This window comes from Macaca mulatta, chromosome Y (assembly GCF_049350105.2).
Source record: "Macaca mulatta isolate MMU2019108-1 chromosome Y, T2T-MMU8v2.0, whole genome shotgun sequence".
NCBI classification, from domain to species: Eukaryota; Metazoa; Chordata; class Mammalia; order Primates; family Cercopithecidae; genus Macaca; species Macaca mulatta.
In genome coordinates this window covers 16,029,795-16,173,973 of record NC_133427.1, presented here as the reverse complement: position 1 = coordinate 16,173,973, position 144,179 = coordinate 16,029,795, and positions in this window count along the sequence as shown.

Genomic DNA, 144,179 nt, shown 5'->3' with positions numbered 1-144,179 from the left:
AGAGTGTGGGGAGAAAGGGATTATCCTCCGAGAAAAAGCAGGGTGCAGCTTTCTGAGAAACAGCTTTGTGACGTGTGAGTTCATTTCAAAGGCTTTCACCACTCTTGGGAGCACACGGAGGGATATGGTGAGAAAAGAAAGGTCCTCAGATAAAAACTGGAAAGAAGCCTTCGGAGAAACTGCATTGTGACATGTGAATGCGACTCCTAGACTTCCACGCAACTTTTCACTGACCCGTTTGCTAACACTGTTTGATTGCAGTCTGCACTGGGCTATTTCTCAGCGCAATGAAGCTTACGGTGACCCAGGAAATATCGTAAATGAAAACTGGAAAGAAGCTTTGTGAGAAACTTCTCAGTGAAACGTGAATTCATCTCACAGAGTTCCCACTTAGTCTTCGCGAAGCAGTTTGCTAACACCGTTTTCCTGGAATCTGCGTAGTACTATCTGGGAGCGCATTGAGGGCCCACGGTGAAAACGGAAACATCCTCAGAACGTAACGAGGAAGAAGCTGTCTCCGAAATTGCTTTGTGATGTGTCAGTTCACCACACAGAGATTCACCTTCCCTTCTTGTAGCCCTTTGCCAGCACTGTTTCCCTGGATTCTGCAAAGTGATATTTGGGAGCTCATTGAGGGCTACGGGGAAAAGGAAATAGCCTCAGATAAAAACTGGAAGGAAGCGTTCTGAGAAACTGCATTGCGATGTGTGAATGCAACTCACAGAGTGACACTTGTCTCTTCAGTGAGCAGTTTGCTCACACAGTTTCCTTGAAATCTGCCTTGGGATGCTTCTTAGCGCAATGAAGCTTACGCTGACAAAGGAAATCTCCTCAGAAAACATTAAAAGAAGCTTTCTTAGAAACTGGTTTGCGATGTGTGAAATCATCTCCCAGCGTTACATCGGCGTTTCGTGGGGCAGTCGTTTAACACTGTCTCTCAGGAACCCGAGAAGGGCTACTTTGGATGGAATTGAGGCCTACGCTGATGAAGGACATATCCCCCATTAAAAACGTGAGGGAAGCTTTGTGAGACACTTCTCTGTGCTACGTGAATTCAACACATAGAGTTACAGCTGAATCTTCAGGAAGCAGTTTGCCACCACTGTTTTCCGGGAATCCGCAAAGTGATATTTGGGGGCGCATTCAGGGCCCATGGTCCAAAAGGAAACATCCTCAGACGATAACTAGAAAGAAGCTGACTCAGACATTGCTTTGTGATGTTGAATTCCCCACACGGAGCTTCACCTTTACCCTCTTGTAGCAGTATGCTAACACTGTTTTCATGGATTCCGCAAAGGGATGTTTGGGAGCTCATTGAGGCCTATGGTGAAAAGGGAAACATCCTCAGACACAAACAAGAAAGAAGTGTTTTGAGAAACGGCGTTGGGATGTGTGAATGCAACTCATGGAGTTACAGTTTTCTCTTCAGTGATCAACTTGCTCACACAGTTTTCCTGAAATCTGCCATGGCATATATTTCTTAGCGCAATGAAGCTTACAGAGGGCATAGCCTCAGATAAAATGAGAAAAGAAGCTGTCTTAGAAACTGGATCGTGATGTGAGAATTCATCTCACAGAGTTACACACCCCTTTCTTGGAAGAGTCATTTAACACTGTCTTTGAGGAACCTGAGAAGGGCTACTTCGGTTCGAATTCAGGCCTACGCTGAAATACCCTCGATGCAAAACGTGAGCGAAGCTGTGTGAGAAACTTCTCTGTGATACATGAGTTCATCACACAGAGTTACAACTGAGTCTTCAGGAAGCAGTTTGCTAACACCGTTTTCGTGGAATCTGCAAAGTGATATTTGGGGGCGCATTGAGGCCCACAGTGAACACGGAAACATCCTGCGATATTAACTAGAAAGAAGCAGTCTCAGAAATTGCTCTGTGATGTTGAATCCACCACACAGAGATTCACCTTTACCTTCTTGTAGCAGTTTGCTAACACTGTTGCCGTGGATTCTGCAAAGTGATCTTTGGGAGCTCATTGTGGGCTACGGGGAAAAGAAAATATCCTCAGATAAGAAGCGGAAAGAAGCTTTCTGAGAAACTGCATTGCGGTGTGTGAATGCACCTCACGGAGTTACACTCTTCTCTTCAGTGATCAGTTTGCCAACACCGTTTTCTTGAAGCTTGCGATGAGATACTTCTCAGCGCTAGCAGCTTACGGTGACAAAGGAAATATCCTCAGATAAGAAATGAAAGAAGCTTCCTCGGGAATTGCTTTCAGATACGAGACTTCAGCTCCCAGAGTTACATCACTGTGTCTTGGAGCCGTTTCCTAGCACTGTTTTTGTGGATTTTGAGAACTGATAATTTCGGATGGGAACTGATAATTTCGGCTGGGAGGCAGGAACTATCCTCCGAGAAAAAGCGGAAGGAAGCTTTCTGAGAAACTGCTTTGTGATGTGTGAATTCATTTCAAAGGGTTACACCACTCTTTCATGAGGAGTTTGCTAGCACTGTGTTTGTAGAATCTCACGAGTGATATCTTGGATAGCGTTGAATCCCATGGTGAATCATGAAATCTCCTCAGACCAATCTGCAGAGAGGCCTCCTCTGAAACTCCTTTTCTGTGGGTGACTTCGGCTCACAGAGTTCTACCATTGTTTCCCTTGAGACGCTTGCTAACAGTGTTTTCGCAGAATGTGCTCTAAGACACACAGTGGGGCTCCGAGACCACAAATAACCTCAGCTCGAAAACGAAAAATAGAAGCTTTCTGAGAAACTGCTTTGTGATGTGTGACTTCAACTCACTGAATTACACCTGCGTTTCATGGAGCCGTTGGCTACCCCCGTTTCTGTGGAATCTGGAAACTGATGTTTCAGACCCCTTTGAGGACTACGGGGCCAAAGGAAATATCCTCCGTTAAAAAGGAGAAAGAAGCTTTCTGAGAAACTTCTTTGTGATCTGTGAATTCATCTCACAGAATTGCAGCTTTCTCCTAATGAAGCCCTTCGCGAAGACTGTTCTCGTGGAATTTGCAAAGTGTTATTTGGGAGCTCACTGAGGGCTCCGGTGAAAAGGAAATAGCCTCAGATGCACACTGGAAAGAAGCTTTGTGAGAAACTGCATTGCGCTGTGTGAGTGCACCTCCCAGAGTTACACTTTTCCGTGATGAGTTTGACAAGACCGTTTCCTTGAAATCCGCAATGGGAGACTTCTTGGAGCTACGCAGCTTACCGTGACAAAGGAAGTATCCCTAGATAAAAATGACAGAAGCTTCCTCAGAAATTGCTTTCAGATACGCGACTTCATCTGACCGAGTTACATCACTGTTTCTTGGAGCCGTTTCCCAGCACTGTTTATGTGGATTCTGAGAACTGATATTTCGGATGGGTTTGGAGAGTGTGGGGAGAAAGGGATTATCCTCCGAGAAAAAGCAGTGTGCAGCTTTCTGAGAAACAGCTTTGTGACGTGTGAGTTCATTTCAAAGGCTTTCACCACTCTTGGGAGCACACGGAGGGATATGGTGAGAAAAGAAAGGTCCTCAGATAAAAACTGGAAAGAAGCCTTCGGAGAAACTGCATTGTGACATGTGAATCCGACTCCTAGACTTCCACGCAACTTTTCACTGACCCGTTTGCTAACACTGTTTGATTGCAGTCTGCACTGGGCTATTTCTCAGCGCAATGAAGCTTACGGTGACCCAGGAAATATCGTAAATGAAAACTGGAAAGAAGCTTTGTGAGAAACTTCTCAGTGAAACGTGAATTCATCTCACAGAGTTCCCACTTAGTCTTCGTGAAGCAGTTTGCTAACACCGTTTTCCTGGAATCTGCGTAGTACTATCTGGGAGCGCATTGAGGGCCCACGGTGAAAACGGAAACATCCTCAGAACGTAACGAGAAAGAAGCTGTCTCCGAAATTGCTTTGTGATGTGTCAGTTCACCACACAGAGATTCACCTTCCCTTCTTGTAGCCCTTTGCCAGCACTGTTTCCCTGGATTCTGCAAAGTGATATTTGGGAGCTCATTGAGGGCTACGGGGAAAAGGAAATAGCCTCAGATAAAAACTGGAAGGAAGCGTTCTGAGAAACTGCATTGCGATGTGTGAATGCAACTCACAGAGTGACACTTGTCTCTTCAGTGACCAGTTTGCTCACACAGTTTCCTTGAAATCTGCCTTGGGATGCTTCTTAGCGCAATGAAGCTTACGGTGACAAAGGAAATCTCCTCAGAAAACATTAAAAGAAGCTTTCTTAGAAACTGGTTTGCGATGTGTGAAATCATCTCCCAGCGTTACATCGGCGTTTCGTGGGGCAGTCGTTTAACACTGTCTCTCAGGAACCCGAGAAGGGCTACTTTGGATGGAATTGAGGCCTACGCTGATGAAGGACATATCCCCCATTAAAAACGTGAGGGAAGCTTTGTGAGACACTTCTCTGTGCTACGTGAATTCAACACATAGAGTTACAGCTGAATCTTCAGGAAGCAGTTTGCCACCACTGTTTTCCGGGAATCTGCAAAGTGATATTTGGGGGCGCATTCAGGGCCCATGGTCCAAAAGGAAACATCCTCAGACGATAACTAGAAAGAAGCTGACTCAGACATTGCTTTGTGATGTTGAATTCCCCACACGGAGCTTCACCTTTACCATCTTGTAGCAGTATGCTAACACTGTTTTCATGGATTCCGCAAAGGGATGTTTGGGAGCTCATTGAGGCCTATGGTGAAAAGGGAAATATCCTCAGACACAAACAAGAAAGAAGTGTTTTGAGAAACGGCGTTGGGATGTGTGAATGCAACTCACGGAGTTACAGTTTTCTCTTCAGTGATCAACTTGCTCACACAGTTTTCCTGAAATCTGCCATGGCATATATTTCTTAGCGCAATGAAGCTTACAGAGGGCATAGCCTCAGATAAAATGAGAAAAGAAGCTGTCTTAGAAACTGGATCGTGATGTGAGAATTCATCTCACAGAGTTACACACCCCTTTCGTGGAAGAGTCATTTAACACTGTCTTTGAGGAACCTGAGAAGGGCTACTTCGGTTCGAATTCAGGCCTACGCTGAAATACCCTCGATGCAAAACGTGAGCGAAGCTGTGTGAGAAACTTCTCTGTGATACGTGAATTCATCACACAGAGTTACAACTGAGTCTTCAGGAAGCAGTTTGCTAACACCGTTTTCGTGGAATCTGCAAAGTGATATTTGGGGGCGCATTGAGGCCCATAGTGAACACGGAAACATCCTCCGATATTAACTAGAAAGAAGCAGTCTCAGAAATTGCTCTGTGATGTTGAATCCACCACACAGAGATTCACCTTTACCTTCTTGTAGCAGTTTGCTAACACTGTAGCCGTGGATTCTGCAAAGTGATCTTTGGGAGCTCATTGTGGGCTACGGGGAAAAGAAAATATCCTCAGATAAGAAGCGGAAGGAAGCTTTCTGAGAAACTGCATTGCGGTGTGTGAATGCACCTCACGGAGTTACACTCTTCTCTTCAGTGATCAGTTTGCCAACACCGTTTTCTTGAAGCTTGCGATGAGATACTTCTCAGCGCTAGCAGCTTACGGTGACAAAGGAAATATCCTCAGATAAGAAATGAAAGAAGCTTCCTCGGGAATTGCTTTCAGATACGAGACTTCAGCTCCCAGAGTTACATCACTGTGTCTTGGATCCGTTTCCTAGCACTGTTTTTGTGGATTCTGAGATCTGATAATTTCGGATGGGAACTGATAATTTCGGCTGGGAGGCAGGAACTATCCTCCGAGAAAAAGCGGAAGGAAGCTTTCTGAGAAACTGCTTTGTGATGTGTGAATTCATTTCAAAGGGTTACACCACTCTTTCATGAGGAGTTTGCTAGCACTGTGTTTGTAGAATCTCACGAGTGATATCTTGGATAGCGTTGAATCCCATGGTGAATCATGAAATCTCCTCAGACCAATCTGCAGAGAGGCCTCCTCTGAAACTCCTTTGCTGTGGGTGACTTCGGCTCACAGAGTTCTACCATTGTTTCCCTTGAGACGCTTGCTAACAGTGTTTTCGCAGAATCTGCTCTAAGACACACAGTGGGGCTCCGAGACCACAAATAACCTCAGCTCGAAAACGAAAAATAGAAGCTTTCTGAGAAACTGCTTTGTGATGTGTGACTTCAACTCACTGAATTACACCTGCCTTTCATGGAGCCGTTGGCTACCCCCGTTTCTGTGGAATCTGGAAACTGATATTTCAGACCCCTTTGAGGACTACGGGGCCAAAGGAAATATCCTCCGTTACAAAGGAGAAAGAAGCTTTCTGAGAAACTTCTTTGTGATCTGTGAATTCATCTCACAGAATTGCAGCTTTCTCCTAATGAAGCCCTTCGCGAAGACTGTTCTCGTGGAATTTGCAAAGTGATATTTGGGAGCTCACTGAGGGCTCCGGTGAAAAGGAAATAGCCTCAGATGCACACTGGAAAGAAGCTTTGTGAGAAACTGCATTGCGCTGTGTGAGTGCACCTCCCAGAGTTACACTTTTCCGTGATGAGTTTGACAAGACCGTTTCCTTGAAATCCGCAATGGGAGACTTCTTGGAGCTACGCAGCTTACCGTGACAAAGGAAGTATCCCTAGATAAAAATGACAGAAGCTTCCTCAGAAATTGCTTTCAGATACGTGACTTCATCTGACCGAGTTACATCACTGTTTCTTGGAGCCGTTTCCCAGCACTGTTTATGTGGATTCCGAGAACTGATATTTCGGATGGGTTTGGAGAGTGTGGGGAGAAAGGGATTATCCTCCGAGAAAAAGCAGGGTGCAGCTTTCTGAGAAACAGCTTTGTGACGTGTGAGTTCATTTCAAAGGCTTTCACCACTCTTGGGAGCACACGGAGGGATATGGTGAGAAAAGAAAGGTCCTCAGATAAAAACTGGAAAGAAGCCTTCGGAGAAACTGCATTGTGACATGTGAATGCGACTCCTAGACTTCCACGCAACTTTTCACTGACCCGTTTGCTAACACTGTTTGATTGCAGTCTGCACTGGGCTATTTCTCAGCGCAATGAAGCTTACGGTGACCCAGGAAATATCGTAAATGAAAACTGGAAAGAAGCTTTGTGAGAAACTTCTCAGTGAAACGTGAATTCATCTCACAGAGTTCCCACTTAGTCTTCGCGAAGCAGTTTGCTAACACCGTTTTCCTGGAATCTGCGTAGTACTATCTGGGAGCGCATTGAGGGCCCACGGTGAAAACGGAAACATCCTCAGATCGTATCGAGAAAGAAGCTGTCTCCGAAATTGCTTTGTGATGTGTCAGTTCACCACACAGAGATTCACCTTCCCTTCTTGTAGCCCTTTGCCAGCACTGTTTCCCTGGATTCTGCAAAGTGATATTTGGGAGCTCATTGAGGGCTACGGGGAAAAGGAAATAGCCTCAGATAAAAACTGGAAGGAAGCGTTCTGAGAAACTGCATTGCGATGTGTGAGTGCAACTCACAGAGTGACACTTGTCTCTTCAGTGACCAGTTTGCTCACACAGTTTACTTGAAATCTGCCTTGGGATGCTTCTTAGCGCAATGAAGCTTACGGTGACAAAGGAAATCTCCTCAGAAAACATTAAAAGAAGCTTTCTTAGAAACTGGTTTGCGATGTGTGAAATCATCTCCCAGCGTTACATCGGCGTTTCGTGGGGCAGTCGTTTAACACTGTCTCTCAGGAACCCGAGAAGGGCTACTTTGGATGGAATTGAGGCCTACGCTGATGAAGGACATATCCCCCATTAAAAACGTGAGGGAAGCTTTGTGAGACACTTCTCTGTGCTACGTGAATTCAACACATAGAGTTACAGCTGAATCTTCAGGAAGCAGTTTGCCACCACTGTTTTCCGGGAATCCGCAAAGTGATATTTGGGGGCGCATTCAGGGCCCATGGTACAAAAGGAAACATCCTCAGACGATAACTAGAAAGAAGCTGACTCAGACATTGCTTCGTGATGTTGAATTCCCCACACGGAGCTTCACCTTTACCCTCTTGTAGCAGTATGCTAACACTGTTTTCATGGATTCCGCAAAGGGATGTTTGGGAGCTCATTGAGGCCTATGGTGAAAAGGGAAATATCCTCAGACACAAACAAGAAAGAAGTGTTTTGAGAAACGGCGTTGGGATGTGTGAATGCAACTCACGGAGTTACAGTTTTCTCTTCAGTGATCAACTTGCTCACACAGTTTTCCTGAAATCTGCCATGGCATATATTTCTTAGCGCATTGAAGCTTACAGAGGGCATAGCCTCAGATAAAATGAGAAAAGAAGCTGTCTTAGAAACTGGATCGTGATGTGAGAATTCATCTCACAGAGTTACACACCCCTTTCTTGGAAGAGTCATTTAACACTGTCTTTGAGGAACCTGAGAAGGGCTACTTCGGTTCGAATTCAGGCCTACGCTGAAATACCCTCGATGCAAAACGTGAGCGAAGCTGTGTGAGAAACTTCTCTGTGATACATGAGTTCATCACACAGAGTTACAACTGAGTCTTCAGGAAGCAGTTTGCTAACACCGTTTTCGTGGAATCTGCAAAGTGATATTTGGGGGCGCATTGAGGCCCACAGTGAACACGGAAACAGCCTGCGATATTAACTAGAAAGAAGCAGTCTCAGAAATTGCTCTGTGATGTTGAATCCACCACACAGAGATTCACCTTTACCTTCTTGTAGCAGTTTGCTAACACTGTAGCCGTGGATTCTGCAAAGTGATCTTTGGGAGCTCATTGTGGGCTACGGGGAAAAGAAAATATCCTCAGATAAGAAGCGGAAAGAAGCTTTCTGAAAAACTGCATTGCGGTGTGTGAATGCACCTCACGGAGTTACACTCTTCTCTTCAGTGATCAGTTTGCCAACACCGTTTTCTTGAAGCTTGCGATGAGATACTTCTCAGCGCTAGCAGCTTACGGTGACAAAGGAAATATCCTCAGATAAGAAATGAAAGAAGCTTCCTCGGGAATTGCTTTCAGATACGAGACTTCAGCTCCCAGAGTTACATCACTGTGTCTTGGAGCCGTTTCCTAGCACTGTTTTTGTGGATTTTGAGAACTGATAATATCGGATGGGAACTGATAATTTCGGCTGGGAGGCAGGAACTATCCTCCGAGAAAAAGCGGAAGGAAGCTTTCTGAGAAACTGCTTTGTGATGTGTGAATTCATTTCAAAGGGTTACACCACTCTTTCATGAGGAGTTTGCTAGCACTGTGTTTGTAGAATCTCACGAGTGATATCTTGGATAGCGTTGAATCCCATGGTGAATCATGAAATCTCCTCAGACCAATCTGCAGAGAGGCCTCCTCTGAAACTCCTTTGCTGTGGGTGACTTCGGCTCACAGAGTTCTACCATTGTTTCCCTTGAGACGCTTGCTAACAGTGTTTTCGCAGAATCTGCTCTAAGACACACAGTGGGGCTCCGAGACCACAAATAACCTCAGCTCGAAAACGAAAAATAGAAGCTTTCTGAGAAACTGCTTTGTGATGTGTGACTTCAACTCACTGAATTACACCTGCGTTTCATGGAGCCGTTGGCTACCCCCGTTTCTGTGGAATCTGGAAACTGATGTTTCAGACCCCTTTGAGGACTATGGGGCCAAAGGAAATATCCTCCGTTACAAAGGAGAAAGAAGCTTTCTGAGAAACTTCTTTGTGATCTGTGAATTCATCTCACAGAATTGCAGCTTTCTCCTAATGAAGCCCTTCGCGAAGACTGTTCTCGTGGAATTTGCAAAGTGATATTTGGGAGCTCACTGAGGGCTCCGGTGAAAAGGAAATAGCCTCAGATGCACACTGGAAAGAAGCTTTGTGAGAAACTGCATTGCGCTGTGTGAGTGCACCTCCCAGAGTTACACTTTTCCGTGATGAGTTTGACAAGACCGTTTCCTTGAAATCCGCAATGGGAGACTTCTTGGAGCTACGCAGCTTACCGTGACAAAGGAAGTATCCCTAGATAAAAATGACAGAAGCTTCCTCAGAAATTGCTTTCAGATACGTGACTTCATCTGACCGAGTTACATCACTGTTTCTTGGAGCCGTTTCCCAGCACTGTTTATGTGGATTCTGAGAACTGATATTTCGGATGGGTTTGGAGAGTGTGGGGAGAAAGGGATTATCCTCCGAGAAAAAGCAGTGTGCAGCTTTCTGAGAAACAGCTTTGTGACGTGTGAGTTCATTTCAAAGGCTTTCACCACTCTTGGGAGCACACGGAGGGATATGGTGAGAAAAGAAAGGTCCTCAGATAAAAACTGGAAAGAAGCCTTCGGAGAAACTGCATTGTGACATGTGAATGCGACTCCTAGACTTCCACGCAACTTTTCACTGACCCGTTTGCTAACACTGTTTGATTGCAGTCTGCACTGGGCTATTTCTCAGCGCAATGAAGCTTACGGTGACCCAGGAAATATCGTAAATGAAAACTGGAAAGAAGCTTTGTGAGAAACTTCTCAGTGAAACGTGAATTCATCTCACAGAGTTCCCACTTAGTCTTCGCGAAGCAGTTTGCTAACACCGTTTTCCTGGAATCTGCGTAGTACTATCTGGGAGCGCATTGAGGGCCCACGGTGAAAACGGAAACATCCTCAGAACGTAACGAGAAAGAAGCTGTCTCCGAAATTGCTTTGTGATGTGTCAGTTCACCACACAGAGATTCACCTTCCCTTCTTGTAGCCCTTTGCCAGCACTGTTTCCCTGGATTCTGCAAAGTGATATTTGGGAGCTCATTGAGGGCTACGGGGAAAAGGAAATAGCCTCAGATAAAAACTGGAAGGAAGCGTTCTGAGAAACTGCATTGCGATGTGTGAATGCAACTCACAGAGTGACACTTGTCTCTTCAGTGAGCAGTTTGCTCACACAGTTTCCTTGAAATCTGCCTTGGGATGCTTCTTAGCGCAATGAAGCTTACACTGACAAAGGAAATCTCCTCAGAAAACATTAAAAGAAGCTTTCTTAGAAACTGGTTTGCGATGTGTGAAATCATCTCCCAGCGTTACATCGGCGTTTCGTGGGGCAGTCGTTTAACACTGTCTCTCAGGAACCCGAGAAGGGCTACTTTGGATGGAATTGAGGCCTACGCTGATGAAGGACATATCCCCCATTAAAAACGTGAGGGAAGCTTTGTGAGACACTTCTCTGTGCTACGTGAATTCAACACATAGAGTTACAGCTGAATCTTCAGGAAGCAGTTTGCCACCACTGTTTTCCGGGAATCCGCAAAGTGATATTTGGGGGCGCATTCAGGGCCCATGGTCCAAAAGGAAACATCCTCAGACGATAACTAGAAAGAAGCTGACTCAGACATTGCTTTGTGATGTTGAATTCCCCACACGGAGCTTCACCTTTACCCTCTTGTAGCAGTATGCTAACACTGTTTTCATGGATTCCGCAAAGGGATGTTTGGGAGCTCATTGAGGCCTATGGTGAAAAGGGAAACATCCTCAGACACAAACAAGAAAGAAGTGTTTTGAGAAACGGCGTTGGGATGTGTGAATGCAACTCACGGAGTTACAGTTTTCTCTTCAGTGATCAACTTGCTCACACAGTTTTCCTGAAATCTGCCATGGCATATATTTCTTAGCGCAATGAAGCTTACAGAGGGCATAGCCTCAGATAAAATGAGAAAAGAAGCTGTCTTAGAAACTGGATCGTGATGTGAGAATTCATCTCACAGAGTTACACACCCCTTTCTTGGAAGAGTCATTTAACACTGTCTTTGAGGAACCTGAGAAGGGCTACTTCGGTTCGAATTCAGGCCTACGCTGAAATACCCTCGATGCAAAACGTGAGCGAAGCTGTGTGAGAAACTTCTCTGTGATACATGAGTTCATCACACAGAGTTACAACTGAGTCTTCAGGAAGCAGTTTGCTAACACCGTTTTCGTGGAATCTGCAAAGTGATATTTGGGGGCGCATTGAGGCCCACAGTGAACACGGAAACATCCTGCGATATTAACTAGAAAGAAGCAGTCTCAGAAATTGCTCTGTGATGTTGAATCCACCACACAGAGATTCACCTTTACCTTCTTGTAGCAGTTTGCTAACACTGTTGCCGTGGATTCTGCAAAGTGATCTTTGGGAGCTCATTGTGGGCTACGGGGAAAAGAAAATATCCTCAGATAAGAAGCGGAAAGAAGCTTTCTGAGAAACTGCATTGCGGTGTGTGAATGCACCTCACGGAGTTACACTCTTCTCTTCAGTGATCAGTTTGCCAACACCGTTTTCTTGAAGCTTGCGATGAGATACTTCTCAGCGCTAGCAGCTTACGGTGACAAAGGAAATATCCTCAGATAAGAAATGAAAGAAGCTTCCTCGGGAATTGCTTTCAGATACGAGACTTCAGCTCCCAGAGTTACATCACTGTGTCTTGGAGCCGTTTCCTAGCACTGTTTTTGTGGATTTTGAGAACTGATAATTTCGGATGGGAACTGATAATTTCGGCTGGGAGGCAGGAACTATCCTCCAAGAAAAAGCGGAAGGAAGCTTTCTGAGAAACTGCTTTGTGATGTGTGAATTCATTTCAAAGGGTTACACCACTCTTTCATGAGGAGTTTGCTAGCACTGTGTTTGTAGAATCTCACGAGTGATATCTTGGATAGCGTTGAATCCCATGGTGAATCATGAAATCTCCTCAGACCAATCTGCAGAGAGGCCTCCTCTGAAACTCCTTTCCTGTGGGTGACTTCGGCTCACAGAGTTCTACCATTGTTTCCCTTGAGACGCTTGCTAACAGTGTTTTCGCAGAATGTGCTCTAAGACACACAGTGGGGCTCCGAGACCACAAATAACCTCAGCTCGAAAACGAAAAATAGAAGCTTTCTGAGAAACTGCTTTGTGATGTGTGACTTCAACTCACTGAATTACACCTGCGTTTCATGGAGCCGTTGGCTACCCCCGTTTCTGTGGAATCTGGAAACTGATGTTTCAGACCCCTTTGAGGACTACGGGGCCAAAGGAAATATCCTCCGTTACAAAGGAGAAAGAAGCTTTCTGAGAAACTTCTTTGTGATCTGTGAATTCATCTCACAGAATTGCAGCTTTCTCCTAATGAAGCCCTTCGCGAAGACTGTTCTCGTGGAATTTGCAAAGTGATATTTGGGAGCTCACTGAGGGCTCCGGTGAAAAGGAAATAGCCTCAGATGCACACTGGAAAGAAGCTTTGTGAGAAACTGCATTGCGCTGTGTGAGTGCACCTCCCAGAGTTACACTTTTCAGGGATGAGTTTGACAAGACCGTTTCCTTGAAATCCGCATTGGGAGACTTCTTGGAGCTACGCAGCTTACCGTGACAAAGGAAGTATCCCTAGATAAAAATGACAGAAGCTTCCTCAGAAATTGCTTTCAGATACGTGACTTCATCTGACCGAGTTACATCACTGTTTCTTGGAGCCGTTTCCCAGCACTGTTTATGTGGATTCCGAGAACTGATATTTCGGATGGGTTTGGAGAGTGTGGGGAGAAAGGGATTATCCTCCGAGAAAAAGCAGGGTGCAGCTTTCTGAGAAACAGCTTTGTGACGTGTGAGTTCATTTCAAAGGCTTTCACCACTCTTGGGAGCACACGGAGGGATATGGTGAGAAAAGAAAGGTCCTCAGATAAAAACTGGAAAGAAGCCTTCGGAGAAACTGCATTGTGACATGTGAATGCGACTCCTAGACTTCCACGCAACTTTTCACTGACCCGTTTGCTAACACTGTTTGATTGCAGTCTGCACTGGGCTATTTCTCAGCGCAATGAAGCTTACGGTGACCCAGGAAATATCGTAAATGAAAACTGGAAAGAAGCTTTGTGAGAAACTTCTCAGTGAAACGTGAATTCATCTCACAGAGTTCCCACTTAGTCTTCGCGAAGCAGTTTGCTAACACCGTTTTCCTGGAATCTGCGTAGTACTATCTGGGAGCGCATTGAGGGCCCACGGTGAAAACGGAAACATCCTCAGATCGTAACGAGAAAGAAGCTGTCTCCGAAATTGCTTTGTGATGTGTCAGTTCACCACACAGAGATTCACCTTCGCTTCTTGTAGCCCTTTGCCAGCACTGTTTCCCTGGATTCTGCAAAGTGATATTTGGGAGCTCATTGAGGGCTACGGGGAAAAGGAAATAGCCTCAGATAAAAACTGGAAGGAAGCGTTCTGAGAAACTGCATTGCGATGTGTGAATGCAACTCACAGAGCGACACTTGTCTCTTCAGTGACCAGTTTGCTCACACAGTTTCCTTGAAATCTGCCTTGGGATGCTTCTTAGCGCAATGAAGCTTACGGTGACAAAGGAAATCTCCTCAGAAAACATTAAAAGAAGCTTTCTTAGAAACTGGTTTGCGATGTGTGAAATCATCTCCCAGCGTTACATCGGCGTTTCGTGGGGCAGTCGTTTAACACTGTCTCTCAGGAACCCGAGAAGGGCTACTTTGGATGGAATTGAGGCCTACGCTGATGAAGGACATATCCCCCATTAAAAACGTGAGAGAAGCTTTGTGAGACACTTCTCTGTGCTACGTGAATTCAACACATAGAGTTACAGCTGAATCTTCAGGAAGCAGTTTGCCACCACTGTTTTCCGGGAATCTGCAAAGTGATATTTGGGGGCGCATTCAGGGCCCATGGTGCCAAAGGAAACATCCTCAGACGATAACTAGAAAGAAGCTGACTCAGACATTGCTTTGTGATGTTGAATTCCCCACACGGAGCTTCACCTTTACCATCTTGTAGCAGTATGCTAACACTGTTTTCATGGATGCCGCAAAGGGATGTTTGGGAGCTCATTGAGGCCTATGGTGAAAAGGGAAATATCCTCAGACACAAACAAGTAAGAAGTGTTTTGAGAAACGGCGTTGGGATGTGTGAATGCAACTCACGGAGTTACAGTTTTCTCTTCAGTGATCAACTTGCTCACACAGTTTTCCTGAAATCTGCCATGGCATATATTTCTTAGCGCAATGAAGCTTACAGAGGGCATAGCCTCAGATAAAATGAGAAAAGAAGCTGTCTTAGAAACTGGATCGTGATGTGAGAATTCATCTCACAGAGTTACACACCCCTTTCGTGGAAGAGTCATTTAACACTGTCTTTGAGGAACCTGAGAAGGGCTACTTCGGTTCGAATTCAGGCCTACGCTGAAATACCCTCGATGCAAAACGTGAGCGAAGCTGTGTGAGAAACTTCTCTGTGATACGTGAATTCATCACACAGAGTTACAACTGAGTCTTCAGGAAGCAGTTTGCTAACACCGTTTTCGTGGAATCTGCAAAGTGATATTTGGGGGCGCATTGAGGCCCATAGTGAACACGGAAACATCCTCCGATATTAACTAGAAAGAAGCAGTCTCAGAAATTGCTCTGTGATGTTGAATCCACCACACAGAGATTCACCTTTACCTTCTTGTAGCAGTTTGCTAACACTGTTGCCGTGGATTCTGCAAAGTGATCTTTGGGTGCTCATTGTGGGCTACGGGGAAAAGAAAATATCCTCAGATAAGAAGCGGAAGGAAGCTTTCTGAGAAACTGCATTGCGGTGTGTGAATGCACCTCACGGAGTTACACTCTTCTCTTCAGTGATCAGTTTGCCAACACCGTTTTCTTGAAGCTTGCGATGAGATACTTCTCAGCGCTAGCAGCTTACGGTGACAAAGGAAATATCCTCAGATAAGAAATGAAAGAAGCTTCCTCGGGAATTGCTTTCAGATACGAGACTTCAGCTCCCAGAGTTACATCACTGTGTCTTGGAGCCGTTTCCTAGCACTGTTTTTGTGGATTCTGAGATCTGATAATTTCGGATGGGAACTGATAATTTCGGCTGGGAGGCAGGAACTATCCTCCGAGAAAAAGCGGAAGGAAGCTTTCTGAGAAACTGCTTTGTGATGTGTGAATTCATTTCAAAGGGTTACACCACTCTTTCATGAGGAGTTTGCTAGCACTGTGTTTGTAGAATCTCACGAGTGATATCTTGGATAGCGTTGAATCCCATGGTGAATCATGAAATCTCCTCAGACCAATCTGCAGAGAGGCCTCCTCTGAAACTCCTTTGCTGTGGGTGACTTCGGCTCACAGAGTTCTACCATTGTTTCCCTTGAGACGCTTGCTAACAGTGTTTTCGCAGAATCTGCTCTAAGACACACAGTGGGGCTCCGAGACCACAAATAACCTCAGCTCGAAAACGAAAAATAGAAGCTTTCTGAGAAACTGCTTTGTGATGTGTGACTTCAACTCACTGAATTACACCTGCCTTTCATGGAGCCGTTGGCTACCCCCGTTTCTGTGGAATCTGGAAACTGATATTTCAGACCCCTTTGAGGACTACGAGGCCAAAGGAAATATCCTCCGTTACAAAGGAGAAAGAAGCTTTCTGAGAAACTTCTTTGTGATCTGTGAATTCATCTCACAGAATTGCAGCTTTCTCCTAATGAAGCCCTTCGCGAAGACTGTTCTCGTGGAATTTGCAAAGTGATATTTGGGAGCTCACTCAGGTCTCCGGTGAAAAGGAAATAGCCTCAGATGCACACTGGAAAGAAGCTTTGTGAGAAACTGCATTGCGCTGTGTGAGTGCACCTCCCAGAGTTACACTTTTCCGTGATGAGTTTGACAAGACCGTTTCCTTGAAATCCGCAATGGGAGACTTCTTGGAGCTACGCAGCTTATCGTGACAAAGGAAGTATCTCTAGATAAAAATGACAGAAGCTTCCTCAGAAATTGCTTTCAGATACGTGACTTCATCTGACCGAGTTACATCACTGTTTCTTGGAGCCGTTTCCCAGCACTGTTTATGTGGATTCTGAGAACTGATATTTCGGATGGGTTTGGAGAGTGTGGGGAGAAAGGGATTATCCTCCGAGAAAAAGCAGGGTGCAGCTTTCTGAGAAACAGCTTTGTGACGTGTGAGTTCATTTCAAAGGCTTTCACCACTCTTGGGAGCACACGGAGGGATATGGTGAGAAAAGAAAGGTCCTCAGATAAAAACTGGAAAGAAGCCTTCGGAGAAACTGCATTGTGACATGTGAATGCGACTCCTAGACTTCCACGCAACTTTTCACTGACCCGTTTGCTAACACTGTTTGATTGCAGTCTGCACTGGGCTATTTCTCAGCGCAATGAAGCTTACGGTGACCCAGGAAATATCGTAAATGAAAACTGGAAAGAAGCTTTGTGAGAAACTTCTCAGTGAAACGTGAATTCATCTCACAGAGTTCCCACTTAGTCTTCGCGAAGCAGTTTGCTAACACCGTTTTCCTGGAATCTGCGTAGTACTATCTGGGAGCGCATTGAGGGCCCACGGTGAAAACGGAAACATCCTCAGATCGTAACGAGAAAGAAGCTGTCTCCGAAATTGCTTTGTGATGTGTCAGTTCACCACACAGAGATTCACCTTCCCTTCTTGTAGCCCTTTGCCAGCACTGTTTCCCTGGATTCTGCAAAGTGATATTTGGGAGCTCATTGAGGGCTACGGGGAAAAGGAAATAGCCTCAGATAAAAACTGGAAGGAAGCGTTCTGAGAAACTGCATTGCGATGTGTGAATGCAACTCACAGAGCGACACTTGTCTCTTCAGTGACCAGTTTGCTCACACAGTTTCCTTGAAATCTGCCTTGGGATGCTTCTTAGCGCAATGAAGCTTACGGTGACAAAGGAAATCTCCTCAGAAAACATTAAAAGAAGCTTTCTTAGAAACTGGTTTGCGATGTGTGAAATCATCTCCCAGCGTTACATCGGCGTTTCGTGGGGCAGTCGTTTAACACTGTCTCTCAGGAACCCGAGAAGGGCTACTTTGGATGGAATTGAGGCCTACGCTGATGAAGGACATATCCCCCATTAAAAACGTGAGAGAAGCTTTGTGAGACACTTCTCTGTGCTACGTGAATTCAACACATAGAGTTACAGCTGAATCTTCAGGAAGCAGTTTGCCACCACTGTTTTCCGGGAATCTGCAAAGTGATATTTGGGGGCGCATTCAGGGCCCATGGTGCCAAAGGAAACATCCTCAGACGATAACTAGAAAGAAGCTGACTCAGACATTGCTTTGTGATGTTGAATTCCCCACACGGAGCTTCACCTTTACCCTCTTGTAGCAGTATGCTAACACTGTTTTCATGGATTCCGCAAAGGGATGTTTGGGAGCTCATTGAGGCCTATGGTGAAAAGGGAAATATCCTCAGACACAAACAAGAAAGAAGTGTTTTGAGAAACGGCGTTGGGATGTGTGAATGCAACTCACGGAGTTACAGTTTTCTCTTCAGTGATCAACTTGCTCACACAGTTTTCCTGAAATCTGCCATGGCATATATTTCTTAGCGCAATGAAGCCTACAGAGGGCATAGCCTCAGATAAAATGAGAAAAGAAGCTGTCTTAGAAACTGGATCGTGATGTGAGAATTCATCTCACAGAGTTACACACCCCTTTCGTGGAAGAGTCATTTAACACTGTCTTTGAGGAACCTGAGAAGGGCTACTTCGGTTCGAATTCAGGCCTACGCTGAAATACCCTCGATGCAAAACGTGAGCGAAGCTGTGTGAGAAACTTCTCTGTGATACGTGAATTCATCACACAGAGTTACAACTGAGTCTTCAGGAAGCAGTTTGCTAACACCGTTTTCGTGGAATCTGCAAAGTGATATTTGGGGGCGCATTGAGACCCATAGTGAACACGGAAACATCCTCCGATATTAACTAGAAAGAAGCAGTCTCAGAAATTGCTCTGTGATGTTGAATCCACCACACAGAGATTCACCTTTACCTTCTTGTAGCAGTTTGCTAACACTGTTGCCGTGGATTCTGCAAAGTGATCTTTGGGAGCTCATTGTGGGCTATGGGGAAAAGAAAATATCCTCAGATAAGAAGCGGAAGGAAGCTTTCTGAGAAACTGCACTGCGGTGTGTGAATGCACCTCACGGAGTTACACTCTTCTCTTCAGTGATCAGTTTGCCAACACCGTTTTCTTGAAGCTTGCGATGAGATACTTCTCAGCGCTATCAGCTCACGGTGACAAAGGAAATATCTTCAGATAAGAAATGAAAGAAGCTTCCTCGGGAATTGCTTTCAGATACGAGACTTCAGCTCCCAGAGTTACATCACTGTGTCTTGGAGCCGTTTCCTAGCACTGTTTTTGTGGATTCTGAGAACTGATAATTTCGGATGGGAACTGATAATTTCGGCTGGGAGGCAGGAACTATCCTCCGAGAAAAAGCGGAAGGAAGCTTTCTGAGAAACTGCTTTGTGATGTGTGAATTCATTTCAAAGGGTTACACCACTCTTTCATGAGGAGTTTGCTAGCACTGTGTTTGTAGAATCTCACGAGTGATATCTTGGATAGCGTTGAATCCCATGGTGAATCATGAAATCTCCTCAGACCAATCGGCAGAGAGGCCTCCTCTGAAACTCCTTTGCTGTGGGTGACTTCGGCTCACAGAGTTCTACCATTGTTTCCCTTGAGACGCTTGCTAACAGTGTTTTCGCAGAATCTGCTCTAAGACACACAGTGGGGCTCCGAGACCACAAATAACCTCAGCTCGAAAACGAAAAATAGAAGCTTTCTGAGAAACTGCTTTGTGATGTGTGACTTCAACTCACTGAATTACACCTGCCTTTCATGGAGCCGTTGGCTACCCCCGTTTCTGTGGAATCTGGAAACTGATATTTCAGACCCCTTTGAGGACTACGGGGCCAAAGGAAATATCCTCCGTTACAACGGAGAAAGAAGCTTTCTGAGAAACTTCTTTGTGATCTGTGAATTCATCTCACAGAATTGCAGCTTTCTCCTAATGAAGCCCTTCGCAAAGACTGTTCTCGTGGAATTTGCAAAGTGATATTTGGGAGCTCACTGAGGGCTCCGGTGAAAAGGAAATAGCCTCAGATGCACACTGGAAAGAAGCTTTGTGAGAAACTGCATTGCGCTGTGTGAGTGCACCTCCCAGAGTTACACTTTTCAGTGATGAGTTTGATAAGACCGTTTCCTTGAAATCCGCAATGGGAGACTTCTTGGAGCTACGCAGCTTACCGTGACAAAGGAAGTATCCCTAGATAAAAATGACAGAAGCTTCCTCAGAAATTGCTTTCAGATACGTGACTTCATCTGACCGAGTTACATCACTGTTTCTTGGAGCCGTTTCCCAGCACTGTTTATGTGGATTCCGAGAACTGATATTTCGGATGGGTTTGGAGAGTGTGGGGAGAAAGGGATTATCCTCCGAGAAAAAGCAGGGTGCAGCTTTCTGAGAAACAGCTTTGTGACGTGTGAGTTCATTTCAAAGGCTTTCACCACTCTTGGGAGCACACGGAGGGATATGGTGAGAAAAGAAAGGTCCTCAGATAAAAACTGGAAAGAAGCCTTCGGAGAAACTGCATTGTGACATGTGAATGCGACTCCTAGACTTCCACGCAACTTTTCACTGACCCGTTTGCTAACACTGTTTGATTGCAGTCTGCACTGGGCTATTTCTCAGCGCAATGAAGCTTACGGTGACCCAGGAAATATCGTAAATGAAAACTGGAAAGAAGCTTTGTGAGAAACTTCTCAGTGAAACGTGAATTCATCTCACAGAGTTCCCACTTAGTCTTCGCGAAGCAGTTTGCTAACACCGTTTTCCTGGAATCTGCGTAGTACTATCTGGGAGCGCATTGAGGGCCCACGGTGAAAACGGAAACATCCTCAGATCGTAACGAGAAAGAAGCTGTCTCCGAAATTGCTTTGTGATGTGTCAGTTCACCACACAGAGATTCACCTTCCCTTCTTGTAGCCCTTTGCCAGCACTGTTTCCCTGGATTCTGCAAAGTGATATTTGGGAGCTCATTGAGGGCTACGGGGAAAAGGAAATAGCCTCAGATAAAAACTGGAAGGAAGCGTTCTGAGAAACTGCATTGCGATGTGTGAGTGCAACTCACAGAGTGACACTTGTCTCTTCAGTGACCAGTTTGCTCACACAGTTTCCTTGAAATCTGCCTTGGGATGCTTCTTAGCGCAATGAAGCTTACGGTGACAAAGGAAATCTCCTCAGAAAACATTAAAAGAAGCTTTCTTAGAAACTGGTTTGCGATGTGTGAAATCATCTCCCAGCGTTACATCGGCGTTTCGTGGGGCAGTCGTTTAACACTGTCTCTCAGGAACCCGAGAAGGGCTACTTTGGATGGAATTGAGGCCTACGCTGATGAAGGACATATCCCCCATTAAAAACGTGAGAGAAGCTTTGTGAGACACTTCTCTGTGCTACGTGAATTCAACACATAGAGTTACAGCTGAATCTTCAGGAAGCAGTTTGCCACCACTGTTTTCCGGGAATCTGCAAAGTGATATTTGGGGGCGCATTCAGGGCCCATGGTGCCAAAGGAAACATCCTCAGACGATAACTAGAAAGAAGCTGACTCAGACATTGCTTTGTGATGTTGAATTCCCCACACGGAGCTTCACCTTTACCATCTTGTAGCAGTATGCTAACACTGTTTTCATGGATTCCGCAAAGGGATGTTTGGGAGCTCATTGAGGCCTATGGTGAAAAGGGAAATATCCTCAGACACAAACAAGAAAGAAGTGTTTTGAGAAACGGCGTTGGGATGTGTGAATGCAACTCACGGAGTTACAGTTTTCTCTTCAGTGATCAACTTGCTCACACAGTTTTCCTGAAATCTGCCATGGCATATATTTCTTAGCGCAATGAAGCTTACAGAGGTCATAGCCTCAGATAAAATGAGAAAAGAAGCTGTCTTAGAAACTGGATCGTGATGTGAGAATTCATCTCACAGAGTTACACACCCCTTTCGTGGAAGAGTCATTTAACACTGTCTTTGAGGAACCTGAGAAGGGCTACTTCGGTTCGAATTCAGGCCTACGCTGAAATACCCTCGATGGAAAACGTGAGCGAAGCTGTGTGAGAAACTTCTCTGTGATACGTGAATTCATCACACAGAGTTACAACTGAGTCTTCAGGAAGCAGTTTGCTAACACCGTTTTCGTGGAATCTGCAAAGTGATATTTGGGGGCGCATTGAGGCCCATAGTGAACACGGAAACATCCTCCGATATTAACTAGAAAGAAGCAGTCTCCGAAATTGCTCTGTGATGTTGAATCCACCACACAGAGATTCACCTTTACCTTCTTGTAGCAGTTTGCTAACACTGTTGCCGTGGATTCTGCAAAGTGATCTTTGGGAGCTCATTGTGGGCTACGGGGAAAAGAAAATATCCTCAGATAAGAAGCGGAAGGAAGCTTTCTGAGAAACTGCACTGCGGTGTGTGAATGCACCTCAGGGAGTTACACTCTTCTCTTCAGTGATCAGTTTGCCAACACCGTTTTCTTGAAGCTTGCGATGAGATACTTCTCAGCGCTAGCAGCTTACGGTGACAAAGGAAATAACCTCAGATAAGAAATGAAAGAAGCTTCCTCGGGAATTGCTTTCAGATACGAGACTTCAGCTCCCAGAGTTACATCACTGTGTCTTGGAGCCGTTTCCTAGCACTGTTTTTGTGGATTCTGAGAACTGATAATTTCGGATGGGAACTGATAATTTCGGCTGGGAGGCAGGAACTATCCTCCGAGAAAAAGCGGAAGGAAGCTTTCTGAGAAACTGCTTTGTGATGTGTGAATTCATTTCAAAGGGTTACACCACTCTTTCATGAGGAGTTTGCTAGCACTGTGTTTGTAGAATCTCACGAGTGATATCTTGGATAGCGTTGAATCCCATGGTGAATCATGAAATCTCCTCAGACCAATCGGCAGAGAGGCCTCCTCTGAAACTCCTTTGCTGTGGGTGACTTCGGCTCACAGAGTTCTACCATTGTTTCCCTTGAGACGCTTGCTAACAGTGTTTTCGCAGAATCTGCTCTAAGACACACAGTGGGGCTCCGAGACCACAAATAACCTCAGCTCGAAAACGAAAAATAGAAGCTTTCTGAGAAACTGCTTTGTGATGTGTGACTTCAACTCACTGAATTACACCTGCCTTTCATGGAGCCGTTGGCTACCCCCGTTTCTGTGGAATCTGGAAACTGATATTTCAGACCCCTTTGAGGACTACGGGGCCAAAGGAAATATCCTCCGTTACAACGGAGAAAGAAGCTTTCTGAGAAACTTCTTTGTGATCTGTGAATTCATCTCACAGAATTGCAGCTTTCTCCTAATGAAGCCCTTCGCAAAGACTGTTCTCGTGGAATTTGCAAAGTGATATTTGGGAGCTCACTCAGGGCTCCGGTGAAAAGGAAATAGCCTCAGATGCACACTGGAAAGAAGCTTTGTGAGAAACTGCATTGCGCTGTGTGAGTGCACCTCCCAGAGTTACACTTTTCAGTGATGAGTTTGACAAGACCGTTTCCTTGAAATCCGCAATGGGAGACTTCTTGGAGCTACGCAGCTTACCGTGACAAAGGAAGTATCCCTAGATAAAAATGACAGAAGCTTCCTCAGAAATTGCTTTCAGATACGTGACTTCATCTGACCGAGTTACATCACTGTTTCTTGGAGCCGTTTCCCAGCACTGTTTATGTGGATTCCGAGAACTGATATTTCGGATGGGTTTGGAGAGTGTGGGGAGAAAGGGATTATCCTCCGAGAAAAAGCAGGGTGCAGCTTTCTGAGAAACAGCTTTGTGACGTGTGAGTTCATTTCAAAGGCTTTCACCACTCTTGGGAGCACACGGAGGGATATGGTGAGAAAAGAAAGGTCCTCAGATAAAAACTGGAAAGAAGCCTTCGGAGAAACTGCATTGTGACATGTGAATGCGACTCCTAGACTTCCACGCAACTTTTCACTGACCCGTTTGCTAACACTGTTTGATTGCAGTCTGCACTGGGCTATTTCTCAGCGCAATGAAGCTTACGGTGACCCAGGAAATATCGTAAATGAAAACTGGAAAGAAGCTTTGTGAGAAACTTCTCAGTGAAACGTGAATTCATCTCACAGAGTTCCCACTTAGTCTTCGCGAAGCAGTTTGCTAACACCGTTTTCCTGGAATCTGCGTAGTACTATCTGGGAGCGCATTGAGGGCCCACGGTGAAAACGGAAACATCCTCAGATCGTAACGAGAAAGAAGCTGTCTCCGAAATTGCTTTGTGATGTGTCAGTTCACCACACAGAGATTCACCTTCCCTTCTTGTAGCCCTTTGCCAGCACTGTTTCCCTGGATTCTGCAAAGTGATATTTGGGAGCTCATTGAGGGCTACGGGGAAAAGGAAATAGCCTCAGATAAAAACTGGAAGGAAGCGTTCTGAGAAACTGCATTGCGATGTGTGAATGCAACTCACAGAGCGACACTTGTCTCTTCAGTGACCAGTTTGCTCACACAGTTTCCTTGAAATCTGCCTTGGGATGCTTCTTAGCGCAATGAAGCTTACGGTGACAAAGGAAATCTCCTCAGAAAACATTAAAAGAAGCTTTCTTAGAAACTGGTTTGCGATGTGTGAAATCATCTCCCAGCGTTACATCGGCGTTTCGTGGGGCAGTCGTTTAACACTGTCTCTCAGGAACCCGAGAAGGGCTACTTTGGATGGAATTGAGGCCTACGCTGATGAAGGACATATCCCCCATTAAAAACGTGAGAGAAGCTTTGTGAGACACTTCTCTGTGCTACGTGAATTCAACACATAGAGTTACAGCTGAATCTTCAGGAAGCAGTTTGCCACCACTGTTTTCCGGGAATCTGCAAAGTGATATTTGGGGGCGCATTCAGGGCCCATGGTGCCAAAGGAAACATCCTCAGACGATAACTAGAAAGAAGCTGACTCAGACATTGCTTTGTGATGTTGAATTCCCCACACGGAGCTTCACCTTTACCATCTTGTAGCAGTATGCTAACACTGTTTTCATGGATTCCGCAAAGGGATGTTTGGGAGCTCATTGAGGCCTATGGTGAAAAGGGAAATATCCTCAGACACAAACAAGAAAGAAGTGTTTTGAGAAACGGCGTTGGGATGTGTGAATGCAACTCACGGAGTTACAGTTTTCTCTTCAGTGATCAACTTGCTCACACAGTTTTCCTGAAATCTGCCATGGCATATATTTCTTAGCGCAATGAAGCCTACAGAGGGCATAGCCTCAGATAAAATGAGAAAAGAAGCTGTCTTAGAAACTGGATCGTGATGTGAGAATTCATCTCACAGAGTTACACACCCCTTTCGTGGAAGAGTCATTTAACACTGTCTTTGAGGAACCTGAGAAGGGCTACTTCGGTTCGAATTCAGGCCTACGCTGAAATACCCTCGATGCAAAACGTGAGCGAAGCTGTGTGAGAAACTTCTCTGTGATACGTGAATTCATCACACAGAGTTACAACTGAGTCTTCAGGAAGCAGTTTGCTAACACCGTTTTCGTGGAATCTGCAAAGTGATATTTGGGGGCGCATTGAGGCCCATAGTGAACACGGAAACATCCTCCGATATTAACTAGAAAGAAGCAGTCTCAGAAATTGCTCTGTGATGTTGAATCCACCACACAGAGATTCACCTTTACCTTCTTGTAGCAGTTTGCTAACACTGTTGCCGTGGATTCTGCAAAGTGATCTTTGGGAGCTCATTGTGGGCTACGGGGAAAAGAAAATATCCTCAGATAAGAAGCGGAAGGAAGCTTTCTGAGAAACTGCACTGCGGTGTGTGAATGCACCTCACGGAGTTACACTCTTCTCTTCAGTGATCAGTTTGCCAACACCGTTTTCTTGAAGCTTGCGATGAGATACTTCTCAGCGCTATCAGCTCACGGTGACAAAGGAAATATCCTCAGATAAGAAATGAAAGAAGCTTCCTCGGGAATTGCTTTCAGATACGAGACTTCAGCTCCCAGAGTTACATCACTGTGTCTTGGAGCCGTTTCCTAGCACTGTTTTTGTGGATTCTGAGAACTGATAATTTCGGATGGGAACTGATAATTTCGGCTGGGAGGCAGGAACTATCCTCCGAGAAAAAGCGGAAGGAAGCTTTCTGAGAAACTGCTTTGTGATGTGTGAATTCATTTCAAAGGGTTACACCACTCTTTCATGAGGAGTTTGCTAGCACTGTGTTTGTAGAATCTCACGAGTGATATCTTGGATAGCGTTGAATCCCATGGTGAATCATGAAATCTCCTCAGACCAATCTGCAGAGAGGCCTCCTCTGAAACTCCTTTGCTGTGGGTGACTTCGGCTCACAGAGTTCTACCATTGTTTCCCTTGAGACGCTTGCTAACAGTGTTTTCGCAGAATCTGCTCTAAGACACACAGTGGGGCTCCGAGACCACAAATAACCTCAGCTCGAAAACGAAAAATAGAAGCTTTCTGAGAAACTGCTTTGTGATGTGTGACTTCAACTCACTGAATTACACCTGCCTTTCATGGAGCCGTTGGCTACCCCCGTTTCTGTGGAATCTGGAAACTGATATTTCAGACCCCTTTGAGGACTACGGGGCCAAAGGAAATATCCTCCGTTACAAAGGAGAAAGAAGCTTTCTGAGAAACTTCTTTGTGATCTGTGAATTCATCTCACAGAATTGCAGCTTTCTCCTAATGAAGCCCTTTGCGAAGACTGTTCTCGTGGAATTTGCAAAGTGATATTTGGGAGCTCACTGAGGGCTCCGGTGAAAAGGAAATAGCCTCAGATGCACACTGGAAAGAAGCTTTGTGAGAAACTGCATTGCGCTGTGTGAGTGCACCTCCCAGAGTTACACTTTTCCGTGATGAGTTTGACAAGACCGTTTCCTTGAAATCCGCAATGGGAGACTTCTTGGAGCTACGCAGCTTACCGTGACAAAGGAAGTATCTCTAGATAAAAATGACAGAAGCTTCCTCAGAAATTGCTTTCAGATACGTGACTTCATCTGACCGAGTTACATCACTGTTTCTTGGAGCCGTTCCCCAGCACTGTTTATGTGGATTCCGAGAACTGATATTTCGGATGGGTTTGGAGAGTGTGGGGAGAAAGGGATTATCCTCCGAGAAAAAGCAGGGTGCAGCTATCTGAGAAACAGTTTTGTGACGTGTGAGTTCATTTCAAAGGCTTTCACCACTCTTGGGAGCACACGGAGGGATATGGTGAGCAAAGAAAGGTCCTCAGATAAAAACTGGAAAGAAGCCTTCGGAGAAACTGCATTGTGACATGTGAATGCGACTCCTAGACTTCCACGCAACTTTTCACTGACCCGTTTGCTAACACTGTTTGATTGCAGTCTGCACTGGGCTATTTCTCAGCGCAATGAAGCTTACGGTGACCCAGGAAATATCGTAAATGAAAACTGGAAAGAAGCTTTGTGAGAAACTTCTCAGTGAAACGTGAATTCATCTCACAGAGTTCCCACTTAGTCTTCGCGAAGCAGTTTGCTAACACCGTTTTCCTGGAATCTGCGTAGTACTATCGGGGGGCGCATTGAGGGCCCACGGTGAAAACGGAAACATCCTCAGATCGTAACGAGAAAGAAGCTGTCTCCGAAATTGCTTTGTGATGTGTCAGTTCACCACACAGAGATTCACCTTCCCTTCTTGTAGCCCTTTGCCAGCACTGTTTCCCTGGATTCTGCAAAGTGATATTTGGGAGCTCATTGAGGGCTACGGGGAAAAGGAAATAGCCTCAGATAAAAACTGGAAGGAAGCGTTCTGAGAAACTGCATTGCGATGTGTGAATGCAACTCACAGAGTGACACTTGTCTCTTCAGTGACCAGTTTGCTCACACAGTTTCCTTGAAATCTGCCTTGGGATGCTTCTTAGCGCAATGAAGCTTACGGTGACAAAGGAAATCTCCTCAGAAAACATTAAAAGAAGCTTTCTTAGAAACTGGTTTGCGATGTGTGAAATCATCTCCCAGCGTTACATCGGCGTTTCGTGGGGCAGTCGTTTAACACTGTCTCTCAGGAACCCGAGAAGGGCTACTTTGGATGGAATTGAGGCCTACGCTGATGAAGGACATATCCCCCATTAAAAACGTGAGAGAAGCTTTGTGAGACACCTCTCTGTGCTACGTGAATTCAACACATAGAGTTACAGCTGAATCTTCAGGAAGCAGTTTGCCACCACTGTTTTCCGGGAATCTGCAAAGTGATATTTGGGGGCGCATTCAGGGCCCATGGTGCCAAAGGAAACATCCTCAGACGATAACTAGAAAGAAGCTGACTCAGACATTGCTTTGTGATGTTGAATTCCCCACACGGAGCTTCACCTTTACCATCTTGTAGCAGTATGCTAACACTGTTTTCATGGATTCCGCAAAGGGATGTTTGGGAGCTCATTGAGGCCTATGGTGAAAAGGGAAATATCCTCAGACACAAACAAGAAAGAAGTGTTTTGAGAAACGGCGTTGGGATGTGTGAATGCAACTCACGGAGTTACAGTTTTCTCTTCAGTGATCAACTTGCTCACACAGTTTTCCTGAAATCTGCCATGGCATATATTTCTTAGCGCAAAGAAGCTTACAGAGGGCATAGCCTCAGATAAAATGAGAAAAGAAGCTGTCTTAGAAACTGGATCGTGATGTGAGAATTCATCTCACAGAGTTACACACCCCTTTCGTGGAAGAGTCATTTAACACTGTCTTTGAGGAACCTGAGAAGGGCTACTTCGGTTCGAATTCAGGCCTACGCTGAAATACCCTCGATGCAAAACGTGAGCGAAGCTGTGTGAGAAACTTCTCTGTGATACGTGAATTCATCACACAGAGTTACAACTGAGTCTTCAGGAAGCAGTTTGCTAACACCGTTTTCGTGGAATCTGCAAAGTGATATTTGGGGGCGCATTGAGGCCCATAGTGAACACGGAAACATCCTCCGATATTAACTAGAAAGAAGCAGTCTCAGAAATTGCTCTGTGATGTTGAATCCACCACACAGAGATTCACCTTTACCTTCTTGTAGCAGTTTGCTAACACTGTTGCCGTGGATTCTGCAAAGTGATCTTTGGGAGCTCATTGTGGGCTACGGGGAAAAGAAAATATCCTCAGATAAGAAGCGGAAGGAAGCTTTCTGAGAAACTGCATTGCGGTGTGTGAATGCACCTCACGGAGTTACACTCTTCTCTTCAGTGATCAGTTTGCCAACACCGTTTTCTTGAAGCTTGCGATGAGATACTTCTCAGCGCTAGCAGCTTACGGTGACAAAGGAAATATCCTCAGATAAGAAATGAAAGAAGCTTCCTCGGGAATTGCTTTCAGATACGAGACTTCAGCTCCTAGATTTACATCAGTGTGTCTTGGATCCGTTTCCTAGCACTGTTTTTGTGGATTCTGAGATCTGATAATTTCGGATGGGAACTGATAATTTCGGATGGGAGGCAGGAACTATCCTCCGAGAAAAAGCGGAAGGAAGCTTTCTGAGAAACTGCTTTGTGATGTGTGAATTCATTTCAAAGGGTTACACCACTCTTTCATGAGGAGTTTGCTAGCACTGTGTTTGTAGAATCTCACGAGTGATATCTTGGATAGCGTTGAATCCCATGGTGAATCATGAAATCTCCTCATACCAATCTGCAGAGAGGCCTCCTCTGAAACTCCTTTGCTGTGGGTGACTTCGGCTCACAGAGTTCTACCATTGTTTAGCTTGAGACGCTTGCTAACAGTGTTTTCGCAGAATCTGCTCTAAGACACACAGTGGGGCTCCGAGACCACAAATAACTTCAGCTCGAAAACGAAAAATAGAAGCTTTCTGAGAAACTGCTTTGTGATGTGTGACTTCAACTCACTGAATTACACCTGCGTTTCATGGAGCCGTTGGCTACCCCCGTTTCTGTGGAATCTGGAAACTGATATTTCAGACCCCTTTGAGGACTACGGGGCCAAAGGAAATATCCTCCATTACAAAGGAGAAAGAAGCTTTCTGAGAAACTTCTTTGTGATCTGTGAATTCATCTCACAGAATTGCAGCTTTCTCCTAATGAAGCCCTTCACGAAGACTGTTCTCGTGGAATTTGCAAAGTGATATTTGGGAGCTCACTGAGGGCTCCGGTGAAAAGGAAATAGCCTCAGATGCACACTGGAAAGAAGCTTTGTGAGAAACTGCATTGCGCTGTGTGAGTGCACCTCCCAGAGTTACACTTTTCCGTGATGAGTTTGACAAGACCGTTTCCTTGCAATCCGCAATGGGAGACTTCTTGGAGCTACGCAGCTTACCGTGACAAAGGAAGTATCCCTAGATAAAAATGACAGAAGCTTCCTCAGAAATTGCTTTCATATACGTGACTTCATCTGACCGAGTTACATCACTGTTTCTTGGAGCCGTTTCCCAGCACTGTTTATGTGGATTCTGAGAACTGATATTTCGGATGGGTTTGGAGAGTGTGGGGAGAAAGGGATTATCCTCCGAGAAAAATCAGGGTGCAGCTTTCTGAGAAACAGCTTTGTGACGTGTGAGTTCATTTCAAAGGCTTTCACCACTCTTGGGAGCACACGGAGGGATATGGTGAGAAAAGAAAGGTCCTCAGATAAAAACTGGAAAGAAGCCTTCGGAGAAACTGCATTGTGACATGTGAATGCGACTCCTAGACTTCCACGCAACTTTTCACTGACCCGTTTGCTAACACTGTTTGATTGCAGTCTGCACTGGGCTATTTCTCAGCGCAATGAAGCTTACGGTGACCCAGGAAATATCGTAAATGAAAACTGGAAAGAAGCTTTGTGAGAAACTTCTCAGTGAAACGTGAATTCATCTCACAGAGTTCCCACTTAGTCTTCGCGAAGCAGTTTGCTAACACCGTTTTCCTGGAATCTGCGTAGTACTATCTGAGAGCGCATTGAGGGCCCACGGTGAAAACGGAAACATCCTCAGATCGTAACGAGAAAGAAGCTGTCTCCGAAATTGCTTTGTGATGTGTCAGTTCACCACACAGAGATTCACCTTCCCTTCTTGTAGCCCTTTGCCAGCACTGTTTCCCTGGATTCTGCAAAGTGATATTTGGGAGCTCATTGAGGGCTACGGGGAAAAGGAAATAGCCTCAGATAAAAACTGGAAGGAAGCGTTCTGAGAAACTGCATTGCGATGTGTGAATGCAACTCACAGAGTGACACTTGTCTCTTCAGTGACCAGTTTGCTCACACAGTTTCCTTGAAATCTGCCTTGGGATGCTTCTTAGCGCAATGAAGCTTACGGTGACAAAGGAAATCTCCTCAGAAAACATTAAAAGAAGCTTTCTTAGAAACTGGTTTGCGATGTGTGAAATCATCTCCCAGCGTTACATCGGCGTTTCGTGGGGCAGTCGTTTAACACTGTCTCTCAGGAACCCGAGAAGGGCTACTTTGGATGGAATTGAGGCCTACGCTGATGAAGGACATATCCCCCATTAAAAACGTGAGAGAAGCTTTGTGAGACACTTCTCTGTGCTACGTGAATTCAACACATAGAGTTACAGCTGAATCTTCAGGAAGCAGTTTGCCACCACTGTTTTCCGGGAATCTGCAAAGTGATATTTGGGGGCGCATTCAGGGCCCATGGTGCCAAAGGAAACATCCTCAGACGATAACTAGAAAGAAGCTGACTCAGACATTGCTTTGTGATGTTGAATTCCCCACACGGAGCTTCACCTTTACCATCTTGTAGCAGTATGCTAACACTGTTTTCATGGATTCCGCAAAGGGATGTTTGGGAGCTCATTGAGGCCTATGGTGAAAAGGGAAATATCCTCAGACACAAACAAGAAAGAAGTGTTTTGAGAAACGGCGTTGGGATGTGTGAATGCAACTCACGGAGTTACAGTTTTCTCTTCAGTGATCAACTTGCTCACACAGTTTTCCTGAAATCTGCCATGGCATATATTTCTTAGCACAATGAAGCTTACAGAGGGCATAGCCTCAGATAAAATGAGAAAAGAAGCTGTCTTAGAAACTGGATCGTGATGTGAGAATTCATCTCACAGAGTTACACACCCCTTTCGTGGAAGAGTCATTTAACACTGTCTTTGAGGAACCTGAGAAGGGCTACTTCGGTTCGAATTCAGGCCTACGCTGAAATACCCTCGATGCAAAACGTGAGCGAAGCTGTGTGAGAAACTTCTCTGTGATACGTGAATTCATCACACAGAGTTACAACTGATTCTTCAGGAAGCAGTTTGCTAACACCGTTTTCGTGGAATCTGCAAAGTGATATTTGGGGGCGCATTGAGGCCCATAGAGAACACGGAAACATCCTCCGATATTAACTAGAAAGAAGCAGTCTCAGAAATTGCTCTGTGATGTTGAATCCACCACACAGAGATTCACCTTTACCTTCTTGTAGCAGTTTGCTAACACTGTTGCCGTGGATTCTGCAAAGTGATCTTTGGGTGCTCATTGTGGGCTACGGGGAAAAGAAAATATCCTCAGATAAGAAGCGGAAGGAAGCTTTCTGAGAAACTGCATTGCGGTGTGTGAATGCACCTCACGGAGTTACACTCTTCTCTTCAGTGATCAGTTTGCCAACACCGTTTTCTTGAAGCTTGCGATGAGATACTTCTCAGCACTAGCAGCTTACGGTGACAAAGGAAATATCCTCAGATAAGAAATGAAAGAAGCTTCCTCGGGAATTGCTTTCAGATACGAGACTTCAGCTGCCAGAGTTACATCACTGTGTCTTGGAGGTGTTTCCTAGCACTGTTTTTGTGGATTCTGAGATCTGATAATTTCGGATGGGAACTGATAATTTCGGCTGGGAGGCAGGAACTATCCTCCGAGAAAAAGCGGAAGGAAGCTTTCTGAGAAACTGCTTTGTGATGTGTGAATTCATTTCAAAGGGTTACACCACTCTTTCATGAGGAGTTTGCTAGCACTGTGTTTGTAGAATCTCACGAGTGATATCTTGGATAGCGTTGAATCCCATGGTGAATCATGAAATCTCCTCAGACCAATCTGCAGAGAGGCCTCCTCTGAAACTCCTTTGCTGTGGGTGACTTCGGCTCACAGAGTTCTACCATTGTTTCCCTTGAGACGCTTGCTAACAGTGTTTTCGCAGAATCTGCTCTAAGACACACAGTGGGGCTCCGAGACCACAAATAACCTCAGCTCGAAAACGAAAAATAGAAGCTTTCTGAGAAACTGCTTTGTGATGTGTGACTTCAACTCACTGAATTACACCTGCCTTTCATGGAGCCGTTGGCTACCCCCGTTTCTGTGGAATCTGGAAACTGATATTTCAGACCCCTTTGAGGACTACGGGGCCAAAGGAAATATCCTCCGTTACAAAGGAGAAAGAAGCTTTCTGAGAAACTTCTTTGTGATCTGTGAATTCATCTCACAGAATTGCAGCTTTCTCCTAATGAAGCCCTTCGCGAAGACTGTTCTCGTGGAATTTGCAAAGTGATATTTGGGAGCTCACTGAGGGCTCCGGTGAAAAGGAAATAGCCTCAGATGCACACTGGAAAGAAGCTTTGTGAGAAACTGCATTGCGCTGTGTGAGTGCACCTCCCAGAGTTACACTTTTCCGTGATGAGTTTGACAAGACCGTTTCCTTGAAATCCGCAATGGGAGACTTCTTGGAGCTACGCAGCTTACCGTGACAAAGGAAGTATCTCTAGATAAAAACGACAGAAGCTTCCTCAGAAATTGCTTTCAGATACGTGACTTCATCTGACCGAGTTACATCACTGTTTCTTGGAGCCGTTTCCCAGCACTGTTTATGTGGATTCCGAGAACTGATATTTCGGATGGGTTTGGAGAGTGTGGGGAGAAAGGGATTATCCTCCGAGAAAAAGCAGGGTGCAGCTTTCTGAGAAACAGCTTTGTGACGTGTGAGTTCATTTCAAAGGCTTTCACCACTCTTGGGAGCACACGGAGGGATATGGTGAGAAAAGAAAGGTCCTCAGATAAAAACTGGAAAGAAGCCTTCGGAGAAACTGCATTGTGACATGTGAATGCGACTCCTAGACTTCCACGCAACTTTTCACTGACCCGTTTGCTAACACTGTTTGATTGCAGTCTGCACTGGGCTATTTCTCAGCGCAATGAAGCTTACGGTGACCCAGGAAATATCGTAAATGAAAACTGGAAAGAAGCTTTGTGAGAAACTTCTCAGTGAAACGTGAATTCATCTCACAGAGTTCCCACTTAGTCTTCGCGAAGCAGTTTGCTAACACCGTTTTCCTGGAATCTGCGTAGTACTATCTGGGAGCGCATTGAGGGACCACGGTGAAAACGGAAACATCCTCAGATCGTAACGAGAAAGAAGCTGTCTCCGAAATTGCTTTGTGATGTGTCAGTTCACCACACAGAGATTCACCTTCCCTTCTTGTAGCCCTTTGCCAGCACTGTTTCCCTGGATTCTGCAAAGTGATATTTGGGAGCTCATTGAGGGCTACGGGGAAAAGGAAATAGCCTCAGGTAAAAACTGGAAGGAAGCGTTCTGAGAAACTGCATTGCGATGTGTTAGTGCAACTCACAGAGTGACACTTGTCTCTTCAGTGACCAGTTTGCTCACACAGTTTCCTTGAAATCTGCCTTGGGATGCTTCTTAGCGCAATGAAGCTTACGGTGACAAAGGAAATCTCCTCAGAAAACATGAAAAGAAGCTTTCTTAGAAACTGGTTTGCGATGTGTGAAATCATCTCCCAGCGTTACATCGGCGTTTCGTGGGGCAGTCGTTTAACACTGTCTCTCAGGAACCCGAGAAGGGCTACTTTGGATGGAATTGAGGCCTACGCTGATGAAGGACATATCCCCCATTAAAAACGTGAGAGAAGCTTTGTGAGACACTTCTCTGTGCTACGTGAATTCAACACATAGAGTTACAGCTGAATCTTCAGGAAGCAGTTTGCCACCACTGTTTTCCGGGAATCTGCAAAGTGATATTTGGGGGCGCATTCAGGGCCCATGGTGCCAAAGGAAACATCCTCAGACGATAACTAGAAAGAAGCTGACTCAGACATTGCTTTGTGATGTTGAATTCCCCACACGGAGCTTCACCTTTACCATCTTGTAGCAGTATGCTAACACTGTTTTCATGGATTCCGCAAAGGGATGTTTGGGAGCTCATTGAGGCCTATGGTGAAAAGGGAAATATCCTCAGACACAAACAAGAAAGAAGTGTTTTGAGAAACGGCGTTGGGATGTGTGAATGCAACTCACGGAGTTACAGTTTTCTCTTCAGTGATCAACTTGCTCACACAGTTTTCCTGAAATCTGCCATGGCATATATTTCTTAGCGCAATGAAGCTTACAGAGGGCATAGCCTCAGATAAAATGAGAAAAGAAGCTGTCTTAGAAACTGGATCGTGATGTGAGAATTCATCTCACAGAGTTACACACCCCTTTCGTGGAAGAGTCATTTAACACTGTCTTTGAGGAACCTGAGAAGGGCTACTTCGGTTCGAATTCAGGCCTACGCTGAAATACCCTCGATGCAAAACGTGAGCGAAGCTGTGTGAGAAACTTCTCTGTGATACGTGAATTCATCACACAGAGTTACAACTGAGTCTTCAGGAAGCAGTTTGCTAACACCGTTTTCGTGGAATCTGCAAAGTGATATTTGGGGGCGCATTGAGGCCCATAGTGAACACGGAAACATCCTCCGATATTAACTAGAAAGAAGCAGTCTCAGAAATTGCTCTGTGATGTTGAATCCACCACACAGAGATTCACCTTTACCTTCTTGTAGCAGTTTGCTAACACTGTTGCCGTGGATTCTGCAAAGTGATCTTTGGGAGCTCATTGTGGGCTACGGGGAAAAGAAAATATCCTCAGATAAGAAGCGGAAGGAAGCTTTCTGAGAAACTGCATTGCGGTGTGTGAATGCACCTCACGGAGTTACACTCTTCTCTTCAGTGATCAGTTTGCCAACACCGTTTTCTTGAAGCTTGCGATGAGATACTTCTCAGCGCTAGCAGCTTACGGTGACAAAGGAAATATCCTCAGATAAGAAATGAAAGAAGCTTCCTCGGGAATTGCTTTCAGATACGAGACTTCAGCTCCCAGAGTTACATCACTGTGTCTTGGAGCCGTTTCCTAGCACTGTTTTTGTGGATTCTGAGATCTGATAATTTCGGATGGGAACTGATAATTTCGGCTGGGAGGCAGGAACTGTCCTCCGAGAAAAAGCGGAAGGAAGCTTTCTGAGAAACTGCTTTGTGATGTGTGAATTCATTTCAAAGGGTTACACCACTCTTTCATGAGGAGTTTGCTAGCACTGTGTTTGTAGAATCTCACGAGTGATATCTTGGATAGCGTTGAATCCCATGGTGAATCATGAAATCTCCTCAGACCAATCTGCAGAGAGGCCTCCTCTGAAACTCCTTTGCTGTGGGTGACTTCGGCTCACAGAGTTCTACCATTGTTTCCCTTGAGACGCTTGCTAACAGTGTTTTCGCAGAATCTGCTCTAAGACACACAGTGGGGCTCCGAGACCACAAATAACCTCAGCTCGAAAACGAAAAATAGAAGCTTTCTGAGAAACTGCTTTGTGATGTGTGACTTCAACTCACTGAATTACACCTGCCTTTCATGGAGCCGTTGGCTACCCCCGTTTCTGTGGAATCTGGAAACTGATATTTCAGACCCCTTTGAGGACTACGGGGCCAAAGGAAATATCCTCCGTTACAAAGGAGAAAGAAGCTTTCTGAGAAACTTCTTTGTGATCTGTGAATTCATCTCACAGAATTGCAGCTTTCTCCTAATGAAGCCCTTCGCGAAGACTGTTCTCGTGGAATTTGCAAAGTGATATTTGGGAGCTCACTGAGGGCTCCGGTGAAAAGGAAATAGCCTCAGATGCACACTGGAAAGAAGCTTTGTGAGAAACTGCATTGCGCTGTGTGAGTGCACCTCCCAGAGTTACACTTTTCCGTGATGAGTTTGACAAGACCGTTTCCTTGCAATCCGCAATGGGAGACTTCTTGGAGCTACGCAGCTTACCGTGACAAAGGAAGTATCCCTAGATAAAAATGACAGAAGCTTCCTCAGAAATTGCTTTCAGATACGTGACTTCATCTGACCGAGTTACATCACTGTTTCTTGGAGCCGTTTCCCAGCACTGTTTATGTGGATTCCGAGAACTGATATTTCGGATGGGTTTGGAGAGTGTGGGGAGAAAGGGATTATCCTCCGAGAAAAAGCAGGGTGCAGCTTTCTGAGAAACAGCTTTGTGACGTGTGAGTTCATTTCAAAGGCTTTCACCACTCTTGGGAGCACACGGAGGGATATGGTGAGAAAAGAAAGGTCCTCAGATAAAAACTGGAAAGAAGCCTTCGGAGAAACTGCATTGTGACATGTGAATGCGACTCCTAGACTTCCACGCAACTTTTCACTGACCCGTTTGCTAACACTGTTTGATTGCAGTCTGCACTGGGCTATTTCTCAGCGCAATGAAGCTTACGGTGACCCAGGAAATATCGTAAATGAAAACTGGAAAGAAGCTTTGTGAGAAACTTCTCAGTGAAACGTGAATTCATCTCACAGAGTTCCCACTTAGTCTTCGCGAAGCAGTTTGCTAACACCGTTTTCCTGGAATCTGCGTAGTACTATCTGGGAGTGCATTGAGGGCCCACGGTGAAAACGGAAACATCCTCAGTTCGTAACGAGAAAGAATCTGTCTCCGAAATTGCTTTGTGATGTGTCAGTTCACCACACAGAGATTCACCTTCCCTTCTTGTAGCCCTTTGCCAGCACTGTTTCCCTGGATTCTGCAAAGTGATATTTGGGAGCTCATTGAGGGCTACGGGGAAAAGGAAATAGCCTCAGATAAAAACTGGAAGGAAGCGTTCTGAGAAACTGCATTGCGATGTGTGAATGCAACTCACAGAGTGACACTTGTCTCTTCAGTGACCAGTTTGCTCACACAGTTTCCTTGAAATCTGCCTTGGGATGCTTCTTAGCGCAATGAAGCTTACGGTGACAAAGGAAATCTCCTCAGAAAACATTAAAAGAAGCTTTCTTAGAAACTGGTTTGCGATGTGTGAAATCATCTCCCAGCGTTACATCGGCGTTTCGTGGGGCAGTCGTTTAACACTGTCTCTCAGGAACCCGAGAAGGGCTACTTTGGATGGAATTGAGGCCTACGCTGATGAAGGACATATCCCCCATTAAAAACGTGAGAGAAGCTTTGTGAGACACTTCTCTGTGCTACGTGAATTCAACACATAGAGTTACAGCTGAATCTTCAGGAAGCAGTTTGCCACCACTGTTTTCCGGGAATCTGCAAAGTGATATTTGGGGGCGCATTCAGGGCCCATGGTGCAAAAGGAAACATCCTCAGACGATAACTAGAAAGAAGCTGACTCAGACATTGCTTTGTGATGTTGAATTCCCCACACGGAGCTTCACCTTTACCATCTTGTAGCAGTATGCTAACACTGTTTTCATGGATTCCGCAAAGGGATGTTTGGGAGCTCATTGAGGCCTATGGTGAAAAGGGAAATATCCTCAGACACAAACAAGAAAGAAGTGTTTTGAGAAACGGCGTTGGGATGTGTGAATGCAACTCACGGAGTTACAGTTTTCTCTTCAGTGATCAACTTGCTCACACAGTTTTCCTGAAATCTGCCATGGCATATATTTCTTAGCGCAATGAAGCTTACGGAGGGCATAGCCTCAGATAAAATGAGAAAAGAAGCTGTCTTAGAAACTGGATCGTGATGTGAGAATTCATCTCACAGAGTTACACACCCCTTTCTTGGAAGAGTCATTTAACACTGTCTTTGAGGAACCTGAGAAGGGCTACTTCGGTTCGAATTCAGGCCTACGCTGAAATACCCTCGATGCAAAACGTGAGCGAAGCTCTGTGAGAAACTTCTCTGTGATACGTGAATTCATCACACAGAGTTACAACTGAGTCTTCAGGAAGCAGTTTGCTAACACCGTTTTCGTGGAATCTGCAAAGTGATATTTGGGGGCGCATTGAGGCCCATAGTGAACACGGAAACATCCTCCGATATTAACTAGAAAGAAGCAGTCTCAGAAATTGCTCTGTGATGTTGAATCCACCACACAGAGATTCACCTTTACCTTCTTGTAGCAGTTTGCTAACACTGTTGCCGTGGATTCTGCAAAGTGATCTTTGGGAGCTCATTGTGGGCTACGGGGAAAAGAAAATATCCTCAGATAAGAAGCGGAAGGAAGCTTTCTGAGAAACTGCATTGCGGTGTGTGAATGCACCTCACGGAGTTACACTCTTCTCTTCAGTGATCAGTTTGCCAACACCGTTTTCTTGAAGCTTGCGATGAGATACTTCTCAGCGCTAGCAGCTTACGGTGACAAAGGAAATATCCTCAGATAAGAAATGAAAGAAGCTTCCTCGGGAATTGCTTTCAGATACGAGACTTCAGCTCCCAGAGTTACATCACTGTGTCTTGGAGCCGTTTCCTAGCACTGTTTTTGTGGATTCTGAGATCTGATAATTTCGGATGGGAACTGATAATTTCGGCTGGGAGGCAGGAACTATCCTCCGAGAAAAAGCGGAAGGAAGCTTTCTGAGAAACTGCTTTGTGATGTGTGAATTCATTTCAAAGGGTTACACCACTCTTTCATGAGGAATTTGCTAGCACTGTGTTTGTAGAATCTCACGAGTGATATCTTGGATAGCGTTGAATCCCATGGTGAATCATGAAATCTCCTCAGACCAATCTGCAGAGAGGCCTCCTCTGAAACTCCTTTGCTGTGGGTGACTTCGGCTCACAGAGTTCTACCATTGTTTCCCTTGAGACGCTTGCTAACAGTGTTTTCGCAGAATCTGCTCTAAGACACACAGTGGGGCTCCGAGACCACAAATAACCTCAGCTCGAAAACGAAAAATAGAAGCTTTCTGAGAAACTGCTTTGTGATGTGTGACTTCAACTCACTGAATTACACCTGCGTTTCATGGAGCCGTTGGCTACCCCCGTTTCTGTGGAATCTGGAAACTGATATTTCAGACCCCTTTGAGGACTACGGGGCCAAAGGAAATATCCTCCGTTACAAAGGAGAAAGAAGCTTTCTGAGAAACTTCTTTGTGATCTGTGAATTCATCTCACAGAATTGCAGCTTTCTCCTAATGAAGCCCTTCGCGAAGACTGTTCTCGTGGAATTTGCAAAGTGATATTTGGGAGCTCACTGAGGGCTCCGGTGAAAAGGAAATAGCCTCAGATGCACACTGGAAAGAAGCTTTGTGAGAAACTGCATTGCGCTGTGTGAGTGCACCTCCCAGAGTTACACTTTTCCGTGATGAGTTTGACAAGACCGTTTCCTTGCAATCCGCAATGGGAGACTTCTTGGAGCTACGCAGCTTACCGTGACAAAGGAAGTATCCCTAGATAAAAATGACAGAAGCTTCCTCAGAAATTGCTTTCAGATACGTGACTTCATCTGACCGAGTTACATCACTGTTTCTTGGAGCCGTTTCCCAGCACTGTTTATGTGGATTCCGAGAACTGATATTTCGGATGGGTTTGGAGAGTGTGGGGAGAAAGGGATTATCCTCCGAGAAAAAGCAGGGTGCAGCTTTCTGAGAAACAGCTTTGTGACGTGTGAGTTCATTTCAAAGGCTTTCACCACTCTTGGGAGCACACGGAGGGATATGGTGAGAAAAGAAAGGTCCTCAGATAAAAACTGGAAAGAAGCCTTCGGAGAAACTGCATTGTGACATGTGAATGCGACTCCTAGACTTCCACGCAACTTTTCACTGACCCGTTTGCTAACACTGTTTGATTGCAGTCTGCACTGGGCTATTTCTCAGCGCAATGAAGCTTACGGTGACCCAGGAAATATCGTAAATGAAAACTGGAAAGAAGCTTTGTGAGAAACTTCTCAGTGAAACGTGAATTCATCTCACAGAGTTCCCACTTAGTCTTCGCGAAGCAGTTTGCTAACACCGTTTTCCTGGAATCTGCGTAGTACTATCTGGGAGTGCATTGAGGGCCCACGGTGAAAACGGAAACATCCTCAGATCGTAACGAGAAAGAATCTGTCTCCGAAATTGCTTTGTGATGTGTCAGTTCACCACACAGAGATTCACCTTCCCTTCTTGTAGCCCTTTGCCAGCACTGTTTCCCTGGATTCTGCAAAGTGATATTTGGGAGCTCATTGAGGGCTACGGGGAAAAGGAAATAGCCTCAGATAAAAACTGGAAGGAAGCGTTCTGAGAAACTGCATTGCGATGTGTGAATGCAACTCACAGAGTGACACTTGTCTCTTCAGTGACCAGTTTGCTCACACAGTTTCCTTGAAATCTGCCTTGGGATGCTTCTTAGCGCAATGAAGCTTACGGTGACAAAGGAAATCTCCTCAGAAAACATTAAAAGAAGCTTTCTTAGAAACTGGTTTGCGATGTGTGAAATCATCTCCCAGCGTTACATCGGCGTTTCGTGGGGCAGTCGTTTAACACTGTCTCTCAGGAACCCGAGAAGGGCTACTTTGGATGGAATTGAGGCCTACGCTGATGAAGGACATATCCCCCATTAAAAACGTGAGAGAAGCTTTGTGAGACACTTCTCTGTGCTACGTGAATTCAACACATAGAGTTACAGCTGAATCTTCAGGAAGCAGTTTGCCACCACTGTTTTCCGGGAATCTGCAAAGTGATATTTGGGGGCGCATTCAGGGCCCATGGTGCAAAAGGAAACATCCTCAGACGATAACTAGAAAGAAGCTGACTCAGACATTGCTTTGTGATGTTGAATTCCCCACACGGAGCTTCACCTTTACCATCTTGTAGCAGTATGCTAACACTGTTTTCATGGATTCCGCAAAGGGATGTTTGGGAGCTCATTGAGGCCTATGGTGAAAAGGGAAATATCCTCAGACACAAACAAGAAAGAAGTGTTTTGAGAAACGGCGTTGGGATGTGTGAATGCAACTCACGGAGTTACAGTTTTCTCTTCAGTGATCAACTTGCTCACACAGTTTTCCTGAAATCTGCCATGGCATATATTTCTTAGCGCAATGAAGCTTACAGAGGGCATAGCCTCAGATAAAATGAGAAAAGAAGCTGTCTTAGAAACTGGATCGTGATGTGAGAATTCATCTCACAGAGTTACACACCCCTTTCGTGGAAGAGTCATTTAACACTGTCTTTGAGGAACCTGAGAAGGGCTACTTCGGTTCGAATTCAGGCCTACGCTGAAATACCCTCGATGCAAAACGTGAGCGAAGCTGTGTGAGAAACTTCTCTGTGATACGTGAATTCATCACACAGAGTTACAACTGAGTCTTCAGGAAGCAGTTTGCTAACACCGTTTTCGTGGAATCTGCAAAGTGATATTTGGGGGCGCATTGAGGCCCATAGTGAACACGGAAACATCCTCCGATATTAACTAGAAAGAAGCAGTCTCAGAAATTGCTCTGTGATGTTGAATCCACCACACAGAGATTCACCTTTACCTTCTTGTAGCAGTTTGCTAACACTGTTGCCGTGGATTCTGCAAAGTGATCTTTGGGAGCTCATTGTGGGCTACGGGGAAAAGAAAATATCCTCAGATAAGAAGCGGAAGGAAGCTTTCTGAGAAACTGCATTGCGGTGTGTGAATGCACCTCACGGAGTTACACTCTTCTCTTCAGTGATCAGTTTGCCAACACCGTTTTCTTGAAGCTTGCGATGAGATACTTCTCAGCGCTAGCAGCTTACGGTGACAAAGGAAATATCCTCAGATAAGAAATGAAAGAAGCTTCCTCGGGAATTGCTTTCAGATACGAGACTTCAGCTCCCAGAGTTACATCACTGTGTCTTGGAGCCGTTTCCTAGCACTGTTTTTGTGGATTCTGAGATCTGATAATTTCGGATGGGAACTGATAATTTCGGCTGGGAGGCAGGAACTATCCTCCGAGAAAAAGCGGAAGGAAGCTTTCTGAGAAACTGCTTTGTGATGTGTGAATTCATTTCAAAGGGTTACACCACTCTTTCATGAGGAGTTTGCTAGCACTGTGTTTGTAGAATCTCACGAGTGATATCTTGGATAGCGTTGAATCCCATGGTGAATCATGAAATCTCCTCAGACCAATCTGCAGAGAGGCCTCCTCTGAAACTCCTTTGCTGTGGGTGACTTCGGCTCACAGAGTTCTACCATTGTTTCCCTTGAGACGCTTGCTAACAGTGTTTTCGCAGAATCTGCTCTAAGACACACAGTGGGGCTCCGAGACCACAAATAACCTCAGCTCGAAAACGAAAAATAGAAGCTTTCTGAGAAACTGCTTTGTGATGTGTGACTTCAACTCACTGAATTACACCTGCCTTTCATGGAGCCGTTGGCTACCCCCGTTTCTGTGGAATCTGGAAACTGATATTTCAGACCCCTTTGAGGACTACGGGGCCAAAGGAAATATCCTCCGTTACAAAGGAGAAAGAAGCTTTCTGAGAAACTTCTTTGTGATCTGTGAATTCATCTCACAGAATTGCAGCTTTCTCCTAATGAAGCCCTTCGCGAAGACTGTTCTCATGGAATTTGCAAAGTGATATTTGGGAGCTCACTGAGGGCTCCGGTGAAAAGGAAATAGCCTCAGATGCACACTGGAAAGAAGCTTTGTGAGAAACTGCATTGCGCTGTGTGAGTGCACCTCCCAGAGTTACACTTTTCCGTGATGAGTTTGACAAGACCGTTTCCTTGCAATCCGCAATGGGAGACTTCTTGGAGCTACGCAGCTTACCGTGACAAAGGAAGTATCCCTAGATAAAAATGACAGAAGCTTCCTCTGAAATTGCTTTCAGATACGTGACTTCATCTGACCGAGTTACATCACTGTTTCTTGGAGCCGTTTCCCAGCACTGTTTATGTGGATTCCGAGAACTGATATTTCGGATGGGTTTGGAGAGTGTGGGGAGAAAGGGATTATCCTCCGAGAAAAAGCAGGGTGCAGCTTTCTGAGAAACAGCTTTGTGACGTGTGAGTTCATTTCAAAGGCTTTCACCACTCTTGGGAGCACACGGAGGGATATGGTGAGAAAAGAAAGGTCCTCAGATAAAAACTGGAAAGAAGCCTTCGGAGAAACTGCATTGTGACATGTGAATGCGACTCCTAGACTTCCACGCAACTTTTCACTGACCCGTTTGCTAACACTGTTTGATTGCAGTCTGCACTGGGCTATTTCTCAGCGCAATGAAGCTTACGGTGACCCAGGAAATATCGTAAATGAAAACTGGAAAGAAGCTTTGTGAGAAACTTCTCAGTGAAACGTGAATTCATCTCACAGAGTTCCCACTTAGTCTTCGCGAAGCAGTTTGCTAACACCGTTTTCCTGGAATCTGCGTAGTACTATCTGGGAGCGCATTGAGGGCCCACGGTGAAAACGGAAACATCCTCAGATCGTAACGAGAAAGAAGCTGTCTCCGAAATTGCTTTGTGATGTGTCAGTTCACCACACAGAGATTCACCTTCCCTTCTTGTAGCCCTTTGCCAGCACTGTTTCCCTGGATTCTGCAAAGTGATATTTGGGAGCTCATTGAGGGCTACGGGGAAAAGGAAATAGCCTCAGATAAAAACTGGAAGGAAGCGTTCTGAGAAACTGCATTGCGATGTGTGAGTGCAACTCACAGAGTGACACTTGTCTCTTCAGTGACCAGTTTGCTCACACAGTTTCCTTGAAATCTGCCTTGGGATGCTTCTTAGCGCAATGAAGCTTACGGTGACAAAGGAAATCTCCTCAGAAAACATTAAAAGAAGCTTTCTTAGAAACTGGTTTGCGATGTGTGAAATCATCTCCCAGCGTTACATCGGCGTTTCGTGGGGCAGTCGTTTAACACTGTCTCTCAGGAACCCGAGAAGGGCTACTTTGGATGGAATTGAGGCCTACGCTGATGAAGGACATATCCCCCATTAAAAACGTGAGGGAAGCTTTGTGAGACACTTCTCTGTGCTACGTGAATTCAACACATAGAGTTACAGCTGAATCTTCAGGAAGCAGTTTGCCACCACTGTTTTCCGGGAATCCGCAAAGTGATATTTGGGGGCGCATTCAGGGCCCATGGTACAAAAGGAAACATCCTCAGACGATAACTAGAAAGAAGCTGACTCAGACATTGCTTCGTGATGTTGAATTCCCCACACGGAGCTTCACCTTTACCCTCTTGTAGCAGTATGCTAACACTGTTTTCATGGATTCCGCAAAGGGATGTTTGGGAGCTCATTGAGGCCTATGGTGAAAAGGGAAATATCCTCAGACACAAACAAGAAAGAAGTGTTTTGAGAAACGGCGTTGGGATGTGTGAATGCAACTCACGGAGTTACAGTTTTCTCTTCAGTGATCAACTTGCTCACACAGTTTTCCTGAAATCTGCCATGGCATATATTTCTTAGCGCATTGAAGCTTACAGAGGGCATAGCCTCAGATAAAATGAGAAAAGAAGCTGTCTTAGAAACTGGATCGTGATGTGAGAATTCATCTCACAGAGTTACACACCCCTTTCTTGGAAGAGTCATTTAACACTGTCTTTGAGGAACCTGAGAAGGGCTACTTCGGTTCGAATTCAGGCCTACGCTGAAATACCCTCGATGCAAAACGTGAGCGAAGCTGTGTGAGAAACTTCTCTGTGATACATGAGTTCATCACACAGAGTTACAACTGAGTCTTCAGGAAGCAGTTTGCTAACACCGTTTTCGTGGAATCTGCAAAGTGATATTTGGGGGCGCATTGAGGCCCACAGTGAACACGGAAACAGCCTGCGATATTAACTAGAAAGAAGCAGTCTCAGAAATTGCTCTGTGATGTTGAATCCACCACACAGAGATTCACCTTTACCTTCTTGTAGCAGTTTGCTAACACTGTAGCCGTGGATTCTGCAAAGTGATCTTTGGGAGCTCATTGTGGGCTACGGGGAAAAGAAAATATCCTCAGATAAGAAGCGGAAAGAAGCTTTCTGAGAAACTGCATTGCGGTGTGTGAATGCACCTCACGGAGTTACACTCTTCTCTTCAGTGATCAGTTTGCCAACACCGTTTTCTTGAAGCTTGCGATGAGATACTTCTCAGCGCTAGCAGCTTACGGTGACAAAGGAAATATCCTCAGATAAGAAATGAAAGAAGCTTCCTCGGGAATTGCTTTCAGATACGAGACTTCAGCTCCCAGAGTTACATCACTGTGTCTTGGAGCCGTTTCCTAGCACTGTTTTTGTGGATTTTGAGAACTGATAATATCGGATGGGAACTGATAATTTCGGCTGGGAGGCAGGAACTATCCTCCGAGAAAAAGCGGAAGGAAGCTTTCTGAGAAACTGCTTTGTGATGTGTGAATTCATTTCAAAGGGTTACACCACTCTTTCATGAGGAGTTTGCTAGCACTGTGTTTGTAGAATCTCACGAGTGATATCTTGGATAGCGTTGAATCCCATGGTGAATCATGAAATCTCCTCAGTCCAATCTGCAGAGAGGCCTCCTCTGAAACTCCTTTGCTGTGGGTGACTTCGGCTCACAGAGTTCTACCATTGTTTCCCTTGAGACGCTTGCTAACAGTGTTTTCGCAGAATCTGCTCTAAGACACACAGTGGGGCTCCGAGACCACAAATAACCTCAGCTCGAAAACGAAAAATAGAAGCTTTCTGAGAAACTGCTTTGTGATGTGTGACTTCAACTCACTGAATTACACCTGCGTTTCATGGAGCCGTCGGCTACCCCCGTTTCTGTGGAATCTGGAAACTGATGTTTCAGACCCCTTTGAGGACTATGGGGCCAAAGGAAATATCCTCCGTTACAAAGGAGAAAGAAGCTTTCTGAGAAACTTCTTTGTGATCTGTGAATTCATCTCACAGAATTGCAGCTTTCTCCTAATGAAGCCCTTCGCGAAGACTGTTCTCGTGGAATTTGCAAAGTGATATTTGGGAGCTCACTGAGGGCTCCGGTGAAAAGGAAAAAGCCTCAGATGCACACTGGAAAGAAGCTTTGTGAGAAACTGCATTGCGCTGTGTGAGTGCACCTCCCAGAGTTACACTTTTCCGTGATGAGTTTGACAAGACCGTTTCCTTGAAATCCGCAATGGGAGACTTCTTGGAGCTACGCAGCTTACCGTGACAAAGGAAGTATCCCTAGATAAAAATGACAGAAGCTTCCTCAGAAATTGCTTTCAGATACGTGACTTCATCTGACCGAGTTACATCACTGTTTCTTGGAGCCGTTTCCCAGCACTGTTTATGTGGATTCTGAGAACTGATATTTCGGATGGGTTTGGAGAGTGTGGGGAGAAAGGGATTATCCTCCGAGAAAAAGCAGGGTGCAGCTTTCTGAGAAACAGCTTTGTGACGTGTGAGTTCATTTCAAAGGCTTTCACCACTCTTGGGAGCACACGGAGGGATATGGTGAGAAAAGAAAGGTCCTCAGATAAAAACTGGAAAGAAGCCTTCGGAGAAACTGCATTGTGACATGTGAATGCGACTCCTAGACTTCCACGCAACTTTTCACTGACCCGTTTGCTAACACTGTTTGATTGCAGTCTGCACTGGGCTATTTCTCAGCGCAATGAAGCTTACGGTGACCCAGGAAATATCGTAAATGAAAACTGGAAAGAAGCTTTGTGAGAAACTTCTCAGTGAAACGTGAATTCATCTCACAGAGTTCCCACTTAGTCTTCGCGAAGCAGTTTGCTAACACCGTTTTCCTGGAATCTGCGTAGTACTATCTGGGAGCGCATTGAGGGCCCACGGTGAAAACGGAAACATCCTCAGAACGTAACGAGGAAGAAGCTGTCTCCGAAATTGCTTTGTGATGTGTCAGTTCACCACACAGAGATTCACCTTCCCTTCTTGTAGCCCTTTGCCAGCACTGTTTCCCTGGATTCTGCAAAGTGATATTTGGGAGCTCATTGAGGGCTACGGGGAAAAGGAAATAGCCTCAGATAAAAACTGGAAGGAAGCGTTCTGAGAAACTGCATTGCGATGTGTGAATGCAACTCACAGAGTGACACTTGTCTCTTCAGTGAGCAGTTTGCTCACACAGTTTCCTTGAAATCTGCCTTGGGATGCTTCTTAGCGCAATGAAGCTTACGCTGACAAAGGAAATCTCCTCAGAAAACATTAAAAGAAGCTTTCTTAGAAACTGGTTTGCGATGTGTGAAATCATCTCCCAGCGTTACATCGGCGTTTCGTGGGGCAGTCGTTTAACACTGTCTCTCAGGAACCCGAGAAGGGCTACTTTGGATGGAATTGAGGCCTACGCTGATGAAGGACATATCCCCCATTAAAAACGTGAGGGAAGCTTTGTGAGACACTTCTCTGTGCTACGTGAATTCAACACATAGAGTTACAGCTGAATCTTCAGGAAGCAGTTTGCCACCACTGTTTTCCGGGAATCCGCAAAGTGATATTTGGGGGCGCATTCAGGGCCCATGGTCCAAAAGGAAACATCCTCAGACGATAACTAGAAAGAAGCTGACTCAGACATTGCTTTGTGATGTTGAATTCCCCACACGGAGCTTCACCTTTACCCTCTTGTAGCAGTATGCTAACACTGTTTTCATGGATTCCGCAAAGGGATGTTTGGGAGCTCATTGAGGCCTATGGTGAAAAGGGAAACATCCTCAGACACAAACAAGAAAGAAGTGTTTTGAGAAACGGCGTTGGGATGTGTGAATGCAACTCACGGAGTTACAGTTTTCTCTTCAGTGATCAACTTGCTCACACAGTTTTCCTGAAATCTGCCATGGCATATATTTCTTAGCGCAATGAAGCTTACAGAGGGCATAGCCTCAGATAAAATGAGAAAAGAAGCTGTCTTAGAAACTGGATCGTGATGTGAGAATTCATCTCACAGAGTTACACACCCCTTTCTTGGAAGAGTCATTTAACACTGTCTTTGAGGAACCTGAGAAGGGCTACTTCGGTTCGAATTCAGGCCTACGCTGAAATACCCTCGATGCAAAACGTGAGCGAAGCTGTGTGAGAAACTTCTCTGTGATACATGAGTTCATCACACAGAGTTACAACTGAGTCTTCAGGAAGCAGTTTGCTAACACCGTTTTCGTGGAATCTGCAAAGTGATATTTGGGGGCGCATTGAGGCCCACAGTGAACACGGAAACATCCTGCGATATTAACTAGAAAGAAGCAGTCTCAGAAATTGCTCTGTGATGTTGAATCCACCACACAGAGATTCACCTTTACCTTCTTGTAGCAGTTTGCTAACACTGTTGCCGTGGATTCTGCAAAGTGATCTTTGGGAGCTCATTGTGGGCTACGGGGAAAAGAAAATATCCTCAGATAAGAAGCGGAAAGAAGCTTTCTGAGAAACTGCATTGCGGTGTGTGAATGCACCTCACGGAGTTACACTCTTCTCTTCAGTGATCAGTTTGCCAACACCGTTTTCTTGAAGCTTGCGATGAGATACTTCTCAGCGCTAGCAGCTTACGGTGACAAAGGAAATATCCTCAGATAAGAAATGAAAGAAGCTTCCTCGGGAATTGCTTTCAGATACGAGACTTCAGCTCCCAGAGTTACATCACTGTGTCTTGGAGCCGTTTCCTAGCACTGTTTTTGTGGATTTTGAGAACTGATAATTTCGGATGGGAACTGATAATTTCGGCTGGGAGGCAGGAACTATCCTCCGAGAAAAAGCGGAAGGAAGCTTTCTGAGAAACTGCTTTGTGATGTGTGAATTCATTTCAAAGGGTTACACCACTCTTTCATGAGGAGTTTGCTAGCACTGTGTTTGTAGAATCTCACGAGTGATATCTTGGATAGCGTTGAATCCCATGGTGAATCATGAAATCTCCTCAGACCAATCTGCAGAGAGGCCTCCTCTGAAACTCCTTTTCTGTGGGTGACTTCGGCTCACAGAGTTCTACCATTGTTTCCCTTGAGACGCTTGCTAACAGTGTTTTCGCAGAATGTGCTCTAAGACACACAGTGGGGCTCCGAGACCACAAATAACCTCAGCTCGAAAACGAAAAATAGAAGCTTTCTGAGAAACTGCTTTGTGATGTGTGACTTCAACTCACTGAATTACACCTGCGTTTCATGGAGCCGTTGGCTACCCCCGTTTCTGTGGAATCTGGAAACTGATGTTTCAGACCCCTTTGAGGACTACGGGGCCAAAGGAAATATCCTCCGTTAAAAAGGAGAAAGAAGCTTTCTGAGAAACTTCTTTGTGATCTGTGAATTCATCTCACAGAATTGCAGCTTTCTCCTAATGAAGCCCTTCGCGAAGACTGTTCTCGTGGAATTTGCAAAGTGATATTTGGGAGCTCACTGAGGGCTCCGGTGAAAAGGAAATAGCCTCAGATGCACACTGGAAAGAAGCTTTGTGAGAAACTGCATTGCGCTGTGTGAGTGCACCTCCCAGAGTTACACTTTTCCGTGATGAGTTTGACAAGACCGTTTCCTTGAAATCCGCAATGGGAGACTTCTTGGAGCTACGCAGCTTACCGTGACAAAGGAAGTATCCCTAGATAAAAATGACAGAAGCTTCCTCAGAAATTGCTTTCAGATACGCGACTTCATCTGACCGAGTTACATCACTGTTTCTTGGAGCCGTTTCCCAGCACTGTTTATGTGGATTCTGAGAACTGATATTTCGGATGGGTTTGGAGAGTGTGGGGAGAAAGGGATTATCCTCCGAGAAAAAGCAGTGTGCAGCTTTCTGAGAAACAGCTTTGTGACGTGTGAGTTCATTTCAAAGGCTTTCACCACTCTTGGGAGCACACGGAGGGATATGGTGAGAAAAGAAAGGTCCTCAGATAAAAACTGGAAAGAAGCCTTCGGAGAAACTGCATTGTGACATGTGAATCCGACTCCTAGACTTCCACGCAACTTTTCACTGACCCGTTTGCTAACACTGTTTGATTGCAGTCTGCACTGGGCTATTTCTCAGCGCAATGAAGCTTACGGTGACCCAGGAAATATCGTAAATGAAAACTGGAAAGAAGCTTTGTGAGAAACTTCTCAGTGAAACGTGAATTCATCTCACAGAGTTCCCACTTAGTCTTCGTGAAGCAGTTTGCTAACACCGTTTTCCTGGAATCTGCGTAGTACTATCTGGGAGCGCATTGAGGGCCCACGGTGAAAACGGAAACATCCTCAGAACGTAACGAGAAAGAAGCTGTCTCCGAAATTGCTTTGTGATGTGTCAGTTCACCACACAGAGATTCACCTTCCCTTCTTGTAGCCCTTTGCCAGCACTGTTTCCCTGGATTCTGCAAAGTGATATTTGGGAGCTCATTGAGGGCTACGGGGAAAAGGAAATAGCCTCAGATAAAAACTGGAAGGAAGCGTTCTGAGAAACTGCATTGCGATGTGTGAATGCAACTCACAGAGTGACACTTGTCTCTTCAGTGACCAGTTTGCTCACACAGTTTCCTTGAAATCTGCCTTGGGATGCTTCTTAGCGCAATGAAGCTTACGGTGACAAAGGAAATCTCCTCAGAAAACATTAAAAGAAGCTTTCTTAGAAACTGGTTTGCGATGTGTGAAATCATCTCCCAGCGTTACATCGGCGTTTCGTGGGGCAGTCGTTTAACACTGTCTCTCAGGAACCCGAGAAGGGCTACTTTGGATGGAATTGAGGCCTACGCTGATGAAGGACATATCCCCCATTAAAAACGTGAGGGAAGCTTTGTGAGACACTTCTCTGTGCTACGTGAATTCAACACATAGAGTTACAGCTGAATCTTCAGGAAGCAGTTTGCCACCACTGTTTTCCGGGAATCTGCAAAGTGATATTTGGGGGCGCATTCAGGGCCCATGGTCCAAAAGGAAACATCCTCAGACGATAACTAGAAAGAAGCTGACTCAGACATTGCTTTGTGATGTTGAATTCCCCACACGGAGCTTCACCTTTACCATCTTGTAGCAGTATGCTAACACTGTTTTCATGGATTCCGCAAAGGGATGTTTGGGAGCTCATTGAGGCCTATGGTGAAAAGGGAAATATCCTCAGACACAAACAAGAAAGAAGTGTTTTGAGAAACGGCGTTGGGATGTGTGAATGCAACTCACGGAGTTACAGTTTTCTCTTCAGTGATCAACTTGCTCACACAGTTTTCCTGAAATCTGCCATGGCATATATTTCTTAGCGCAATGAAGCTTACAGAGGGCATAGCCTCAGATAAAATGAGAAAAGAAGCTGTCTTAGAAACTGGATCGTGATGTGAGAATTCATCTCACAGAGTTACACACCCCTTTCGTGGAAGAGTCATTTAACACTGTCTTTGAGGAACCTGAGAAGGGCTACTTCGGTTCGAATTCAGGCCTACGCTGAAATACCCTCGATGCAAAACGTGAGCGAAGCTGTGTGAGAAACTTCTCTGTGATACGTGAATTCATCACACAGAGTTACAACTGAGTCTTCAGGAAGCAGTTTGCTAACACCGTTTTCGTGGAATCTGCAAAGTGATATTTGGGGGCGCATTGAGGCCCATAGTGAACACGGAAACATCCTCCGATATTAACTAGAAAGAAGCAGTCTCAGAAATTGCTCTGTGATGTTGAATCCACCACACAGAGATTCACCTTTACCTTCTTGTAGCAGTTTGCTAACACTGTAGCCGTGGATTCTGCAAAGTGATCTTTGGGAGCTCATTGTGGGCTACGGGGAAAAGAAAATATCCTCAGATAAGAAGCGGAAGGAAGCTTTCTGAGAAACTGCATTGCGGTGTGTGAATGCACCTCACGGAGTTACACTCTTCTCTTCAGTGATCAGTTTGCCAACACCGTTTTCTTGAAGCTTGCGATGAGATACTTCTCAGCGCTAGCAGCTTACGGTGACAAAGGAAATATCCTCAGATAAGAAATGAAAGAAGCTTCCTCGGGAATTGCTTTCAGATACGAGACTTCAGCTCCCAGAGTTACATCACTGTGTCTTGGATCCGTTTCCTAGCACTGTTTTTGTGGATTCTGAGATCTGATAATTTCGGATGGGAACTGATAATTTCGGCTGGGAGGCAGGAACTATCCTCCGAGAAAAAGCGGAAGGAAGCTTTCTGAGAAACTGCTTTGTGATGTGTGAATTCATTTCAAAGGGTTACACCACTCTTTCATGAGGAGTTTGCTAGCACTGTGTTTGTAGAATCTCACGAGTGATATCTTGGATAGCGTTGAATCCCATGGTGAATCATGAAATCTCCTCAGACCAATCTGCAGAGAGGCCTCCTCTGAAACTCCTTTGCTGTGGGTGACTTCGGCTCACAGAGTTCTACCATTGTTTCCCTTGAGACGCTTGCTAACAGTGTTTTCGCAGAATCTGCTCTAAGACACACAGTGGGGCTCCGAGACCACAAATAACCTCAGCTCGAAAACGAAAAATAGAAGCTTTCTGAGAAACTGCTTTGTGATGTGTGACTTCAACTCACTGAATTACACCTGCCTTTCATGGAGCCGTTGGCTACCCCCGTTTCTGTGGAATCTGGAAACTGATATTTCAGACCCCTTTGAGGACTACGGGGCCAAAGGAAATATCCTCCGTTACAAAGGAGAAAGAAGCTTTCTGAGAAACTTCTTTGTGATCTGTGAATTCATCTCACAGAATTGCAGCTTTCTCCTAATGAAGCCCTTCGCGAAGACTGTTCTCGTGGAATTTGCAAAGTGATATTTGGGAGCTCACTGAGGGCTCCGGTGAAAAGGAAATAGCCTCAGATGCACACTGGAAAGAAGCTTTGTGAGAAACTGCATTGCGCTGTGTGAGTGCACCTCCCAGAGTTACACTTTTCCGTGATGAGTTTGACAAGACCGTTTCCTTGAAATCCGCAATGGGAGACTTCTTGGAGCTACGCAGCTTACCGTGACAAAGGAAGTATCCCTAGATAAAAATGACAGAAGCTTCCTCAGAAATTGCTTTCAGATACGTGACTTCATCTGACCGAGTTACATCACTGTTTCTTGGAGCCGTTTCCCAGCACTGTTTATGTGGATTCCGAGAACTGATATTTCGGATGGGTTTGGAGAGTGTGGGGAGAAAGGGATTATCCTCCGAGAAAAAGCAGGGTGCAGCTTTCTGAGAAACAGCTTTGTGACGTGTGAGTTCATTTCAAAGGCTTTCACCACTCTTGGGAGCACACGGAGGGATATGGTGAGAAAAGAAAGGTCCTCAGATAAAAACTGGAAAGAAGCCTTCGGAGAAACTGCATTGTGACATGTGAATGCGACTCCTAGACTTCCACGCAACTTTTCACTGACCCGTTTGCTAACACTGTTTGATTGCAGTCTGCACTGGGCTATTTCTCAGCGCAATGAAGCTTACGGTGACCCAGGAAATATCGTAAATGAAAACTGGAAAGAAGCTTTGTGAGAAACTTCTCAGTGAAACGTGAATTCATCTCACAGAGTTCCCACTTAGTCTTCGCGAAGCAGTTTGCTAACACCGTTTTCCTGGAATCTGCGTAGTACTATCTGGGAGCGCATTGAGGGCCCACGGTGAAAACGGAAACATCCTCAGATCGTATCGAGAAAGAAGCTGTCTCCGAAATTGCTTTGTGATGTGTCAGTTCACCACACAGAGATTCACCTTCCCTTCTTGTAGCCCTTTGCCAGCACTGTTTCCCTGGATTCTGCAAAGTGATATTTGGGAGCTCATTGAGGGCTACGGGGAAAAGGAAATAGCCTCAGATAAAAACTGGAAGGAAGCGTTCTGAGAAACTGCATTGCGATGTGTGAGTGCAACTCACAGAGTGACACTTGTCTCTTCAGTGACCAGTTTGCTCACACAGTTTACTTGAAATCTGCCTTGGGATGCTTCTTAGCGCAATGAAGCTTACGGTGACAAAGGAAATCTCCTCAGAAAACATTAAAAGAAGCTTTCTTAGAAACTGGTTTGCGATGTGTGAAATCATCTCCCAGCGTTACATCGGCGTTTCGTGGGGCAGTCGTTTAACACTGTCTCTCAGGAACCCGAGAAGGGCTACTTTGGATGGAATTGAGGCCTACGCTGATGAAGGACATATCCCCCATTAAAAACGTGAGGGAAGCTTTGTGAGACACTTCTCTGTGCTACGTGAATTCAACACATAGAGTTACAGCTGAATCTTCAGGAAGCAGTTTGCCACCACTGTTTTCCGGGAATCCGCAAAGTGATATTTGGGGGCGCATTCAGGGCCCATGGTACAAAAGGAAACATCCTCAGACGATAACTAGAAAGAAGCTGACTCAGACATTGCTTCGTGATGTTGAATTCCCCACACGGAGCTTCACCTTTACCCTCTTGTAGCAGTATGCTAACACTGTTTTCATGGATTCCGCAAAGGGATGTTTGGGAGCTCATTGAGGCCTATGGTGAAAAGGGAAATATCCTCAGACACAAACAAGAAAGAAGTGTTTTGAGAAACGGCGTTGGGATGTGTGAATGCAACTCACGGAGTTACAGTTTTCTCTTCAGTGATCAACTTGCTCACACAGTTTTCCTGAAATCTGCCATGGCATATATTTCTTAGCGCATTGAAGCTTACAGAGGGCATAGCCTCAGATAAAATGAGAAAAGAAGCTGTCTTAGAAACTGGATCGTGATGTGAGAATTCATCTCACAGAGTTACACACCCCTTTCTTGGAAGAGTCATTTAACACTGTCTTTGAGGAACCTGAGAAGGGCTACTTCGGTTCGAATTCAGGCCTACGCTGAAATACCCTCGATGCAAAACGTGAGCGAAGCTGTGTGAGAAACTTCTCTGTGATACATGAGTTCATCACACAGAGTTACAACTGAGTCTTCAGGAAGCAGTTTGCTAACACCGTTTTCGTGGAATCTGCAAAGTGATATTTGGGGGCGCATTGAGGCCCACAGTGAACACGGAAACAGCCTGCGATATTAACTAGAAAGAAGCAGTCTCAGAAATTGCTCTGTGATGTTGAATCCACCACACAGAGATTCACCTTTACCTTCTTGTAGCAGTTTGCTAACACTGTAGCCGTGGATTCTGCAAAGTGATCTTTGGGAGCTCATTGTGGGCTACGGGGAAAAGAAAATATCCTCAGATAAGAAGCGGAAAGAAGCTTTCTGAAAAACTGCATTGCGGTGTGTGAATGCACCTCACGGAGTTACACTCTTCTCTTCAGTGATCAGTTTGCCAACACCGTTTTCTTGAAGCTTGCGATGAGATACTTCTCAGCGCTAGCAGCTTACGGTGACAAAGGAAATATCCTCAGATAAGAAATGAAAGAAGCTTCCTCGGGAATTGCTTTCAGATACGAGACTTCAGCTCCCAGAGTTACATCACTGTGTCTTGGAGCCGTTTCCTAGCACTGTTTTTGTGGATTTTGAGAACTGATAATATCGGATGGGAACTGATAATTTCGGCTGGGAGGCAGGAACTATCCTCCGAGAAAAAGCGGAAGGAAGCTTTCTGAGAAACTGCTTTGTGATGTGTGAATTCATTTCAAAGGGTTACACCACTCTTTCATGAGGAGTTTGCTAGCACTGTGTTTGTAGAATCTCACGAGTGATATCTTGGATAGCGTTGAATCCCATGGTGAATCATGAAATCTCCTCAGACCAATCTGCAGAGAGGCCTCCTCTGAAACTCCTTTGCTGTGGGTGACTTCGGCTCACAGAGTTCTACCATTGTTTCCCTTGAGACGCTTGCTAACAGTGTTTTCGCAGAATCTGCTCTAAGACACACAGTGGGGCTCCGAGACCACAAATAACCTCAGCTCGAAAACGAAAAATAGAAGCTTTCTGAGAAACTGCTTTGTGATGTGTGACTTCAACTCACTGAATTACACCTGCGTTTCATGGAGCCGTTGGCTACCCCCGTTTCTGTGGAATCTGGAAACTGATGTTTCAGACCCCTTTGAGGACTATGGGGCCAAAGGAAATATCCTCCGTTACAAAGGAGAAAGAAGCTTTCTGAGAAACTTCTTTGTGATCTGTGAATTCATCTCACAGAATTGCAGCTTTCTCCTAATGAAGCCCTTCGCGAAGACTGTTCTCGTGGAATTTGCAAAGTGATATTTGGGAGCTCACTGAGGGCTCCGGTGAAAAGGAAATAGCCTCAGATGCACACTGGAAAGAAGCTTTGTGAGAAACTGCATTGCGCTGTGTGAGTGCACCTCCCAGAGTTACACTTTTCCGTGATGAGTTTGACAAGACCGTTTCCTTGAAATCCGCAATGGGAGACTTCTTGGAGCTACGCAGCTTACCGTGACAAAGGAAGTATCCCTAGATAAAAATGACAGAAGCTTCCTCAGAAATTGCTTTCAGATACGTGACTTCATCTGACCGAGTTACATCACTGTTTCTTGGAGCCGTTTCCCAGCACTGTTTATGTGGATTCTGAGAACTGATATTTCGGATGGGTTTGGAGAGTGTGGGGAGAAAGGGATTATCCTCCGAGAAAAAGCAGTGTGCAGCTTTCTGAGAAACAGCTTTGTGACGTGTGAGTTCATTTCAAAGGCTTTCACCACTCTTGGGAGCACACGGAGGGATATGGTGAGAAAAGAAAGGTCCTCAGATAAAAACTGGAAAGAAGCCTTCGGAGAAACTGCATTGTGACATGTGAATGCGACTCCTAGACTTCCACGCAACTTTTCACTGACCCGTTTGCTAACACTGTTTGATTGCAGTCTGCACTGGGCTATTTCTCAGCGCAATGAAGCTTACGGTGACCCAGGAAATATCGTAAATGAAAACTGGAAAGAAGCTTTGTGAGAAACTTCTCAGTGAAACGTGAATTCATCTCACAGAGTTCCCACTTAGTCTTCGCGAAGCAGTTTGCTAACACCGTTTTCCTGGAATCTGCGTAGTACTATCTGGGAGCGCATTGAGGGCCCACGGTGAAAACGGAAACATCCTCAGAACGTAACGAGAAAGAAGCTGTCTCCGAAATTGCTTTGTGATGTGTCAGTTCACCACACAGAGATTCACCTTCCCTTCTTGTAGCCCTTTGCCAGCACTGTTTCCCTGGATTCTGCAAAGTGATATTTGGGAGCTCATTGAGGGCTACGGGGAAAAGGAAATAGCCTCAGATAAAAACTGGAAGGAAGCGTTCTGAGAAACTGCATTGCGATGTGTGAATGCAACTCACAGAGTGACACTTGTCTCTTCAGTGAGCAGTTTGCTCACACAGTTTCCTTGAAATCTGCCTTGGGATGCTTCTTAGCGCAATGAAGCTTACGCTGACAAAGGAAATCTCCTCAGAAAACATTAAAAGAAGCTTTCTTAGAAACTGGTTTGCGATGTGTGAAATCATCTCCCAGCGTTACATCGGCGTTTCGTGGGGCAGTCGTTTAACACTGTCTCTCAGGAACCCGAGAAGGGCTACTTTGGATGGAATTGAGGCCTACGCTGATGAAGGACATATCCCCCATTAAAAACGTGAGGGAAGCTTTGTGAGACACTTCTCTGTGCTACGTGAATTCAACACATAGAGTTACAGCTGAATCTTCAGGAAGCAGTTTGCCAACACTGTTTTCCGGGAATCCGCAAAGTGATATTTGGGGGCGCATTCAGGGCCCATGGTCCAAAAGGAAACATCCTCAGACGATAACTAGAAAGAAGCTGACTCAGACATTGCTTTGTGATGTTGAATTCCCCACACGGAGCTTCACCTTTACCCTCTTGTAGCAGTATGCTAACACTGTTTTCATGGATTCCGCAAAGGGATGTTTGGGAGCTCATTGAGGCCTATGGTGAAAAGGGAAACATCCTCAGACACAAACAAGAAAGAAGTGTTTTGAGAAACGGCGTTGGGATGTGTGAATGCAACTCACGGAGTTACAGTTTTCTCTTCAGTGATCAACTTGCTCACACAGTTTTCCTGAAATCTGCCATGGCATATATTTCTTAGCGCAATGAAGCTTACAGAGGGCATAGCCTCAGATAAAATGAGAAAAGAAGCTGTCTTAGAAACTGGATCGTGATGTGAGAATTCATCTCACAGAGTTACACACCCCTTTCGTGGAAGAGTCATTTAACACTGTCTTTGAGGAACCTGAGAAGGGCTACTTCGGTTCGAATTCAGGCCTACGCTGAAATACCCTCGATGCAAAACGTGAGCGAAGCTGTGTGAGAAACTTCTCTGTGATACATGAGTTCATCACACAGAGTTACAACTGAGTCTTCAGGAAGCAGTTTGCTAACACCGTTTTCGTGGAATCTGCAAAGTGATATTTGGGGGCGCATTGAGGCCCACAGTGAACACGGAAACATCCTGCGATATTAACTAGAAAGAAGCAGTCTCAGAAATTGCTCTGTGATGTTGAATCCACCACACAGAGATTCACCTTTACCTTCTTGTAGCAGTTTGCTAACACTGTTGCCGTGGATTCTGCAAAGTGATCTTTGGGAGCTCATTGTGGGCTACGGGTAAAAGAAAATATCCTCAGATAAGAAGCGGAAAGAAGCTTTCTGAGAAACTGCATTGCGGTGTGTGAATGCACCTCACGGAGTTACACTCTTCTCTTCAGTGATCAGTTTGCCAACACCGTTTTCTTGAAGCTTGCGATGAGATACTTCTCAGCGCTAGCAGCTTACGGTGACAAAGGAAATATCCTCAGATAAGAAATGAAAGAAGCTTCCTCGGGAATTGCTTTCAGATACGAGACTTCAGCTCCCAGAGTTACATCACTGTGTCTTGGAGCCGTTTCCTAGCACTGTTTTTGTGGATTTTGAGAACTGATAATTTCGGATGGGAACTGATAATTTCGGCTGGGAGGCAGGAACTATCCTCCAAGAAAAAGCGGAAGGAAGCTTTCTGAGAAACTGCTTTGTGATGTGTGAATTCATTTCAAAGGGTTACACCACTCTTTCATGAGGAGTTTGCTAGCACTGTGTTTGTAGAATCTCACGAGTGATATCTTGGATAGCGTTGAATCCCATGGTGAATCATGAAATCTCCTCAGACCAATCTGCAGAGAGGCCTCCTCTGAAACTCCTTTCCTGTGGGTGACTTCGGCTCACAGAGTTCTACCATTGTTTCCCTTGAGACGCTTGCTAACAGTGTTTTCGCAGAATGTGCTCTAAGACACACAGTGGGGCTCCGAGACCACAAATAACCTCAGCTCGAAAACGAAAAATAGAAGCTTTCTGAGAAACTGCTTTGTGATGTGTGACTTCAACTCACTGAATTACACCTGCGTTTCATGGAGCCGTTGGCTACCCCCGTTTCTGTGGAATCTGGAAACTGATGTTTCAGACCCCTTTGAGGACTACGGGGCCAAAGGAAATATCCTCCGTTACAAAGGAGAAAGAAGCTTTCTGAGAAACTTCTTTGTGATCTGTGAATTCATCTCACAGAATTGCAGCTTTCTCCTAATGAAGCCCTTCGCGAAGACTGTTCTCGTGGAATTTGCAAAGTGATATTTGGGAGCTCACTGAGGGCTCCGGTGAAAAGGAAATAGCCTCAGATGCACACTGGAAAGAAGCTTTGTGAGAAACTGCATTGCGCTGTGTGAGTGCACCTCCCAGAGTTACACTTTTCCGTGATGAGTTTGACAAGACCGTTTCCTTGCAATCCGCAATGGGAGACTTCTTGGAGCTACGCAGCTTACCGTGACAAAGGAAGTATCCCTAGATAAAAATGACAGAAGCTTCCTCAGAAATTGCTTTCAGATACGTGACTTCATCTGACCGAGTTACATCACTGTTTCTTGGAGCCGTTTCCCAGCACTGTTTATGTGGATTCCGAGAACTGATATTTCGGATGGGTTTGGAGAGTGTGGGGAGAAAGGGATTATCCTCCGAGAAAAAGCAGGGTGCAGCTTTCTGAGAAACAGCTTTGTGACGTGTGAGTTCATTTCAAAGGCTTTCACCACTCTTGGGAGCACACGGAGGGATATGGTGAGAAAAGAAAGGTCCTCAGATAAAAACTGGAAAGAAGCCTTCGGAGAAACTGCATTGTGACATGTGAATGCGACTCCTAGACTTCCACGCAACTTTTCACTGACCCGTTTGCTAACACTGTTTGATTGCAGTCTGCACTGGGCTATTTCTCAGCGCAATGAAGCTTACGGTGACCCAGGAAATATCGTAAATGAAAACTGGAAAGAAGCTTTGTGAGAAACTTCTCAGTGAAACGTGAATTCATCTCACAGAGTTCCCACTTAGTCTTCGCGAAGCAGTTTGCTAACACCGTTTTCCTGGAATCTGCGTAGTACTATCTGGGAGTGCATTGAGGGCCCACGGTGAAAACGGAAACATCCTCAGATCGTAACGAGAAAGAATCTGTCTCCGAAATTGCTTTGTGATGTGTCAGTTCACCACACAGAGATTCACCTTCCCTTCTTGTAGCCCTTTGCCAGCACTGTTTCCCTGGATTCTGCAAAGTGATATTTGGGAGCTCATTGAGGGCTACGGGGAAAAGGAAATAGCCTCAGATAAAAACTGGAAGGAAGCGTTCTGAGAAACTGCATTGCGATGTGTGAATGCAACTCACAGAGTGACACTTGTCTCTTCAGTGACAAGTTTGCTCACACAGTTTCCTTGAAATCTGCCTTGGGATGCTTCTTAGCGCAATGAAGCTTACGGTGACAAAGGAAATCTCCTCAGAAAACATTAAAAGAAGCTTTCTTAGAAACTGGTTTGCGATGTGTGAAATCATCTCCCAGCGTTACATCGGCGTTTCGTGGGGCAGTCGTTTAACACTGTCTCTCAGGAACCCGAGAAGGGCTACTTTGGATGGAATTGAGGCCTACGCTGATGAAGGACATATCCCCCATTAAAAACGTGAGAGAAGCTTTGTGAGACACTTCTCTGTGCTACGTGAATTCAACACATAGAGTTACAGCTGAATCTTCAGGAAGCAGTTTGCCACCACTGTTTTCCGGGAATCTGCAAAGTGATATTTGGGGGCGCATTCAGGGCCCATGGTGCAAAAGGAAACATCCTCAGACGATAACTAGAAAGAAGCTGACTCAGACATTGCTTTGTGATGTTGAATTCCCCACACGGAGCTTCACCTTTACCATCTTGTAGCAGTATGCTAACACTGTTTTCATGGATTCCGCAAAGGGATGTTTGGGAGCTCATTGAGGCCTATGGTGAAAAGGGAAATATCCTCAGACACAAACAAGAAAGAAGTGTTTTGAGAAACGGCGTTGGGATGTGTGAATGCAACTCACGGAGTTACAGTTTTCTCTTCAGTGATCAACTTGCTCACACAGTTTTCCTGAAATCTGCCATGGCATATATTTCTTAGCGCAATGAAGCTTACAGAGGGCATAGCCTCAGATAAAATGAGAAAAGAAGCTGTCTTAGAAACTGGATCGTGATGTGAGAATTCATCTCACAGAGTTACACACCCCTTTCTTGGAAGAGTCATTTAACACTGTCTTTGAGGAACCTGAGAAGGGCTACTTCGGTTCGAATTCAGGCCTACGCTGAAATACCCTCGATGCAAAACGTGAGCGAAGCTGTGTGAGAAACTTCTCTGTGATACATGAGTTCATCACACAGAGTTACAACTGAGTCTTCAGGAAGCAGTTTGCTAACACCGTTTTCGTGGAATCTGCAAAGTGATATTTGGGGGCGCATTGAGGCCCACAGTGAACACGGAAACAGCCTGCGATATTAACTAGAAAGAAGCAGTCTCAGAAATTGCTCTGTGATGTTGAATCCACCACACAGAGATTCACCTTTACCTTCTTGTAGCAGTTTGCTAACACTGTAGCCGTGGATTCTGCAAAGTGATCTTTGGGAGCTCATTGTGGGCTACGGGGAAAAGAAAATATCCTCAGATAAGAAGCGGAAAGAAGCTTTCTGAGAAACTGCATTGCGGTGTGTGAATGCACCTCACGGAGTTACACTCTTCTCTTCAGTGATCAGTTTGCCAACACCGTTTTCTTGAAGCTTGCGATGAGATACTTCTCAGCGCTAGCAGCTTACGGTGACAAAGGAAATATCCTCAGATAAGAAATGAAAGAAGCTTCCTCGGGAATTGCTTTCAGATACGAGACTTCAGCTCCCAGAGTTACATCACTGTGTCTTGGAGCCGTTTCCTAGCACTGTTTTTGTGGATTTTGTGAACTGATAATATCGGATGGGAACTGATAATTTCGGCTGGGAGGCAGGAACTATCCTCCGAGAAAAAGCGGAAGGAAGCTTTCTGAGAAACTGCTTTGTGATGTGTGAATTCATTTCAAAGGGTTACACCACTCTTTCATGAGGAGTTTGCTAGCACTGTGTTTGTAGAATCTCACGAGTGATATCTTGGATAGCGTTGAATCCCATGGTGAATCATGAAATCTCCTCAGTCCAATCTGCAGAGAGGCCTCCTCTGAAACTCCTTTGCTGTGGGTGACTTCGGCTCACAGAGTTCTACCATTGTTTCCCTTGAGACGCTTGCTAACAGTGTTTTCGCAGAATCTGCTCTAAGACACACAGTGGGGCTCCGAGACCACAAATAACCTCAGCTCGAAAACGAAAAATAGAAACTTTCTGAGAAACTGCTTTGTGATGTGTGACTTCAACTCACTGAATTACACCTGCGTTTCATGGAGCCGTTGGCTACCCCCGTTTCTGTGGAATCTGGAAACTGATGTTTCAGACCCCTTTGAGGACTATGGGGCCAAAGGAAATATCCTCCGTTACAAAGGAGAAAGAAGCTTTCTGAGAAACTTCTTTGTGATCTGTGAATTCATCTCACAGAATTGCAGCTTTCTCCTAATGAAGCCCTTCGCGAAGACTGTTCTCGTGGAATTTGCAAAGTGATATTTGGGAGCTCACTGAGGGCTCCGGTGAAAAGGAAATAGCCTCAGATGCACACTGGAAAGAAGCTTTGTGAGAAACTGCATTGCGCTGTGTGAGTGCACCTCCCAGAGTTACACTTTTCCGTGATGAGTTTGACAAGACCGTTTCCTTGAAATCCGCAATGGGAGACTTCTTGGAGCTACGCAGCTTACCGTGACAAAGGAAGTATCCCTAGATAAAAATGACAGAAGCTTCCTCAGAAATTGCTTTCAGATACGTGACTTCATCTGACCGAGTTACATCACTGTTTCTTGGAGCCGTTTCCCAGCACTGTTTATGTGGATTCTGAGAACTGATATTTCGGATGGGTTTGGAGAGTGTGGGGAGAAAGGGATTATCCTCCGAGAAAAAGCAGGGTGCAGCTTTCTGAGAAACAGCTTTGTGACGTGTGAGTTCATTTCAAAGGCTTTCACCACTCTTGGGAGCACACGGAGGGATATGGTGAGAAAAGAAAGGTCCTCAGATAAAAACTGGAAAGAAGCCTTCGGAGAAACTGCATTGTGACATGTGAATGCGACTCCTAGACTTCCACGCAACTTTTCACTGACCCGTTTGCTAACACTGTTTGATTGCAGTCTGCACTGGGCTATTTCTCAGCGCAATGAAGCTTACGGTGACCCAGGAAATATCGTAAATGAAAACTGGAAAGAAGCTTTGTGAGAAACTTCTCAGTGAAACGTGAATTCATCTCACAGAGTTCCCACTTAGTCTTCGCGAAGCAGTTTGCTAACACCGTTTTCCTGGAATCTGCGTAGTACTATCTGGGAGCGCATTGAGGGCCCACGGTGAAAACGGAAACATCCTCAGAACGTAACGAGAAAGAAGCTGTCTCCGAAATTGCTTTGTGATGTGTCAGTTCACCACACAGAGATTCACCTTCCCTTCTTGTAGCCCTTTGCCAGCACTGTTTCCCTGGATTCTGCAAAGTGATATTTGGGAGCTCATTGAGGGCTACGGGGAAAAGGAAATAGCCTCAGATAAAAACTGGAAGGAAGCGTTCTGAGAAACTGCATTGCGATGTGTGAATGCAACTCACAGAGTGACACTTGTCTCTTCAGTGAGCAGTTTGCTCACACAGTTTCCTTGAAATCTGCCTTGGGATGCTTCTTAGCGCAATGAAGCTTACGCTGACAAAGGAAATCTCCTCAGAAAACATTAAAAGAAGCTTTCTTAGAAACTGGTTTGCGATGTGTGAAATCATCTCCCAGCGTTACATCGGCGTTTCGTGGGGCAGTCGTTTAACACTGTCTCTCAGGAACCCGAGAAGGGCTACTTTGGATGGAATTGAGGCCTACGCTGATGAAGGACATATCCCCCATTAAAAACGTGAGGGAAGCTTTGTGAGACACTTCTCTGTGCTACGTGAATTCAACACATAGAGTTACAGCTGAATCTTCAGGAAGCAGTTTGCCACCACTGTTTTCCGGGAATCCGCAAAGTGATATTTGGGGGCGCATTCAGGGCCCATGGTCCAAAAGGAAACATCCTCAGACGATAACTAGAAAGAAGCTGACTCAGACATTGCTTTGTGATGTTGAATTCCCCACACGGAGCTTCACCTTTACCCTCTTGTAGCAGTATGCTAACACTGTTTTCATGGATTCCGCAAAGGGATGTTTGGGAGCTCATTGAGGCCTATGGTGAAAAGGGAAACATCCTCAGACACAAACAAGAAAGAAGTGTTTTGAGAAACGGCGTTGGGATGTGTGAATGCAACTCACGGAGTTACAGTTTTCTCTTCAGTGATCAACTTGCTCACACAGTTTTCCTGAAATCTGCCATGGCATATATTTCTTAGCGCAATGAAGCTTACAGAGGGCATAGCCTCAGATAAAATGAGAAAAGAAGCTGTCTTAGAAACTGGATCGTGATGTGAGAATTCATCTCACAGAGTTACACACCCCTTTCTTGGAAGAGTCATTTAACACTGTCTTTGAGGAACCTGAGAAGGGCTACTTCGGTTCGAATTCAGGCCTACGCTGAAATACCCTCGATGCAAAACGTGAGCGAAGCTGTGTGAGAAACTTCTCTGTGATACATGAGTTCATCACACAGAGTTACAACTGAGTCTTCAGGAAGCAGTTTGCTAACACCGTTTTCGTAGAATCTGCAAAGTGATATTTGGGGGCGCATTGAGGCCCACAGTGAACACGGAAACATCCTGCGATATTAACTAGAAAGAAGCAGTCTCAGAAATTGCTCTGTGATGTTGAATCCACCACACAGAGATTCACCTTTACCTTCTTGTAGCAGTTTGCTAACACTGTTGCCGTGGATTCTGCAAAGTGATCTTTGGGAGCTCATTGTGGGCTACGGGGAAAAGAAAATATCCTCAGATAAGAAGCGGAAAGAAGCTTTCTGAGAAACTGCATTGCGGTGTGTGAATGCACCTCACGGAGTTACACTCTTCTCTTCAGTGATCAGTTTGCCAACACCGTTTTCTTGAAGCTTGCGATGAGATACTTCTCAGCGCTAGCAGCTTACGGTGACAAAGGAAATATCCTCAGATAAGAAATGAAAGAAGCTTCCTCGGGAATTGCTTTCAGATACGAGACTTCAGCTCCCAGAGTTACATCACTGTGTCTTGGAGCCGTTTCCTAGCACTGTTTTTGTGGATTTTGAGAACTGATAATTTCGGATGGGAACTGATAATTTCGGCTGGGAGGCAGGAACTATCCTCCAAGAAAAAGCGGAAGGAAGCTTTCTGAGAAACTGCTTTGTGATGTGTGAATTCATTTCAAAGGGTTACACCACTCTTTCATGAGGAGTTTGCTAGCACTGTGTTTGTAGAATCTCACGAGTGATATCTTGGATAGCGTTGAATCCCATGGTGAATCATGAAATCTCCTCAGACCAATCTGCAGAGAGGCCTCCTCTGAAACTCCTTTTCTGTGGGTGACTTCGGCTCACAGAGTTCTACCATTGTTTCCCTTGAGACGCTTGCTAACAGTGTTTTCGCAGAATGTGCTCTAAGACACACAGTGGGGCTCCGAGACCACAAATAACCTCAGCTCGAAAACGAAAAATAGAAGCTTTCTGAGAAACTGCTTTGTGATGTGTGACTTCAACTCACTGAATTACACCTGCGTTTCATGGAGCCGTTGGCTACCCCCGTTTCTGTGGAATCTGGAAACTGATGTTTCAGACCCCTTTGAGGACTACGGGGCCAAAGGAAATATCCTCCGTTACAAAGGAGAAAGAAGCTTTCTGAGAAACTTCTTTGTGATCTGTGAATTCATCTCACAGAATTGCAGCTTTCTCCTAATGAAGCCCTTCGCGAAGACTGTTCTCGTGGAATTTGCAAAGTGATATTTGGGAGCTCACTGAGGGCTCCGGTGAAAAGGAAATAGCCTCAGATGCACACTGGAAAGAAGCTTTGTGAGAAACTGCATTGCGCTGTGTGAGTGCACCTCCCAGAGTTACACTTTTCCGTGATGAGTTTGACAAGACCGTTTCCTTGAAATCCGCAATGGGAGACTTCTTGGAGCTACGCAGCTTACCGTGACAAAGGAAGTATCCCTAGATAAAAATGACAGAAGCTTCCTCAGAAATTGCTTTCAGATACGCGACTTCATCTGACCGAGTTACATCACTGTTTCTTGGAGCCGTTTCCCAGCACTGTTTATGTGGATTCCGAGAACTGATATTTCGGATGGGTTTGGAGAGTGTGGGGAGAAAGGGATTATCCTCCGAGAAAAAGCAGTGTGCAGCTTTCTGAGAAACAGCTTTGTGACGTGTGAGTTCATTTCAAAGGCTTTCACCACTCTTGGGAGCACACGGAGGGATATGGTGAGAAAAGAAAGGTCCTCAGATAAAAACTGGAAAGAAGCCTTCGGAGAAACTGCATTGTGACATGTGAATCCGACTCCTAGACTTCCACGCAACTTTTCACTGACCCGTTTGCTAACACTGTTTGATTGCAGTCTGCACTGGGCTATTTCTCAGCGCAATGAAGCTTACGGTGACCCAGGAAATATCGTAAATGAAAACTGGAAAGAAGCTTTGTGAGAAACTTCTCAGTGAAACGTGAATTCATCTCACAGAGTTCCCACTTAGTCTTCGTGAAGCAGTTTGCTAACACCGTTTTCCTGGAATCTGCGTAGTACTATCTGGGAGCGCATTGAGGGCCCACGGTGAAAACGGAAACATCCTCAGAACGTAACGAGAAAGAAGCTGTCTCCGAAATTGCTTTGTGATGTGTCAGTTCACCACACAGAGATTCACCTTCCCTTCTTGTAGCCCTTTGCCAGCACTGTTTCCCTGGATTCTGCAAAGTGATATTTGGGAGCTCATTGAGGGCTACGGGGAAAAGGAAATAGCCTCAGATAAAAACTGGAAGGAAGCGTTCTGAGAAACTGCATTGCGATGTGTGAATGCAACTCACAGAGTGACACTTGTCTCTTCAGTGACCAGTTTGCTCACACAGTTTCCTTGAAATCTGCCTTGGGATGCTTCTTAGCGCAATGAAGCTTACGGTGACAAAGGAAATCTCCTCAGAAAACATTAAAAGAAGCTTTCTTAGAAACTGGTTTGCGATGTGTGAAATCATCTCCCAGCGTTACATCGGCGTTTCGTGGGGCAGTCGTTTAACACTGTCTCTCAGGAACCCGAGAAGGGCTACTTTGGATGGAATTGAGGCCTACGCTGATGAAGGACATATCCCCCATTAAAAACGTGAGAGAAGCTTTGTGAGACACTTCTCTGTGCTACGTGAATTCAACACATAGAGTTACAGCTGAATCTTCAGGAAGCAGTTTGCCACCACTGTTTTCCGGGAATCTGCAAAGTGATATTTGGGGGCGCATTCAGGGCCCATGGTGCAAAAGGAAACATCCTCAGACGATAACTAGAAAGAAGCTGACTCAGACATTGCTTTGTGATGTTGAATTCCCCACACGGAGCTTCACCTTTACCATCTTGTAGCAGTATGCTAACACTGTTTTCATGGATTCCGCAAAGGGATGTTTGGGAGCTCATTGAGGCCTATGGTGAAAAGGGAAATATCCTCAGACACAAACAAGAAAGAAGTGTTTTGAGAAACGGCGTTGGGATGTGTGAATGCAACTCACGGAGTTACAGTTTTCTCTTCAGTGATCAACTTGCTCACACAGTTTTCCTGAAATCTGCCATGGCATATATTTCTTAGCGCAATGAAGCTTACAGAGGGCATAGCCTCAGATAAAATGAGAAAAGAAGCTGTCTTAGAAACTGGATCGTGATGTGAGAATTCATCTCACAGAGTTACACACCCCTTTCGTGGAAGAGTCATTTAACACTGTCTTTGAGGAACCTGAGAAGGGCTACTTCGGTTCGAATTCAGGCCTACGCTGAAATACCCTCGATGCAAAACGTGAGCGAAGCTGTGTGAGAAACTTCTCTGTGATACGTGAATTCATCACACAGAGTTACAACTGAGTCTTCAGGAAGCAGTTTGCTAACACCGTTTTCGTGGAATCTGCAAAGTGATATTTGGGGGCGCATTGAGGCCCATAGTGAACACGGAAACATCCTCCGATATTAACTAGAAAGAAGCAGTCTCAGAAATTGCTCTGTGATGTTGAATCCACCACACAGAGATTCACCTTTACCTTCTTGTAGCAGTTTGCTAACACTGTAGCCGTGGATTCTGCAAAGTGATCTTTGGGAGCTCATTGTGGGCTACGGGGAAAAGAAAATATCCTCAGATAAGAAGCGGAAGGAAGCTTTCTGAGTAACTGCATTGCGGTGTGTGAATGCACCTCACGGAGTTACACTCTTCTCTTCAGTGATCAGTTTGCCAACACCGTTTTCTTGAAGCTTGCGATGAGATACTTCTCAGCGCTAGCAGCTTACGGTGACAAAGGAAATATCCTCAGATAAGAAATGAAAGAAGCTTCCTCGGGAATTGCTTTCAGATACGAGACTTCAGCTCCCAGAGTTACATCACTGTGTCTTGGATCCGTTTCCTAGCACTGTTTTTGTGGATTCTGAGATCTGATAATTTCGGATGGGAACTGATAATTTCGGCTGGGAGGCAGGAACTATCCTCCGAGAAAAAGCGGAAGGAAGCTTTCTGAGAAACTGCTTTGTGATGTGTGAATTCATTTCAAAGGGTTACACCACTCTTTCATGAGGAGTTTGCTAGCACTGTGTTTGTAGAATCTCACGAGTGATATCTTGGATAGCGTTGAATCCCATGGTGAATCATGAAATCTCCTCAGACCAATCTGCAGAGAGGCCTCCTCTGAAACTCCTTTGCTGTGGGTGACTTCGGCTCACAGAGTTCTACCATTGTTTCCCTTGAGACGCTTGCTAACAGTGTTTTCGCAGAATCTGCTCTAAGACACACAGTGGGGCTCCGAGACCACAAATAACCTCAGCTCGAAAACGAAAAATAGAAGCTTTCTGAGAAACTGCTTTGTGATGTGTGACTTCAACTCACTGAATTACACCTGCCTTTCATGGAGCCGTTGGCTACCCCCGTTTCTGTGGAATCTGGAAACTGATATTTCAGACCCCTTTGAGGACTACGGGGCCAAAGGAAATATCCTCCGTTACAAAGGAGAAAGAAGCTTTCTGAGAAACTTCTTTGTGATCTGTGAATTCATCTCACAGAATTGCAGCTTTCTCCTAATGAAGCCCTTCGCGAAGACTGTTCTCGTGGAATTTGCAAAGTGATATTTGGGAGCTCACTGAGGGCTCCGGTGAAAAGGAAATAGCCTCAGATGCACACTGGAAAGAAGCTTTGTGAGAAACTGCATTGCGCTGTGTGAGTGCACCTCCCAGAGTTACACTTTTCCGTGATGAGTTTGACAAGACCGTTTCCTTGAAATCCGCAATGGGAGACTTCTTGGAGCTACGCAGCTTACCGTGACAAAGGAAGTATCCCTAGATAAAAATGACAGAAGCTTCCTCAGAAATTGCTTTCAGATACGTGACTTCATCTGACCGAGTTACATCACTGTTTCTTGGAGCCGTTTCCCAGCACTGTTTATGTGGATTCCGAGAACTGATATTTCGGATGGGTTTGGAGAGTGTGGGGAGAAAGGGATTATCCTCCGAGAAAAAGCAGGGTGCAGCTTTCTGAGAAACAGCTTTGTGACGTGTGAGTTCATTTCAAAGGCTTTCACCACTCTTGGGAGCACACGGAGGGATATGGTGAGAAAAGAAAGGTCCTCAGATAAAAACTGGAAAGAAGCCTTCGGAGAAACTGCATTGTGACATGTGAATGCGACTCCTCGACTTCCACGCACCTTTTCACTGACCCGTTTGCTAACACTGTTTGATTGCAGTCTGCACTGGGCTATTTCTCAGCGCAATGAAGCTTACGGTGACCCAGGAAATATCGTAAATGAAAACTGGAAAGAAGCTTTGTGAGAAACTTCTCAGTGAAACGTGAATTCATCTCACAGAGTTCCCACTTAGTCTTCGCGAAGCAGTTTGCTAACACCGTTTTCCTGGAATCTGCGTAGTACTATCTGGGAGCGCATTGAGGGCCCACGGTGAAAACGGAAACATCCTCAGATCGTATCGAGAAAGAAGCTGTCTCCGAAATTGCTTTGTGATGTGTCAGTTCACCACACAGAGATTCACCTTCCCTTCTTGTAGCCCTTTGCCAGCACTGTTTCCCTGGATTCTGCAAAGTGATATTTGGGAGCTCATTGAGGGCTACGGGGAAAAGGAAATAGCCTCAGATAAAAACTGGAAGGAAGCGTTCTGAGAAACTGCATTGCGATGTGTGAGTGCAACTCACAGAGTGACACTTGTCTCTTCAGTGACCAGTTTGCTCACACAGTTTCCTTGAAATCTGCCTTGGGATGCTTCTTAGCGCAATGAAGCTTACGGTGACAAAGGAAATCTCCTCAGAAAACATTAAAAGAAGCTTTCTTAGAAACTGGTTTGCGATGTGTGAAACCATCTCCCAGCGTTACATCGGCGTTTCGTGGGGCAGTCGTTTAACACTGTCTCTCAGGAACCCGAGAAGGGCTACTTTGGATGGAATTGAGGCCTACGCTGATGAAGGACATATCCCCCATTAAAAACGTGAGGGAAGCTTTGTGAGACACTTCTCTGTGCTACGTGAATTCAACACATAGAGTTACAGCTGAATCTTCAGGAAGCAGTTTGCCACCACTGTTTTCCGGGAATCTGCAAAGTGATATTTGGGGGCGCATTCAGGGCCCATGGTGCCAAAGGAAACATCCTCAGACGATAACTAGAAAGAGGCTGACTCAGACATTGCTTTGTGATGTTGAATTCCCCACACGGAGCTTCACCTTTACCATCTTGTAGCAGTATGCTAACACTGTTTTCATGGATGCCGCAAAGGGATGTTTGGGAGCTCATTGAGGCCTATGGTGAAAAGGGAAACATCCTCAGACACAAACAAGAAAGAAGTGTTTTGAGAAACGGCGTTGGGATGTGTGAATGCAACTCACGGAGTTACAGTTTTCTCTTCAGTGATCAACTTGCTCACACGGTTTTCCTGAAATCTGCCATGGCATATATTTCTTAACGCAATGAAGCTTACAGAGGGCATAGCCTCAGATAAAATGAGAAAAGAAGCTGTCTTAGAAACTGGATCGTGATGTGAGAATTCATCTCACAGAGTTACACACCCCTTTCGTGGAAGAGTCATTTAACACTGTCTTTGAGGAACCTGAGAAGGGCTACTTCGGTTCGAATTCAGGCCTACGCTGAAATACCCTCGATGCAAAACGTGAGCGAAGCTGTGTGAGAAACTTCTCTGTGATACGTGAATTCATCACACAGAGTTACAACTGAGTCTTCAGGAAGCCGTTTGCTAACACCGTTTTCGTGGAATCTGCAAAGTGATATTTGGGGGCGCATTGAGGCCCATAGTGAACACGGAAACATCCTCCGATATTAACTAGAAAGAAGCAGTCTCAGAAATTGCTCTGTGATGTTGAATCCACCACACAGAGATTCACCTTTACCTTCTTGCAGCAGTTTGCTAACACTGTAGCCGTGGATTCTGCAAAGTGATCTTTGGGAGCTCATTGTGGGCTACGGGGAAAAGAAAATATCCTCAGATAAGAAGCGGAAAGAAGCTTTCTGAGAAACTGCATTGCGGTGTGTGAATGCACCTCACGGAGTTACACTGTTCTCTTCAGTGATCAGTTTGCCAACACCGTTTTCTTGAAGCTTGCGATGAGATACTTCTCAGCGCTAGCAGCTTACGGTGACAAAGGAAATATCCTCAGATAAGAAATGAAAGAAGCTTCCTCGGGAATTGCTTTCAGATACGAGACTTCAGCTCCCAGAGTTACATCACTGTGTCTTGGAGCCGTTTCCTAGCACTGTATTTGTGGATTCTGAGAACTGATAATTTCGGATGGGAACTGATAATTTCGGCTGGGAGGCAGGAACTATCCTCCGAGAAAAAGCGGAAGGAAGCTTTCTGAGAAACTGCTTTGTGAAATGTGAATTCATTTCAAAGGGTTACACCACTCTTTCATGAGGAGTTTGCTAGCACTGTGTTTGTAGAATCTCACGAGTGATATCTTGGATAGCGTTGAATCCCATGGTGAATCATGAAATCTCCTCAGACAAATCTGCAGAGAGGCCTCCTCTGAAACTCCTTTGCTGTGGGTGACTTCGGCTCACAGAGTTCTACCATTGTTTCCCTTGAGACGCTTGCTAACAGTGTTTTCACAGAATCTGCTCTAAGACACACAGTGGGGCTCCGAGACCACAAATAACCTCAGCTCGAAAACGAAAAATAGAAGCTTTCTGAGAAACTGCTTTGTGATGTGTGACTTCAACTCACTGAATTACACCTGCGTTTCATGGAGCCGTTGGCTACCCCCGTTTCTGTGGAATCTGGAAACTGATATTTCAGACCCCTTTGAGGACTACGGGGCCAAAGGAAATATCCTCCGTTACAAAGGAGAAAGAAGCTTTCTGAGAAACTTCTTTGTGATCTGTGAATTCATCTCACAGAATTGCAGCTTTCTCCTAATGAAGCCCTTCGCGAAGACTGTTCTCGTGGAATTTGCAAAGTGATATTTGGGAGCTCACTGAGGGCTCCGGTGAAAAGGAAATAGCCTCAGATGCACACTGGAAAGAAGCTTTGTGAGAAACTGCATTGCGCTGTGTGAGTGCACCTCCCAGAGTTACACTTTTCCGTGATGAGTTTGACAAGACCGTTTCCTTGAAATCCGCAATGGGAGACTTCTTGGAGCTACGCAGCTTACCGTGACAAAGGAAGTGTCCCTAGATAAAAATGACAGAAGCTTCCTCAGAAATTGCTTTCAGATACGTGACTTCATCTGACCGAGTTACATCACTGTTTCTTGGAGCTGTTTCCCAGCACTGTTTATGTGGATTCCGAGAACTGATATTTCGGATGGGTTTGGAGAGTGTGGGGAGAAAGGGATTATCCTCCAAGAAAAAGCAGGGTGCAGCTTTCTGACAAACAGCTTTGTGACGTGTGAGTTCATTTCAAAGGCTTTCACCACTCTTGGGAGCACACGGAGGGATATGGTGAGAAAAGAAAGGTCCTCAGATAAAAACTGGAAAGAAGCCTTCGGAGAAACTGCATTGTGACATGTGAATGCGACTCCTAGACTTCCACGCAACTTTTCACTGACCCGTTTGCTAACACTGTTTGATTGCAGTCTGCACTGGGCTAGTTCTCAGCGCAATGAAGCTTACGGTGACCCAGGAAATATCGTAAATGAAAACTGGAAAGAAGCTTTGTGAGAAACTTCTCAGTGAAACGTGAATTCATCTCACAGAGTTCCCACTTAGTCTTCGCGAAGCAGTTTGCTAACACCGTTTTCCTGGAATCTGCGTAGTACTATCTGGGAGCGCATTGAGGGCCCACGGTGAAAACGGAAACATCCTCAGATCGTAACGAGAAAGAAGCTGTCTCCGAAATTGCTTTGTGATGTGTCAGTTCACCACACAGAGATTCACCTTCCCTTCTTGTAGCCCTTTGCCAGCACTGTTTCCCTGGATTCTGCAAAGTGATATTTGGGAGCTCATTGAGGGCTACGGGGAAAAGGAAATAGCCTCAGATAAAAACTGGAAGGAAGCGTTCTGAGAAACTGCATAGCGATGTGTGAATGCAACTCACAGAGTGACACTTGTCTCTTCAGTGAGCAGTTTGCTCACACAGTTTCCTTGAAATCTGCCTTGGGATGCTTCTTAGCGCAATGAAGCTTACGGTGACAAAGGAAATCTCCTCAGAAAACATTAAAAGAAGCTTTCTTAGAAACTGGTTTGCGATGTGTGAAATCATCTCCCAGCGTTACATCGGCGTTTCGTGGGGCAGTCGTTTAACACTGTCTCTCAGGAACCCGAGAAGGGCTACTTTGGATGGAATTGAGGCCTACGCTGATGAAGGACATATCCCCCATTAAAAACGTGAGGGAAGCTTTGTGAGACACTTCTCTGTGCTACGTGAATTCAACACATAGAGTTACAGCTGAATCTTCAGGAAGCAGTTTGCCACCACTGTTTTCCGGGAATCTGCAAAGTGATATTTGGGGGCGCATTCAGGGCCCATGGTGCAAAAGGAAACATCCTCAGACGATAACTAGAAAGAAGCTGACTCAGACATTGCTTTGCGATGTTGAATTCCCCACACGGAGCTTCACCTTTACCATCTTGTAGCAGTATGCTAACACTGTTTTCATGGATTCCGCAAAGGGATGTTTGGGAGCTCATTGAGGCCTATGGTGAAAAGGGAAATATCCTCAGACACAAACAAGAAAGAAGTGTTTTGAGAAACGGCGTTGGGATGTGTGAATGCAACTCACGGAGTTACAGTTTTCTCTTCAGTGATCAACTTGCTCACACAGTTTTCCTGAAATCTGCCATGGCATATTTCTTAGCGCAATGAAGCTTACAGAGGGCATAGCCTCAGATAAAATGAGAAAAGAAGCTGTCTTAGAAACTGGATCGTGATGTGAGAATTCATCTCACAGAGTTACACACCCTTTTCGTGGAAGAGTCATTTAACACTGTCTTTGAGGAACCTGAGAAGGGCTACTTCGGTTCGAATTCAGGCCTACGCTGAAATACCCTCGATGCAAAACGTGAGCGAAGCTGTGTGAGAAACTTCTCTGTGATACGTGAATTCATCACACAGACTTACAACTGAGTCTTCAGGAAGCAGTTTGCTAACACCGTTTTCGTGGAATCTGCAAAGTGATATTTGCGGGCGCAATGAGGCCCATAGTGAACACGGAAACATCCTCCGATATTAACTAGAAAGAAGCAGTCTCAGAAATTGCTCTGTGATGTTGAATCCACCACAGAGAGATTCACCTTTACCTTCTTGTAGCAGTTTGCTAACACTGTTGCCGTGGATTCTGCAAAGTGATCTTTGGGAGCTCATTGTGGGCTACGGGGAAAAGAAAATATCCTCAGATAAGAAGCGGAAAGAAGCTTTCTGAGAAACTGCATTGCGGTGTGTGAATGCACCTCACGGAGTTACACTCTTCCCTTCAGTGATCAGTTTGCCAACACCGTTTTCTTGAAGCTTGCGATGAGATACTTTTCAGCGCTAGCAGCTTACGGTGACAAAGGAAGTATCCTCAGATAAGAAATGAAAGAAGCTTCCTCGGGAATTGCTTTCAGATACGAGACTTCAGCTCCCAGAGTTACATCACTGTGTCTTGGAGCCGTTTCCTAGCACTGTTTTTGTGGATTCTGAGAACTGATAATTTCGGATGGGAACTGATAATTTCGGCTGGGAGGCAGGAACTATCCTCCGAGAAAAAGCGGAAGGAAGCTTTCTGAGAAACTGCTTTGTGATGTGTGAATTCATTTCAAAGGGTTACACCACTCTTTCATGAGGAGTTTGCTAGCACTGTGTTTGTAGAATCTCACGAGTGATATCTTGGATAGCGTTGAATCCCATGGTGAATCATGAAATCTCCTCAGACCAATCGGCAGAGAGGCCTCCTCTGAAACTCCTTTGCTGTGGGTGACTTCGGCTCACAGAGTTCTACCATTGTTTCCGTTGAGACGCTTGCTAACAGTGTTTTCGCAGAATCTGCTCTAAGACACACAGTGGGGCTCCGAGACCACGAATAACCTCAGCTCGAAAACGAAAAATAGAAGCTTTCTGAGAAACTGCTTTGTGATGTGTGACTTCAACTCACTGAATTACACCTGCGTTTCATGGAGCCGTTGGCTACCCCTGTTTCTGTGGAATCTGGAAACTGATATTTCAGACCCCTTTGAGGACTACGGGGCCAAAGGAAATATCCTCCGTTACAAAGGAGAAAGAAGCTTTCTGAGAAACTTCTTTGTGATCTGTGAATTCATCTCACAGAATTGCAGCTTTCTCCTAATGAAGCCCTTCGCGAAGACTGTTCTCGTGGAATTTGCAAAGTGATATTTGGGAGCTCACTGAGGGCTCCGGTGAAAAGGAAATAGCCTCAGATGCACACTGGAAAGAAGCTTTGTGAGAAACTTCATTGCGCTGTGTGAGTGCACCTCCCAGAGTTACACTTTTCCGTGATGAGTTTGACAAGACCGTTTCCTTGAAATCCGCAGTGGGAGACTTCTTGGAGCTACGCAGCTTACCGTGACAAAGGAAGTATCCCTAGATAAAAATGACAGAAGCTTCCTCAGAAATTGCTTTCAGATACGTGACTTCATCTGACCGAGTTACATCACTGTTTCTTGGAGCCGTTTCCCAGCACTGTTTATGTGGATTCTGAGAACTGATATTTCGGATGGGTTTGGAGAGTGTGGGGAGAAAGGGATTATCCTCCGAGAAAAAGCAGGGTGCAGCTTTCTGAGAAACAGCTTTGTGACGTGTGAGTTCATTTCAAAGGCTTTCACCACTCTTGGGAGCACACGGAGGGATATGGTGAGAAAAGAAAGGTCCTCAGATAAAAAGTGGAAAGAAGCCTTCGGAGAAACTGCATTGTGACATGTGAATGCGACTCCTAGACTTCCACGCAACTTTTCACTGACCCGTTTGCTAACACTGTTTGATTGCAGTCTGCACTGGGCTATTTCTCAGCGCAATGAAGCTTACGGTGACCCAGGAAATATCGTAAATGAAAACTGGAAAGAAGCTTTGTGAGAAACTTCTCAGTGAAACGTGAATTCATCTCACAGAGTTCCCACTTAGTCTTCGCGAAGCAGTTTGCTAACACCGTTTTCCTGGAATCTGCGTAGTACTATCTGGGAGCGCATTGAGGGCCCACGGTGAAAACGGAAACATCCTCAGATCGTAACGAGAAAGAAGCTGTCTCCGAAATTGCTTTGTGATGTGTCAGTTCACCACACAGAGATTCACCTTCCCTTCTTGTAGCCCTTTGCCAGCACTGTTTCCCTGGATTCTGCAAAGTGATATTTGGGAGCTCATTGAGGGCTACGGGGAAAAGGAAATAGCCTCAGATAAAAACTGGAAGGAAGCGTTCTGAGAAACTGCATTGCGATGTGTGAATGCAACTCACAGAGTGACACTTGTCTCTTCAGTGACCAGTTTGCTCACACAGTTTCCTTGAAATCTGCCTTGGGATGCTTCTTAGCGCAATGAAGCTTACGGTGACAAAGGAAATCTCCTCAGAAAACATTAAAAGAAGCTTTCTTAGAAACTGGTTTGCGATGTGTGAAATCATCTCCCAGCGTTACATCGGCGTTTCGTGGGGCAGTCGTTTAACACTGTCTCTCAGGAACCGGAGAAGGGCTACTTTGGATGGAATTGAGGCCTACGCTGATGAAGGACATATCCCCCATTAAAAACGTGAGGGAAGCTTTGTGAGACACTTCTCTGTGCTACGTGAATTCAACACATAGAGTTACAGCTGAATCTTCAGGAAGCAGTTTGCCAACACTCTTTTCCGGGAATCTGCAAAGTGATATTTGGGGGCGCATTCAGGGCCCATGGTGCAAAAGGAAACATCCTCCGACGATAACTAGAAAGAAGCTGACTCAGACATTGCTTTGTGATGTTGAATTCCCCACACGGAGCTTCACCTTTACCCTCTTGTAGCAGTATGCTAACACTGTTTTCATGGATTCCGCAAAGGGATGTTTGGGAGCTCATTGAGGCCTATGGTGAAAAGGGAAATATCCTCAGACACAAACAAGAAAGAAGTGTTTTGAGAAACGGCGTTGGGATGTGTGAATGCAACTCACGGAGTTACAGTTTTCTCTTCAGTGATCAACTTGCTAACACAGTTTTCCTGAAATCTGCCATGGCATATATTTCTCAACGCAATGAAGCTTACAGAGGGCATAGCCTCAGATAAAATGAGAAAAGAAGCTGTCTTAGAAACTGGATCGTGATGTGAGAATTCATCTCACAGAGTTACACACCCCTTTCGTGGAAGAGTCATTTAACACTGTCTTTGAGGAACCTGAGAAGGGCTACTTCGGTTCGAATTCAGGCCTACGCTGAAATACCCTCGATGCAAAACGTGAGCGAAGCTGTGTGAGAAACTTCTCTGTGATACGTGAATTCATCACACAGACTTACAACTGAGTCTTCAGGAAGCAGTTTGCTAACACCGTTTTCGTGGAATCTGCAAAGTGATATTTGGGGGCGCATTGAGGCCAATAGTGAACACGGAAACATCCTCCGATATTAACTAGAAAGAAGCAGTCTCAGAAATTGCTCTGTGATGTTGAATCCACCACACAGAGATTCACCTATACCTTCTTGTAGCAGTTTGCCAACACTGTTGCTGTGGATTCTGCAAAGTGATCTTTGGGAGCTCATTGTGGGCTACGGGGAAAAGAAAATATCCTCAGATAAGAAGCGGAAAGAAGCTTTCTGAGAAACTGCATTGCGGTGTGTGACTGCACCTCACGGAGTTACACTCTTCTCTTCAGTCATCAGTTTGCCAACACCGTTTTCTTGAAGCTTGCGATGAGATACTTCTCAGCGCTAGCAGCTTACGGTGACAAAGGAAATATCCTCAGATAAGAAATGAAAGAAGCTTCCTCGGGAATTGCTTTCAGTTACGAGACTTCAGCTCCCAGAGTTACATCACTGTGTCTTGGAGCCGTTTCCTAGCACTGTATTTGTGGATTCTGAAAACTGATAATTTCGGATGGGAACTGATAATTTCGGCTGGGAGGCAGGAACTATCCTCCGAGAAAAAGCGGAAGGAAGCTTTCTGAGAAACTGCTTTGTGATGTGTGAATTCATTTCAAAGGGTTACACCACTCTTTCATGAGGAGTTTGCTAGCACTGTGTTTGTAGAATCTCACGAGTGATATCTTGGATAGCGTTGAATCCCATGGTGAATCATGAAATCTCCTCAGACAAATCTGCAGAGAGGCCTCCTCTGAAACTCCTTTGCTGTGGGTGACTTCGGCTCACAGAGTTCTACCATTGTTTCCCTTGAGACGCTTGCTAACAGTGTTTTCGCAGAATCTGCTCTAAGAAACACAGTGGGGCTCCGAGACCACAAATAACCTCAGCTCGAAAACGAAAAATAGAAGCTTTCTGAGAAACTGCTTTGTGATGTGTGACTTCAACTCACTGAATTACAACTGCGTTTCATGGAGCCGTTGGCTACCCCCGTTTCTGTGGAATCTGGAAACTGATATTGCAGACCCCTTTGAGGACTACGGGGCCAAAGGAAATATCCTCCGTTACAAAGGAGAAAGAAGCTTTCTGAGAAACTTCTTTGTGATCTGTGAATTCATCTCACAGAATTGCAGCTTTCTCCTAATGAAGCCCTTCGCGAAGACTGTTCTCGTGGAATTTGCAAAGTGATATTTGGGAGCTCACTGAGGGCTCCGGTGAAAAGGAAATAGCCTCAGATGCACACTGGAAAGAAGCTTTGTGAGAAACTGCATTGTGCTGTGTGAGTGCACCTCCCAGAGTTACACTTTTCCGTGATGAGTTTGACAAGACCGTTTCCTTGAAATCCGCAATGGGAGACTTCTTGGAGCTACGCAGCTTACCGTGACAAAGGAAGTATCCCTAGATAAAAATGACAGAAGCTTCCTCAGAAATTGCTTTTAGATACGTGACTTCATCTGACCGAGTTACATCACTGTTTCCTGGAGCCGTTTCCCAGCACTCTTTATGTGGATTCTGAGAACTGATATTTCGGATGGGTTTGGAGAGTGTGGGGAGAAAGGGATTATCCTCCGAGAAAAAGCAGGGTGCAGCTTTCTGAATAACAGCTTTGTGACGTGTGAGTTCATTTCAAAGGCTTTCACCACTCTTGGGAGCACACGGAGGGATATGGTGAGAAAAGAAAGGTCCTCAGATAAAAACTGGAAAGAAGCCTTCGGAGAAACTGCATTGTGACATGTGAATGCGACTCCTAGACTTCCACGCAACTTTTCACTGACCCGTTTGCTAACACTGTTTGATTGCAGTCTGCACTGGGCTATTTCTCAGCGCAAGGAAGCTTACGGTGACCCAGGAAATATCGTAAATGAAAACTGGAAAGAAGCTTTGTGAGAAACTTCTCAGTGAAACGTGAATTCATCTCACAGAGTTCCCACTTAGTCTTCGCGAAGCAGTTTGCTAACACCGTTTTCCTGGAATCTGCGTAGTACTATCTGGGAGCGCATTGAGGGCCCACGGTGAAAACGGAAACATCCTCAGATCGTAACGAGAAAGAAGCTGTCTCCGAAATTGCTTTGTGATGTGTCAGTTCACCACACAGAGATTCACCTTCCCTTCTTGTAGCCCTTTGCCAGCACTGTTTCCCTGGATTCTGCAAAGTGATATTTGGGAGCTCATTGAGGGCTACGGGGAAAAGGAAATAGCCTCAGATACAAACTGGAAGGAAGCGTTCTGAGAAACTGCATTGCGATGTGTGAATGCAACTCACAGAGTGACACTTGTCTCTTCAGTGACCAGTTTGCTCACACAGTTTCCTTGAAATCTGCCTTGGGATGCTTCTTAGCGCAATGAAGCTTACGGTGACAAAGGAAATCTCCTCAGAAAACATTAAAAGAAGCTTTCTTAGAAACTGGTTTGCGATGTGTGAAATCATCTCCCGGCGTTACATCGGCGTTTCGTGGGGCAGTCGTTTAACACTGTCTCTCAGGAACCCGAGAAGGGCTACTTTGGATGGAATTGAGGCCTACGCTGATGAAGGACATATCCCCCATTAAAAACGTGAGAGAAGCTTTGTGAGACACTTCTCTGTGCTACGTGAATTCAACACATAGAGTTACAGCTGAATCTTCTGGAAGCAGTTTGCCACCACTGTTTTCCGGGAATCTGCAAAGTGATATTTGGGGGCGCATTCAGGGCCCATGGTGCAAAAGGAAACATCCTCAGACGATAACTAGAAAGAAGCTGACTCAGACATTGCTTTGTGATGTTGAATTCCCCACACGGAGCTTCACCTTTACCCTCTTGTAGCAGTATGCTAACACTGTTTTCATGGATTCCGCAAAGGGATGTTTGGGAGCTCATTGAGGCCTATGGTGAAAAGGGAAATATCCTCAGACACAAACAAGAAAGAAGTGTTTTGAGAAACGGCGTTGGGATGTGTGAATGCAACTCACGGAGTTACAGTTTTCTCTTCAGTGATCAACTTGCTCACACAGTTTTCCTGAAATCTGCCATGGCATATTTCTTAGCGCAATGAAGCTTACAGAGGGCATAGCCTCAGATAAAATGAGAAAAGAAGCTGTCTTAGAAACTGGATCGTGATGTGAGAATTCATCTCACAGAGTTACACACCCTTTTCATGGAAGAGTCATTTAACACTGTCTTTGAGGAACCTGAGAAGGGCTACTTCGGTTCGAATTCAGGCCTACGCTGAAATACCCTCGATGCAAAACGTGAGCGAAGCTGTGTGAGAAACTTCTCTGTGATACGAGAATTCATCACACAGAGTTACAACTGAGTCTTCAGGAAGCAGTTTGCTAACACCGTTTTCGTGGAATCTGCAAAGTGATATTTGGGGGCGCATTGAGGCCCATAGTGAACACGGAAACATCCTCCGATATTAACTAGAAAGAAGCAGTCTCAGAAATTGCTCTGTGATGTTGAATCCACCACACAGAGATTCACCTTTACCTTCTTGTAGCAGTTTGCTAACACTGTTGCCGTGGATTCTGCAAAGTGATCTTTGGGAGCTCATTGTGGGCTACGGGGAGAAGAAAATATCCTCAGATAAGAAGGGGAAAGAAGCTTTCTGAGAAACTGCATTGCGGTGTGTGAATGCACCTCACGGAGTTACACTCTTCTCTTCAGTGATCAGTTTGCCAACACCGTTTTCTTGAAGCTTGCGATGAGATACTTCTCAGCGCTAGCAGCTTACGGTGACAAAGGAAATATCCTCAGATAAGAAATGAAAGAAGCTTCCTCGGGAATTGCTTTCAGATTCGAGACTTCAGCTCCCAGAGTTACATCACTGTGTCTTGGAGCCGTTTCCTAGCACTGTTTTTGTGGATTCTGAGAACTGATAATTTCGGATGGGAACTGATAATTTCGGCTGGGAGGCAGGAACTATCCTCCGAGAAAAAGCGGAAGGAAGCTTTCTGAGAAACTGCTTTGTGATGTGTGAATTCATTTCAAAGGGTTACACCACTCTTTCATGAGGAGTTTGCTAGCACTGTGTTTGTAGAATCTCACGAGTGATATCTTGGATAGCGTTGAATCCCATGGTGAATCATGAAATCTCCTCAGGCCAATCTGCAGAGAGGCCTCCTCTGAAACTCCTTTGCTGTGGGTGACTTCGGCTCACAGAGTTCTACCATTGTTTCCCTTGAGACGCTTGCTAACAGTGTTTTCGCAGAATCTGCTCTAAGACACACAGTGGGGCTCCGAGACCACAAATAACCTCAGCTCGAAAACGAAAAATAGAAGTTTTCTGAGAAACTGCTTTGTGATGTGTGACTTCAACTCACTGAATTACACCTGCCTTTCATGGAGCCGTTGGCTACCCCCGTTTCTGTGGAATCTGGAAACTGATATTTCAGACCCCTTTGAGGACTACGGGGCCAAAGGAAATATCCTCCGTTACAAAGGAGAAAGAAGCTTTCTGAGAAACTTCTTTGTGATCTGTGAATTCATCTCACAGAATTGCAGCTTTCTCCTAATGAAGCCCTTCGCGAAGACTGTTCTCGTGGAATTTGCAAAGTGATATTTGGGAGCTCACTGAGGGCTCCGGTGAAAAGGAAATAGCCTCAGATGCACACTGGAAAGAAGCTTTGTGAGAAACTGCATTGCGCTGTGTGAGTGCACCTCCCAGAGTTACACTTTTCCGTGATGAGTTTGACAAGACCGTTTCCTTGAAATCCGGAATGGGAGACTTCTTGGAGCTACGCAGCTTACCGTGACAAAGGAAGTATCCCTAGATAAAAATGACAGAAGCTTCCTCAGAAATTGCTTTCAGATACGTGACTTCATCTGACCGAGTTACATCACTGTTTCTTGGAGCCGTTTCCCAGCACTGTTTATGTGGATTCTGAGAACTGATATTTCGGATGGGTTTGGAGAGTGTGGGGAGAAAGGGATTATCCTCCGAGAAAAAGCAGGGTGCAGCTTTCTGAGAAACAGCTTTGTGACGTGTGAGTTCATTTCAAAGGCTTTCACCACTCTTGGGAGCACACGGAGGGATATGGTGAGAAAAGAAAGGTCCTCAGATAAAAACTGGAAAGAAGCCTTCGGAGAAACTGCATTGTGACATGTGAATGCGACTCCTAGACTTCCACGCAACTTTTCACTGACCCGTTTGCTAACACTGTTTGATTGCAGTCTGCACTGGGCTATTTCTCAGCGCAATGAAGCTTACGGTGACCCAGGAAATATCGTAAATGAAAACTGGAAAGAAGCTTTGTGAGAAACTTCTCAGTGAAACGTGAATTCATCTCACAGAGTTCCCACTTAGTCTTCGCGAAGCAGTTTGCTAACACCGTTTTCCTGGAATATGCGTAGTACTATCTGGGAGCGCATTGAGGGCCCACGGTGAAAACGGAAACATCTTCAGATCGTAACGAGAAAGAGGCTGTCTCCGAAATTGCTTTGTGATGTGTCAGTTCACCACACAGAGATTCACCTTCCCTTCTTGTAGCCCTTTGCCAGCACTGTTTCCCTGGATTCTGCAAAGTGATATTTGGGAGCTCATTGAGGGCTACGGGGAAAAGGAAATAGCCTCAGATACAAACTGGAAGGAAGCGTTCTGAGAAACTGCATTGCGATGTGTGAAAGCAACTCACAGAGTGACACTTGTCTCTTCAGTGACCAGTTTGCTCACACAGTTTCCTTGAAATCTGCCTTGGGATGCTTCTTAGCGCAATGAAGCTTACGGTGACAAAGGAAATCTCCTCAGAAAACATTAAAAGAAGCTTTCTTAGAAACTGGTTTGCGATGTGTGAAATCATCTCCCAGCGTTACATCGGCGTTTCGTGGGGCAGTCGTTTAACACTGTCTCTCAGGAACCCGAGAAGGGCTACTTTGGATGGAATTGAGGCCTACGCTGATGAAGGACATATCCCTCATTAAAAACGTGAGAGAAGCTTTGTGAGACACTTCTCTGTGCTACGTGAATTCATCACATAGAGTTACAGCTGAATCTTCAGGAAGCAGTTTGCCACCACTGTTTTCCGGGAATCTGCTAAGTGATATTTGGGGGCGCATTCAGGGCCCATGGTGCAAAAGGAAACATCCTCAGACGATAACTAGAAAGAAGCTGACTCAGACATTGCTTTGTGATGTTGAATTCCCCACACGGAGCTTCACCTTTACCATCTTGTAGCAGTATGCTAACACTGTTTTCATGGATTCCGCAAAGGGATGTTTGGGAGCTCATTGAGGCCTATGGTGAAAAGGGAAACATCCTCAGACACAAACAAGAAAGAAGTGTTTTGAGAAACGGCGTTGGGATGTGGGAATGCAACTCACGGAGTTACAGTTTTCTCTTCAGTGATTAACTTGCTCACACAGCTTTCCTGAAATCTGCCATGGCATATTTCTTAGCGCAATAAAGCTTACAGAGGGCATAGCCTCAGATAAAATGAGAAAAGAAGCTGTCTTAGAAACTGGATCGTGATGTGAGAATTCATCTCACAGTTACACACCCCTTTCGTGGAAGAGTCATTGAACACTGTCTTTGAGGAACCTGAGAAGGGCTACTTCGGTTCGAATTCAGGCCTACGCTGAAATACCCTCGATGCAAAACGTGAGCGAAGCTGTGTGAGAAACTTCTCTGTGATACGTGAATTCATCACACAGAGTTACAACTGAGTCTTCAGGAAGCAGTTTGCTAACACCGTTTTCGTGGAATCTGCAAAGTGATATTTGGGGGCGCATTGAGGCCCATAGTGAACACGGAAACATCCTCCGATATTAACTAGAAAGAAGCAGTCTCAGAAATTGCTCTGTGATGTTGAATCCACCACACAGAGATTCACTTTTACCTTCTTGTAGCAGTTTGCTAGCACTGTTGCCGTGGATTCTGCAAAGTGATCTTTGGGAGCTCATTGTGGGCTACGGGGAAAAGAAAATATCCTCAGATAAGAAGCGGAAAGAAGCTTTCTGAGAAACTGCATTGCGGTGTGTGAATGCACCTCACGGAGTTACACTCTTCTCTTCAGTGATCAGTTTGCCAACACCGTTTTCTTGAAGCTTGCGATGAGATACTTCTCAGCGCTAGCAGCTTACGGTGACAAAGGAAATATCCTCAGATAAGAAATGAAAGAAGCTTCCTCGGGAATTGCTTTCAGATACGAGACTTCAGCTCCCAGAGTTACATTACTGTGTCTTGGAGCCGTTTCCTAGCACTGTTTTTGTGGATTCTGAGAACTGATAATTTCGGATGGGAACTGATAATTTCGGCTGGGAGGCAGGAACTATCCTCCGAGAAAAAGCGGAAGGAAGCTTTCTGAGAAACTGCTTTGTGATGTGTGAATTCATTTCAAAGGGTTACACCACTCTTTCATGAGGAGTTTGCTAGCACTGTGTTTGTAGAATCTCACGAGTGATATCTTGGATAGCGTTGAATCCCATGGTGAATCATGAAATCTCCTCAGACCAATCTGCAGAGAGGCCTCCACTGAAACTCCTTTGCTGTGGGTGACTTCGGCTCACAGAGTTCTACCATTGTTTCCCTTGAGAAGCTTGCTAACAGTGTTTTCGCAGAATCTGCTCTAAGACACACAGTGGGGCTCCGAGACCACAAATAACCTCAGCTCGAAAACGAAAAATAGAAGCTTTCTGAGAAACTGCTTTGTGATGTGTGACTTCAACTCACTGAATTCCACCTGCGTTTCATGAAGCCGTTGGCCACCCCCGTTTCTGTGGAATCTGGAAACTGATATTTCGGACCCCTTTGAGGACTACGGGGCCAAAGGAAATATCCTCCGTTACAAAGGAGAAAGAAGCTTTCTGAGAAACTTCTTTGTGATCTGTGAATTCATCTCACAGAATTGCAGCTTTCTCCTAATGAAGCCCTTCGCGAAGACTGTTCTCGTGGAATTTGCAAAGTGATATTTGGGAGCTCACTGAGGGCTCCGGTGAAAAGGAAATAGCCTCAGATGCACACTGGAAAGATGCTTTGTGAGAAACTGCATTGCGCTGTGTGAGTGCACCTCCCAGAGTTACACTTTTCAGGGATGAGTTTGACAAGACCGTTTCCTTGAAATCCGCAATGGGAGACTTCTTGGAGCTACGCAGCTTACCGTGACAAAGGAAGTATCCCTAGATAAAAATGACAGAAGCTTCCTCAGAAATTGCTTTCAGATACGTGACTTCATCTGACCGAGTTACATCACTGTTTCTTGGAGCCGTTTCCCAGCACTGTTTATGTGGATTCTGAGAACTGATATTTCGGATGGGTTTGGAGAGTGTGGGGAGAAAGGGATTATCCTCCGAGAAAAAGCAGGGTGCAGGTTTCTGAGAAACAGCTTTGTGACGTGTGAGTTCATTTCAAAGGCTTTCACCACTCTTGGGAGCACACGGAGGGATATGGTGAGAAAAGAAAGGTCCTCAGATAAAAACTGGAAAGAAGCCTTCGGAGAAACTGCATTGTGACATGTGAATGCGACTCCTAGACTTCCACGCAACTTTTCACTGACCCGTTTGCTAACACTGTTTGATTGCAGTCTGCACTGGGCTGTTTCTCAGCGCAATGAAGCTTACGGTGACCCAGGAAATATCGTAAATGAAAACTGGAAAGAAGCTTTGTGAGAAACTTCTCAGTGAAACGTGAATTCATCTCACACAGAGTTCCCACTTAGTCTTCGCGAAGCAGTTTGCTAACACCGTTTTCCTGGAATCTGCGTAGTACTATCTGGGAGCGCATTGAGGGCCCACGGTGAAAACGGAAACATCCTCAGATCGTAACGAGAAAGAAGCTGTCTCCGAAATTGCTTTGTGATGTGTCAGTTCACCACACAGAGATTCACCTTCCCTTCTTGTAGCCCTCTGCCAGCACTGTTTCCCTGGATTCTGCAAAGTGATATTTGGGAGCTCATTGAGGGCTACGGGGAAAAGGAAATAGCCTCAGATAAAAACTGGAAGGAAGCGTTCTGAGAAACTGCATTGCGATGTGTGAATGCAACTCACAGAGTGACACTTGTCTCTTCAGTGACCAATTTGCTCACACAGTTTCCTTGAAATCTGCCTTGGGATGCTTCTTAGCGCAATGAAGCTTACGGTGACAAAGGAAATCTCCTCAGAAAACATTAAAAGAAGCTTTCTTAGAAACTGGTTTGCGATGTGTGAAATCATCTCCCAGCGTTACATCGGCGTTTCGTGGGGCAGTCGTTTAACACTGTCTCTCAGGAACCCGAGAAGGGCTACTTTGGATGGAATTGAGGCCTACGCTGATGAAGGACATATCCCCCATTAAAAACGTGAGAGAAGCTTTGTGAGACACTTCTCTGTGCTACGTGAATTCAACACATAGAGTTACAGCTGAATCTTCAGGAAGCAGTGTGCCACCACTGTTTTCCGGGAATCTGCAAAGTGATATTTGGGGGCGCATTCAGGGCCCATGGTGCAAAAGGAAACATCCTCAGACGATAACTAGAAAGAAGCTGACTCAGACATTGCTTTGTGATGTTGAATTCCCCACACGGAGCTTCACCTTTACCATCTTGTAGCAGCATGCTAACACTGTTTTCATGGATTCCGCAAAGGGATGTTTGGGAGCTCATTGAGGCCTATGGTGAAAAGGGAAACATCCTCAGTCACAAACAAAGAAGAAGTGTTTTGAGAAACGGCGTTGGGATGTGGAAATGCAACTCACGGAGTTACAGTTTTCTCTTCAGTGATTAACTTGCTCACACAGCTTTCCTGAAATCTGCCATGGCATATTTCTTAGCGCAATGAAGCTTACAGAGGGCATAGCCTCAGATAAAACGAGAAAAGAAGCTGTCTTAGAAACTGGATCGTGATGTGAGAATTCATCTCACAGTTACACACCCCTTTCGTGGAAGAGTCATTTAACACTGTCTTTGAGGAACCTGAGAAGGGCTACTTCGGTTCGAATTCAGGCCTACGCTGAAATATCCTCGATGCAAAACGTGAGCGAAGCTGTGTGAGAAACTTCTCTGTGATACGTGAATTCATCACACAGAGTTACAACTGAGTCTTCAGGAAGCAGTTTGCTAACACCGTTTTCGTGGAATCTGCAAAGTGATATTTGGGGGCGCTTTGAGGCCCATAGTGAACACGGAAACATCCTCCGATATTAACTAGAAAGAAGCAGTCTCAGAAATTGCTCTGTGATGTTGAATCCACCACACAGAGATTCACCTTTACCTTCTTGTAGCAGTTTGCTAACACTGTTGCCGTGGATTCTGCAAAGTGATCTTTGGGAGCTCATTGTGGGCTACGGGGAAAAGAAAATATCCTCAGATAAGAAGCGGAAGGAAGCTTTCTGAGAAACTGCATTGCGGTGTGTGAATGCACCTCACGGAGTTACACTCTTCTCTTCAGTGATCAGTTTGCCAACACCGTTTTCTTGAAGCTTGCGATGAGATACTTCTCAGCGCTAGCAGCTTACGGTGACAAAGGAAATATCCTCAGATAAGAAATGAAAGAAGCTTCCTCGGGAATTGCTTTCAGATACGAGACTTCAGCTCCCAGAGTTACATCACTGTGTCTTGGAGCCGTTTCCTAGCACTGTTTTTGTGGATTCTGAGAACCGATAATTTCGGATGGGAACTGATAATTTCGGCTGGGAGGCAGGAACTATCCTCCGAGAAAAAGCGGAAGGAAGCTTTCTGAGAAACTGCTTTGTGATGTGTGAATTCATTTCAAAGGGTTACACCACTCTTTCATGAGGAGTTTGCTAGCACTGTGTTTGTAGAATCTCACGAGTGATATCTTGGATAGCGTTGAATCCCATGGTGAATCATGAAATCTCCTCAGACCAATCTGCAGAGAGGCCTCCTCTGAAACTCCTTTGCTGTGGGTGACTTCGGCTCACAGAGTTCTACCATTGTTTCCCTTGAGACGCTTGCTAACAGTGTTTTCGCAGAATCTGCTCTAAGACACACAGTGGGGCTCCGAGACCACAAATAACCTCAGCTCGAAAACGAAAAATAGAAGCTTTCTGAGAAACTGCTTTGTGATGTGTGACTTCAACTCACTGAATTACACCTGCGTTTCATGGAGCCGTTGGCTACCCCCGTTTCTTTGGAATCTGGAAACTGATATTTCAGACCCCTTTGAGGACTACGGGGCCAAAGGAAATATCCTCCGTTACAAAGGAGAACGAAGCTTTCTGAGAAACTTCTTTGTGATCTGTGAATTCATCTCACAGAATTGCAGCTTTCTCCTAATGAAGCCCTTCGCGAAGACTGTTCTCGTGGAATTTGCAAAGTGATATTTGGGAGCTCACTGAGGGCTCCGGTGAAAAGGAAAAAGCCTCAGATGCACACTGGAAAGAAGCTTTGTGAGAAACTGCATTGCGCTGTGTGAGTGCACCTCCCAGAGTTACACTTTTCCGTGATGAGTTTGACAAGACCGTTTCCTTGAAGTCCGCAATGGGAGACTTCTTGGAGCTACGCAGCTTACCGTGACAAATGAAGTATCCCTAGATAAAAATGACAGAAGCTTCCTCAGAAATTGCTTTCAGATACGTGACTTCATCTGACCGAGTTACATCACTGTTTCTTGGAGCCGTTTCCCAGCACTGTTTATGTGGATTCTGAGAACTGATATTTCGGATGGGTTTGGAGAGTGTGGGGAGAAAGGGATTATCCTCCGAGAAAAAGCAGGGTGCAGCTTTCTGAGAAACAGCTTTGTGACGTGTGAGTTCATTTCAAAGGCTTTCACCACTCTTGGGAGCACACGGAGGGATATGGTGAGAAAAGAAAGGTCCTCAGATAAAAACTGGAAAGAAGCCTTCGGAGAAACTGCATTGTGACATGTGAATGCGACTCCTAGACTTCCACGCAACTTTTCACTGACCCGTTTGCTAACACTGTTTGATTGCAGTCTGCACTGGGCTATTTCTCAGCGCAATGAAGCTTACGGTGACCCAGGAAATATCGTAAATGAAAACTGGAAAGAAGCTTTGTGAGAAACTTCTCAGTGAAACGTGAATTCATCTCACAGAGTTCCCACTTAGTCTTCGCGAAGCAGTTTGCTAACACCGTTTTCCTGGAATCTGCGTAGTACTATCTGGGAGCGCATTGAGGGCCCACGGTGAAAACGGAAACATCCTCAGATCGTAACGAGAAAGAAGCTGTCTCCGAAATTGCTTTGTGATGTGTCAGTTCACCACACAGAGATTCACCTTCCCTTCTTGTAGCCCTTTGCCAGCACTGTTTCCCTGGATTCTGCAAAGTGATATTTGGGAGCTCATTGAGGGCTACGGGGAAAAGGAAATAGCCTCAGATAAAAACTGGAAGGAAGCGTTCTGAGAAACTGCATTGCGATGTGGGAATGCACCTCACAGAGTGACACTTGTCTCTTCAGTGACCAGTTTGCTCACACAGTTTCCTTGAAATCTGTCTTGGGATGCTTCTTAGCGCAATGAAGCTTACGGTGACAAAGGAAATCTCCTCAGAAAACATTAAAAGAAGCTTTCTTAGAAACTGGTTTGCGATGTTTGAAATCGTCTCCCAGCGTTACATCGGCGTTTCGTGGGGCAGTCGTTTAACACTGTCTCTCAGGAACCCGAGAAGGGCTACTTTGGATGGAATTGAGGCCTACGCTGATGAAGGACATATCCCCCATTAAAAACGTGAGAGAAACTTTGTGAGACACTTCTCTGTGCTACGTGAATTCAACACATAGAGTTACAGCTGAATCTTCAGTAAGCAGTTTGCCACCACTGTTTTCCGGGAATCTGCAAAGTGATATTTGGGGGCGCATTCAGGGCCCATGGTGCAAAAGGAAACATCCTCAGACGATAACTAGAAAGAAGCTGACTCAGACATTGCTTTGTGATGTTGAATTCCCCACACGGAGCTTCACCTTTACCCTCTTGTAGCAGTATGCTAACACTCTTTTCATGGATTCCGCAAAGGGATGTTTGGGAGCTCATTGAGGCCTATGGTGAAAAGGGAAATATCCTCAGACACAAACAAGAAAGAAGTGTTTTGAGAAACGGCATTGGGATGTGTGAATGCAACTCACGGAGTTACAGTTTTCTCTTCAGTGATCAACTTGCTCACACAGTTTTCCTGAAATCTGCCATGGCATATTTCTTAGCGCAATGAAGCTTACAGAGGGCATAGCCTCAGATAAAATGAGAAAAGAAGCTGTCTTAGAAACTGGATCGTGATGTGAGAATTCATCTCACAGAGTTACACACCCCTTTCGTGGAAGATTCATTTAACACTGTCTTTGAGGAACCTGAGAAGGGCTACTTCGGTTCGAATTCAGGCCTACGCTGAAATACCCTCGATGCAAAACGTGAGCGAAGCTGTGTGAGAAACTTCTCTGTGATACGTGAATTCATCACACAGAGTTACAACTGAGTCTTCAGGAAGCAGTTTGCTAACACCGTTTTCGTGGAATCTGCAAAGTGATATTTGGGGGCGCATTGAGGCCCATAGTGAACACGGAAACATCCTCCGATATTAACTAGAAAGAAGCAGTCTCAGAAATTGCTCTGTGATGTTGAATCCACCACACAGAGATTCACCTTTACCTTCTTGTAGCAGTTTGCTAACACCGTTGCGTGGATTCTGCAAAGTGATCTTTGGGAGCTCATTGTGGGCTACGGGGAAAAGAAAATATCCTCAGATAAGAAGCGGAAAGAAGCTTTCTGAGAACCTGCGTTGCGGTGTGTGAATGCACCTCACGGAGTTACACTCTTCTCTTCAGTGATCAGTTTGCCAACACCGTTTTCTTGAAGCTTGCGATGAGATACTTCTCAGCGCTAGCAGCTTACGGTGACAAAGGAAATATCCTCAGATAAGAAATGAAAGAAGCTTCCTCGGGAATTGCTTTCAGATACGAGACTTCAGCTCCCAGAGTTACATCACTGTGTCTTGGAGCCGTTTCCTAGCACTGTTTTTGTGGATCCTGAGAACTGATAGTTTCGGATGGGAACTGATAATTTCGGCTGGAAGGCAGGAACTATCCTCCGAGAAAAAGCGGAAGGAAGCTTTCTGAGAAACTGCTTTGTGATGTGTGAATTCATTTCAAAGGGTTACACCACTCTTTCATGAGGAGTTTGCTAGCACTGTGTTTGTAGAATCTCACGAGTGATATCTTGGATAGCGTTGAATCCCATGGTGAATCATGAAATCTCCTCAGACAAATCTGCAGGGAGGCCTCCTCTGAAACTCCTTTGCTGTGGGTGACTTCGGCTCCCAGAGTTCTACCATTGTTTCCCTTGAGACGCTTGCTAACAGTGTTTTCGCAGAATCTGCTCTAAGACACACAGTGGGGCTCCGAGAACACAAATAACCTCAGCTCGAAAACGAAAAATAGAAGCTTTCTGAGAAACTGCTTTGTGATGTGTGACTTCAACTCACTGAATTACACCTTCGTTTCATGGAGCCGTTGGCTACCCCCGTTTCTGTGGAATCTGGAAACTGATATTTCAGACCCCTTTGAGGACTACGGGGCCAAAGGAAATATCCTCCGTTACAAAGGAGAAAGAAGCTTTCTGAGAAACTTCTTTGTGATCTGTGAATTCATCTCACAGAATTGCAGCTTTCTCCTAATGAAGCCCTTCGCGAAGACTGTTCTCGTGGAATTTGCAAAGTGATATTTGGGAGCTCACTGAGGGCTCCGGTGAAAAGGAAATAGCCTCAGATGCACACTGGAAAGAAGCTTTGTGAGAAACTGCATTGCGCTGTGTGAGTGCAAATCCCAGAGTTACACTTTTCCGTGATGAGTTTGACAAGACCGTTTCCTTGCAATCCGCAATGGGAGACTTCTTGGAGCTACGCAGCTTAACGTGACAAAGGAAGTATCCCTAGATAAAAATGACAGAAGCTTCCTCAGAAATTGCTTTCAGATACGTGACTTCATCTGACCGAGTTACATCACTGTTTCTTGGAGCCGTTTCCCAGCACTGTTTATGTGGATTCCGAGAACTGATATTTCGGATGGGTTTGGAGAGTGTGGGGAGAAAGGGATTATCCTCCGAGAAAAAGTAGGGTGCAGCTTTCTGAGAAACAGCTTTGTGACGTGTGAGTTCATTTCAAAGGCTTTCACCACTCTTGGGAGCACACGGAGGGATATGGTGAGAAAAGAAAGGTCCTCAGATAAAAACTGGAAAGAAGCCTTCGGAGAAACTGCATTGTGACATGTGAATGCGACTCCTAGACTTCCACGCAACTTTTCACTGACCCGTCTGCTAACACTGTTTGATTGCAGTCTGCACTGGGCTAGTTCTCAGCGCAATGAAGCTTACGGTGACCCAGGAAATATCGTAAATGTAAACTGGAAAGAAGCTTTGTGAGAAACTTCTCAGTGAAACGTGAATTCATCTCACAGAGTTCCCACTTAGTCTTCGCGAAGCAGTTTGCTAACACCGTTTTCCTGGAATCTGCATAGTACTATCTGGGAGCGCATTGAGGGCCCACGGTGAAAACGGAAACATCCTCAGATCGTAACGAGAAAGAAGCTGTCTCCGAAATTGCTTTGTGATGTGTCAGTTCACTACACAGAGATTCACCTTCCCTTCTTGTAGCCCTTTGCCAGCACTGTTTCCCTGGATTCTGCAAAGAGATATTTGGGAGCTCATTGGGGGCTACGGGGAAAAGGAAATAGCCTCAGATAAAAACTGGAAGGAAGCGTTCTGAGAAACTGCATTGCGATGTGTGAATGCAACTCACAGAGTGACACTTGTCTCTTTAGTGACCAGTTTGCTCACACAGTTTCCTTGAAATCTGCCTTGGGATGCTTCTTAGCGCAATGAAGCTTACGGTGAGAAAGGAAATCTCCTCAGAAAACATTAAAAGAAGCTTTCTTAGAAACTGGTGTGCGATGAGTGAAATCATCTCCCAGCGTTACATCGGCGTTTCGTGGGGCGGTCGTTTAACACTGTCTCTCAGGAACCCGAGAAGGGCTACTTTGGATGGAATTGAGGCCTACGCTGATGAAGGACATATCCCCCATTAAAAACGTGAGAGAAGCTTTGTGAGACACTTCTCTGTGCTACGTGAATTCAACACATAGAGTTACAGCTGAATCTTCAGGAAGCAGTTTGCCACCACTGTTCTCCGGGAATCTGCAAAGTGATATTTGGGGGCGCATTCAGGGCCCATGGTGCAAAAGGAAACATCCTCAGACGATAACTAGAAAGAAGCTGACTCAGACATTGCTTTGTGATGTTGAATTCCCCACACGGAGCTTCACCTTTACCCTCTTGTAGCAGTATGCGAACACTGTTTTCATGGATTCCGCAAAGGGATGTTTGGGAGCTCATTGAGGCCTATGGTGAAAAGGGAAATATCCTCAGACACAAACAAGAAAGAAGTGTTTTGAGAAACGGCGTTGGGATGTGTGAATGCAACTCACGGAGTTACAGTTTTCTCTTCAGTGATCAACTTGCTCACACAGTTTTCCTGAAATCTGCCATGGCATATTTCTTAGCGCAATGAAGCTTACAGAGGGCATAGCCTCAGATAAAATGAGAAAAGAAGCTGTCTTTGAAACAGGATCGTGATGTGAGAATTCATCTCACAGAGTTACACACCCCTTTCGTGGAAGATTCATTTAACACTGTCTTTGAGGAACCTGAGAAGGGCTACTTCGGTTCGAATTCAGGCCTACGCTGAAATACCCTCGATGCAAAACGTGAGCGAAGCTGTGTGAGAAACTTCTCTGTGATACGTGAATTCATCACACAGAGTTACAACTGAGTCTTCAGGAAGCAGTTTGCTAACACCGTTTTCGTGGAATCTGAAAAGTGATATTTGGGGGCGCATTGAGGCCCATTGTGAACACGGAAACATCCTCCGATATTAACTAGAAAGAAGCAGTCTCAGAAATTGCTCTGTGATGTTGAATCCACCACACAGAGATTCACCTTTACCTTCTTGTAGCAGTTTGCTAACACTGTTGCCGTGGATTCTGCAAAGTGATCTTTGGGAGCTCATTGTGGGCTACGGAGAAAAGAAAATATCCTCAGATAAGAAGCGGAAGGAAGCTTTCTGAGAAACTGCATTGCGGTGTGTGAATGCACCTCACGGAGTTACACTCTTCTCTTCAGTGATCAGTTTGCCAACACCGTTTTCTTGAAGCTTGCGATGAGATACTTCTCAGCGCTAGCAGCTTACGGTGACAAAGGAAATATCCTCAGATAAGAAATGAAAGAAGCTTCCTCGGGAATTGCTTTCAGATACGAGACTTCAGCTTCCAGAGTTACATCACTGTGTCTTGGAGCCGTTTCCTAGCACTGTTTTTGTGGATTCTGAGAACTGATAATTTCGGATGGGAACTGATAATTTCGGCTGGGAGGCAGGAACTATCCTCTGAGAAAAAGCGGAAGGAAGCATTCTGAGAAACTGCTTTGTGATGTGTGAATTCATTTCAAAGGGTTACACCACTCTTTCATGAGGAGTTTGCTAGCACTGTGTTTGTAGAATCTCACGAGTGATATCTTGGATAGCGTTGAATCCCATGGTGAATCATGAAATCTCCTCAGACAAATCTGCAGAGAGGCCTCCTCTGAAACTCCTTTGCTGTGGGTGACTTCGGCTCACAGAGTTCTACCATTGTTTCCCTTGAGACGCTTGCTAACAGTGTTTTCGCAGAATCTGCTCTAAGACACACAGTGGGGCTCCGAGACCACAAATAACCTCAGCTCGAAAACGACAAATAGAAGCTTTCTGAGAAACTGCTTTGTGATGTGTGACTTCAACTCACTGAATTACACCTGCCTTTCATGGAGCCGTTGGCTACCCCCGTTTCTGTGGAATCTGGAAACTGATATTTCAGACCCCTTTGAGGACTACGGGGCCAAAGGAAATATCCTCCGTTACAAAGGAGAAAGAAGCTTTCTGAGAAACTTCTTTGTGATCTGTGAATTCATCTCACAGAATTGCAGCTTTCTCCTAATGAAGCCCTTCGCGAAGACTGTTCTCATGGAATTTGCAAAGTGATATTTGGGAGCTCACTGAGGGCTCCGGTGAAAAGGAAATAGCCTCAGATGCACACTGGAAAGAAGCTTTGTGAGAAACTGCATTGCGCTGTGTGAGTGCACCTCCCTGAGTTACACTTTTCCGTGATGAGTTTGACAAGACCGTTTCCTTGAAATCCGCAATGGGAGACTTCTTGGAGCTACGCAGCTTACCGTGACAAAGGAAGTATCCCTAGATAAAAATGACAGAAGCTTCCTCAGAAATTGCTTTCAGATACGTGACTTCATCTGACCGAGTTACATCACTGTTTCTTGGAGCCGTTTCCCAGCACTGTTTATGTGGATTCTGAGAACTGATATTTCGGATGGGTTTGGAGAGTGTGGGGAGAAAGGGATTATCCTCCGAGAAAAAGCAGGGTGCAGCTTTCTGAGAAACAGCTTTGTGAAGTGTGAGTTCATTTCAAAGGCTTTCACCACTCTTGGGAGCACACGGAGGGATATGGTGAGAAAAGAAAGGTCCTCAGATAAAAACTGGAAAGAAGCCTTCAGAGAAACTGCATTGTGACATGTGAATGCGACTCCTAGACTTCCACGCAACTTTTCACTGACCCGTTTGCTAACACTGTTTGATTGCAGTCTGCACTGGGCTATTTCTCAGCGCAATGAAGCTTACGGTGACCCAGGAAATATCGTAAATGAAAACTGGAAAGAAGCTTTGTGAGAAACTTCTCAGTGAAACGTGAATTCATCTCACAGAGTTCCCACTTAGTCTTCGCGAAGCAGTTTGCTAGCACCGTTTTCGTGGAATCTGCATAGTACTATCTGGGAGCGCATTGACGGCCCACGGTGAAAACGGAAACATCCTCAGATCGTAACGAGAAAGAAGCTGTCTCCGAAATTGCTTTGTGATGTGTCAGTTCACCACACAGAGATTCACCTTCCCTTCTTGTAGCCCTTTGCCAGCACTGTTTCCCTGGATTCTGCAAAGTGATATTTGGGAGCTCGTTGAGGGCTACGGGGAAAAGATAATATCCTCAGATAAGAAGCGGAAAGAAACTTTCTGAGAAACTGCATTGCGGTGTGTGAATGCATCTCACGGAGTTACACTCTTCTCTTCAGTGATCAGTTTGCCAACACCGTTTTCTTGAAGCTTGCGATGAGATACTTCTCAGCGCTAGCAGCTTACGGTGACAAAGGAAGTATCCTCAGATAAGAAATGAAAGAAGCTTCCTCGGGAATTGCTTTCAGATACGAGACTTCAGCTCCCAGAGTTACATCACTGTGTCTTGGAGCCGTTTCCTAGCACTGTTTTTGTGGATCCTGAGAACTGATAATTTCGGATGGGAACTGATAATTTCGGCTGGAAGGCAGGAACTATCCTCCGAGAAAAAGCGGAAGGAAGCTTTCTGAGAAACTGCTTTGTGATGTGTGAATTTATTTCAAAGGGTTACACCACTCTTTCATGAGGAGTTTGCTAGCACTGTGTTTGTAGAATCTCACGAGTGATATCTTGGATAGCGTTGAATCCCATGGTGAATCATGAAATCTCCTCAGACAAATCTGCAGAGAGGCCTCCTCTGAAACTCCTTTGCTGTGGGTGACTTCGGCTCACAGAGTTCTACCATTGTTTCCTTTGAGACGCTTGCTAACAGTGTTTTCGCAGAATCTGCTCTAAGACACAGAGTGGGGCTCCGAGACCACAAATAACCTCAGCTCGAAAACGAAAAATAGAAACTTTCTGTGAAACTGCTTTGTGATGGGTGACTTCAACTCACTGATTTACACCTGCGTTTCATGGAGCCGTTGGCTACCCCCGTTTCTGTGGAATCAGGAAACTGATATTTCAGACCCCTTTGAGGACTACGGGGTCAAAGGAAATATCCTCCGTTACAAAGGAGAAAGAAGCTTTCTGAGAAACTTCTTTGTGATCTGTGAATTCATCTCACAGAATTGCAGCTTTCTCCTAATGAAGCCATTCGCGAAGACTGTTCTCGTGGAATTTGCAAAGTGATATTAGGGAGCTCACTGAGGGCTCTGGTGAAAAGGAAATAGCCTGAGATGCACACTGGAAAGAAGCTTTGTGAGAAACTGCATTGCGCTGTGTGAGTGCACCTCCCAGAGTTACACTTTTCCGTGATGAGTTTGACAAGACCGTTTCCTTGAAATCCGCAATGGGAGACTTCTTGGAGCTACGCAGCTTACCGTGACAAAGGAAGTATCCCTAGATAAAAATGACAGAAGCTTCCTCAGAAATTGCTTTCAGATACGTGACTTCATCTGACCGAGTTACATCACTGTTTCTTGGAGCCGTTTCCCAGCACTGTTTATGTGGATTCTGAGAACTGATATTTCGGATGGGTTTGGAGAGTGTGGGGAGAAAGGGATTATCCTCCGAGAAAAAGCAGGGTGCAGCTTTCTGAGAAACAGCTTTGTGACGTGTGAGTTCATTTCAAAGGCTTTCACCACTCTTGGGAGCACACGGAGGGATATGGTGAGAAAAGAAAGGTCCTCAGATAAAAACTGGAAAGAAGCCTTCGGAGAAACTGCATTGTGACATGTGAATGCGACTCCTAGACTTCCACGCACCTTTTCACTGACCCGTTTGCTAACACTGTTTGATTGCAGTCTGCACTGGGCTATTTCTCAGCGCAATGAAGCTTACGGTGACCCAGGAAATATCGTAAATGAAAACTGGAAAGAAGCTTTGTGAGAAACTTCTCAGTGAAACGTGAATTCATCTCACAGAGTACCCACTTAGTCTTCGCGAAGCAGTTTGCTAACACTGTTTTCCTGGAATCTGCATAGTACTATCTGGGAGCGCATTGAGGGCCCACGGTGAAAACGGAAACATCCTCAGATCGTAACGAGAAAGAAGCTGTCTCCGAAATTGCTTTGTGATGTGTCAGTTCACCACACAGAGATTCACCTTCCCTTCTTGTAGCCCTTTGCCAGCACTGTTTCCCTGGATTCTGCAAAGTGATATTTGGGAGCTCGTTGAGGGCTACGGGGAAAAGAAAATATCCTCAGATAAGAAGCGGAAAGAAACTTTCTGAGAAACTTCATTGCGGTGTGTGAATGCACCTCACGGAGTTACACTCTTCTCTTCAGTGATCAGTTTGCCAAGACCGTTTTCTTGAAGCTTGCGATGAGATACTTCTCAGCGCTAGCAGCTTACGGTGACAAAGGAAGTATCCTCAGATAAGAAATGAGAGAAGCTTCCTCGGGAATTGCTTTCAGATACGAGACATCAGCTCCCAGAGTTACATCACTGTGTCTTGGAGCCGTTTCCTAGCACTGTTTTTGTGGATCCTGAGAACTGATAATTTCGGATGGGAACTGATAATTTCGGATGGAAGGCAGGAACTATCCTCCGAGAAAAAGCGGAAGGAAGCTTTCTGAGAAACTGCTTTGTGATGTGTGAATTCATTTCAAAGGGTTACACCACTCTTTCATGAGGAGTTTGCTAGCACTGTGTTTGTAGAATCTCACGAGTGATATCTTGGATAGCGTTGAATCCCATGGTGAATCATGAAATCTCCTCAGACCAATGTGCAGAGAGGCCTCCTCTGAAACTCCTTTGCTGTGGGTGACTTCGGCTCACAGAGTTCTACCATTGTTTCCCTTGAGACGCTTGCTAACAGTGTTTTCGCAGAATCTGCTCTAAGACACACAGTGGGGCTCCGAGACCACAAATAACCTCAGCTCGAAAACGACAAATAGAAGCTTTCTGAGAAACGGCTTTGTGATGTGTGACTTCATCTCACTGAATTACACCTGCCTTTCATGGAGCCGTTGGCTAGCCCCGATTCTGTGGAATCTGGAAACTGATATTTCAGACCCCTTTGAGGACTACGGGGCCAAAGGAAATATCCTCCGTTACAAAAGAGAAAGAAGCTTTCTGAGAAACTTCTTTGTGATCTGTGAATTCGTCTCACAGAATTGCAGCTTTCTCCTAATGAAGCCCTTGGCGAAGACTGTTCTCGTGGAATTTGGAAAATGATATTTTGGAGCTCACTGAGGGCTCCGGTGAAAAGGAAATAGCCTCAGATGCACACTGGAAAGAAGCTTTGTGAGAAACTGCATTGCGCTGTGTGAGTGCACCTCCCTGAGTTACACTTTTCCGTGATGAGTTTGACAAGACCGTTTCCTTGATATCCGCAATGGGAGACTTCTTGGAGCTACGCAGCTTACCGTGACAAAGGAAGTATCCCTAGATAAAAATGACAGAAGCTTCCTCTGAAATTGCTTTCAGATACGTGACTTCATCTGACCGAGTTACATCACTGTTTCTTGGAGCCGTTTCCCAGCACTGTTTATGTGGATTCCGAGAACTGATATTTCGGATGGGTTTGGAGAGTGTGGGGAGAAAGGGATTATCCTCCGAGAAAAAGCAGGGTGCAGCTTTCTGAGAAACAGCTTTGTGACGTGTGAGTTCATTTCAAAGGCTCTCACCACTCTTGGGAGCACACGGAGGGATATGGTGAGAAAAGAAAGGTCCTCAGATAAAAACTGGAAAGAAGCCTTCGGAGAAACTGCATTGTGACATGTGAATGCGACTCCTAGACTTCCACGCAACTTTTCACTGACCCGTTTGCTAACACTGTTTGATTGCAGTCTGCACTGGGCTATTTCTCAGCGCAATGAAGCTTACGGTGACCCAGGAAATATCGTAAATGAAAACTGGAAAGAAGCTTTGTGAGAAACTTCTCAGTGAAACGTGAATTCATCTCACAGAGTTCCCACTTAGTCTTCGCGAAGCAGTTTGCTAACACCGTTTTCCTGGAATCTGCGTAGTACTATCTGGGAGCGCATTGAGGGCCCACGGTGAAAACGGAAACATCCTCAGATCGTAACGAGAAAGAAGCTGTCTCCGAAATTGCTTTGTGATGTGTCAGTTCACCACACAGAGATTCACCTTCCCTTCTTGTAGCCCTTTGCCAGCACTGTTTCCCTGGATTCTGCAAAGTGATATTTGGGAGCTCATTGAGGGCTACGGGGAAAAGGAAATAGCCTCAGATAAGAACTGGAAGGAAGCGTTCTGAGAAACTGCATTGCGATGTGTGAATGCAACTCACAGAGTGACACTTGTCTCTTCAGTGACCAGTTTGCTCACACAGTTTCCTTGAAATCTGCCTTGGGATGCTTCTTAGCGCAATGAAGCTTACGGTGACAAAGGAAATCTCCTCAGAAAACATTAAAAGAAGCTTTCTTAGAAACTGGTTTGCGATGTGTGAAATCATCTCCCAGCGTTACATCGGCGTTTCGTGGGGCAGTCGTTTAACACTGTCTCTCAGGAACCCGAGAAGGGCTACTTTGGATGGAATTGAGGCCTACGCTGATGAAGGACATATCCCCCATTAAAAACGTGAGAGAAGCTTTGTGAGACACTTCTCTGTGCTACGTGAATTCAACACATAGAGTTACAGCTGAATCTTCAGGAAGCAGTTTGCCACCACTGTTTTCCGGGAATCTGCAAAGTGATATTTGGGGGCGCATTCAGGGCCCATGGTGCCAAAGGAAACATCCTCAGACGATAACTAGAAAGAAGCTGACTCAGACATTGCTTTGTGATGTTGAATTCCCCACACGGAGCTTCACCTTTACCCTCTTGTAGCAGTATGCTAACACTGTTTTCATGGATTCCGCAAAGGGATGTTTGGGAGCTCATTGAGGCCTATGGTGAAAAGGGAAATATCCTCAGACACAAACAAGAAAGAAGTGTTTTGAGAAACGGCGTTGGGATGTGTGAATGCAACTCACGGAGTTACAGTTTTCTCTTCAGTGATCAACTTGCTCACACAGTTTTCATGAAATCTGCCATGGCATATTTCTTAGCGCAATGAAGCTTACAGAGGGCATAGCCTCAGATAAAATGAGAAAAGAAGCTGTCTTAGAAACTGGATCGTGATGTGAGAATTCATCTCACAGAGTTACACACCCCTTTCGTGAAAGAGTCATTTAACACTGTCTTTGAGGAACCTGAGAAGGGCTACTTCGGTTCGAATTCAGGCCTACGCTGAAATACACTCGATGCAAAACGTGAGCGAAGCTGTGTGAGAAACTTCTCTGTGATACGTGAATTCATCACACGGAGTTACAACTGAGTCTTCAGGAAGCAGTTTGCTAACACCGTTTTCGTGGAATCTGCACAGTGATATTTGGGGGCGCATTGAGGCCCATAGTGAACACGGAAACATCCTCCGATATTAACTAGAAAGAAGCAGTCTCAGAAATTGCTCTGTGATCTTCAATCCACCACACAGAGATTCACCTTTACCTTCTTGTAGCAGTTTGCTAACACTGTTGCCGTGGATTCTGCAAAGTGATCTTTGGGAGCTCATTGTGGGCTACGGGGAAAAGAAAATATCCTCAGATAAGAAGCGGAAGGAAGCTTTCTGAGAAACGGCATTGCGGTGTGTGAATGCACCTCACGGAGTTACACTCTTCTCTTCAGTGATCAGTTTGCCAACACCGTTTTCTTGAAGCTTGCGATGAGATACTTCTCAGCGCTAGCAGCCTACGGTGACAAAGGAAATATCCTCAGATAAGAAATGAAAGAAGCTTCCTCGGGAATTGCTTTCAGATACGAGACTTCAGCTCCCAGAGTTACATCACTGTGTCTTGGAGCCGTTTCCTAGCACTGTTTTTGTGGATTCTGAGAACCGATAATTTCGGATGGGAACTGATAATTTCGGCTGGGAGGCAGGAACTATCCTCCGAGAAAAAGCGAAAGGAAGCTTTCTGAGAAACTGCTTTGTGATGTGTGAATTCATTTCAGAGGGTTACACCACTCTTTCATGAGGAGTTTGCTAGCACTGTGCTTGTAGAATCTCACGAGTGATATCTTGGATAGCGTTGAATCCCATGGTGAGTCATGAAATCTCCTCAGACAAATCTGCAGGGAGGCCTCCTCTGAAACTCCTTTGCTGTGGGTGACTTCGGCTCACAGAGTTCTACCATTGTTTCCCTTGAGACGCTTGCTAACAGTGTTTTCGCAGAATCTGCTCTAAGACACACAGTGGGGCTCCGAGACCACAAATAACCTCAGCTCGAAAACGAAAAATAGAAGCTTTCTGAGAAACTGCTTAGTGATGTGTGACTTCAACTCACTGAATTACACCTGCCTTTCATGGAGCCGTTGGCTACCCCCGTTTCTGTGGAATCTGGAAACTGATATTTCAGACCCCTTTGAGGACTACGGGGCCAAAGGAAATATCCTCCGTTACTAAGGAGAAAGAAGCTTTCTGAGAAACTTCTTTGTGATCTGTGAATTCATCTCACAGAATTGCAGCTTTCTCCTAATGAAGCCCTTCGCGAAGACTGTTCTCGTGGAATTTGCAAAGTGATATTTGGGAGCTCACTGAGGGCTCCGGTGAAAAGGAAATAGCCTCAGATGCACACTAGAAAGAAGCTTTGTGAGAAACTGCATTGCGCTGTGTGAGTGCACCTCCCAGAGTTACACTTTTCCGTGATGAGTTTGACAAGACCGTTTCCTTGAAATCCGCAATGGGAGACTTCTTGGAGCTACGCAGCTTACCGTGACAAAGGAAGTATCCCTAGATAAAAATGACAGAAGCTTCCTCAGAAATTGCTTTCAGATACGTGACTTCATCTGACCGAGTTACATCACTGTTTCTTGGAGCCGTTTCCCAGCACTGTTTATGTGGATTCTGAGAACTGATATTTCGGATGGGTTTGGAGAGTGTGGGGAGAAAGGGATTATCCTCCGAGAAAAAGCAGGGTGCAGCTTTCTGAGAAACAGCTTTGTGACGTGTGAGTTCATTTCAAAGGCTTTCACCACTCTTGGGAGCACACGGAGGGATATGGTGAGAAAAGAAAGGTCCTCAGATAAAAACTGGAAAGAAGCCTTCGGAGAAACTGCATTGTGACATGTGAATGCGACTCCTAGACTTCCACGCAACTTTTCACTGACCCGTTTGCTAACACTGTTTGATTGCAGTCTGCACTGGGCTATTTCTCAGCGCAATGAAGCTTACGGTGACCCAGGAAATATCGTAAATGAAAACTGGAAAGAAGCTTTGTGAGAAACTTCTCAGTGAAACGTGAATTCATCTCACAGAGTTCCCACTTAGTCTTCGCGAAGCAGTTTGCTAACACCGTTTTCCTGGAATCTGCGTAGTACTATCTGGGAGCGCATTGAGGGCCCACGGTGAAAACGGAAACATCCTCAGATCGTAACGAGAAAGAAGCTGTCTCCGAAATTGCTTTGTGATGTGTCAGTTCACCACACAGAGATTCACCTTCCCTTCTTGTAGCCCTTTGCCAGCACTGTTTCCCTGGATTCTGCAAAGTGATATTTGGGAGCTCATTGAGGGCTACGGGGAAAAGGAAATAGCCTCAGATAAAAACTGGAAGGAAGCGTTCTGAGAAACTGCATTGCGATGTGTGAATGCAACTCACAGAGCGACACTTGTCTCTTCAGTGACCAGTTTGCTCACACAGTTTCCTTGAAATCTGCCTTGGGATGCTTCTTAGCGCAATGAAGCTTACGGTGACAAAGGAAATCTCCTCAGAAAACATTAAAAGAAGCTTTCTTAGAAACTGGTTTGCGATGTGTGAAATCATCTCCCAGCGTTACATCGGCGTTTCGTGGGGCAGTCGTTTAACACTGTCTCTCAGGAACCCGAGAAGGGCTACTTTGGATGGAATTGAGACCTACGCTGATGAAGGACATATCCCCCATTAAAAACGTGAGAGAAGCTTTGTGAGACACTTCTCTGTGCTACGTGAATTCAACACATAGAGTTACAGCTGAATCTTCAGGAAGCAGTTTGCCACCACTGTTTTCCGGGAATCTGCAAAGTGATATTTGGGGGCGCATTCAGGGCCCATGGTGCAAAAGGAAACATCCTCAGACGATAACTAGAAAGAAGCTGACTCAGACATTGCTTTGTGATGTTGAATTCCCCACACGGAGCTTCACCTTTACCATCTTGTAGCAGTATGCTAACACTGTTTTCATGGATTCCGCAAAGGGATGTTTGGGAGCTCATTGAGGCCTATGGTGAAAAGGGAAACATCCTCAGACACAAACAAGAAAGAAGTGTTTTGAGAAACGGCGTTGGGATGTGTGAATGCAACTCACGGAGTTACAGTTTTCTCTTCAGTGATCAACTTGCTCACACAGTTTTCCTGAAATCTGCCATGGCATATTTCTTAGCGCAATGAAGCTTAGAGAGGGCATAGCCTCAGATAAAATGAGAAAAGAAGCTGTCTTAGAAACTGGATCGTGATGTGAGAATTCATCTCACAGAGTTACACACCCCTTTCGTGGAAGAGTCATTTAACACTGTCTTTGAGGAACCTGAGAAGGGCTACTTCGGTTCGAATTCAGGCCTACGCTGAAATACCCTCGATGCAAAACGTGAGCGAAGCTGTGTGAGAAACTTCTCTGTGATACGTGAATTCATCACACAGAGTTACAACTGAGTCTTCAGGAAGCAGTTTGCTAACACCGTTTTCGTGGAATTTGCAAAGTGATATTTGGGGGCGCATTGAGGCCCATAGTGAACACGGAAACATCCTCCGATATTAACTAGAAAGAAGCAGTCTCAGAAATTGCTCTGTGATGTTGAATCCACCACACAGAGATTCACCTTTACCTTCTTGTAGCAGTTTGCTAACACTGTTGCCGTGGATTCTGCAAAGTGATCTTTGGGAGCTCATTGTGGGCTACGGGGAAAAGAAAATATCCTCAGATAAGAAGCGGAAGGAAGCTTTCTGAGAAACTGCATTGCGGTGTGTGAATGCACCTCACGGAGTTACACTCTTCCCTTCAGTGATCAGTTTGCCAACACCGTTTTCTTGAAGCTTGCGATGAGATACTTCTCAGCGCTAGCAGCTTACGGTGACAAAGGAAGTATCATCAGATAAGAAAAGAAAGAAGCTTCCTCGGGAATTGCTTTCAGATACGAGACTTCAGCTCCCAGAGTTACATCACTGTGTCTTGGAGCCGTTTCCTAGCACTGTTTTTGTGGATTCTGAGAACTGATAATTTCGGATGGGAACTGATAATTTCGGCTGGGAGGCAGGAACTATCCTCCGAGAAAAAGCGGAAGGAAGCTTTCTGAGAAACTGCTTTGTGATGTGTGAATTCATTTCAAAGGGTAACACCACTCTTTCATGAGGAGTTTGCTAGCACTGTGTTTGTAGAATCTCACGAGTGATATCTTGGATAGCGTTGAATCCCATGGTGAATCATGAAATCTCCTCAGACCAGTCTGCAGAGAGGCCTCCTCTGAAACTCCTTTGCTGTGGGTGACTTCGGCTCACAGAGTTCTACCATTGTTTCCCTTGAGACGCTTGCTAACAGTGTTTTCGCAGAATCTGCTCTAAGACACACAGTGGGGCTCCGAGACCACAAATAACCTCAGCTCGAAAACGAAAAATAGAAGCTTTCTGAGAAACTGCTTTGTGATGTGTGACTTCAACTCACTGAATTACACCTGCGTTTCATGGAGCCGTAGGCTACCCCCGTTTCTGTGGAATCTGGAAACTGATATTTCAGACCCCTTTGAGGACTACGGGGCCAAAGGAAATATCCTCCGTTACAAAGGAGAAAGAAGCTTTCTGAGAAACTTCTTTGTGATCTGTGAATTCATCTCACAGAATTGCAGCTTTCTCCTAATGAAGCCCTTCGCGAAGACTGTTCTCGTGGAATTTGCAAAGTGATATTTGGGAGCTCACTGAGGGCTCCGGTGAAAAGGAAATAGCCTCAGATGCACACTGGAAAGAAGCTTTGTGAGAAACTGCATTGCGCTGTGTGAGTGCACCTCCCAGAGTTACACTTTTCCGTGATGAGTTTGACAAGACCCTTTCCTTGAAATCCGCAATGGGAGACTTCTTGGAGCTACGCAGCTTACCGTGACAAAGGAAGTATCCCTAGATAAAAATGACAGAAGCTTCCTCAGAAATTGCTTTCAGATACGTGACTTCATCTGACCGAGTTACATCACTGTTTCTTGGAGCCGTTTCCCAGCACTGTTTATGTGGATTCTGAGAACTGATATTTCGGATGGGTTTGGAGAGTGTGGGGAGAAAGGGATTATCCTCCGAGAAAAAGCAGGGTGCAGGTTTCTGAGAAACAGCTTTGTGACGTGTGAGTTCATTTCAAAGGCTTTCACCACTCTTGGGAGCACACGGAGGGATATGGTGAGAAAAGAAAGGTCCTCAGATAAAAACTGGAAAGAAGCCTTCGGAGAAACTGCATTGTGACATGTGAATGCGACTCCTAGACTTCCACGCAACTTTTCACTGACCCGTTTGCTAACACTGTTTGATTGCAGTCTGCACTGGGCTATTTCTCAGCGCAATGAAGCTTACGGTGACCCAGGAAATATCGTAAATGAAAACTGGAAAGAAGCTTTGTGAGAAACTTCTCAGTGAAACGTGAATTCATCTCACAGAGTTCCCACTTAGTCTTCGCGAAGCAGTTTGCTAACACCGTTTTCATGGAATCTGCATAGTACTATCTGGGAGCGCATTGAGGGCCCACGGTGAAAACGGAAACATCCTCAGATCGTAACGAGAAAGAAGCTGTCTCCGAAATTGCTTTGTGATGTGTCAGTTCACCACACAGAGATTCACCTTCCCTTCTTGTAGCCCTTTGCCAGCACTGTTTCCCTGGATTCTGCAAAGTGATATTTGGGAGCTCATTGAGGGCTACGGGGAAAAGGAAATAGCCTCAGATACAAACTGGAAGGAAGCGTTCTGAGAAACTGCATTGCGATGTGTGAATGCAACTCACAGAGTGACACTTGTCTCTTCAGTGACCAGTTTGCTCACACAGTTTCCTTGAAATCTGTCTTGGGATGCTTCTTAGCGCAATGAAGCTTACGGTGACAAAGGAAATCTCCTCAGAAAACATTAAAAGAAGCTTTCTTAGAAACTGGTTTGCGATGTTTGAAATCGTCTCCCAGCGTTACATCGGCGTTTCGTGGGGCAGTCGTTTAACACTGTCTCTCAGGAACCCGAGAAGGGCTACTTTGGATGGAATTGAGGCCTACGCTGATGAAGGACATATCCCCCATTAAAAACGTGAGAGAAGCTTTGTGAGACACTTCTCTGTGCTACGTGAATTCAACACATAGAGTTACAGCTGAATCTTCAGTAAGCAGTTTGCCACCACTGTTTTCCGGGAATCTGCAAAGTGATATTTGGGGGCGCATTCAGGGCCCATGGTGCCAAAGGAAACATCCTCAGACGATAACTAGAAAGAAGCTGACTCAGACATTGCTTTGTGATGTTGAATTCCCCACACGGAGCTTCACCTTTACCCTCTTGTAGCAGTATGCTAACACTGTTTTCATGGATTCCGCAAAGGGATGTTTGGGAGCTCATTGAGGCCTATGGTGAAAAGGGAAATATCCTCAGACACAAACAAGAAAGAAGTGTTTTGAGAAACGGCGTTGGGATGTGTGAATGCAACTCACGGAGTTACAGTTTTCTCTTCAGTGATCAACTTGCTCACACAGTTTTCCTGAAATCTGCCATGGCATATTTCTTAGCGCAATGAAGCTTACAGAGGGCATAGCCTCAGATAAAATGAGAAAAGAAGCTGTCTTAGAAACTGGATCGTGATGTGAGAATTCATCTCACAGAGTTACACACCCCTTTCGTGGAAGATTCATTTAACACTGTCTTTGAGGAACCTGAGAAGGGCTACTTCGGTTCGAATTCAGGCCTACGCTGAAATACCCTCGATGCAAAACGTGAGCGAAGCTGTGTGAGAAACTTCTCTGTGATACGTGAATTCATCACACAGAGTTACAACTGAGTCTTCAGGAAGCAGTTTGCTAACACCGTTTTCGTGGAATCTGCAAAGTGATATTTGGGGGCGCATTGAGGCCCATAGTGAACACGGAAACATCCTCCGATATTAACTAGAAAGAAGCAGTCTCAGAAATTGCTCTGTGATGTTGAATCCACCACACAGAGATTCACCTTTACCTTCTTGTAGCAGTTTGCTAACACCGTTGCGTGGATTCTGCAAAGTGATCTTTGGGAGCTCATTGTGGGCTACGGGGAAAAGAAAATATCCTCAGATAAGAAGCGGAAAGAAGCTTTCTGAGAACCTGCATTGCGGTGTGTGAATGCACCTCACGGAGTTACACTCTTCTCTTCAGTGATCAGTTTGCCAACACCGTTTTCTTGAAGCTTGCGATGAGATACTTCTCAGCGCTAGCAGCTTACGGTGACAAAGGAAATATCCTCAGATAAGAAATGAAAGAAGCTTCCTCGGGAATTGCTTTCAGATACGAGACTTCAGCTCCCAGAGTTACATCACTGTGTCTTGGAGCCGTTTCCTAGCACTGTTTATGTGGATTCTGAGAACTGATAATTTCGGATGGGAACTGATAATTTTGGCTGGGAGGCAGGAACTATCCTCCGAGAAAAAGCGGAAGGAAGCTTTCTGAGAAACTGCTTTGTGATGTGTGAATTCATTTCAAAGGGTTACACCACTCTTTCATGAGGAGTTTGCTAGCACTGTGTTTGTAGAATCTCACGAGTGATATCTTGGATAGCGTTGAATCCCATGGTGAATCATGAAATCTCCTCAGACCAATCTGCAGAGAGGCCTCCTCTGAAACTCCTTTGCTGTGGGTGACTTCGGCTCACAGAGTTCTACCATTGTTTCCCTTGAGACGCTTGCTAACAGTGTTTTCGCAGAATCTGCTCTAAGACACACAGTGGGGCTCCGAGACCACAAATAACCTCAGCTCGAAAACGAAAAATAGAAGCTTTCTGAGAAACTGCTTTGTGATGTGTGACTTCAACTAACTGAATTACACCTGCGTTTCATGCAGCCGTTGGCTACCCCCGTTTCTGTGGAATCTGGAAACTGATATTTCAGACCCCTTTGAGGACTACGGGGCCAAAGGAAATATCCTCCGTTACAAAGGAGAAAGAAGCTTTCTGAGAAACTTCTTTGTGATCTGTGAATTCATCTCACAGAATTGCAGCTTTCTCCTAATGAAGCCCTTCGCGAAGACTGTTCTCGTGGAATTTGCAAAGTGATATTTGGGAGCTCACTGAGGGCTCCGGTGAAAAGGAAATAGCCTCAGATGCACACTGGAAAGAAGCTTTGTGAGAAACTGCATTGCGCTGTGTGAGTGCACCTCCCAGAGTTACACTTTTCCGTGAGGAGTTTGACAAGACCGTTTCCTTGAAATCCGCAATGGGAGACTTCTTGGAGCTAGGCAGCTTACCGTGACAAAGGAAGTATCCCTAGATAAAAATGACAGAAGCTTCCTCAGAAATTGCTTTCAGATACGTGAATTCATTTGACCGAGTTACATCACTGTTTCTTGGAGCCGTTTCCCAGCGCTGTTTATGTGGATTCTGAGAACTGATATTTCGGATGGGTTTGGAGAGTGTGGGGAGAAAGGGATTATCCTGCGAGGAAAAGCAGGGTGCAGCTTTCTGAGAAACAGCTTTGTGACGTGTGAGTTCATTTCAAAGGCTTTCACCACTCTGGGAGCACACGGAGGGATATGGTGAGAAAAGAAAGGTCCTCAGATAAAAACTGGAAAGAAGCCTTCGGAGAAACTGCATTGTGACATGTGAATGCGACTCCTAGACTTCCACGCAACTTTTCACTGACCCGTTTGCTAACACTGTTTGTTTGCAGTCTGCACTGGGCTATTTCTCAGCGCAATGAAGCTTACGGTGACCCAGGAAATATCGTAAATGAAAACTGGAAAGAAGCTTTGTGAGAAACTTCTCAGTGAAACGTGAATTCATCTCACAGAGTTCCCACTTAGTCTTCGCGAAGCAGTTTGCTAACACGGTTTTCGTGGAATCTGCATAGTACTATCTGGGAGCGCATTGAGGGCCCACGGTGAAAACAGAAACATCCTCAGATCGTAACGAGAAAGAAGCTGTCTCCGAAATTGCTTTGTGATGTGTCAGTTCACCACACAGAGATTCACCTTCCCTTCTTGTAGCCCTTTTCCAGCACTGTTTCCCTGGATTCTGCAAAGTGATATTTGGGAGCTCATTGAGGGCTACGGGGAAAAGGAAATAGCCTCAGATAAAAACTGGAAGGAAGCGTTCTGAGAAACTGCATTGCGATGTGTGAATGCAACTCACAGAGTGACACTTGTCTCTTCAGTGACCAGTTTGCTCACACAGTTTCCTTGAAATCTGCCTTGGGATGCTTCTTAGCGCAATGAAGCTTACGGTGACAAAGGAAATCTCCTCAGAAAACATTAAAAGAAGTTTTCTTAGAAACTGGTTTGCAATGTGTGAAATCATCTCCCAGCGTTACATCGGCGTTTCGTGGGGCAGTCGTTTAACACTGTCTCTCAGGAACCCGAGAAGGGCTACTTTGGATGGAATTGAGGCCTACGCTGATGACGGACATATCCCCCATTAAAAACGTGAGAGAAGCTTTGTGAGACACTTCTCTGTGCTACGTGAATTCAACACATAGAGTTACAGCTGAATCTTCAGGAAGCAGTTTGCCACCACTGTTTTCCGGGAATCTGCAAAGTGATATTTGGGGGCGCATTCAGGGCCCATGGTGCAAAAGGAAACATCCTCAGACGATAAATAAAAGAAGCTGACTCAGACATTGCTTTGTGATGTTGAATTCCCCACACGGAGCTTCACCTTTACCATCTTGTAGCAGTATGCTAACACTGTTTTCATGGATTCCGCAAAGGAATGTTTGGGAGCTCATTGAGGCCTATGGTGAAAAGGGAAATATCCTCAGACACAAACAAGAAAGAAGTGTTTTGAGAAACGGCGTTGGGATGTGTGAATGCAACTCACGGAGTTACTGTTTACTCTTCACTGATCAACTTGCTCACACAGTTTTCCTGAAATCTGCCATGGCATATTTCTTAGCGCAATGAAGCTTACAGAGGGCATAGCCTCAGATAAAATGAGAAAAGAAGCTGTCTTAGAAACTGGATCGTGATGTGAGAATTCATCTCACAGAGTTACACACCCCTTTCGTGGAAGAGTCATTTAACACTGTCTTTGAGGAACCTGAGAAGGGCTAGTTCGGTTCGAATTCAGGCCTACGCTGAAATACCCTCGATGCAAAACGTGAGCGAAGCTGTGTGAGAAACTTCTCTGTGATACGTGAATTCATCACACAGAGTTACAACTGAGTCTTCAGGAAGCAGTTTGCTAACACCGTTTTCGTGGAATCTGCAGAGGGATATTTGGGGGCGCATTGAGGCCCATAGTGAACACGGAAACATCCTCCGATATTAACTAGAAAGAAGCAGTCTCAGAAATTGCTCTGTGATGTTGAATCCACCACACAGAGATTCACCTTTACCTTCTTGTAGCAGTTTGCTAACACTGTTGCCGTGGATTCTGCACAGTGATCTTTGGGAGCTCATTGTGGGCTACGGGGAAAAGAAAATATCCTCAGATAAGAAGCGGAAAGAAGCTTTCTGAGAAACTGCATTGCGGTGTGTGAATGCACCTCACGGAGTTACACTCTTCTCTTCAGTGATCAGTTTGCCAACACCGTTTTCTTGAAGCTTGCGATGAGATACTTCTCAGCGCTAGCAGCTTACGGTGACAAAGGAAATATCCTCAGATAAGAAATGAAAGAAGCTTCCTAGGGAATTGCTTTCAGATACGAGACTTCAGCTCCCAGAGTTACATCACTGTGTCTCGGAGCCGTTTCCTAGCACTGTTTTTGTGGATTCTGAGAACCGATAATTTTGGATGGGAACTGATAATTTCGGCTGGGAGGCAGGAACTATCCTCCGAGAAAAAGCGAAAGGAAGCTTTCTGAGAAACTGCTTTGTGATGTGTGAATTCATTTCAGAGGGTTACACCACTCTTTCATGAGGAGTTTGCTAGCACTGTGTTTGTAGAATCTCACGAGTGATATCTTGGATAGCGTTGAATCCCATGGTGAATCATGAAATCTCCTCAGACCAATCTGCAGAGAGGCCTCCTCTGAAACTCCTTTGCTGTGGGTGACTTCGGCTCACAGAGTTCTACCATTGTTTCCCTTGAGACGCTTGCTAACAGTGTTTTCGCAGAATCTGCTCTAAGACACACAGTGGGGCTCCGAGACCACAAATAACCTCAGCTCGAAAACGAAAAATAGAAGCTTTCTGAGAAACTGCTTTGTGATGTGTGACTTCAACTCACTGAATTACACCTGCCTTTCATGGAGCCGTTGGCTACCCCCGTTTCTGTGGAATCTGGAAACTGATATTTCAGACCCCTTTGAGGACTACGGGGCCAAAGGAAATATCCTCCGTTACAAAGGAGAAAGAAGCTTTCTGAGAAACTTCTTTGTGATCTGTGAATTCATCTCACAGAATTGCAGCTTTCTCCTAATGAAGCCCTTCGCGAAGACTGTTCTCGTGGAATTTGCAAAGTGATATTTGGGAGCTCACTGAGGGCTCCGGTGAAAAGGAAATAGCCTCAGATGCACACTGGAAAGAAGCTTTGTGAGAAACTGCATTGCGCTGTGTGTGTGCACCTCCCAGAGTTACACTTTTCCGTGATGAGTTTGACAAGACCGTTTCCTTGAAATCCGCAATGGGAGACTTCTTGGAGCTACGCAGCTTACCGTGACAAAGGAAGTATCCCTAGATAAAAATGACAGAAGCTTCCTCAGAAATTGCTTTCAGATACGTGACTTCATCTGACCGAGTTACATCACTATTTCTTGGAGCCGTTTCCCAGCACTGTTTATGAGGTTTCCGAGAACTGATATTTCGGATGGGTTTGGAGAGTGTGGGGAGAAAGGGATTATCCTCCGAGAAAAAGCAGGGTGCAGCTTTCTGAGAAACAGCTTTGTGACGTGTGAGTCATTTCAAAGGCTTTCACCACTCTTGGGAGCACACGGAGGGATATGGTGAGAAAAGAAAGGTCCTCAGATAAAAACTGGAAAGAAGCCTTCGGAGAAACTGCATTGTGACATGTGAATGCGACTCCTAGACTTCCACGCAACTTTTCACTGACCCGTTTGCTAACACTGTTTGATTGCAGTCTGCACTGGGCTATTTCTCAGCGCAATGAAGCTTACGGTGACCCAGGAAATATCGTAAATGAAAACTGGAAAGAAGCTTTGTGAGAAACTTCTCAGTGAAACGTGAATTCATCTCACAGAGTTCCCACTTAGTCTTCGCGAAGCAGTTTACTAACACCGTTTTCCTGGAATCTGCGTAGTACTATCTGGGAGTGCATTGAGGGCCCACGGTGAAAACGGAAACATCCTCAGATCGTAACGAGAAAGAAGCTGTCTCCGAAATTGCTTTGTGATGTGTCAGTTCACCACACAGAGATTCACCTTCCCTTCTTGTAGCCCTTTGCCAGCACTGTTTCCCTGGATTCTGCAAAGTGATATTTGGGAGCTCATTGAGGGCTACGGGGAGAAGGAAATAGCCTCAGATAAAAACTGGAAGGAAGCGTTCTGAGAAACTGCATTGCGATGTGTGAATGCAACTCACAGAGTGACACTTGTCTCTTCAGTGACCAGTTTGCTCACACAGTTTCCTTGAAATCTGCCTTGGGATGCTTCTTAGCGCAATGAAGCTTACGGTGACAAAGGAAATCTCCTCAGAAAACATTAAAAGAAGCTTTCTTAGAAACTGGTTTGCGATGTGTGAAATCATCTCCCAGCGATACATCGGCGTTTCGTGGGGCAGTCATTTAACACTGTCTCTCAGGAACCCGAGAAGGGCTACTTTGGATGGAATTGAGGCCTACGCTGATGAAGGACATATCCCCCATTAAAAACGTGAGAGAAGCTTTGTGAGACACTTCTCTGTGCTACGTGAATTCAACACATAGAGTTACAGCTGAATCTTCAGGAAGCAGTTTGCCACCACTGTTTTCCGGGAATCTGCAAAGTGATATTTGGGGGCGCATTCAGGGCCCATGGTGCAAAAGGAAACATCCTCAGACGATAACTAGAAAGAAGCTGACTCAGACATTGCTTTGTGATGTTGAATTCCCCACACGGAGCTTCACCTTTACCCTCTTGTAGCAGTATGCTAACACTGTTTTCATGGATTCCGCAAAGGGATGTTTGGGAGCTCATTGAGGCCTATGGTGAAAAGGGAAATATCCTCAGACACAAACAAGAAAGAAGTGTTTTGAGAAACGGCGTTGGGATGTGTGAATGCAACTCACGGAGTTACAGTTTTCTCTTCAGTGATCAACTTGCTCACACAGTTTTCCTGAAATCTGCCATGGCATATATTTCTTAGCGCAATGAAGCTTACAGAGGGCATAGCCTCAGATAAAATGAGAAAAGAAGCTGTCTTAGAAACTGGATCGTGATGTGAGAATTCATCTCACAGAGTTACACACCCCTTTCGTGGAAGAGTCATTTAACACTGTCTTTGAGGAACCTGAGAAGGGCTACTTCGGTTCGAATTCAGGCCTACGCTGAAATACCCTCGATGCAAAACGTGAGCGAAGCTGTGTGAGAAACTTCTCTGTGATACGTGAATTCATCACACAGAGTTACAACTGAGTCTTCAGGAAGCAGTTTGCTAACACCGTTTTCGTGGAATCTGCAAAGTGATATTTGGGGGCGCATTGAGGCCCATAGTGAACACGGAAACATCCTCCGATATTAACTAGAAAGAGGCAGTCTCAGAAATTGCTCTGTGATGTTGAATCCACCACACAGAGATTCACCTTTACCTTCTTGTAGCAGTTTGCTAACACTGTTGCCGTGGATTCTGCAAAGTGATCTTTGGGAGCTCATTGTGGGCTACGGGGAGAAGAAAATATCCTCAGATAAGAAGCGGAAGGAAGCTTTCTGAGAAACTGCATTGCGGTGTGTGAATGCACCTCACGAAGTTACACTCTTCTCTTCAGTGATCAGTTTGCCAACACCGTTTTCTTGAAGCTTGCGATGAGATACTTCTCAGCGCTAGCAGCTTATGGTGACAAAGGAAATATCCTCAGATAAGAAATGAAAGAAGCTTCCTCGGGAATTGCTTTCAGATACGAGACTTCAGCTCCCAGAGTTACATCACTGTGTCTTGGAGCCGTTTCCTAGCACTGTTTTTGTGGATTCTGAGAACTGATAATTTCGGATGGGAACTGATAATTTCGGCTGGGAGGCAGGAACTGTCCTCAGAGAAAAAGCGGAAGGAAGCTTTCTGAGAAACTGCTTTGTGATGTGTGAATTCATTTCAAAGGGTTACACCACTCTTTCATGAGGAGTTTGCTAGCACTGTGTTTGTAGAATCTCACGAGTGATATCTTGGATAGCGTTGAATCCCATGGTGAATCATGAAATCTCCTCAGACCAATCTGCAGAGAGGCCTCCTCTGAAACTCCTTTGCTGTGGGTGACTTCGGCTCACAGAGTTCTACCATTGTTTCCCTTGAGACGCTTGCTAACAGTGTTTTCGCAGAATCTGCTCTAAGACACACAGCGGGGCTCCGAGACCACAAATAACCTCAGCTCGAAAACGAAAAATAGAAGCTTTCTGAGAAACTGCTTTGTGATGTGTGACTTCAACTCACTGAATTACACCTGCGTTTCATGGAGCCGTTGGCTACCCCCGTTTCTGTGGAATCTGGAAACTGATATTTCAGACCCCTTTGAGGACTACGGGGCCAAAGGAAATATCCTCCGTTACAAAGGAGAAAGAAGCTTTCTGAGAAACTTCTTTGTGATCTGTGAATTCATCTCACAGAATTGCAGCTTTCTCCTAATGAAGCCCTTCGCGAAGACTGTTCTCGTGGAATTTGCAAAGTGATATTTGGGAGCCCACTGAGGGCTCCGGTGAAAAGGAAATAGCCTCAGATGCACACTGGAAAGAAGCTTTGTGAGAAACTGCATTGCGCTGTGTGAGTGCACCTCCCAGAGTTACACTTTTCCGTGATGAGTTTGACAAGACCGTTTCCTTGAAATCCGCAATGGGAGACTTCTTGGAGCTACGCAGCTTACCGTGACAAAGGAAGTATCCCTAGGTAAAAATGACAGAAGCTTCCTCAGAAATTGCTTTCAGATACGTGACTTCATCTGACCGAGTTACATCACTGTTTCTTGGAGCCGTTTCCCAGCACTGTTTATGTGGATTCTGAGAACTGATATTTCGGATGGGTTTGGAGAGTGTGGGGAGAAAGGGATTATCCTCCGAGAAAAAGCAGGGTGCAGCTTTCTGAGAAACAGCTTTGTGACGTGTGAGTTCATTTCAAAGGCTTTCACCACTCTTGGGAGCACACGGAGGGATATGGTGAGAAAAGAAAGGTCCTCAGATAAAAACTGGAAAGAAGCCTTCGGAGAAACTGCATTGTGACATGTGAATGCGACTCCTAGACTTCCACGCACCTTTTCACTGACCCGTTTGCTAACACTGTTTGATTGCAGTCTGCACTGGGCTATTTCTCAGCGCAATGAAGCTTACGGTGACCCAGGAAATATCGTAAATGAAAACTGGAAAGAAGCTTTGTGAGAAACTTCTCAGTGAAACGTGAATTCATCTCACAGAGTTCCCACTTAGTCTTCGCGAAGCAGTTTGCTAACACCGTTTTCCTGGAATCTGCGTAGTACTATCTGGGAGCGCATTGAGGGCCCACGGTGAAAACGGAAACATCCTCAGATCGTAACGAGAAAGAAGCTGTCTCCGAAATTGCTTTGTGATGTGTCAGTTCACCACACAGAGATTCACCTTCCCTTCTTGTAGCCCTTTGCCAGCACTGTTTCCCTGGATTCTGCAAAGTGATATTTGGGAGCTCATTGAGGGCTACGGGGAAAAGGAAATAGCCTCAGATAAAAACTGGAAAGAAGCGTTCTGAGAAACTGCATTGCGATGTGTGAATGCAACTCACAGAGTGACACTTGTCTCTTCAGTGACCAGTTTGCTCACACAGTTTCCTTGAAATCTGCCTTGGGATGCTTCTTAGTGCAATGAAGCTTATGGTGACAAAGGAAATCTCCTCAGAAAACATTGAAAGAAGCTTTCTTAGAAACTGGTTTGCGATGTGTGAAATCATCTCCCAGCATTACATCGGCGTTTCGTGGGGCAGTCGTTTAACACTGTCTCTCAGGAACCCGAGAAGGGCTACTTTGGATGGAATTGAGGCCTACGCTGATGAAGGACATATCCCCCATTAAAAACGTGAGAGAAGCTTTGTGAGACACTTCTCTGTGCTACGTGAATTCAACACATAGAGTTACAGCTGAATCTTCAGGAAGCAGTTTGCCACCACTGTTTTCCGGGAATCTGCAAAGTGATATTTGGGGGCGCATTCAGGGCCCATGGTGCCAAAGGAAACATCCTCAGACGATAACTAGAAAGAAGCTGACTCAGACATTGGTTTGTGATGTTGAATTCCCCACACGGAGCTTCACCTTTACCATCTTGTAGCAGTATGCTAACACTGTTTTCATGGATTCCGCAAAGGGATGTTTGGGAGCTCATTCAGGCCTATGGTGGAAAGGGAAATATCCTCAGACACAAACAAGAAAGAAGTGTTTTGAGAAACGGCGTTGGGATGTGTGAATGCAACTCACGGAGTTACAGTTTTCTCTTCAGTGATCAACTTGCTCACACAGTTTTCCTGAAATCTGCCATGGCATATTTCTTAGCGCAATGAAGCTTACAGAGGGCATAGCCTCAGATAAAATGAGAAAAGAAGCTGTCTTAGAAACTGGATCGTGATGTGAGAATTCATCTCACAGAGTTACACACCCCTTTCGTGGAGGAGTCATTTAACACTGTCTTTGAGGAACCTGAGAAGGGCTACTTCGGTTCGAAATCAGGCCTACGCTGAAATACCCTCGATGCAAAACGTGAGCGAAGCTGTGTGAGAAACTTCTCTGTGATACGTGAATACATCACACAGAGTTACAACTGAGCCTTCAGGAAGCAGTTTGCTAACACCGTTTTCGTGGAATCTGCAAAGTGATATTTGGGGGCGCATTGAGGCCCATAGTGAACACGGAAACATCCTCCGATATTAACTAGAAAGAAGCAGTCTCAGAAATTGCTCTGTGATGTTGAATCCACCACACAGAGATTCACCTTTAACTTCTTGAAGCAGTTTGCTAACACTGTTGCCGTGGATTCTGCAAAGTGATCTTTGGGAGCTCATTGTGGGCTACAGGGAGAAGAAAATATCCTCAGATAAGAAGCGGAAGGAAGCTTTCTGAGAAACTGCATTGCGGTGTGTGAATGCACCTCACGAAGTTACACTCTTCTCTTCAGTGATCAGTTTGCCTACACCGTTTTCTTGAAGCTTGCGATGAGATACTTCTCAGCGCTAGCAGCTTATGGTGACAAAGGAAATATCCTCAGATAAGAAATGAAAGAAGCTTCCTCGGGAATTGCTTTCAGATACGAGACTTCAGCTCCCAGAGTTACATCACTGTGTCTTGGAGCCGTTTCCTAGCACTGTTTTTGTGGATTCTGAGAACTGATAATTTCGGATGGGAACTGATAATTTCGGCTGGGAGGCAGGAACTGTCCTCAGAGAAAAAGCGGAAGGAAGCTTTCTGAGAAACTGCTTTGTGATGTGTGAATTCATTTCAAAGGGTTACACCACTCTTTCATGAGGAGTTTGCTAGCACTGTGTTTGTAGAATCTCACGAGTGATATCTTGGATAGCGTTGAATCCCATGGTGAATCATGAAATCTCCTCAGACCAATCTGCAGAGAGGCCTCCTCTGAAACTCCTTTGCTGTGGGTGACTTCGGCTCACAGAGTTCTACCATTGTTTCCCTTGAGACGCTTGCTAACAGTGTTTTCGCAGAATCTGCTCTAAGACACACAGCGGGGCTCCGAGACCACAAATAACCTCAGCTCGAAAACGAAAAATAGAAGCTTTCTGAGAAACTGCTTTGTGATGTGTGACTTCAACTCACTGAATTACACCTGCCTTTCATGGAGCCGTTGGCTACCCCCGTTTCTGTGGAATCTGGAAACTGATATTTCAGACCCCTTTGAGGACTACGGGGCCAAAGGAAATATCCTCCGTTACAAAGGAGAAAGAAGCTTTCTGAGAAACTTCTTTGTGATCTGTGAATTCATCTCACAGAATTGCAGCTTTCTCCTAATGAAGCCCTTCGCGAAGACTGTTCTCGTGGAAATTGCAAAGTGATATTTGGGAGCCCACTGAGGGCTCCGGTGAAAAGGAAATAGCCTCAGATGCACACTGGAAAGAAGCTTTGTGAGAAACTGCATTGCGCTGTGTGAGTGCACCTCCCAGAGTTACACTTTTCCGTGATGAGTTTGACAAGACCGTTTCCTTGAAATCCGCAATGGGAGACTTCTTGGAGCTACGCAGCTTACCGTGACAAAGGAAGTATCCCTAGGTAAAAATGACAGAAGCTTCCTCAGAAATTGCTTTCAGATACGTGACTTCATCTGACCGAGTTACATCACTGTTTCTTGGAGCCGTTTCCCAGCACTGTTTATGTGGATTCTGAGAACTGATATTTCGGATGGGTTTGGAGAGTGTGGGGAGAAAGGGATTATCCTCCGAGAAAAAGCAGGGTGCAGCTTTCTGAGAAACAGCTTTGTGACGTGTGAGTTCATTTCAAAGGCTTTCACCACTCTTGGGAGCACACGGAGGGATATGGTGAGAAAAGAAAGGTCCTCAGATAAAAACTGGAAAGAAGCCTTCGGAGAAACTGCATTGTGACATGTGAATGCGACTCCTAGACTTCCACGCAACTTTTCACTGACCCGTTTGCTAACACTGTTTGATTGCAGTCTGCACTGGGCTATTTCTCAGCGCAATGAAGCTTACGGTGACCCAGGAAATATCGTAAATGAAAACTGGAAAGAAGCTTTGTGAGAAACTTCTCAGTGAAACGTGAATTCATCTCACAGAGTTCCCACTTAGTCTTCGCGAAGCAGTTTGCTAACACCGTTTTCCTGGAATCTGCGTAGTACTATCTGGGAGCGCATTGAGGGCCCACGGTGAAAACGGAAACATCCTCAGATTGTAACGAGAAAGAAGCTGTCTCCGAAATTGCTTTGTGATGTGTCAGTTCACCACACAGAGATTCACCTTCCCTTCTTGTAGCCCTTTGCCAGCACTGTTTCCCTGGATTCTGCAAAGTGATATTTGGGAGCTCATTGAGGGCTACGGGGAAAAGGAAATTGCCTCAGATAAAAACTGGAAGGAAGCGTTCTGAGAAACTGCATTGCGATGTGTGAATGCAACTCACAGAGTGACACTTGTCTCTTCAGTGACCAGTTTGCTCACACAGTTTCCTTGAAATCTGCCTTGGGATGCTTCTTAGCGCAATGAAGCTTACGGTGACAAAGGAAATCTCCTCAGAAAACATTAAAAGAAGCTTTCTTAGAAACTGGTTTGCGATGTGTGAAATCATCTCCCAGCGTTACATCGGCGTTTCGTGGGGCAGTCGTTTAACACTGTCTCTCAGGAACCCGAGAAGGGCTACTTTGGATGGAATTGAGGCCTACGCTGATGAAGGACATATCCCCCATTAAAAACGTGAGAGAAGCTTTGTGAGACACTTCTCTGTGCTACGTGAATTCAACACATAGAGTTACAGCTGAATCTTCAGGAAGCAGTTTGCCACCACTGTTTTCCGGGAATCTGCAAAGTGATATTTGGGGGCGCATTCAGGGCCCATGGTGCCAAAGGAAACATCCTCAGACGATAACTAGAAAGAAGCTGACTCAGACATTGCTTTGTGATGTTGAATTCCCCACACGGAGCTTCACCTTTACCATCTTGTAGCAGTATGCTAACACTGTTTCCATGGATTCCGCAAAGGGATGTTTGGGAGCTCATTGAGGCCTATGGTGAAAAGGGAAATATCCTCAGACACAAACAAGAAAGAAGTGTTTTGAGAAACGGCGTTGGGATGTGTGAATGCAACACACGGAGTTACAGTTTTCTCTTCAGTAATCAACTTGCTCACACAGTTTTCCTGAAATCTGTAATGGCATATTTCTTAGCGCAATGAAGCTTACAGAGGGCATAGCCTCAGATAAAATGAGAAAAGAAGCTGTCCTAGAAACTGGATCGTGATGTGAGAATTCATCTCACAGAGTTACACACCCCTTTCGTGGAAGAGTCATTTAACACTGTCTTTGAGGAACCTGAGAAGGGCTACTTCGGTTCGAATTCAGGCCTACGCTGAAATACCCTCGATGCAAAACGTGAGCGAAGCTGTGTGAGAAACTTCTCTGTGATACGTGAATTCATCACACAGAGTTACAACTGAGTCTTCAGGAAGCAGTTTGCTAACACCGTTTTCGTGGAATCTGCAAAGTGATATTTGGGGGCGCATTGAGGCCCATAGTGAACACGGAAACATCCTCCGATATTAACTAGAAAGAAGCAGTCTCAGAAATTGCTCTGTGATGTTGAATCCACCACACAGAGATTCACCTTTACCTTCTTGTAGCAGTTTGCTAACACTGTTGCCGTGGATTCTGCAAAGTGATCTTTGGGAGCTCATTGTGGGCTACGGGGAAAAGAAAATATCCTCAGATAAGAAGCGGAAAGAAGCTTTCTGAGAAACTGCATTGCGGTGTGTGAATGCACCTCACGGAGTTACACTCTTCTCTTCAGTGATCAGTTTGCCAACACCGTTTTCTTGAAGCTTGCGATGAGATACTTCTCAGCGCTAGCAGCTTACGGTGACAGAGGAAATATCCTCAGATAAGAAATGAAAGAAGCTTCCTCGGGAATTGCTTTCAGATACGAGACTTCAGCTCCCAGATTTACATCACTGTGTCTTGGAGCCGTTTCCCAGCACTGTTTTTGTGGATTCTGAGAACCGATAATTTCGGATGGGAACTGATAATTTCGGCTGGGAGGCAGGAACTCTCCTCCGAGAAAAAGCGGAAGGAAGCTTTCTGAGAAACTGCTTTGTGATGTGTGAATTCATTTCAAAGGGTTACACCACTCTTTCATGAGGAGTTTGCTAGCACTGTGTTTGTAGAATCTCACGAGTGATATCTTGGATAGCGTTGAATCCCATGGTGAATCATGAAATCTCCTCAGACCAATCTGCAGAGAGGCCTCCTCTGAAACTCCTTTGCTGTGGGTGACTTCGGCTCACAGAGTTCTACCATTGTTTCCCTTGAGACGCTTGCTAACAGTGTTTTCGCAGAATCTGCTCTAAGACACACAGTGGGGCTCCGAGACCACAAATAACCTCAGCTCGAAAACGAAAAATAGAAGCTTTCTGAGAAACTGCTTTGTGATGTGTGACTTCAACTCACTGAATTACACCTGCGTTTCATGGAGCCGTTGGCTACCCCCGTTTCTGTGGAATCTGGAAACTGATATTTCAGACCCCTTTGAGGACTACGGGGCCAAAGGAAATATCCTCCGTTACAAAGGAGAAAGAAGCTTTCTGAGAAACTTCTTTGTGATCTGTGAATTCATCTCACAGAATTGCAGCTTTCTCCTAATGAAGCCCTTCGCGAAGACTGTTCTCGTGGAAATTGCAAAGTGATATTTGGGAGCCCACTGAGGGCTCCGGTGAAAAGGAAATAGCCTCAGATGCACACTGGAAAGAAGCTTTGTGAGAAACTGCATTGCGCTGTGTGAGTGCACCTCCCAGAGTTACACTTTTCCGTGATAAGTTTGACAAGACCCTTTCCTTGAAATCCGCAATGGGAGACTTCTTGGAGCTACGCAGCTTACCGTGACAAAGGAAGTATCCCTAGATAAAAATGACAGAAGCTTCCTCAGAAATTGCTTTCAGATACGCGACTTCATCTGACCGAGTTACATCACTGTTTCTTGGAGCCGTTTCCCAGCACTGTTTATGTGGATTCCGAGAACTGATATTTCGGATGGGTTTGGAGAGTGTGGGGAGAAAGGGATTATCCTCCGAGAAAAAGCAGGGTGCAGCTTTCTGAGAAACAGCTTTGTGACGTGTGAGTTCATTTCAAAGGCTTTCACCACTCTTGGGAGCACACGGAGGGATATGGTGAGAAAAGAAAGGCCTCAGATAAAAACTGGAAAGAAGCCTTAGGAGAAACTGCATTGTGACATGTGAATGCGACTCCTAGACTTCCACGCAACTTTTCACTGACCCGTTTGCTAACACTGTTTGATTGCAGTCTGCACTGGGCTATTTCTCAGCGCAATGAAGCTTACGGTGACCCAGGAAATATCGTAAATGAAAACTGGAAAGAAGCTTTGTGAGAAACTTCTCAGTGAAACGTGAATTCATCTCACAGAGTTCCCACTTAGTCTTCGCGAAGCAGTTTGCTAACACCGTTTCCCTGGAATCTGCGTAGTACTATCTGGGAGCGCATTGAGGGCCCACGGTGAAAACGGAAACATCCTCAGATCGTAACGAGAAAGAAGCTGTCTCCGAAATTGCTTTGTGATGTGTCAGTTCACCACACAGAGATTCACCTTCCCTTCTTGTAGCCCTTTGCCAGCACTGTTTCCCTGGATTCTGCAAAGTGATATTTGGGAGCTCATTGAGGGCTACGGGGAAAAGGAAATTGCCTCAGATAAAAACTGGAAGGAAGCGTTCTGAGAAACTGCATTGCGATGTGTGAATGCAACTCACAGAGTGACACTTGTCTCTTCAGTGACCAGTTTGCTCACACAGTTTCCTTGAAATCTGCCTTGGGATGCTTCTTAGCGCAATGAAGCTTACGGTGACAAAGGAAATCTCCTCAGAAAACATTAAAAGAAGCTTTCTTAGAAACTGGTTTGCGATGTGTGAAATCATCTCCCAGCGTTACATCGGCGTTTCGTGGGGCAGTCGTTTAACACTGTCTCTCAGGAACCCGAGAAGGGCTACTTTGGATGGAATTGAGGCCTACGCTGATGAAGGACATATCCCCCATTAAAAACGTGAGAGAAGCTTTGTGAGACACTTCTCTGTGCTACGTGAATTCAACACATAGAGTTACAGCTGAATCTTCAGGAAGCAGTTTGCCACCACTGTTTTCCGGGAATCTGCAAAGTGATATTTGGGGGCGCATTCAGGGCCCATGGTGCAAAAGGAAACATCCTCGGACGATAACTAGAAAGAAGCTGACTCAGACATTGCTTTGTGATGTTGAATTCCCCACACGGAGCTTCACCTTTACCATCTTGTAGCAGTATGCTAACACTGTTTTCATGGATTCCGCAAAGGGATGTTTGGGAGCTCATTGAGGCCTATGGTGAAAAGGGAAATATCCTCAGACACAAACAAGAAAGAAGTGTTTTGAGAAACGGCGTTGGGATGTGTGAATGCAACTCACGGAGTTACAGTTTTCTCTTCAGTGATCAACTTGCTCGCACAGTTTTCCTGAAATCTGCCATGGCATATATTTCTTAGCGCAATGAAGCTTACAGAGGGCATAGCCTCAGATAAAATGAGAAAAGAAGCTGTCTTAGAAACTGGATCGTGATGTGAGAATTCATCTCACAGAGTTACACACCCCTTTCGTGGAAGAGTCATTTAACACTGTCTTTGAGGAACCTGAGAAGGGCTACTTCGGTTCGAATTCAGGCCTACGCTGAAATACCCTCGATGCAAAACGTGAGCGAAGCTGTGTGAGAAACTTCTCTGTGATACGTGAATTCATCACACAGAGTTACAACTGAGTCTTCAGGAAGCAGTTTGCTAACTCCGTTTTCGTGGAATCTGCAAAGTGATATTTGGGGGCGCATTGAGGCCCATAGTGAACACGGAAACATCCTCCGATATTAACTAGAAAGAAGCAGTCTCAGAAATTGCTCTGTGATGTTGAATCCACCACACAGAGATTCACCTTTACCTTCTTGTAGCAGTTTGCTAACACCGTTGCCGTGGATTCTGCAAAGTGATCTTTGGGAGCTCATTGTGGGCTACGGGGAAAAGAAAACATCCTCAGATAAGAAGTGGAAGGAAGCTTTCTGAGAAACGGCATTGCGGTGTGTGAATGCACCTCACGGAGTTACACTCTTCTCTTCAGTGATCAGTTTGCCAACACCGTTTTCTTGAAGCTTGCGATGAGATACTTCTCAGCGCTAGCAGCTTACGGTGACAAAGGACATATCCTCAGATAAGAAATGAAAGAAGCTTCCTCGGGAATTGCTTTCAGATACGAGACTTCAGCTCCCAGAGTTACATCACTGTGTCTTGGAGCCGTTTCCTAGCACTGTTTTTGTGGATTCTGAGAACTGATAATTTCGGATGGGAACTGATAATTTCGGCTGGGAGGCAGGAACTATCCTCCGAGAAAAAGCGGAAGGAAGCTTTCTGAGAAACTGCTTTGTGATGTGTGAATTCATTTCAAAGGGTTACACCACTCTTTCATGAGGAGTTTGCTAGCACTGTGTTGGTAGAATCTCACGAGTGATATCTTGGATAGCGTTGAATCCCATGGTGAATCATGAAATCTCCTCAGACCAATCTGCAGAGAGGCCTCCTCTGAAACTCCTTTGCTGTGGGTGACTTCGGCTCACAGAGTTCTACCATTGTTTCCCTTGAGACGCTTGCTAACAGTGTTTTCGCAGAATCTGCTCTAAGACACACAGTGGGGCTCCGAGACCACAAATAACCTCAGCTCGAAAACGAAAAATAGAAGCTTTCTGAGAAACTGCTTTGTGATGTGTGACTTCAACTCACTGAATTACACCTGCGTTTCATGGAGCCGTTGGCTACCCCCGTTTCTGTGGAATCTGGAAACTGATATTTCAGACCCCTTTGAGGACTACGGGGCCAAAGGAAATATCCTCCGTTACAAAGGAGAAAGAAGCTTTCTGAGAAACTTCTTTGTGATCTGTGAATTCATCTCACAGAATTGCAGCTTTCTCCTAATGAAGCCCTTCGTGAAGACTGTTCTCGTGGAATTTGCAAAGTGATATTTGGGAGCCCACTGAGGGCTCCGGTGAAAAGGAAATAGCCTCAGATGCACACTGGAAAGAAGCTTTGTGAGAAACTGCATTGCGCTGTGTGAGTGCACCTCCCAGAGTTACACTTTTCCGTGATGAGTTTGACAAGACCGTTTCCTTGCAATCCGCAATGGGAGACTTCTTGGAGCTACACAGCTTACCGTGACAAAGGAAGTATCCCTAGATAAAAATGACAGAAGCTTCCTCAGAAATTGCTTTCAGATACGTGACTTCATCTGACCGAGTTACATCACTGTTTCTTGGAGCCGTTTCCCAGCACTGTTTATGTGGATTCTGAGAACTGATATTTCGGATGGGTTTGGAGAGTGTGGGGAGAAAGGGATTATCCTCCGAGAAAAAGCAGGGTGCAGCTTTCTGAGAAACAGCTTTGTGACGTGTGAGTTAATTTCAAAGGCTTTCACCACTCTTGGGAGCACACGGAGGGATATGGTGAGAAAAGAAAGGTCCTCAGATAAAAACTGGAAAGAAGCCTTCGGAGAAACTGCATTGTGACATGTGAATGCGACTCCTAGACTTCCACGCAACTTTTCACTGACCCGTTTGCTAACACTGTTTGATTGCAGTCTGCACTGGGCTGTTTCTCAGCGCAATGAAGCTTACGGTGACCCAGGAAATATCGTAAATGAAAACTGGAAAGAAGCTTTGTGAGAAACTTCTCAGTGAAACGTGAATTCATCTCACAGAGTTCCCACTTAGTCTTCGCGAAGCAGTTTGCTAACACCGTTTTCCTGGAATCTGCGTAGTACTATCTGGGAGCGCATTGAGGGCCCACGGTGAAAACGGAAACATCCTCAGATCGTAACGAGAAAGAAGCTGTCTCCGAAAATGCTTTGTGATGTGTCAGTTCACCACACAGAGATTCACCTTCCCTTCTTGTAGCCCTTTGTCAGCACTGTTTCCCTGGATTCTGCAAAGTGATATTTGGGAGCTCATTGAGGGCTACGGGGAAAAGGAAATAGCCTCAGATAAAAACTGGAAGGAAGCGTTCTGAGAAACTGCATTGCGATGTGTGAGTGCAACTCACAGAGTGACACTTGTCTCTTCAGTGACCAGTTTGCTCACACAGTTTCCTTGAAATCTGCCTGGGGATGCTTCTTAGCGCAATGAAGCTTACGGTGACAAAGGAAATCTCCTCAGAAAACATTAAAAGAAGCTTTCTTAGAAACTGGTTTGCGATGTGTGAAATCATCTCCCAGCGTTACATCGGCGTTTCGTGGGGCAGTCGTTTAACACTGTCTCTCAGGAAACCGAGAAGGGCTACTTTGGATGGAATTGAGGCCTACGCTGATGAAGGACATATCCCCCATTAAAAACGTGAGAGAAGCTTTGTGAGACACTTCTCTGTGCTACGTGAATTCAACACATAGAGTTACAGCTGAATCTTCAGGAAGCAGTTTGCCACCACTGTTTTCCGGGAATCTGCAAAGTGATATTTGGGGGCGCATTCAGGGCCCATGGTGCAAAAGGAAACATCCTCAGACGATAACTAGAAAGAAGCTGACTCAGACATTGCTTTGTGATGTTGAATTCCCCACACGGAGCTTCACCTTTACCATCTTGTAGCAGTATGCTAACACTGTTTTCATGGATTCCGCAAAGGGATGTTTGGGAGCTCATTGAGGCCTATGGTGAAAAGGGAAATATCCTCAGACACAAACAAGAAAGAAGTGTTTTGAGAAACGGCGTTGGGATGTGTGAATGCAACTCACGGAGTTACAGTTTTCTCTTCAGTGATCAACTTGCTCACACAGTTTTCCTGAAATCTGCCATGGCATATATTTCTTAGCGCAATGAAGCTTACAGAGGGCATAGCCTCAGATAAAATGAGAAAAGAAGCTGTCTTGGAAACTGGATCGTGATGTGAGAATTCATCTCACAGAGTTACACACCCCTTTCGTGGAAGAGTCGTTTAACACTGTCTTTGAGGAACCTGAGAAGGGCTACTTCGGTTCGAATTCAGGCCTACGCTGAAATACCCTCGATGCAAAACGTGAGCGAAGCTGTGTGAGAAACTTCTCTGTGATACGTGAATTCATCACACAGAGTTACAACTGAGTCTTCAGGAAGCAGTTTGCTAACACCGTTTTCGTGGAATCTGCAAAGTGATATTTGGGGGCGCATTGAGGCCCATAGTGAACACGGAAACATCCTCCGATATTAACTAGAAAGAAGCAGTCTCAGAAATTGCTCTGTGATGTTGAATCCACCACACAGAGATTCACCTTTACCTTCTTGTAGCAGTTTGCTAACACTGTTGCCGTGGATTCTGCAAAGTGATCTTTGGGAGCTCATTGTGGGCTACGGGGAAAAGAAAATATCCTCAGATAAGAAGCGGAAGGAAGCTTTCTGAGAAACTGCACTGCGGTGTGTGAATGCACCTCACGGAGTTACACTCTTCTCTTCAGTGATCAGTTTGCCAACACCGTTTTCTTGAAGCTTGCGATGAGATACTTCTCAGCGCTAGCAGCTTACGGTGACAAAGGAAATATCCTCAGATAAGAAATGAAAGAAGCTGCCTCGGGAATTGCTTTCAGATACGAGACTTCAGCTCCCAGAGTTACATCACTGTGTCTTGGAGCCGTTTCCTAGCACTGTTTTTGTGGATTCTGAGAACTGATAATTTCGGATGGGAACTGATAATTTCGGCTGGGAGGCAGGAACTATCCTCCGAGAAAAAGCGGAAGGAAGCTTTCTGAGAAACTGCTTTGTGATGTGTGAATTCATTTCAAAGGGTTACACCACTCTTTCATGAGGAGTTTGCTAGCACTGTGTTTGTAGAATCTCACGAGTGATATCTTGGATAGCGTTGAATCCCATGGTGAATCATGAAATCTCCTCAGACCAATCTGCAGAGAGGCCTCCTCTGAAACTCCTTTGCTGTGGGTGACTTCGGCTCACAGAGTTCTACCATTGTTTCCCTTGAGACGCTTGCTAACAGTGTTTTCGCAGAATCTGCTCTAAGACACACAGTGGGGCTCCGAGACCACAAATAACCTCAGCTCGAAAACGAAAAATAGAAGCTTTCTGAGAAACTGCTTTGTGATGTGTGACTTCAACTCACTGAATTACACCTGCGTTTCATGGAGCCGTTGGCTACCCCCGTTTCTGTGGAATCTGGAAACTGATATTTCAGACCCCTTTGAGGACTACGGGGCCAAAGGAAATATCCTCCGTTACAAAGGAGAAAGAAGCTTTCTGAGAAACTTCTTTGTGATCTGTGAATTCATCTCACAGAATTGCAGCTTTCTCCTAATGAAGCCCTTCGCGAAGACTGTTCTCGTGGAATTTGCAAAGTGATATTTGGGAGCTCACTGAGGGCTCCGGTGAAAAGGAAATAGCCTCACATGCACACTGGAAAGAAGCTTTGTGAGAAACTGCATTGCGCTGTGTGAGTGCACCTCCCAGAGTTACACTTTTCCGTGATGAGTTTGACAAGACCCTTTCCTTGAAATCCGCAATGGGAGACTTCTTGGAGCTACGCAGCTTACCGTGACAAAGGAAGTATCCCTAGATAAAAATGACAGAAGCTTCCTCAGAAATTGCTTTCAGATACGTGACTTCATCTGACCGAGTTACATCACTGTTTCTTGGAGCCGTTTCCCAGCACTGTTTATGTGGATTCCGAGAACTGATATTTCGGATGGGTTTGGAGAGTGTGGGGAGAAAGGGATTATCCTCCGAGAAAAAGCAGGGTGCAGCTTTCTGAGAAACAGCTTTGTGACGTGTGAGTTCATTTCAAAGGCTTTCACCACTCTTGGGAGCACACGGAGGGATATGGTGAGAAAAGAAAGGTCCTCAGATAAAAACTGGAAAGAAGCCTTCGGAGAAACTGCATTGTGGCATGTGAATGCGACTCCTAGACTTCCACGCAACTTTTCACTGACCCGTTTGCTAACACTGTTTGATTGCAGTCTGCACTGGGCTATTTCTCAGCACAATGAAGCTTACGGTGACCCAGGAAATATCGTAAATGAAAACTGGAAAGAAGCTTTGTGAGAAACTTCTCAGTGAAACGTGAATTCATCTCAAAGAGTTCCCACTTAGTCTTCGCGAAGCAGTTTGCTAACACCGTTTTCCTGGAATCTGCGTAGTACTATCTGGGAGCGCATTGAGGGCCCACGGTGAAAACGGAAACATCCTCAGATCGTAACGAGAAAGAAGCTGTCTCCGAAATTGCTTTGTGATGTGTCAGTTCACCACACAGAGATTCACCTTCCCTTCTTGTAGCCCTTTGCCAGCACTGTTTCCCTGGATTCTGCAAAGTGATATTTGGGAGCTCATTGAGGGCTACGGGGAAAAGGAAATAGCCTCAGATAAAAACTGGAAGGAAGCGTTCTGAGAAACTGCATTGCGATGTGTGAATGCAACTCACAGAGCGACACTTGTCTCTTCAGTGACCAGTTTGCTCACACAGTTTCCTTGAAATCTGCCTTGGGATGTTTCTTAGCGCAATGAAGCTTACGGTGACAAAGGAAATCTCCTCAGAAAACATTAAAAGAAGCTTTCTTAGAAACTGGTTTGCGATGTGTGAAATCATCTCCCAGCGTTACATCGGCGTTTCGTGGGGCAGTCGTTTAACACTGTCTCTCAGGAACCCGAGAAGGGCTGCTTTGGATGGAATTGAGGCCTACGCTGATGAAGGACATATCCCCCATTAAAACGTGAGGGAAGCTTTGTGAGACACTTCTCTGTGATACGTGAATTCAACACATAGAGTTACAGCTGAATCTTCAGGAAGCAGTTTGCCACCACTGTTTTCCGGGAATCTGCAAAGTGATATTTGGGGGCGCATTCAGGGCCCATGGTGCAAAAGGAAACATCCTCAGACGATAACTAGAAAGAAGCTGACTCAGACATTGCTTTGTGATGTTGAATTCCCCACACGGAGCTTCACCTTTACCATCTTGTAGCAGTATGCTAACACTGTTTTCATGGATTCCGCAAAGGGATGTTTGGGAGCTCATTGAGGCCTATGGTGAAAAGGGAAATATCTTCAGACACAAACAAGAAAGAAGTGTTTTGAGAAACGGTGTTGGGATGTGTGAATGCAACTCACGGAGTTACAGTTTCTCTTCAGTGATCAACTTGCTCACACAGCTTTCCTGAAATCTGCCATGGCATATTTCTTAGCGCAATGAAGCTTACAGAGGGCATAGCCTCAGATAAAATGAGAAAAGAAGCTGTCTTAGAAACTGGATCGTGATGTGAGAATTCATCTCACAGAGTTACACACCCCTTTCGTGGAAGAGTCATTTGACACTGTCTCTGAGGAACCTGAGAAGGGCTACTTCGGTTCGAATTCAGGCCTACGCTGAAATACCCTCGATGCAAAACGTGAGCGAAGCTGTGTGAGAAACTTCTCTGTGATACGTGAATTCATCACACAGAGTTACAACTGAGTCTTCAGGAAGCAGTTTGCTAACACCGTTTTCGTGGAATATGCAAAGTGATATTTGGGGGCGCATTGAGGCCCATAGTGAACACGGAAACATCCTCCGATATTAACTAGAAAGAAGCAGTCTCAGAAATTGCTCTGTGATGTTGAATCCACCACACAGAGATTCACCTTTACCTTCTTGTAGCAGTTTGCTAACACCGTTGCCGTGGATTCTGCAAAGTGATCTTTGGGAGCTCATTGTGGGCTACGGGGAAAAGAAAATATCCTCAGATAAGAAGTGGAAGGAAGCTTTCTGAGAAACGGCATTGCGGTGTGTGAATGCACCTCACGGAGTTACACTCTTCTCTTCAGTGATCAGTTTGCCAACACCGTTTTCTTGAAGCTTGCGATGAGATACTTCTCAGCGCTAGCAGCTTACGGTGACAAAGGACATATCCTCAGATAAGAAATGAAAGAAGCTTCCTCGGGAATTGCTTTCAGATACGAGACTTCAGCTCCCAGAGTTACATCACTGTGTCTTGGAGCCGTTTCCTAGCACTGTTTTTGTGGATTCTGAGAACTGATAATTTCGGATGGGAACTGATAATTTCGGCTGGGAGGCAGGAACTATCCTCCGAGAAAAAGCGGAAGGAAGCTTTCTGAGAAACTGCTTTGTGATGTGTGAATTCATTTCAAAGGGTTACACCACTCTTTCATGAGGAGTTTGCTAGCACTGTGTTGGTAGAATCTCACGAGTGATATCTTGGATAGCGTTGAATCCCATGGTGAATCATGAAATCTCCTCAGACCAATCTGCAGAGAGGCCTCCTCTGAAACTCCTTTGCTGTGGGTGACTTCGGCTCACAGAGTTCTACCATTGTTTCCCTTGAGACGCTTGCTAACAGTGTTTTCGCAGAATCTGCTCTAAGACACACAGTGGGGCTCCGAGACCACAAATAACCTCAGCTCGAAAACGAAAAATAGAAGCTTTCTGAGAAACTGCTTTGTGATGTGTGACTTCAACTCACTGAATTACACCTGCGTTTCATGGAGCCGTTGGCTACCCCCGTTTCTGTGGAATCTGGAAACTGATATTTCAGACCCCTTTGAGGACTACGGGGCCAAAGGAAATATCCTCCGTTACAAAGGAGAAAGAAGCTTTCTGAGAAACTTCTTTGTGATCTGTGAATTCATCTCACAGAATTGCAGCTTTCTCCTAATGAAGCCCTTCGTGAAGACTGTTCTCGTGGAATTTGCAAAGTGATATTTGGGAGCCCACTGAGGGCTCCGGTGAAAAGGAAATAGCCTCAGATGCACACTGGAAAGAAGCTTTGTGAGAAACTGCATTGCGCTGTGTGAGTGCACCTCCCAGAGTTACACTTTTCCGTGATGAGTTTGACAAGACCGTTTCCTTGCAATCCGCAATGGGAGACTTCTTGGAGCTACGCAGCTTACCGTGACAAAGGAAGTATCCCTAGATAAAAATGACAGAAGCTTCCTCAGAAATTGCTTTCAGATACGTGACTTCATCTGACCGAGTTACATCACTGTTTCTTGGAGCCGTTTCCCAGCACTGTTTATGTGGATTCTGAGAACTGATATTTCGGATGGGTTTGGAGAGTGTGGGGAGAAAGGGATTATCCTCCGAGAAAAAGCAGGGTGCAGCTTTCTGCGAAACAGCTTTGTGACGTGTGAGTTAATTTCAAAGGCTTTCACCACTCTTGGGAGCACACGGAGGGATATGGTGAGAAAAGAAAGGTCCTCAGATAAAAACTGGAAAGAAGCCTTCGGAGAAACTGCATTGTGACATGTGAATGCGACTCCTAGACTTCCACGCAACTTTTCACTGACCCGTTTGCTAACACTGTTTGATTGCAGTCTGCACTGGGCTGTTTCTCAGCGCAATGAAGCTTACGGTGACCCAGGAAATATCGTAAATGAAAACTGGAAAGAAGCTTTGTGAGAAACTTCTCAGTGAAACGTGAATTCATCTCACAGAGTTCCCACTTAGTCTTCGCGAAGCAGTTTGCTAACACCGTTTTCCTGGAATCTGCGTAGTACTATCTGGGAGCGCATTGAGGGCCCACGGTGAAAACGGAAACATCCTCAGATCGTAACGAGAAAGAAGCTGTCTCCGAAAATGCTTTGTGATGTGTCAGTTCACCACACAGAGATTCACCTTCCCTTCTTGTAGCCCTTTGTCAGCACTGTTTCCCTGGATTCTGCAAAGTGATATTTGGGAGCTCATTGAGGGCTACGGGGAAAAGGAAATAGCCTCAGATAAAAACTGGAAGGAAGCGTTCTGAGAAACTGCATTGCGATGTGTGAGTGCAACTCACAGAGTGACACTTGTCTCTTCAGTGACCAGTTTGCTCACACAGTTTCCTTGAAATCTGCCTGGGGATGCTTCTTAGCGCAATGAAGCTTACGGTGACAAAGGAAATCTCCTCAGAAAACATTAAAAGAAGCTTTCTTAGAAACTGGTTTGCGATGTGTGAAATCATCTCCCAGCGTTACATCGGCGTTTCGTGGGGCAGTCGTTTAACACTGTCTCTCAGGAAACCGAGAAGGGCTACTTTGGATGGAATTGAGGCCTACGCTGATGAAGGACATATCCCCCATTAAAAACGTGAGAGAAGCTTTGTGAGACACTTCTCTGTGCTACGTGAATTCAACACATAGAGTTACAGCTGAATCTTCAGGAAGCAGTTTGCCACCACTGTTTTCCGGGAATCTGCAAAGTGATATTTGGGGGCGCATTCAGGGCCCATGGTGCCAAAGGAAACATCCTCAGACGATAACTAGAAAGAAGCTGACTCAGACATTGCTTTGTGTTGTTGAATTCCCCACACGGAGCTTCACCTTTACCATCTTGTAGCAGTATGCTAACACTGTTTTCATGGATTCCGCAAAGGGATGTTTGGGAGCTCATTGAGGCCTATGGTGAAAAGGGAAATATCCTCAGACACAAACAAGAAAGAAGTCTTTTGAGAAACGGCGTTGGGATGTGTGAATGCAACTCACGGAGTTACAGTTTTCTCTTCAGTGATCAACTTGCTCACACAGTTTTCCTGAAATCTGCCATGGCATATATTTCTTAGCGCAATGAAGTTTACAGAGGGCATAGCCTCAGATAAAATGAGAAAAGAAGCTGTCTTAGAAACTGGATCGTTATGTGAGAATTCATCTCACAGAGTTACACACCCCTTTCGTGGAAGAGTCATTTAACACTGTCTTTGAGGAACCTGAGAAGGGCTACTTCGGTTCGAATTCAGGCCTACGCTGAAATACCCTCGATGCAAAACGTGAGCGAAGCTGTGTGAGAAACTTCTCTGTGATACGTGAATTCATCACACAGAGTTACAACTGAGTCTTCAGGAAGCAGTTTGCTAACACCGTTTTCGTGGAATCTGCAAAGTGATATTTGGGGGCGCATTGAGGCCCATAGTGAACACGGAAACATCCTCCGATATTAACTAGAAAGAAGCAGTCTCAGAAATTGCTCTGTGATGTTGAATCCACCACACAGAGATTCACCTTTACCTTCTTGTAGCAGTTTGCTAACACCGTTGCCGTGGATTCTGCAAAGTGATCTTTGGGAGCTCATTGTGGGCTACGGGGAAAAGAAAATATCCTCAGATAAGAAGCGGACAGAAGCTTTCTGAGAAACTGCATTGCGGTGTGTGAATGCACCTCACGGAGTTACACTCTTCTCTTCAGTGATCAGTTTGCCAACACCGTTTTCTTGAAGCTTGCGATGAGATACTTCTCAGCGCTAGCAGCTTACGGTGACAAAGGAAATATCCTCAGATAAGAAATGAAAGAAGCTTCCTCGGGAATTGCTTTCAGATACGAGATTTCAGCTCCCAGAGTTACATCACTGTGTCTTGGAGCCATTTCCTAGCACTGTTTTTGTGGATTCTGAGAACTGATAACTTCGGATGGGAACTGATAATTTCGGCTGGGAGGCAGGAACTATCCTCCGAGAAAAAGCGGAAGGAAGCTTTCTGAGAAACTGCTTTGTGATGTGTGAATTCATTTCAAAGGGTTACACCACTCTTTCATGAGGAGTTTGCTAGCACTGTGTTGGTAGAATCTCACGAGTGATATCTTGGATAGCGTTGAATCCCATGGTGAATCATGAAATCTCCTCAGACCAATCTGCAGAGAGGCCTCCTCTGAAACTCCTTTGCTGTGGGTGACTTCGGCTCACAGAGTTCTACCATTGTTTCCCTTGAGACGCTTGCTAACAGTGTTTTCGCAGAATCTGCTCTAAGACACACAGTGGGGCTCCGAGACCACAAATAACCTCAGCTCGAAAACGAAAAATAGAAGCTTTCTGAGAAACTGCTTTGTGATGTGTGACTTCAACTCACTGAATTACACCTGCGTTTCATGGAGCCGTTGGCTACCCCCGTTTCTGTGGAATCTGGAAACTGATATTTCAGACCCCTTTGAGGACTACGGGGCCAAAGGAAATATCCTCCGTTACAAAGGAGAAAGAAGCTTTCTGAGAAACTTCTTTGTGATCTGTGAATTCATCTCACAGAATTGCAGCTTTCTCCTAATGAAGCCCTTCGCGAAGACTGTTCTCGTGGAATTTGCAAAGTGATATTTGGGAGCTCACTGAGGGCTCCGGTGAAAAGGAAATAGCCTCAGATGCACACTGGAAAGAAGCTTTGTGAGAAACTGCATTGCGCTGTGTGAGTGCACCTCCCAGAGTTACACTTTTCAGTGATGAGTATGACAAGACCGTTTTCTTGAAATCCGCAATGGGAGACTTCTTGGAGCTACGCAGCTTACCGGGACAAAGGAAGTATCCCTAGATAAAAATGACAGAAGCTTCCTCAGAAATTGCTTTCAGATACGTGACTTCATCTGACCGAGTTACATCACTGTTTCTTGGAGCCGTTTCCCAGCACTGTTTATGTGGATTCCGAGAACTGATATTTCGGATGGGTTTGGAGAGTGTGGGGAGAAAGGGATTATCCTCCGAGAAAAAGCAGGGTGCATCTTTCTGAGAAACAGCTTTGTGACGTGTGAGTTCATTTCAAAGGCTTTCACCACTCTTGGGAGCACACGGAGGGATATGGTGAGAAAAGAAAGGTCCTCAGATAAAAACTGGAAAGAAGCCTTCGGAGAAACTGCATTGTGACATGTGAATGCGACTCCTAGACTTCCACGCAACTTTTCACTGACCCGTTTGCTAACACTGTTTGATTGCAGTCTGCACTGGGCTGTTTCTCAGCGCAATGAAGCTTACGGTGACCCAGGAAATATCGTAAATGAAAACTGGAAAGAAGCTTTGTGAGAAACTTCTCAGTGAAACGTGAATTCATCTCACAGAGTTCCCACTTAGTCTTCGCGAAGCAGTTTGCTAACACCGTTTTCCTGGAATCTGCGTAGTACTATCTGGGAGCGCATTGAGGGCCCACGGTGAAAACGGAAACATCCTCAGATCGTAACGAGAAAGAAGCTGTCTCCGAAATTGCTTTGTGATGTGTCAGTTCACCACACAGAGATTCACCTTCCCTTCTTGTAGCCCTTTGTCAGCACTGTTTCCCTGGATTCTGCAAAGTGATATTTGGGAGCTCATTGAGGGCTACGGGGAAAAGGAAATAGCCTCAGATAAAAACTGGAAGGAAGCGTTCTGAGAAACTGCATTGCGATGTGTGAGTGCAACTCACAGAGTGACACTTGTCTCTTCAGTGACCAGTTTGCTCACACAGTTTCCTTGAAATCTGCCTTGGGATGCTTCTTAGCGCAATGAAGCTTACGGTGACAAAGGAAATCTCCTCAGAAAACATTAAAAGAAGCTTTCTTAGAAACTGGTTTGCGATGTGTGAAATCATCTCCCAGCGTTACATCGGCGTTTCGTGGGGCAGTCGTTTAACACTGTCTCTCAGGAACCCGAGAAGGGCTACTTTGGATGGAATTGAGGCCTACGCTGATGAAGGACATATCCCCCATTAAAAACGTGAGAGAAGCTTTGTGAGACACTTCTCTGTGCTACGTGAATTCAACACATAGAGTTACAGCTGAATCTTCAGGAAGCAGTTTGCCACCACTGTTTTCCGGGAATCTGCAAAGTGATATTTGGGGGCGCATTCAGGGCCCATGGTGCAAAAGGAAACATCCTCAGACGATAACTAGAAAGAATCTGACTCAGACATTGCTTTGTGATGTTGAATTCCCCACACGGAGCTTCACCTTTACCATCTTGTAGCAGTATGCTAACACTGTTTTCATGGATTCCGCAAAGGGATGTTTGGGAGCTCATTGAGGCCTATGGTGAAAAGGGAAATATCCTCAGACACAAACAAGAAAGAAGTGTTTTGAGAAACGGCGTTGGGATGTGTGAATGCAACTCACGGAGTTACAGTTTTCTCTTCAGTGATCAACTTGCTCGCACAGTTTTCCTGAAATCTGCCATGGCATATATTTCTTAGCGCAATGAAGCTTACAGAGGGCATAGCCTCAGATAAAATGAGAAAAGAAGCTGTCTTAGAAACTGGATCGTGATGTGAGAATTCATCTCACAGAGTTACACACCCCTTTCGTGGAAGAGTCATTTAACACTGTCTTTGAGGAACCTGAGAAGGGCTACTTCGGTTCGAATTCAGGCCTACGCTGAAATACCCTCGATGCAAAACGTGAGCGAAGCTGTGTGAGAAACTTCTCTGTGATACGTGAATTCATCACACAGAGTTACAACTGAGTCTTCAGGAAGCAGTTTGCTAACTCCGTTTTCGTGGAATCTGCAAAGTGATATTTGGGGGCGCATTGAGGCCCATAGTGAACACGGAAACATCCTCCGATATTAACTAGAAAGAAGCAGTCTCAGAAATTGCTCTGTGATGTTGAATCCACCACACAGAGATTCACCTTTACCTTCTTGTAGCAGTTTGCTAACACCGTTGCCGTGGATTCTGCAAAGTGATCTTTGGGAGCTCATTGTGGGCTACGGGGAAAAGAAAATATCCTCAGATAAGAAGTGGAAGGAAGCTTTCTGAGAAACGGCATTGCGGTGTGTGAATGCACCTCACGGAGTTACACTCTTCTCTTCAGTGATCAGTTTGCCAACACCGTTTTCTTGAAGCTTGCGATGAGATACTTCTCAGCGCTAGCAGCTTACGGTGACAAAGGACATATCCTCAGATAAGAAATGAAAGAAGCTTCCTCGGGAATTGCTTTCAGATACGAGACTTCAGCTCCCAGAGTTACATCACTGTGTCTTGGAGCCGTTTCCTAGCACTGTTTTTGTGGATTCTGAGAACTGATAATTTCGGATGGGAACTGATAATTTCGGCTGGGAGGCAGGAACTATCCTCCGAGAAAAAGCGGAAGGAAGCTTTCTGAGAAACTGCTTTGTGATGTGTGAATTCATTTCAAAGGGTTACACCACTCTTTCATGAGGAGTTTGCTAGCACTGTGTTGGTAGAATCTCACGAGTGATATCTTGGATAGCGTTGAATCCCATGGTGAATCATGAAATCTCCTCAGACCAATTTGCAGAGAGGCCTCCTCTGAAACTCCTTTGCTGTGGGTGACTTCGGCTCACAGAGTTCTACCATTGTTTCCCTTGAGACGCTTGCTAACAGTGTTTTCGCAGAATCTGCTCTAAGACACACAGTGGGGCTCCGAGACCACAAATAACCTCAGCTCGAAAACGAAAAATAGAAGCTTTCTGAGAAACTGCTTTGTGATGTGTGACTTCAACTCACTGAATTACACCTGCGTTTCATGGAGCCGTTGGCTACCCCCGTTTCTGTGGAATCTGGAAACTGATATTTCAGACCCCTTTGAGGACTACGGGGCCAAAGGAAATATCCTCCGTTACAAAGGAGAAAGAAGCTTTCTGAGAAACTTCTTTGTGATCTGTGAATTCATCTCACAGAATTGCAGCTTTCTCCTAATGAAGCCCTTCGTGAAGACTGTTCTCGTGGAATTTGCAAAGTGATATTTGGGAGCCCACTGAGGGCTCCGGTGAAAAGGAAATAGCCTCAGATGCACACTGGAAAGAAGCTTTGTGAGAAACTGCCTTGCGCTGTGTGAGTGCACCTCCCAGAGTTACACTTTTCCGTGATGAGTTTGACAAGACCGTTTCCTTGCAATCCGCAATGGGAGACTTCTTGGAGCTACGCAGCTTACCGTGACAAAGGAAGTATCCCTAGATAAAAATGACAGAAGCTTCCTCAGAAATTGCTTTCAGATACGTGACTTCATCTGACCGAGTTACATCACTGTTTCTTGGAGCCGTTTCCCAGCACTGTTTATGTGGATTCTGAGAACTGATATTTCGGATGGGTTTGGAGAGTGTGGGGAGAAAGGGATTATCCTCTGAGAAAAAGCAGGGTGCAGCTTTCTGAGAAACAGCTTTGTGACGTGTGAGTTAATTTCAAAGGCTTTCACCACTCTTGGGAGCACACGGAGGGATATGGTGAGAAAAGAAAGGTCCTCAGATAAAAACTGGAAAGAAGCCTTCGGAGAAACTGCATTGTGACATGTGAATGCGACTCCTAGACTTCCACGCAACTTTTCACTGACCCGTTTGCTAACACTGTTTGATTGCAGTCTGCACTGGGCTGTTTCTCAGCGCAATGAAGCTTACGGTGACCCAGGAAATATCGTAAATGAAAACTGGAAAGAAGCTTTGTGAGAAACTTCTCAGTGAAACGTGAATTCATCTCACAGAGTTCCCACTTAGTCTTCGCGAAGCAGTTTGCTAACACCGTTTTCCTGGAATCTGCGTAGTACTATCTGGGAGCGCATTGAGGGCCCACAGTGAAAACGGAAACATCCTCAGATCGTAACGAGAAAGAAGCTGTCTCCGAAAATGCTTTGTGATGTGTCAGTTCACCACACAGAGATTCACCTTCCCTTCTTGTAGCCCTTTGTCAGCACTGTTTCCCTGGATTCTGCAAAGTGATATTTGGGAGCTCATTGAGGGCTACGGGGAAAAGGAAATAGCCTCAGATAAAAACTGGAAGGAAGCGTTCTGAGAAACTGCATTGCGATGTGTGAGTGCAACTCGCAGAGTGACACTTGTCTCTTCAGTGACCAGTTTGCTCACACAGTTTCCTTGAAATCTGCCTGGGGATGCTTCTTAGCGCAATGAAGCTTACGGTGACAAAGGAAATCTCCTCAGAAAACATTAAAAGAAGCTTTCTTAGAAACTGGTTTGCGATGTGTGAAATCATCTCCCAGCGTTACATCGGCGTTTCGTGGGGCAGTCGTTTAACACTGTCTCTCAGGAAACCGAGAAGGGCTACTTTGGATGGAATTGAGGCCTACGCTGATGAAGGACATATCCCCCATTAAAAACGTGAGAGAAGCTTTGTGAGACACTTCTCTGTGCTACGTGAATTCAACACATAGAGTTACAGCTGAATCTTCAGGAAGCAGTTTGCCACCACTGTTTTCCGGGAATCTGCAAAGTGATATTTGGGGGCGCATTCAGGGCCCATGGTGCAAAAGGAAACATCCTCAGACGATAACTAGAAAGAAGCTGACTCAGACATTGCTTTGTGATGTTGAATTCCCCACACGGAGCTTCACCTTTACCATCTTGTAGCAGTATGCTAACAAAGTTTTCATGGATTCCGCAAAGGGATGTTTGGGAGCTCATTGAGGCCTATGGTGAAAAGGGAAATATCCTCAGACACAAACAAGAAAGAAGTCTTTTGAGAAACGGCGTTGGGATGTGTGAATGCAACTCACGGAGTTACAGTTTTCTCTTCAGTGATCAACTTGCTCACACAGTTTTCCTGAAATCTGCCATGGCATATATTTCTTAGCGCAATGAAGCTTACAGAGGGCATAGCCTCAGATAAAATGAGAAAAGAAGCTGTCTTGGAAACTGGATCGTGATGTGAGAATTCATCTCACAGAGTTACACACCCCTTTCGTGGAAGAGTCGTTTAACACTGTCTTTGAGGAACCTGAGAAGGGCTACTTCGGTTCGAATTCAGGCCTACGCTGAAATACCCTCGATGCAAAACGTGAGCGAAGCTGTGTGAGAAACTTCTCTGTGATACGTGAATTCATCACACAGAGTTACAACTGAGTCTTCAGGAAGCAGTTTGCTAACACCGTTTTCGTGGAATCTGCAAAGTGATATTTGGGGGCGCATTGAGGCCCATAGTGAACACGGAAACATCCTCCGATATTAACTAGAAAGAAGCAGTCTCAGAAATTGCTCTGTGATGTTGAATCCACCACACAGAGATTCACCTTTACCTTCTTGTAGCAGTTTGCTAACACTGTTGCCGTGGATTCTGCAAAGTGATCTTTGGGAGCTCATTGTGGGCTACGGGGAAAAGAAAATATCCTCAGATAAGAAGCGGAAGGAAGCTTTCTGAGAAACTGCACTGCGGTGTGTGAATGCACCTCACGGAGTTACACTCTTCTCTTCAGTGATCAGTTTGCCAACACCGTTTTCTTGAAGCTTGCGATGAGATACTTCTCAGCGCTAGCAGCTTACGGTGACAAAGGAAATATCCTCAGATAAGAAATGAAAGAAGCTGCCTCGGGAATTGCTTTCAGATACGAGACTTCAGCTCCCAGAGTTACATCACTGTGTCTTGGAGCCGTTTCCTAGCACTGTTTTTGTGGATTCTGAGAACTGATAATTTCGGATGGGAACTGATAATTTCGGCTGGGAGGCAGGAACTATCCTCCGAGAAAAAGCGGAAGGAAGCTTTCTGAGAAACTGCTTTGTGATGTGTGAATTCATTTCAAAGGGTTACACCACTCTTTCATGAGGAGTTTGCTAGCACTGTGTTTGTAGAATCTCACGAGTGATATCTTGGATAGCGTTGAATCCCATGGTGAATCATGAAATCTCCTCAGACCAATCGGCAGAGAGGCCTCCTCTGAAACTCCTTTGCTGTGGGTGACTTCGGCTCACAGAGTTCTACCATTGTTTCCCTTGAGACGCTTGCTAACAGTGTTTTCGCAGAATCTGCTCTAAGACACACAGTGGGGCTCCGAGACCACAAATAACCTCAGCTCGAAAACGAAAAATAGAAGCTTTCTGAGAAACTGCTTTGTGATGTGTGACTTCAACTCACTGAATTACACCTGCGTTTCATGGAGCCGTTGGCTACCCCCGTTTCTGTGGAATCTGGAAACTGATATTTCAGACCCCTTTGAGGACTACGGGGCCAAAGGAAATATCCTCCGTTACAAAGGAGAAAGAAGCTTTCTGAGAAACTTCTTTGTGATCTGTGAATTCATCTCACAGAATTGCAGCTTTCTCCTAATGAAGCCCTTCGCGAAGA